The sequence below is a fragment of the Miniopterus schreibersii genome (assembly GCF_964146895.1).
Source record: "Miniopterus schreibersii genome assembly, chromosome: 12".
Taxonomy (NCBI): domain Eukaryota; kingdom Metazoa; phylum Chordata; class Mammalia; order Chiroptera; family Miniopteridae; genus Miniopterus; species Miniopterus schreibersii.
In genome coordinates, this window is record NC_138112.1 from 66366202 (window position 1) to 66498890 (window position 132689).

At 43.2% G+C, this 132689-nt stretch overlaps 5 protein-coding genes across 9 annotated transcripts; all 5 read left to right on the forward strand.

The window, feature by feature from the left end:
- The first annotated feature begins 9153 nt into the window (after positions 1 to 9153).
- On the forward strand, positions 9154 to 37674 carry LOC308564718 (high affinity immunoglobulin epsilon receptor subunit beta-like). Of its 5 annotated transcripts, XM_081153279.1 has the most exons (9): positions 9315 to 9406; positions 32954 to 33031; positions 34068 to 34188; positions 34728 to 34862; positions 35209 to 35265; positions 35765 to 35920; positions 36288 to 36386; positions 37244 to 37378; positions 37473 to 37659. In XM_081153279.1, exons 2-8 carry the CDS (start codon positions 32970 to 32972, stop codon positions 37340 to 37342), a joined length of 729 nt encoding a protein of 242 aa, XP_081009405.1. In that variant the 5' UTR covers positions 9315 to 9406; positions 32954 to 32969; the 3' UTR covers positions 37343 to 37378; positions 37473 to 37659. The 5 variants fall into 5 exon arrangements, with proteins under 5 accessions (XP_081009403.1, XP_081009404.1, XP_081009405.1 ...); XM_081153277.1 differs by having other exon boundaries at positions 9154 to 9406; positions 37244 to 37670; XM_081153278.1 differs by having other exon boundaries at positions 9180 to 9391; positions 37244 to 37674.
- Positions 37675 to 46704: 9030 nt separating this feature from the next.
- LOC308565277 (membrane-spanning 4-domains subfamily A member 7-like) lies at positions 46705 to 60392 on the forward strand. The gene is made up of 7 exons (XM_081154245.1): positions 46705 to 46817; positions 49526 to 49685; positions 53115 to 53249; positions 55197 to 55253; positions 56497 to 56700; positions 58256 to 58357; positions 59116 to 60392. Exons 2-7 carry the CDS (start codon positions 49539 to 49541, stop codon positions 59197 to 59199), a joined length of 729 nt encoding a protein of 242 aa, XP_081010371.1. The 5' UTR covers positions 46705 to 46817; positions 49526 to 49538; the 3' UTR covers positions 59200 to 60392.
- Positions 60393 to 82813: 22421 nt separating this feature from the next.
- MS4A5 (membrane spanning 4-domains A5) lies at positions 82814 to 88787 on the forward strand (the record flags this gene model as incomplete). Its single annotated transcript, XM_081154904.1, has 5 exons — positions 82814 to 82900; positions 83229 to 83357; positions 85414 to 85470; positions 87264 to 87416; positions 88677 to 88787. The coding sequence occupies 5 exons, from the start codon at positions 82814 to 82816 to the stop codon at positions 88785 to 88787; spliced, it is 537 nt and encodes a 178-aa protein (XP_081011030.1).
- A 6990-nt stretch (positions 88788 to 95777) lies between these two features.
- LOC308564700 (B-lymphocyte antigen CD20-like) lies at positions 95778 to 108009 on the forward strand. Its single transcript, XM_081153220.1, has 7 exons — positions 95778 to 95870; positions 101494 to 101668; positions 102096 to 102215; positions 103102 to 103158; positions 104179 to 104415; positions 105690 to 105791; positions 106942 to 108009. The coding sequence occupies exons 2-7, from the start codon at positions 101510 to 101512 to the stop codon at positions 107176 to 107178; spliced, it is 912 nt and encodes a 303-aa protein (XP_081009346.1). The 5' UTR covers positions 95778 to 95870; positions 101494 to 101509; the 3' UTR covers positions 107179 to 108009.
- Positions 108010 to 116174: 8165 nt separating this feature from the next.
- MS4A13 (membrane spanning 4-domains A13) lies at positions 116175 to 129708 on the forward strand (the record flags this gene model as incomplete). The annotated part of the gene is made up of 5 exons (XM_081154905.1): positions 116175 to 116228; positions 118824 to 118964; positions 123236 to 123355; positions 126829 to 126924; positions 129688 to 129708. The coding sequence occupies 5 exons, from the start codon at positions 116175 to 116177 to the stop codon at positions 129706 to 129708; spliced, it is 432 nt and encodes a 143-aa protein (XP_081011031.1).
- Between the last annotated feature and the right edge of the window lie 2981 nt (positions 129709 to 132689).

Genomic DNA, 132689 nt, shown 5'->3' on the forward strand with positions numbered 1-132689 from the left:
TTCTCTTACGATAAGAAGGTATCTGTATATAATTTTTACGTGGAGGTGATTTTACAAATAAAACATGCTGTGTCTTTGTGGCTATATTTCTTGATGTCTGAGTGCTGAACTCAAAATAGGGCCTAAACGGCAAGGTTGGTGTGGAAGGTCATTGTCACCCACCGTGCTGTAAGTAGCTGTTCAATGAACCACTTACATTGGTACTGCTGGGTTATGCCTGGTAATGCATTATAATTCTTTTAGTTTGACCTCCTGTGAGTGGAGATGAGGTGGGAAAAAAGAGTTGATAAAGAACTTTCAGAAAGGCGAGTGAGTGGTTCCTATCTGCCACCTAATTAAGCACATCTTCACCCCAGGAACCCTCCTCCGCATTAGCTATTGTATTGCTCCCCTCCTCTTAAACCAATATTGAGCTCCGAACCCTTATCTCAGAGTCTGATGCTGTTCGGATTGCATGCTGCTTACCAGCTGTGTGGCCCAGGGCTAGTCATTTAACTCCTCTGTGTATCACTTGATTATAAAATGGGAATAAAATAATATCTACTTCCTAGGACTCTTTTAATGACTACTTAATTTATGGAAATTTTTTAGAGCAACATGTGATTATTTATTTACTTGGGTGGGACTGGTTAATAAAATTATATAGGTTTCCAGTGTACAATTCTATGACACATCATCTGTATATTGCACAGTGTATCTACCACCCAATGTCACATCTCCTTCCACCACCATGTATTTGACCCCTCTGCCCTTTACTGCCTATCCCACCCTGCTTTCCCTCTGATAACCATTATACTGTTTTCTGAGTTTTTGTTCAGAACATGTGTTCAAATATTAACTCATGTTGCAGATACAATGAATGAGGCATAGGTCTGCCTGTCAGTTTAATGAGATTAGAGATGAGTTGCAGGATGCTGTATCCATCCGGTATGACATCATTTGTAAAGTCTTAAAAATATACAAATGTGTACATCTACTTAATGCATTATTTGTATTTGAATTTTATATGAATAAAACTTCCTTTCCCTAAAAAAAAAAAAAAAAAAACACCAAAAAACACAAATGTGCTATATTTGTAAAACTAATCACTAGTGCTCTCTACATATATGTATTTAGTAAAAGTATAATGCCATGCATGGGAATGATGGTTACTATCTCAAGAGAGGGAAGAAGAAGAATTGGATTAAGTAGGGGGACGTGTGGGGTTCCCTCACTATAATATTTTGTTTCAAAAATGCCTGAAGAAAACACAAAATGTCAAGACCTGTGAAAGCTGAGCGATGGGTGTATGGATGTTACATCCTTTAATCTTCTAGCTGTTTGGAATACTCTTTTCTTTTTCTCATAAATTGCAGCTTGGATATAAAGCCTGAGTAACACTGACTTGTATAAGTCTACATTTTTACAAAGTGTTCTTTACCAAATTCATTTTCCAAATAAGAGAACAAAGCCGAAGTGGTTGAATTGCCAGGTTCACTTTGCTAGCAAGAAGCAAAGCTGGAACTGAAAGGTGTCTTTTATACTCTCAACTCCCATGGGCATTATGAATATCAGCAGCTGCAGAAAGTGCTGTTCTGTTGTTTAGCAGTTTTCTGAATTGTGCATGAGTCATCTTTTAAATTCAGTAGAAACATAATAATCCCTTACTGTTGGTTGCTTATTTCCTTTAAGATACAGGGGCCGTGGTGGAAATGAACACCATTGGGTCAACAAGGAGAGAGAATAGAAAGTGTGATCACACCACAGGCTGATGGCTTTTGGAAACAGCCGTAGGACATTTCTATACCTTTCTCCAAGACCAACTGGGTGGGGTTAATCTTTGTTCTTACATTCTAGGAACTAAACCTTTAGAGAGCTTTTAGGGCCACCCTTCCTTGCATCAACTACCAGTCTCCAGTTAGTAATAGCACAATTCTGCAACATGCAATGGGATCTTCTTGACAACTTTTTAATAAAACTTTTTAGGGTTTTAGTCCTGTCTCTGGAATTCTGCCCCCATCTGATATCAGTAAACCTTAGTGAATAGGGGAACGAGGGGTGTGTGTCATTTGAAGATGACTGGAAGTGCCTCCTTGGAAAAATCTAATCCGTGAACTCTCAGCTCCAATAATGCGATGTGGAGAAAGGCAGGTGGGGACTAAGGCAACAGGTGAGCTACACATTTGAGCTTCCTGTGCCAACAGAGCTGCTGCTGTCTTAGTGATGGGGACTGGCACGGGTTTATTGCTAAATTGGGGCTAAAGGGGTTCAGGTTGCTTGTCCTCTCCCTCTCTTCCTCCTTGCCCTCTTTTCCCCAACATTCATTTGGAATGAATTCCTGTAACTTTCATAGGAAATACTTTCTTGCTATTTTCATCACCCTTTAAACATCGACAGTATATTCAGACTCCTCCTACCACTTCCCCAGAAGGCTCCCGCTAACTTCAGAATGGAAACCAGGCGCCGGTAAACTCAGAAAATGGTGACAATGGGTCTCTGTGTAGCTGCTCCTTCCAGTGCCCCAGAGAGAAGTAGAAGCGCGTGAACCAAGCCTTTCTGGAGGACTCACCTTCAATCTGAAATGGCAACTTCAACTTCATAATCAAAGAACCCATTAACCCTAACTTCACTTGTGTCCAGCAGTTCTTCAATTTATTCTAACCAGTCCCAAGTAAATTAGATTCCTAGGTTATGTTATTCAGCTCAACTAGGTTTAACCTTTGACCGCAGGCGCTAAACAACTAATGGAGACATGAGCTTGCATATATGCATTTTACATACGATGTAGCATCACAGCACGGTGCACTATGAAATAACAGATAACCCAGTAAAGAAAATTCATTTTATTATAATTCCTTATGAAGTTAAAAGGCCCTTCTAAATAAAGGATTGTAAAACAACAAAGATCAATTCCATTAAAAATCAAATCATCTAAAACATTTAAAAATTTAAGATAACAAACAGGATCCCCAGACAGCATTCCAGCTTCTAACATGCCATCCTCCTACAACCACGGCCATAGGGATTGATCAGCTTCTGAATTCTCAGGTGGGGAAAGATGAGCCATGTGATTGTTTTAAGGAGCAAAACTGATCATTGATCTGCAAAGAGAAAAAAGATCAGAATCTGCATAGCGTGCTCTTCTCTTTTGTCTCAGAGGACCTGTTGTTCCTAAGTCTCAAGGAGGGGCGGAGAGGGAAGGGAGCAAAGAGGTAATGTTTTGGGTCATGTTCTAAAAACATTCATACGAGTTATATATGTCTAGTGACATAAATATTTTTGCTTTTCTTAACCACAAAATATATCAGAGATGTATGATATATATCTGATTTAATACAGCATCTGTAACATACCTCAAATTTGTGAAAGTGCTTACTATCTCTCTACTGTACAGCTACTTCCCTCCAGAGAGCTACATCCAAGTTCACAATAGACATATCTGTATATATTCGGGATTTCCCTTCTCAGCTGTCCAGGAAGGGAAATCCATATAATTTAGGAAATGTACTCCCTGAAAGGGAAGGCTCTTACTCCTTTAAGGACAGAGTCTGAATTTAAGATATTTCTGAGTGTACATTCTCATGGATTATCTCTACCTTATCAAAGTCCATGTTCTATGGTTTTGGTATTAAATTTACAGCATTTCTATTCTATATTCTGTTGATGTTGATTTTGGTAAAAATGTTTCACCTATCGCCTCATCCTCCATGGCTTCCAAGGAACAACCTGAGCTGATGTGGTTAATGCCAGTCACTGTGCCAGTCAATGGCGGGCAGATAAGGGGCCGCGGGAAAGATTGACAGCCCTGCTGAGGAAAGAAGGCCGTGGCCAGCCTTTCCTGGATGGGAGGTGCAGGCATTTTACACTTTCCTTGTAGAATCTTCTTGTCTGCTGCTATAAGATACCCTTGAACCGCATTGGCCTATCTACATTAAGTGGCCTCACCTTAGCTTTCTGGTTGGTTACCTCTCCAAAGTATAAGTTGGCTATTCCCGATCTTTTTGGGGGGCCACCTGGTCTATCGGCATCATGTCCTTTGCTTGTTCTCACGGGATCTGGATGACTACAGGAAGGGAAGAGAAGGTAAAGGGGTGGGGTTAACATCTATGCAAGTCCTGGGGACTGAGGTTCAGAACCCCAAACCGCGTGTCATCCTGTCCTCAGTTTAGAAAATGAGTTGCTAATTTAACAGCGGAACCCGGTAAGCTTTATAGAAGAGAAGGTTCTCCCAAATACACCATCACATTGCTATTAGCTGAGCAGAAGTCATTACTTAAACTCGGGGGTTTTAGACCATCTATAAAAGGCAGGACCTAAATGGGCCAATAAGAGTCCTATCCCATAGATCATGGGGAAAGTGAAAATATTTAACATTTAACTAGTTGAAATGAGTATTCTAGTAAACTTCTCTCCCTAGCCTATAAATTCATTGATTTAGTCAGGACCTCTAATATCCGCAGTTGCTCTTGGCTAAGCGATAATAAATAGAACTTGTAACATGAACATTGGAATTAGAACAAGATGATTCCTCAGTCTGCGAGTTACTAGATAAATGGTGACGTTAGACCTAGTAGTTGTATACACAGTTTTATACCAAACGGAAGAGAATGAACTGGTGCAACGATGGCACCAGCCACTGGGTACTACATGTTTTATGAGTCAGGCACCGTTTTAACTTCTTTACACGCCTTATCTCATTCACTCCCCACCACAGATCTGTGAAATAGGCATTATTATCTCCACTTTAAAGATGAGGAGACTGAGGCACAGAGTTACGAAATAAATTCCCCAAAGTCACACTGGTAACAAGCAGCAGAGCAGAGAGATCAAGAACACAGAATTACACAGCATCGAAGAGGAAGATTCTCACGAGGGCTTGGTTAACACTGTCTAGCAACCTCCTCTCTCGGCTTCAGCTCTCTCCTCCCCTAACCAGGTAAAGACAGTCGAGAAGATACAAAACCAGTTTGTTAGACTTACCGGGGCACAGCACAGGCCACAGGTATTGAAGCTTCAAGAGGGGAGAACATGGATTTAAAGATGATTTCAGATACAAAAAGGAGATGATCCCCTGGGAGGACCTGGGAAGACAAAGAAAATGTATAAGCTGACCTAAAGATTTTGTCAGGAATTAGTGGTTCAGTCAACATCTCTAAGAAATGGGCACACATGCTAAAAGGTATCTTCCTAGTGGGAAAGGGAGAACCGTTTTCTAAGAGGCCAGGAGAATTCACATCTGCTATAGGGGCCGAAGGTAGATCACTATCAAATGCCGTTCACAGGAGGTGAGAGAACCTGCCACTGAGTTTAAAGAATATTGCCTTAAGGCTATCATTTATTATTAACAAGAAATTGTTTATAATTTCTTGTCTTGAGAAACTTTTCTCTAGATTCTAGGTCTTTAGATCCTGAGCCTGACCTTATAATAGTAACTGAGTAAGAGATACATCTAGCTATAAAGAGTACTTTAAATAGGTTTAGATGTTCTTCAGAAACAACATTTTTTAAGGAAATGTCAACAATGCAGCACAGAAAATATGAAGATTTAATCCCATCACCCAGAGATGGCCACAGTGAATACTGGTGCTTGTTTTCTTTGTTTATCCTCAATAGTCATTTAACGTAATTGAAACTCTCCTATTAGCTTATCTGGCCCAGCCACTAACTCTCACCAGCTCTTTCTCCATTTGCCTTCAGCCTGGCAGGACTGGCTGCTTCTGAAGACAATAAAAACTTAGAGGGATATGAAGCTATGCGGTTAACTTTTTACTATGGAGCAGGGATGGGCAGACTTCTGCAAAGGCAGATTTTGTTATTTTTTAGGCATTTAAAAATTTGTTCCTAGCTCATGGACCACATAAAAGCAGGTGGTGGTCCAGATCAGGCCTGCAGGCTGTAATTTGCTGACCCCTAATATAGAGAAAACAACAAAACCCACCTGTTCTTCTCTAAAATTAAGGCAAGTTCCACGTCTTACTTAGTTTTGCATTCTCTAGGGGGAGATACAACTATCTGACAGTGGAAACTGTGCGTTCTTGTCTTCGCTCACTGCCCATGGTTTGGATATGATATTTGACGAAAATTGGTTTATTTTGTTACTGAGGAAAAACCCCAAAACTAAAACAACAACAACAAAATCCCAAAACCAAAACCATGGCATGCAGTTTGTGAGCCTGAAAGTCTTTAAGAAGATTCAGTTAATTAGGCAGGTATGTAGTTACCTCCACCCTAATGTTACAATCAGTGGGATGGTATCGAAACTCATAAAATCCTGGATGCACCGAGGTCACAGGACACTCATCTCCTAGAAACACTTCTTCAGGGGCCATAGGTAGATTATTGCCAAATGCAGTCGACTTGACTCTGGCCAGGAACAGAGAGGGGCTGCATCGTACATACACTATTGAGAGGTAGAAAAGAAAAAGTGCCCGGTGACCCAGTGGCACCATGGACAGCCAGGGACGCTCAAAGCCAGTTAGCAATACAAGGCACCTGCCCCTTGGTAGAGAATAGGTTTTAGAGGTGACCCTTCCCCTTGGAAACGCTCAAATGCCTCCCACCTCCAAGAAGCATCCAGGTGATTCTTCACATGGATGAGAATTACCCCAAACAAGGTGTTAGATGCCCCCTTTTCAGTTCTAAGTGGAAGACATCTGCACTGTGGCATTTGTATTAGTAATTATGGGCAATGGTCAGCCTGCCTTCGTTCCCAGCTTCAGCTCCTGGAAAGCACAACTTCTGTTCTAATCCTGGTACCTCTGTTTAATCTTGGTATTTTCTGAAGCAATGCAGAGACTCAACCAAACCAAAACTAACAGAGTTGGCACAGAAACCTAGTGATCGTAGGTTAACCCAGTGCGCTTTTCTCTTACTACTAATTGTGACCTAGTAATTACGCCTTAAAATGTTGTTTCTCTTTGCATGAGAATGAAGATTTGGTTTGTTAATTTTTCATTGCTGCATTACTTAGAGCCACGCACAAGCCCACAATAAATGTCCAGTAAATACGTGTTGAGTGAATACATGCATAACACTGCCTGTTGCTCAATGAGGGGAGCACGTGCAGACCCCCCCTCCCTGATCACTCGGCTGTATTTCAGGGGAGCTAAAACAGAAGGAAAATTTGGACTTGTGATAAAGTCCAAGGGTGAAATATCCTAGAGGTTGCTGAGAAAGGACTGGAAAGAGTTGGTGGCTTCAAGCGATATTATACCCTGTCAACCCAAAAACAGTCAAAGCTGTACTTTTAATGGAAGCATTCAAGTTTGCTACAGGCCAGGAAGCAGGCAGTGAAATACAGGTTCTGGCAGTTAAATCCCAGAGTCATTTGGAACTGCTGGTAATTCAGAGAATAAATTGGAAAATCTGAGAAGGACTTATGTGCTCTTTTAAAGGGGCAGGCATAAGACCACTGGAAGGTTAACCTGTGGTGGGATGGGCGAGCTTTTACGGGCAAACTGTTCACAGTCCTGAAGCCCCTTTAGCTGCTGGCAGTTTCCAGCCCCTGGAAATCTTGGCACTACAATCATGGAAGCGGCAACATAAAACCATTCGTTGGCCTGTCCTTTCTTCCTTTTCGGCTCTCGCATGGTGGATAAACTAGCAGTTTTCCTTGACATGGAGAGGAACAGGGTGTCTAGGGCATTAAGCCACTCGTCATCCCAGGCAGTGGGATTAAGAGAGCAAAGACCCTGGCTGGTGACTTCCAGAAACAGGAGGTGGCCAGTGCGGTCGGAATGTAACGAGCCACAGCAAGGTGGGGAAATAGGGTCTCATTTACGGTTTGAGAAGCTCTTTCTGGTGGGTAGGAGGAGAGTGGAGGTGGAATCAAGGATATTAAATGGGGTGGATTGGCCCTTGGAGGTGTGGACTTGAGCTTTTGTAGAGGAGATGGCTAGAACCAGTGGACTCCGAGGGACGTTGCGGATGCACGTGGGTGTGGGGCCGGGGAAGGAGAAGCGACCACTCTAAGGGAACCCGCATAGATGGTGCTGCTGTTAGCTGAGAGAAAACCGGGGAGAGGCAGGTTTCAGATTTTTTACAAAGTGCATACATTTTATTTTAGATATAATAATTTAAATTAGACACCCGAGTTAATATTCTGAATAGGTGGTTAGAATTCAAGTGAGAGAACGCATCAGTGCAAGAGCTCCGAGGAGGCGGCGCGTGGAAGTTACGAAAGTGGGCGCCCGTGTGGTGGGGGCGCACGGAAGGGTCTTGCCAAGTCTCCTGGGAGTTTCTTTTGTCCACTAGGACCCTGTACATCAGGTGACTTCACACTGAGCCCCAATTCTATTGGGAAGCCATTTTTAATAATTGTTAAAAATGCAAATTACTTGGCCAAATTCTCAGAAATCCAATTCCTTAGGTGTGGACTGGGCCCCAGCTGCCTACGTGTTTTAATAAGTACCCCAGGTCTTCTCTATACAGGAAAACTTCAAAATCCACTGAGGGACATGGGACCTGGGTGTGTCAGAATTCTGAATTAGTGTCTCCAGCTGCGAGAGCTCATTTTCTTTCTCTCTAGAAATAGCACTAAGAATGTATGTATGTCTAAAGGTCCTTAAGTGTGTCTTTCAAACGACAAATTCTGGAGGCGGACCAGACTCTGGATCTTGAAAATGTACTGGGACATAACTCTTGGCCCCATTGTCAGAATTTTTGTTATAAATAATCCCAATCACTTGGGATCTTATTTTATGAACTGCAAAATAAAGGTCCCTGTGAAATAGCTTAAAATCCAGAATCAAGCTTTGATACACACACATGTATTGTTTGTATCAAACAATGTGTTTCTCTCTTTAAGCTTTGTTCCCAAGCATCGTTCTTCATAGCTGAAGCCGAGCTGACCCTTCCACTCAGACATAGGAAACCCTGGTGTCTAATCAACCAACCCCGCTCTCCTTAGAGAGTAGCCATCCTCAGAGGGCGAGGGGATGCTGTGGGGCAAAGGAAGGGGCCGGCTGGAGCCAGGTGGGAAAACAGGGTGCCCTGACCCCGGCTCCCGGGGCAGGTGGACCCCAGGCACCCGGAGCAGATGGTGGAGTGTAGGCCCTTCGCTATCAGCAACGAGGCAGATAGAAACGCCCAGGGCTGGCAAGTCAAAGCAGCAGCCTCATTACTGATCACCAGCTCCCCACCTCTCTCCTAGTGCTCTGCAAATACCTGGCTGTTCTCCAGAGCAAGTCCGAAGCAGAGAAGCAAGGAGGTGCAGCCCTCCTAACGCCAGGAAAACCTTCATCTGGCCAGAGCCCAAGGCGACATCCACTCAGGACCTAGGGAGCTGGGCGGGGGCCGCCGGCCCTGTTATAAGGAGTTGCCAGGTGTCCGCAATAATCCATCCCCTGGGACAGCTGGAGGCGAGCCTTCCTCATAAGGAAACCTCCCCAAATTCTGCATTTTCTTATTCCAGGTACTAAAGAACAAGGTGAGTAGAGGGAAATGCATGGTTTGAATATTTCCACAGAAACTGTGAGCCCATCACTTTCAAGTGCGCGTTCAAATGGGCCTCAAGGGCTGGTCGTTGGGAGGTAACCTGAAAAGCACGTAGAAGATCAGCTGTTTTGCTGATGACTCTGAACCTGTCCAGGAGTTCTTGCAGGCTTTTGTTTTCTTTTAACATTTCTGAGTACACATATTTCTAGGTGACGGTGGAGGGCTGGTACTGAAGCAAGCAGCTTCAAGAAACATTACATTTCTTGTGCATCCCCAAAGCAAAGCTCCGAGAACAATTGGGACCTGGATGGTGTTTTTTATCTGCTCTCAATATCGCCACCAGGCAAACTTAGCAAAAGCTCAGTCTTCGCTGATGCATGTTAGGAAATACTTAGTGCTAAAGTGGAATTCCTTTGGCACTCAGAAATCTTAAATAAGTTTTGTGTGTGTTTTTTTAAATTCAGAGCTTACTAAGAAAAACACCCCAGATCATCATTAGATTCATGTGCAGCGTGTATTTTTAAATATCAAATCACTTGCTAGAGACAAAGGACTCTACAGTGATTTTCAAACCTTTGTGTGCATCAGATTTACCCTAAGGACTCGTTATTACTGGAGTTTCTGATTCAGGGTCTGAAGTGGGACCCAAGAGTCTGTAATACTAATAAGTTCCCAGGTAAAGCTAATACTGTTGGCTCTTGGCCCATACTTTGAGAACCATGATTGTTTGTCTAAAATTAGGAAATAGAGGCATCTTTTTATATAGCTGAATAATCAATTTTATCATCATCTTTACATGTTGGGTATAATTATTAAATTTCCATTCTCTTCTGAAAATGAAGGAATGCATAAATCCCATGTGCACCTTCAGGACTTTCCCTCTTTTTAACAGCCCAACTCAAGGCCTTAACTAATTTCATCCTCAAGGCTTGGGGCCTGGTCTAGTTACCTTTGCACTTGTGCAAAAAAGAGATAAGTTAAAGAAACAGGAATGGAAAAAGGAAAAGCACGAATTGACACTTGTTACTCTTTAGAGTTTTCTGTCCTTTGCAGGTATATTTTGTGGTCTGTAAGATGATTATGGAATGTACCCATGTGAAAATGTAAAGCTTTATTACTGTTTATTTTACTATATATTGGAAACATTACTGTCACAACAAATCCTTATTTATGGGGGTAATATTGCCTAGGACAAAGCTGATGCCCCAAATCAGACCCCATGAAAACAGGTCCTATGCGCAGACATGCACCTATCACATTTAAACATTTATAACTACACTTATTCTCATTTCCTCACCAATCTGGAAAGTTGATGTTTACAAACAAATTCTGTATCACTGTTTCTGTCTTTGCCGAGTCACTTAAGTTCAAGAGGTCACACACCCTGGGGTTGTGTATTTTGTAATTCTGACTCTGCCACTAGGGGGCGGTATCTACCAACGTAGAGGTTTGTCCAGGGCTCGGTTCTCATCACTGCCAGGCAGGAGGAGCAGACAGGACAAGCATGACTTACTGGGAGGAAATGGGAGATAAGAGGAGGGACCAGTTAAATCTGGGAACCCTCAGACTATGTTTCCAAGAGAGAAGATGATGTGAACTCATCAGTTATTCAATATTAACTGGACGCAAGGAGGCTAATTAGGGCCACCCAGTCTCAGTTTTTAAGAAAGAACAACCAAACCTAAGCAACTTGCCAGGAAGCCCCTGTCTCATGGTCGTCAAGAAACTCCCCTTTCAACTACTATTAGCCAAAGTTCACTCACACCTGGTTCTTGCCCAGAAAATGTTCAATCAAAAACGCAAGTGGAAGGTAGCTTCACAAAGGCCTTCATTACACTAGATCGCAGGTTAAGAACACCTCAAGCAACTGGAAGTTAAAAGCATCTGAGAAGCCTTAAGTGGGTTTATGTCTAATGCCACACTTTGATGCGTATGATTACTCATGACTCTGAACAACCAAGAGAAAGGCCTCAGCACACTCCTGAGGCCTGACGTGCAGGATATTATTGTATCAAACCAAATGGAAGCATTTGTGAGTCATCTTTGGAATATCTTTAGGACTTTTGAAGGACTGGTTCCCAAAGTGTGGTCCCCAGTGTAGCAGCATCAGCATCAGCATCAGCATCAGCATCACCTGGGAACTTGTTGGAAATGCAAATTCTCGGGCCATACCCCTGGGAGTGGGAACCCAATGATTTGTGTTCTAGCAGCTCCCCAGGTGCATCTAATGCATGGGAAAGTTTAAGGACCACTTCGCTTTTAAGGGCTACCCATGTGAGATGATTTTAGAGATGCCAAACATCCTGATTGAGCGGCTGAGGTACTAATTATTCACTGTTAGAGTGACATTTTTAGACTTGAAATTTCTTTCCTATCTGGGAAAGCCTAGCTTCATCTACTTCCAATTTTAGACAAAATCAAACTAGGTAGAGTTATACTCTTTAAAGAGATTTCAAGGGTCAAGTTAATTCCATATTGTTATTATTAGCCAGTGCAAGACCTCTCTCTTGGTTTAACTGATCAATCCCTCTTCTACCATAGGCAACTGTCTAGTGTATTTAATGACCATCTTTTGAGCCCAGTGTGTGCTGCCGTTTTGTGTGAGTGCAACTTTAATTTCTTTAAGCAGCATTATGGGAGACAGCCTCATTCTGTCTCAGAAACTTCCCCTTGCTGTCCTGTCTAGCTGTCCACATGGCTACTCGCTTACTTTCTTCATGTCTTCAAAACCATCTTCTCTTTGAGTCCTCCCAACGCCGTCTAAAAATTCACACACATCAACATTTCATACACCCCCTTCCTTTCTTATTTTTCCTTCTTAGCACTAAGCACATACTATATATTTTACTTTTTAAGCTTTTTTCTTATTCATTAGGATGTAAGGTTAATAAAGGAAGAGATTTTTGTCTGTTGTAGTTTTTTTTTTTATGAAAAATGTATGTATTCCTTAAGCATAAAACGCTATTTTGCTCATAGCGATCTCTCGATATTTACTTGTTAACTGGATGAATGACCGTGGGGCAGTATAACTGCAGGGTCAAATCACTGATGTTTTTAATTAGAAAATAATTTTGTACAGAAGAATCCGCCTTCCTGGACTGCAGTCAGTTGACCGGGTGGGGTAGTGTTGCCGTGAACTTGGCCTGGGCCTCTTCAAATGTGCAAGTCCTAGGAAATACCCATTTTATATGCATCAGTCCATATTCACACACACACACACACACACACACACACACACACACACACACACACACACACTCTTTTTGGTGGGAGGAGGTTAATTTTAGAATCTTGGCTTGTATGCATAATTTTTGTAGCTTTTGGGCGTGGAGGTTTGGATTGCTCCTTGAATGGCTCTTGTTTTCTAAAACATCGGTAAGATCAATAAAAATAAAAAAGATAATTATCTGACTCTGAATCAGAGGAGGTGAGGCCTCCCTAATCCTTGACTTGCTCTGCTCTGGGCCTATTACCTGGCACGAGTAAGAGAGAACATAGAAGAGCAGTTGTGATTTAAAAAGGCGTGATGGCCTTTAAAAAAGTTGTTGTGTAAATAGTTCCCTTCGTGACTTTCTGAAATAGGCTTTACCCTGATGGTACACTGGTAGCTGGTTCTACCTGTTTACAGTCAGATTCATGATTTACCACTGGATGGACACCCTCTCGAGCTTTCCTTATGACTGTCCAATACACTGACCCCAACATATTATTTTCATATTTTATGAACAAGTCAGAAGGATCTTTTTAAATTTTGGTGGATTCCCCATTGTCATCATTCTTCCCCATGCTTCTCATAGGACATAGAACATAAATTCAGTTGGATTTAGCAAATGAGGGTTAGTTGCTTAGGTGGGGAAGATTGCTGGGCTTCGGGACCGAAAAGACATAGGCTTTTTTTTAAATTTGAATTTTAAAAAAAATATGTCTTTATTGATTTCAGAGAGAGGAAGGGAGAGGGGGAGAGATAGGAACATCAATGATGAGAGAGTCATTGATCGGCTGCCTCCTGCATGCCCCCGACTGGGAACCGAGCCTGAAACCCGGGCATGTGCCCTGACCGGGAATCGAACTGCGATCTCCTGGATCCTAGGTCAAGGCTCAACCGCTGAACCACGCTGGCCGGGCAAGACATAGGCTTTCTTGACTCTGACTGTAGTGATTGAAGGTTGGAACGAACAGTAAAGAGAATAATTGGGTTCTCATGGCTTCCCCTCCATACTCAGGCTCTGTGCAGGTTGACATTTCTCTGCCACCTGTTTGCCGAATTACCTCGAGTGAGATACCGGGGGGTTCAGTGCCTCAGCTGAACCATCTGTTCACGCCCTTCTCTTGTGGGAACACGGTGAGGCTGGAATAAGGCAACACATTGAGAGCATCTGAGCAGTGCTGGGCCCAAAGAGCACCCTCCGAAGCAGGTTGTTTCCATAATTTCCTTCATCTGTGTGAGAAGGAGCCTTGAGCCTGCTCCAGTGGGCCAACCTACTAACGCTGGCGTTAATGTGGATTAATATCTATATCGGTGCATCTTCTTCACCTTTAAAGTGTTTTAATTCTGCCAAGAACACCAGTGAATGTGTTCAAGATGCTCTTTTTTCTAGGAACCTACGGAGATTTCGCCTTTGACGTCGCTGAAACTAGTGCTATGGCCTCTAGGCTTTTACATCATCTTGATTGGTCACAACTGAAAGCTAAGGACTTTATCTCCTGCTAATCCTCAGAGCTGCCCAACTGTGGAGACCCTCTAACAGATCTTAACTCACGTGCGCTTGTTTTCCAGTACAGTAGGCTTCCAACCCTCCTGCCACATTTGAGACTGATGTTTTCTCATATGAGGCTTTCAACTGCTTCATCGTGGGCCCCCTCCCCTGTCCCCCAGTTTGGATTAACTCCTTTATTACCATTCCATGGCCCCTGTGGCAGGTCCTAGGTGGCCGCACTTGCATGGGCAATTGTGGTAGTGAAAAAAAGAAAAGATGTCCATGTTGTAATCGGCGAATCTTCAAATATGTTGCCTTACATAACTAAAGGGACTTTGCAGATGTGATTAAGCTGAGGATCTTGAGATGGGAAGATTACCTTGGATTATCTCGGTGGGTCTAATGTAATAAAAAAGGTAGAAGACAGGATCGTAAGAGGAAGGGATAGGAGCAGATGTGATGATGGAAGCAGAGGTTGGAGTGATGGGACCGCAAGGGAGGGGGCCACACCGAGGAATGCGGATGGCCTTTAGGAGCGAGAAGAAAATGGATCCCCCTCCCCCCCGGCCCCCCAGAGTCAAGTCATCGAAAGGCATGCAGCCCCCTGGCACTGTGATCCGCGCCTGCTTCTCTTTCTGCGGGACAAGCAGCATCCTTAATGATTATACCCATGGCCCATAAGTTTTGTACGAGTCATTTATTTTCTACCTAAGCACCCCTAACTGGCAGAGGAAAGAACGAAGAGATTTTCCTCTTTGGGTGTGTCTTCCCATTCATCCCATTCAAGTCCCTTTATTGTCTCTGGGGCTGATTCTTCCAACCAAACCCACAGATATGAAAAAGCAGTCGCCTCCTGATTTCAAATATGCATGATTTAGGCTGTCTAGCATATTAGATAACACCTGAAAATCGTTTCCTAAAATTCAGCATCCGTTGGCAGTGCCGTGTGCCATGCCAGCCCCCCGGATGATTTAATCAGGCCTCGCATGCAGACCCAGACGTCAAGCAGCACTTTTCGCCTCATACGCCTCTGTGAACTTCAGTGTCTGGGCAATCGGGAGAGGCTCAGCTTCCAGACGGTTGATGCTGTGGTAATAGGACCCCACAGATTATCCAAGTAAGTAGGGAAATGAAGGCAGCTGCGCGTGGAAGGCCGCATAAAATCACTTAGGCCGGTTACCGCTTCCTATTTCCTGAGGAGTCCTGTGCTGAGGGGCTGCCCAGAGGAAGGTCCCTATGACTCTAGAGGCCTTGTTTCTCCTTTCTGCTTTGATGTGGCCTTGTGCTGAGAACATGAATGGTAAATGCCCGGTCTTAGAGGATGCTTCCTTGGAGGGGTCACTCATAATGACGGCTTTCCATGGAGGCACTCTCCTCTCTGCAAAACTTAATCTTACAATTTGCTAGAAGAGAAATATTTGGGGCCAAGTAGCCTTGAGTCAATATGTTGAGGACACATTTTCCCTTTTTGCCTAAATGTCTGAGATTTTTCTTTTCCCTTTATTGTGGTCTTCTGTCTTGATTCCCATTTGCAGAGGTTCCTCAGAAGTAACCCTTGACTCTACGTGTCAATCTGCGTTTTCAAACCCACAGCCAATTACAATACAATTGATTGTATTGTATTGTAAGATACTCAATTGTATCTTAACTGACCTTCCTGCTTCCAGACTCTTCATATTTCCCTCCATGATGATACTGCTCTACTGTCCTTTGAAAATACTATCTGATCTTCACTCCTGTCAAATTCATCAGTGGCTCTGCAAAGCCAATAAGATAAAGCTAAATCAATATCTGGTCTGTCCATAGGTTGATCCCAATACTTTTCTGTTACACCTGGAATATTCTCCATTTTTTTATGTTTTCCAAATGCTTCCCAGGTTCAAGGCCTGACTAAATGTCAGTACTCTAAGGCAGTATTTCAGTATTACTTTTTGTGTTCTTTATGTTTTTAGGAAATCACTTATAGGTATATGTTTCTTTCTGTTTGCAGTGGGTTATTTTTGTGTGGAATTGACATGTGAATTTTTTTTTTTTGTCAAGGCTACATCCCATTTTCCAATTGCCCCAGTGCATGGGAGACACAGAAGAGATCTATATGTTCTTATGGCAAACTACATATCTATAAGGCTCTGTGAATAGGACTGATGATTTTTAAAAATCTTTTTCAAAAAAATTCTTTTTCAATTACAATTGACATATAATATTATTAGTTTTAAGTGTATAACATAGTGATTAAATTTATAATTCTTAATCCCTTCACCTTTTTAACCCATCCCCCAATCATCCTTCCATCTAGTGACCACCAATTTTTTCTCTGTATCTATGAGTTTGTTTGTTTTGTTTTGTCATTTATTGTTTTTTTTGACTCCACATATAAGTGAAATCATATGTTATTTGTCTTTCTCTGTCTGACTTTTTTCACTTAGTATAATACCCTCTAGGTCCATATATGTTGTAGCAAATGGTAAGATTTCATTCTTTTTTATGGCTGAGTAATATTCCATTGTATATATGTACCGCATCTTGTGAATTTCTTCTTTATCCATTTGACCTGTAAATCCTTTGTTAGCAAGGACTTCATATAGTTCCTGATCTTGCCATTGTACCCAAGATGAGTCTTTCAGAATCCTAGAATAGTACAGCTCACATGTAGCAGTTAATTATTACTGACATTTCAAAAATTTCAACTCAGCACATGTGGAGAAAGGGCAGAGACTTGGGAGTCAGGGAAGAATCCTGGCGATCTGGGGCGAGTGGGCGTTGAGGCCCGGCTGTGGTACTTGATACCTGGGTGCCAGCAAGATTCTGCTTCAGTTAATGTACACAGCAGCTATGCCTGTTCCTTAGGCTTTTTCTCAATTGATTTATTAGCTATTTGGGACACCACCTCAGAATGACAACCGGAAAGTTGACTCTAATATTAGTATGAAAAAAAGTAGCGGAGCCAGCAGCTTGGATTTCCTGTATGTCCTACCCACTTGTCCCTTTCAATCCCCCTTCAGTCCGAACTGTTGAAACCTCTTTCCTGTAGGAGGAATCGTCTGGATAACCTTATGCAGGAGATGTTAGAGTGATGTTCCCAACACATGGGGAGGTGTGGTTTGGAGGTTACAATCGCTTACGTAGAACATGGGCCTTCTCCAATCCCACTTCCCCTCCCATAACATCTCCCTGCATTTTCTTGCTTTCTTGATGGTGATTAATTGTAAAGACTGTGAACTTCCAGGCTCAAACAGTGCTTGAGGTTTCTCACTCATTAACATATAAATATTATTTTATCCTGGGAAGATTCAGCTCCTACAAAGTGTTGAATATCCCGAATGTCTTCCAAGGCCTACTAGTCCCTATTACTGGTTTGGGAGTTTTCCTGGGCAAGGCCTGAACTGCTAAGTGTTTTTTCACCGTGTGACCCGACTTCCTACTATTACCTGGCAGCGGATGTGCGAGGGAGCACTGGTCACCCCGGACAGACGGTACTAGGTAGGCAATCTGTCTCTCTAAGGTGTGACTCGCCTGCCCAGAGTAACGTGAGGCTTATTTGTGAGAAGCACAAGATGCTAAAATATTGACGGCAGGCAGTCACTGTTGAGACACCGTTAGACCGTTTCCTCCAACCACCCCCTGTCGCCGACTCCTAGGGGATGAGAGGTTCATCCCCAGGGGGACGTGCTCTCCCTGGTTCTTCTGGGAGCCCCGCAATCTAATGCGAGGCCGCTCTCCCCGGCTGCTTCCCCTGCGTCCTTGAGCACGAAGCTCATGGGGCAGTGGCTGGGTGTCACTACTGAGGGGCCAGTAGCTGGGGGCCAGCACTGCTGAGCAGGCCCCACTGCTGCTTGGCCTCTAGGGACACGCTTGGTGGGGATCGGCATGACCAGGCCTCGGCAGGGGCTGAATTACTTATTGGTGGGATAAGAGGCCACCAACTTCATTTCCTCCAGAGGTTTCGTCAGGTTCCAGAGAGAGGCTGCCAGGCGAGTGCTCTCTGTGGCTCTTTTGAGAACACATGAAGTGGCTAAGGACACGGAGGAGAGTGCAGGGCATGCGTCTTAAACGTGTCCCAACCCGGTGCAGCCCCGCTCTCCAGCCCCCGGGCAGGTGCCCCGCGGGCGCAGCCCCGCCCGAGGCCTCAAGCGGCTCTTTTGCTCCCGCTTCCTGTTTTCTACTTTTTAAAAATAAATGAAATCCATGTCAGTAGAGATGTTTACAGCCAAAGCCCGCCTCCCACGGCCGTTGGCTCCTTTCCCGCGGGCCACCCCGCAGCATGGCTGTCCCTGGGCTGGGTCACCGCCTTTCCCCGTGGTGGCTTTCGGGCGCCCTGGGCGCTTTCCTCCCTCCGGAACCGCAGGGCTCCCCCGCACCGCTTCTTACCGCTTGCTGTTGCTGTTTTGGCCTTTGGCTTGTTGTTCTTCTTTTTGTGTTCTTATGTGTTGATTTTCTTTTCTGTGAAATAACTGAAATCTAATTATTTGGGGATATAATTATGTAGGTGTTTTAGAAAACAGTGGTAATAGGAAAACTTGGTATAGTACAAGCTGTGTTTACCTTTCATCGATTGACTGAAGGTTGATTCTCTTTAATTTATGACCAAGGTCAGAGCTGAATATCCTTTGGGCTCTTCCTTCAGATAAATTCTTGTCTGACACGTCGCCGTATGATTCTTTCTGCAGTGAAAATAGCTTGTACTCTGGACTGGATGGTGGTCCAAGTGGCCCCGCACACATACACGGGGCATCGGCATATATTCCCCGATGAATTATACCTGGGATCGGGCTGTCCTGTGACTCGGATCCAACCATATGTATATGATTTTACATATCCTGTTTCTGATTGTGGTATCAGGATGCAGGTGAGAATAGTGATTACTTATAAAAAAATAATTTTTCAGGCCTTTATGCCCGGTGCAAAAATTGTGTTGTTTTTTTAAAGAACGAATTTTGCTCCTATTTTTATAATGACTTATGAATAGATAACAACACAGCTTCTTATTTATGATTCAATGAATATTGGGCCATGTACGTGCACAGGACCTTATAGCACAGATTAAACCACTAGTTAGGGAGCTGATTTTAAGCTACCTTCAGGCTACTATTAAATACAATAGTCACTACAGCCTAGCAGACAGTTTTAAATTTCATTGACAGCTCCTTCCATGTGGAAGGTCCCCAGCCCTGGGCAGGTATATCATACTCAGCCTTAGATCATTGGAACCTGTCCATGTTCTGTGAGGACGTGTCAATAGGGGGAGTAGATTTTCATTGGAATAAAATCTGTCGATTATTTAGCTGACACAAATCTTAAATTGTATTTTTATCCTGGGATATTATATATTTTTTTTTACATTTTCTTATTTAAACACTTTATAGTCATACTATAAAAATATTTCAGGCCAATGACTAATTATAACAGGCACCAATGAATAGGTCTTGTCTTCATTTTAGAAAGAAGGGAACTGGAGCTTTGGATGGTGCTTTAATAATTGGCCTAGGATACACAGGGGGTTGGTGAACCACTCTATTATTTTACCTCCAATTATCTTTCTCAAAAGAACCTTTTCATTAGTAAATCACAAAGGTGGCTCTAAGTGGCAGTGTAAGTCACTTTTTGGTACTATTAAGATTATTTTCCCGGGCATTTTCGATCCACTCTTCCAGATAACACTCCTCTTCTGCCCTGGTGGGTTGTCAGACCCTCGCAGGTACCTAAAGGTGGCAGAGCCGTTTCTGGGAGCTTCCCTGGTTTCTGCTTCCTGTTCAAACGTGTGTAGGCCTCCCCTGTTACTATGAAGACCTTCTACTTAAACTGTGTGCTCTCCTAGGTTGTTTCAGAGGATTCTCTCCTTTTTCAAAGTGAGTTGCATTATAATCCAAGAGATCTGCATCACCAAGGTCGTAAAATCCCTCTGGAGTGTTCCACCTCTAGGTGAGTCCAATAGATCAGGCCCCTTCTGAATGCCTTTGCTTCGCCTTTACTTACCAGACGGTTCCGCAGAGGCATAGACATATGATTCGCCTGTAGGCCTAATTCCGAACAAACACTAAATCAGCATTAACAAATACTTCAGTGAATGCTTTTGCATTTTTTATTTTTTAAATGTAGGATTCATTTTAGAATCAAAACATACACAATCCAGTGTCACTAGGTTATTTTATAGTAACTGAACTATTAGGCAGATTCACTAAGGATGCAAAGTCACTTCAGTAAGTGGGAAAATCAAGCACGATGTTATCTTTCAAAGCTTCTTCCTTCATGATACTCTTTCCAATACGTTTCATGGTTCAAGTCCATGTTGGGAGAGGAAACAGCTATGAAAACGAAGAGAAAAGCAATCTTTCAATTTAACACTAAATCATAGCCTAATACTTAAATGTACGTTGCTTGCAATTTTGTGAAACTGAGCCATTGAACCCTAGAAGGCCCCCCCATTGACCTTCAGGACAGTGGAATGGTGTTCTGATACACTTTGACCATCTCACCAAAATATTTATAGTGAGCCTTATACACTTGAATGACAACTCTGGAGACCACCTGCAAAACACAGGAAAATTTTATCCTTGTTTAATATATAAAAATAGTTGACACCAAAAAATAATTTAGAGCTCAGAGTTAACGTGCAATATCTTTTAGCTTGATCAGAGTACCACTTGGGGGGGAGAGAATTAGTATTTTATTTTTTGTTGTGATAAAATATACATAAGTGGCTCAAATGGTGGATTTTTTCTTAAGTGTATAGTTTAGTGGCATTAAGTACATTCACATTGTTGAACACACACACACACACACACACACACACACACACACACACACACACACACTTTCATTCTTATGTATTAGCCAGTGCCCTGGAGCTATTGCCTCCGCATAGGCCACCAGAATAATAGTGCCAATGAAGGCATCCCATTTTGATAGTAATTATTATGTGGGTTGTAACTTACCTTCCTTAGAAAAAAATGAAGACGTGAAGGCTCGACCAACAAAGGAATGTGATTAGGTTTTTGGTGCATGGATTTTACTGCTGTGTATACCCCCCCCCCCCCACACACACACACTGCGTCAGATTAAGCTTTTGACAGCTTTTACTGGCTGTTCTTAGGATCCATTTGTCTAGGCCTGGGCACTGTGGTACTCTGCTAACACAAGCATTATAAATCATCTTTATCCAGAAGGTCCAGGCACTGTCTGCACTCCTAAAACACCTGAAAATGATCATAGTGTTCAAAAGTGCTAAAAGTGAAAATAACCTGGCTCCAAGTTTAGACTGAGAAAGACCTGGTACCAAGTATGTCACCTCTACCTAATTTCTGCTTTTCTCTTCTTTAGGAAATCAGTGTGGCTTACACCAGTTTCAACAGATGAAATAAAGTTGAATCCCAATCCCTTTATGGCTGACTTTGAGGCAACACCAGAAGAGTTAGGATTATTAAGTTCTAATTAAACTGGCTCTGTCCTTAAGGAAAAATGAAAACTTGAAATTGGCATCATGGATTTTGTTGGAAAATGATGTGGGGGTTTTTCTGTACGGAAAAATAATTGGTATAAGTCTTTTTTTAGGTACATGATCCCTAAAAAACCCTAATTCAGTGAAGGCCCTGATTCAGTGAAGGTGTATTTTTAGATACTATTATTCATTAGGAGTATGGCTTATTAATTTAATGTTAACTATTAGGTACTTCATATTACCTATTTAAATTTTATTTTCTGATCTATATAGTAAATTGAGCAATATGTTCTCAATGACAATAGTTTGATCTATTTGGGAAGAACCTCTGAAAATTGTTCTAAATATTTTTTTAGTGAGTATAAAAAATAGAGATAGGTGTGCAAATGGGCCAGAGACTAAAATTTGTGCAGAATTCAAAATGTAATATATGAACTCCCAGGAGAGACAAAGTCTCTTTTATGTGAAGATGCTTTAACTTGTGCGTGCTCTCCTAATTAACTAGTCCTAAAAATGAGGTTCATCATATTTGAGTCATTAGTGCAGAAGAAATTAAATTTATATTCTAAAATTTAAGAACCACTCCTTTAACCGAAATTCGATGCCAGGTTTTCCTTCCTCCCCCTTGTGATTCTTTCATATTTGAAATGATTGACGGATTGAGGTGGTCAAGTATAGTATCGTCCTGCCACTTAAGAGCAATTCATGTCCGGCCAGTGTGACTCAGCAGTTGAGCGTTGACTTATGAACCAAGAGTTCATGGTTCGATTCCCGGTCAAGGCACAGGCCCGGGTTTCGGGGCTCGATCCCCAGTAGGGAGCGTGCAGGAGGCAGCCGGTCAATGACGCTCTCATCATTGATGTTTCTATCTCTCCCCCCCTCCCTTCCTCTCTGAAATCAATAAAATAAAAAATAAAATTAAAAGAGCAATTCATCACATGATAACCTGTCACCAGCTGCTTGTGCTGTCTTTTCCCTAAAGAGGGAGCCTGCCCAGTCATACACCAAAAAATCACTTCTGACTCTGGGGAGATTTCCTATATTCAGTTGCTTAATGAAATGTACATTTTGGGTGCTGCATCCTTCTGGAAACGTTTTGTTAAATCTATTTTTCAGTAAGTTTTTAAAATTTAAAGTGCTATCTTACCATTTTTAATAAAATGTTGCTTATGATTGTTTACTTGTCAAACAAAGAATTTCAACATTGTCATAACGGGCATGTCCTCTGGCAGTTAAGACTCGGGGTATAGGTGAAGCCTCTGTAAGGTGTGGAATGCACGCCAGGCAATACTACCAGCGCCTTGTGAGAACTTGTTTAACCCTAATTACCCAAAGAGCTATGCATCACCATTAATGTAAAGGTCTTTGATGCTACGACTTCACACCCGTTCTGGCACTGAATAACTTCTCTAAGGTGGGTACTATGGGCTTAAGTTTACAAGTGAGAGAACTGAAGTCTTAGGGTTGAAGTAGCCGCCTTGCACAGCTCTGTCTACAGCTCTAAATTTAAAGCAAGGGGTATAATTGTTCTCACCCCCTCATACTTATTTCCCTCTCCCTAAGGCACTTTCTCGTTCCTTCTTCAGTATCCCATTCGCAGTGGCTCCAGCTACCTGTTCCTGCCTTCCACGCCCCTTCCCACCCTTCTACCCATATTTTCTACTTGTATTTTTTTTCTGCTTGTATCTCTTGCTCCAACAATGTGTTAAGCAATATCTCAAAGTCCGAGGCAGTTATTCCTGACACCAGCTTCCTAACCAACACTGCGTCTCCAGGAAGCGCAGTGAAAGCTGCGGGGACAGGGATGTGGTTAGCGCGGGCTTCACGCCCCCAACTAAACATTGCCACTCACACCTCTCAAGCGTTGCCTAAGGCGAGGAGCCGTTGAGCCTGAGTCAGAAGAGGCTGCTGCTTTCTGGAAAAGACACTGGAGTGATCATTCCTACTCATGGCAAGAGAGGCTTGAGAGGAAAGAAGTCCGTCAAGGCCTGAAGCCTCCAAGATAAACCCTGTAGAGTCCCTCTCCCCTGTCTTGTCTGTTAAAGGTGTCACCCAGTGGCCACCAAGAATGTCTGAAAAGTTTTCTGCTTGGTTGCTTTGCAGAAATTTGGAACATTGAGCTCTAAGGATGGCTTCCTCTTAAAATTTGATTTTTACTCTGGTACCATGGTAAAAAAATGTTAGATGTATTTATATAGTTATTTATTTGGAAAAATGTGGACATGGACACACACACATGCAGACATATGCCCCTTAGATATGTTAAATCCAAGTGGCTGCACCCAAATTCATCTGCCAGCTCTGGTAATGAGGGACGGTCTGGACACACCTGAGATACGGAATTTGAGCAGTGAGTTTCTGCATAAACTCAGGGGGAATGTATAAGGTAAAAATACTCCAGAGGCAGCCAGGTTCTGGTCCCTGGCTCCTCAAATTGCTGGCTGTGTGGCCTTGGGCAAGTTAATGAACTCCTCTGATGCTCAGCTTCCTCATTTGTAAAATGGAAAAGATCATCTCTCATATGGATGTTGTGAGACCTCCATCAGTTAACGTGAGAACACACGCTGAAAGCTAGAGAAGTGACTTTAACCAGTGGGCTCTTAGAAAATCTAGATTTCCTCCATTAAAAAATGTTACATTGGCCCACCCTGTATGTTCACACATTCACAGCAGCTGGACAGTACCTGGAACATAGCAGTAACACTCAATAAATGATACCTATTATTATTACCTTCCCTGCATAAAAGATCACTGATCCATAAAACCGTATGTGTGGTTGTCCAGGATTGATCTGGAGGGAGGCAGGGCCTACAGAGTATATAAGAGCATGTAAAAAGGAGAAAGGAATTGCTCTTTGTTGTTTCAGAATTAAGCTAAGTACCCAGGCCAACCGCAATGATTTGATGGTGTCTACTACTCCAAGACAAATGGAACTAATGCGAAAACTCTCGTATTCTGCCTCCCCTGCCCCATTCATGGAGGGTCATTTTGATGTATGGACAGAATTGACCTCTTCTGTTCACTCAAAAATTTTATTAGCTAGTGGTAAATGGGGGGGAAAGTCAAGGCTTTGGATCTCTTTCCTATTAACAGCCATCAACGACCCCATGGCCTCCCGAGAAGTTGGTAGGGCAGAGCTGGGACACCTCAGCAGGAAGCCGGTAGAACCAGAGGTGGTGAATAATTCTGTCCACCAGCCCACTGAGCTACCGCAAATTACCAGAAAGGGCAACTACAAACCCTTGGGGCAAGTCAGCCTTGGTTTAAAAAGTTGGCTTAAGACGGAAGAAAACAACTATCATGTGGAAAACCTTATTTAGGCCCTTGAGGAATTGCTGAGTTGCTCAGTAAGAAAAGACCGGGCCGTGTTTTAGACCCAGGAGTGGAAATGCAGAGGCACAGTCTCGTGGAAGAAAACATCCCATCAGCGTGGGACGGGGCTCCGATCAGGGGGCCGAGCTCTGCGAGCTCATGGTCTGTGCTTTAAATTAACACTGGGCCGAGGGGAGGACTGAGCTGAATGCGGCCTGATGTCTGTCTGCCTTCATCATCCCGCGGCCCCAAAGTAGTTGGATTGACTCATGTCATTGGCCACATGCCCACTCCACTCCTGCTGCTTCCCAAAGGAGTGCGTGAGAGTGAACGAAGCGGGGGGGGGGGGGGGGGGGGGGGGAGGCGACGATGCAGGGTTGCCACCGGAACTGGTGGGGACAGGAAGGAACAAAAGCCTCCCAAGATAAGCTCTTGCCCAATTAATTTAGGCTTGACTCCTTAACCGTTTCAAGCACCCATACCTCTTTTCTGAGAAAAGTTGAAGTGGTCTCTTCTCAGTGCACACTAACATGACCGTTGTGTTTTTTTCCCCTCTGACAGGCCATCCGGGTCCTGAATGGAGCGATCATTCTGGCCCTGGGTGGTCTGGGTCCCTTACAAAGCGCCTCCCATCTCTCAGGCACTTCCCCTCTTCACCTTCCAGCCGGCAACCTTATGGGCTCTGTGTTTGTGAGCATTCAAATCCGCAGCCTTAGGTCATTCCTTAGGCGCCTCCCCTGGAAATGTGTTTGGTTATAAAGCCCAGCTCTCGGGTAAGGTGAAGGTTGGTTTGTAATCCTATGTACAGAGCCTTCCCACCCGGCCTCGCCTTCAACTAGCCCGGCCCCGTACATGCATTGACCGTGCCAGTCCTTCTGTCTGCCCATCTTTCATCCCTTCTTAGTTCTGTGACTTTGGAAAACATATCTGAACTCTCACCCATCCGTTTCCTCACTAGGACAGTGGAAATAATATGAGGTCGCTGTGAAATGGAGAAACGTATGTAAAAAACCTCAATAATCTGAGTGCTTTCTGCATGTTTGGCACGTATCTAAGCCCCGACTATGGTGTTATTTCATTTTATTCCCATGCAGCTGCAAGGTAAGTAATATTAACATGGGGATACGTACATCTCTATTTTACAAAAGAGAAACTGAGGCAAAGAGGGGTTTGACAATTTGTCTAAGGTTACAGGACGAATTAGAGCTGAGGATAGGGTCAGAGCACGGGCCTTCCCTTAGCCACAAAGCTGGGGCAGCTGGAAGGTTCCTGTGATAACCTCTTTGTTATTTAAAGCAGGTTTCAAAGCCTGCTCCTTCGTGTTCAGCCAGAATGCAAGAGCTGAAGTTTTAGGTAGCAGGCCTTTGCTTTTTATCACTTTGGCAACTTTCCCCCCAAACCATGGGGGTGGTAAACCGCTGGTAAATGGTTGTGAGAATTGACGAGGTGAGAAAACAGAATGAGGTCTTGAGAAAACCATGAGCATCTAGACAATTCCATTTATCAAAATTAGTCATGGAAACAAGAGCATATCAAAATGATCTTTAAAGAATGGCGGATGTGTTGATATAGACACTTAAGTATTTGCAAAAGATCTTTTAGAACATGTAGCCCAATAAATCGAACCTTTATCTGAAGCCTGGGTAAGAATGTGAGGATGATATTACATATACATGTGTATGTAAGTAAATGTTATTTACGTTTAACGTAAATATATGCATAAAGATAATTATACTACATTAAATATATATTTATTATGTTTTCAAAGTGTGCATACCCACGTAAACCTATACAAAGTCAGACATAAAACTAAAAGAATATATAAATTTACTCAAAATGTAAACTAATTAAAAAGTGTATTCATATAAAATGCTGAGCAGCATCAAGTATAATTCTGTGTTCTAGGGTGTGAATTTAACAAGGAAGTTTTATATGTTATTGCTACATATACCGTGAGAAAATCAAGGAAAAAATGGTGACAACTTACACTGTTTTACCCACTTCATTTCCTCTTTTCAGTTTATTAGTTCAGGATCCGTATCTGTTGCAGCTGGGAGAAAACCCACGAGAACGCTGGTGAGCGGCAGTGCTTCCTCTTTTCCTATGATCATAGGAGTAGGAATGTTATCCATTAAAATAGGAGAGTAGGGGTTGGAAAATCCAACCGAGACAAATCCCAACCGAGGGAAATCAATGCGCAAGAGAATTTTCAGGCATTCAGGTGGTAGAGCGTCAGAAAATCATGCCGACTGTGACTGTGATCGCTGGGTTACTATGAATATAGGGTGCCCCCAAAATGCATGTACGCACTTTGAATAATTATAAAGGCAGTGTTTATTAAAATACATTTCATTTTCAAAACTGAGCATTCCGCTGTTACAGTGTGTATACATTTTGGAGCAACACCCTATATTTGATGAATCTGAAGCTTAAAAAAAAGCTTCTTGATCTTTGTATTTTTAACTTTGAGCAACTCTAAGTATTTTGAGTGGACACTTTCCCATCACTACTTCCACAACCGAATGCCAAAAATTCTCTCTTTAGTGATCCATTAAACAATTGCTAAGCCCATGCGCTTCCCTTCCTCCCTAGATGCCTGTCTCTCCTTCATGTTCTGTCCTCAACGACCAGTCCCTTCTCTCTGCCCTTTACTTTCTCTGGCGATGACCTTGCTTCCTCCTCTGAGAAATCAGGCCGAGGGGAGAGAACTGTCAGGGCCTTATCTGTAGCGATCCGTTTTTGCCATTTAACCCCCTGCCGTCGGTGACTTCCCTGTGACTTTCTCGACAGCCGGCGCTCCCTGGCAGCCTTGCTTCCATTCTTCCCCACCACCCGAGGGCATCACTCCCACCCCCCTTCTCCTAGGTCTTCTTAACAGCCCAGAGGTGCCCAGTTGCTTCTCTCAAAAGAAAAGCGCTGGCCTCAGCCTTACTGTCCCCTGCAGCTCCGGCACAGCTTGCCCCTCCTTTCGTTTCCTTCATTATGTTTTCCATGATCTCGGTTTCGATTTATATGGGTCTGATTTTTCTGTGCATTTTAGGGTATTTTCCCTCTAGGGCAATTTTGTATTTGCTTCTTTCAAGTGCCTCAGGAATAAGAGAAGGATCACTAGTCCAGTCATTTTTTTGTTTAATATTTTGGCTTAGAGTTTTAATTTTTAGGAAGAGTGTAAATGCCTAACCCTGTATGAAGTACTATTAATGAAATGGCGGGGAGGTTATTTTTGTTCATTTTTAAGTCTGCCTACTCACCTCCTTAGTTTCCTGCTACTCTGACGGGGAGACATTAGTGATGGGGCCAGAATTTTGCCTCTATAGCGCCTTCCCTCCCATGACTGCTTCACATGCCTTGATACAGAAATACAATCTCTCTCTCTTTCCAGGAAAAATATTTCTATGTTTTCAGATTGATAGTGTGTCTCTTATACAGTGTTGGTGTGTGGCTGTGTATTAAACCTAATTTATGGTTTACTTTGTTCTATTTTGTGGGAAGGAGATGCAGTTTGGTTTCCCGCTAAACGTTTCCACTGGGTTTGATATGAGGCATCATGTCCCCCAGGGCCTTTTGTCTCTAATGCTGATTCTTACCTTGCTGGAATTATGTATAACCATCTCCGTCTCAGCCATGTGGTGCAAAGCAAACTGCTGTAGCTCAAGAGAGGTAGGTTTGTTGCAATAACTAATACTTCCCATGGCCTGCCACCCTCCCTCTAGGGTTGAGGTCATCTCTGACTCTTGAAGTTGGAGAGAAACTTCTATGCAGTAGTGATCTGTGGGGTTCCTGGAGTTACAGATGGTATGAATGTTAGAGATGGGATGAAGGCTGGAAAGGAATTCCAATGCAAAAATGCAAGAGGAAATAATGTATTCCATACCTAAGAGCACACATTTTTTTATACAGATAACTTAATTTATTATTTTCCTGTACTTTGTCACTTTCTAGCTGTATGCCCACGAAAAATCACCAATTCCTTTTAGATTTTTGCTATTTAAACTGTAAAATGAAAACGTTTTCATTCATTTCTGGTGTTTGTTGTAAAGACTATGTATATAATACTTTAGCAGAGTAATAACCAGTGAGTGAATATTATCGGTGATGATCATGTTGATAATGGGAAGGGATGGAAGGAGAAGCAGCTGATGATTCTATTTTTGGAGATTGACGTCGTTTCATTTTTCAGGGACTTTCCTCATCTCCCAGTGCTGTGGAATCAGGAGTGCATCCCCATTAAAGTAAATCTGAGCACAAGGAAACTCGACCTCAGATCTCCATGAATTAGAGCTGCATCCAGACCCCACGAGAACATGAGCCTGTGAAACGCATTCCTACTCCCATGGTACCGGTCACGAGAAACTTGGACATTTGACTCAATCCTTTGTGTCCTAACTATAAACCCCATTCGTGTGTCTTGATACAGGGGGACAAATATAACTCTTTAGCGTTCTTGGCTTTGTAACTTCCATGATCGCCGCTCCACAGCTAGCCCCAGAAAGGGGTTCTCTCTCCCTGCCCCCATGCCATTGCTGTATAAGGTTTAAAGGGAGCGGGGCACCTCTGTCTCAGGTGTTCTCTCTCAAATCCAACTTCCATCTACCCAATGAGAACAAAAATGAGTCAAAAAAACCCCTTTTTTTGTTACAGAAAAATGCTTCTTGACTTTTGATGACATCAGCATTGCAAAAACCGTCAAACAAAAAAATCCTCATTCTCATCATTAAGACAAATTTCAACTATATTTGAGGTGGGAGGGTCAAGCCTCAAGATTTTATTTCAATCAGCGGCCGAGATGCAGCTCCACGTGTCCTGATACGGAAATTAAGGTTTAGAGTGGGGACTTTGAGAGCAAGGTCGACAGTTATTCTTCGAAGCATGGTGAGAGACCCCAAAACAGGGAAATAAAGAATGAGCGCTTTAAAGCCTCACAGATCTGGGTTCAGATTCTGATGCCATCACTCATAACCTGTGTTGATTTGAGCAAGTTACTTAACCTCTCTGACCTCTTTTCCCTCACCTGTAAAATAAGTGCAATAGCATCAACTACTCTTCCAACAGTTTTTATGAGGGCAAAATAAAAGTAAAGCCAATGGGAAATAGCACCCCACCTCCTTGACCATGGTCTTGCTGTCGCTGGTCTTGTCGCTGCAGGACCGTGGTCAGATGCAGAGAAGAGGGCGGAGAGCTTCGGGCTTCCACTGCGGCGCCGCCTACACCCTCCAGCGACTTCAGTGGTCTTTTCAAGGTGGCAATTTGATGTGACAGCTCCCTCCGATATATCTGGCTCCTGATTTATAAATCTACTGCTGAAGTGTTTATATTTCTGACCTATGAGTGAATTTTCCTCTCTAGATACTGAATCATCCACAATGTCTATAGATTCGTACCCATGAGTTACTCTTAGCTCCTTGTTTACCGTATGTGCAAAGATTGTTCTACATTCTCTGCTAATTCTTATCTCTGTTCATCAGAACATGTGTATTTGTATACATATATGTGTGTATATATATATAAACGATTTGCTTTTTAGTACATTCAACAATCATTTAGGGAGTGCCTACTGTGTGTCGTGTGTTGCATTAGGAGCTTGGCATACAACACAGTGTTTTAAGCACCTGAGTAGTCTGTATAAATCTTTCTCTTTGCATTTTTGAGGTTATATAAATGGAGAGACGAAGGTATTCTCTTCAAGTTCAGACTCAGCCTTAGGCCTTTTAGTATCACCCATCTTGTCCTGTGAACAATATTTTTTCATTCCTGTGCACCACTGAGAGGTTCGTATCAGTCTCAGCCTCTATCAGTCTTGGCACCTTAACCATATTTATTGAACCCATACTTGGATCTGGGGGTGGGGAGAGAGAGAGATTTCCTTTGGGAGTATCAGAAAATACCCCTTAAGAGACAGTACACTTTTAACATGTGGCATGCAAATTCATGCATATTTATTTTAAGTAACTTGAGCACTCAGTTTGAGAAAGCAGTTGTTCAGATGCGATCTGAAAGCAAATTTCTTTCGCGTTTGGGGAAATAGGTCTGGTGTGTAACTGAGAGAAGAAACTTGGCTTGTTACAGAGGAAGGCAGGCGGGTGGGGGTGGGAAGCATGTGCTGACGTGTCGTCAGGAGGAGGAAATGTATGCGGTGGGGAGCAATGGTAGCTCGATTATCTCTTCCTTTCAGGCAGATGCATGATTAAAACTCATCTTGATCATGTTGCCCCCACCAAAAAGAAAGCCATTTTGGCACATGTTTCAATGTTCGCTGCTGGGGAAGGGGACGGAGCACCGGCCAGGGCCCGTGCGGGCCCAGGAGCTGATCCGCGTCTCGGAGGCGGGGAGAGCGTGCTGGTGGGAACTGGGGTGAGGCAATCCGGGGGCCGTAGAGCATGTCTCGGCTTCGGGGTGCATTTTGCAAGTTCCTGTGGAAAATTCTCACAAAATAGCATCGTGTCCAAACACTGCAGACCATCCTCCATCAGTGTCCTGTCTAAATCTCAATCTGCTTTCTAATTATTTGCTGCACATACAATGAACTACTTATATGCTCCCAGAAAACACCGTAAACAGGTCTTTTTCCAGCAGAGGCGGTGTAATTTCATTTCTCCAGGTCTTTTCCCAGCAGAGGTGGTGTAATTTCATTTCTCCAGGTCTTTTCCCAGCAGAGGTGGTGTAATTTCACTGAGGGAGAGGCAAGGAACCTCCTGAGGCTGTGATTAGCAGCCTCTGATGTATTGGTAATATTATCTCATTTATCTTCATCCTACTCTGCTAGATTGTGAGCTGGACAAGGGCGAGGACCACGGTGCTCATCTCTGCATGCTCAGTGATGCCGGCAGCACCTCACATGGTGTGTTAAGTCCCTTTTGGATGAATGTATAAGTGAATGAGGTTTATTTCTAATTACAACAACACATTGGTCAGGCCCGCCAATTGCTCAAGACACAGTGGGAAGATGGCGCGTGGGTTAATAAATTTTTGTTACAAAAGGCATGCCAGTATATATTTTAGTGTCCTCTGTTCAGTGTCCACACAATTATCCTAGTTTCCTGGAGAATGAGGATTTTATCACACCCTGGAGAAACAATCTAGATGATTAGAGGTGCAATTTGTAGTATCTTACATTTAATGAAGAGGCATTCAAGGTTATGTCTATAATTCAACTGAAATTAAAGTGTCCCAAGTCTGTGGACCTCACCTATACGCTCACTGTGCTATGGTCTAGCGAGTTAGGCAATTAGAAGAAGCGCATTAATTTAGCTCTAACCCTAATTGGGGCATATTGCTCAGTGCAGTGCCACTGAGGCCGACTCATAGGATTTGCCATCAAGTCCGTGCCCCTCGGCGTTTCCACCGCCCCATCCTTGTCGTCACAAAAATGGAAGCGGTGGACCATTAATCTAATAACTTAGCAGACAACGGAGTCTTCAGTGTGAACACGTCTTAGCTTCCACACTCTATCAGGAATGTTCACAGCAGTTAGAACTCTCCCTATTTAGTGTCTGAGACCACGCTGCAGAGAGCTAGATAAACTGTGTCCAAAAGAGAGGAAGAGAGAGAAAGACAATGAATGTTGAAGCCAGAGACGAATCTGGAGACTCAGAGGCTGACACACCTACTTGCTCACAGTGCTTCAGCCTCAGATTATATGTGAATCTAAGTGTGTCTTAAACAGGGAAGATGGGCTACCCAAAGACCCAGTGGGAGAGCTTCCACCATACAAATGGCCATACTGGGACGCAAGGAGAGAATGTTCCAGAAGACAAGGACATCTTTCTGTTCTGCAGCTTCTTTCTCACCTTCTCAATCTCCCTTAAATGGTTTCATTTTTAGCATCTGTGGATCCTGCTGGTCTCACATAGAGCTCTTCTTCAGGAGCCTCACACTGGCGTCTATTCAGTAGATGACTCAATTTTTCTCTTCATGTAACAAGAAAAACCCTATTGATCTTAATCAGCCAGTAAACTTATCTGCCTGACAAATGTCTTAACTTCGAAGATAGTCATCAATGCCATGAGTCAATCCATCTTAACTGCCCACCCAGGGCACACCCTGAGAGGATGCCCACCAAGGCTTGTCGTTAACAATATTCTTTGTCTCTGGATAGCTCAATTAATAAAAAAATGGACACAGAAGAAAGAAGCAGAGCAGATCTTGCTCTCCCAAATCCACAAGAGTCCTCCAGGTAAGCACTGGCTATTATTATTTCTTCTATGCTCAGTTACTTAGTGGACCAGAGATAGTCACAGTGCTGGGGAGATGTGAATTCATGGACTCGGTCATGGACCCGTCTGGTTTAGTTAACATATAAGTATAAGGAGGCTATTTGCTATACTTTACCAGTAGATCTCTGATTGATGGGGAGGAGTTTTTACTCACCTTGTGAACTGGGAATAACTTAGTTTTCTAACAGAAGAGGGTCACATTCTGGGTATGAGTTAGGGGAGTTTGTACTATCAATATAGATCTCTTGCCTCTGTGTCTGATTAGTGCCAAGGGACAGACTCTTTTTAAAATGACTCTGGGCTCCTTGTCTAGTCTTTGTAAACCTCAAGCTGTGGGATCCTGCACCACTGCTTAGAGGGGAGATGTTCTTGGAGTGAAGGCCAATAGTGGTGGATAATTTAGTTTTCCTTTGAATGCCAAACAGGAACATGTGTTAAGACTTTCCTTTGAAAGGTTTTAAGAGAGGCTGAAAACAGATCTTTGGGAATCAATGTCAGATTATTAACTGGTAAGTGTATTCCAAATCTTTGGAAGGGAAAGCATCTCCAGTTAACCCCCTCTGGGGATGAAAACAGGATTAGAGATTCAACTAACCCTTCAAAGCCATTTCTTTGTGCACATGAAATTGGGTGTGTCAGTGACAAAATATATTCCGACACATTTCTATGTTAAAAGGACTGAGAGATGCATAGGTAAACATCTTCAGTCATTTTTATTCTCACTCATCAGCATAGATTAATGGGAAAGAACTTGGATTAATAAGAACACTTGGCACAGTTTTCATTCCATTTTGTGTCTTCTAATTACTGATTAGAGTGTGATCTTGGCCAGTTACTTAGACCCTTTGAGCCTCAGCTTTTTACTCATTGCAATAAAGATTTTAATTGCAAGATTGTTTTGAAAAAATAAACAAAACTCCCCTTTTCGTGAGTTCAGAACTTTGCACAGAAGTTAGTAAATTTTCTCATGACTGAATTTCTGTTTGAACTTCACAGTGTGTCTGCAATTGAACTTTCAGAAAGACCTTTCCACGATAACACCCCACTGGAGAATCTTGCCCCATTACCACGCCAGACATGGCTGACATTTTTAAAGAGGGAGCTGGAATTCCTGGGGGTAAGTGAGCCCTCTCCAACCTCATTTAAAATAAGGACTGGCTCTAGGAAAGAGTATCTGGTTGCACCTACAGTTTCCCCACTTGGATTCATGAGGAGTAAAGGGCCCAGTAGATGAAGAGCTGACACCAGCCAGGCCCTATTGGGTAGAAAAAAATCATCTCCTCATGAAGACTAGAATGAAAATGGCAAATAGAACCTGCCAATTTTGGCCAGTTGCTGGTGGATTAATGTAACATCTTGCTGTGAAGAATTTATAATCTTTATCTTCACTTAGATGGAAAGGAAAATTATTGATATCCACCATGTCTACCTAAGTAAAGGTGATGAGAATTGTCTTGGCCATTCCTGCAGCAGGCCATTGCTGTATCAATTCTTTGAGTGGTTAGAGGACACTGGAAAATAGCACCTTTGGATCCTTTCTCAGGACTGCCTAAGACACCAAAGCAATTTCCCACATTTGGCCTCGATTATAAGGAAATTGATACAATCTTGGAGAAATATCATTTTATGCCACAAAAGTCATGCATTTTTCTACAGGTAACACAAATTCTGATTGGTTTCATATGCCTTTGTTTTGGAATCATTGTCTACTTCGTGTTCAAGATTTCAGAATTTGAGAAAGATTTTTTTTCATCATTTAAAGCAGGCTACCCATTCTGGGGAGCAGCAGTCGTGAGTATATATCTATAATTGTCTCTGAAATAACACTGCACATAGCTTTTCTCTTACCCAGATCAGATCTACCCAATTGTTTATCTCTAGTTTTCAGATTTATATAATAATATATTTGTATTTATATCATATATATATATATTTGTATGAAAACGTACACACAGTTCATGTGTACATGTAACTTTGGGAGGCACTCTGGAGGGAATCAGAATACGAACATAGTGAGCTCGTGGAAAGCCTGAGAGCTGACTTTGCAGAGTGCCCCCAGCTTCCCCTACACTGGAGGGGGGTGAAAAGGCCATGGAGAAGAGCAGACTCACTGTGCTTCCTCTCTTCCTTTGGACAGTTCGTTATTTCTGGATTTTTGTCAATTATGTCTGAAAAGGAAAATGCAGGATATCTGGTGAGTTGCAACTCTGTCATTGCTCATCCTTGAGAAGGTAAGAAAAGTCGAATTTTAGGAGTCTTGAGGGATACAGGTCATCATCTCTTATGTTATGAGATAATGGGGATATGTGATTTCCCCCCCAGTCTGTTTTGTATTGGATATAATAATTAAAACATCAATTGTGTCATTTAAAAACAATAAAGTGGAATTTACTTTGACACTTGTTTAGAAAATGTCCTCACACAAGCCTTATCCTTGCGGTATAGACATATGACCAAATAAATGACTCGTTTCCACTTCGGGAGGCTATTTGAGGAGAGTCTGTGCGCCCGTGTGGGTCTTCCTGAATGTGATCCTAGCAAGAAGGTTATAGATTCTTATTAAACAGATACACTTTCCGGATCTCCCCCGTTAACCTATGTCTTTATACACGCAGGCGCCGACAGGCCTGAACGCCGGGGGTTGGCTGCACGCCTGGCGGGCGCGGGCGGGCCTAAGTGGCTTTTCTTGTCAGGTGCAAGGGAGCCTGGGCGTGAACGTGGTGAGCGGCGTCGCCGCGGGGACAGGGATCTTCATCCTGGTCATGAACCTAAAGAGCAGCATGGCTTACATCAACATTTGCCAGGAGGCTCACGCGGATGACTTCTGCACGGCGGCTTTTTTCTCCACTGTATGTGTTTCTTGGGGCCTACTCTAAGTGAAGAAGCCCTCGTTCCCTTCTTCCATGAACACAAGCCTTTGTTTCGCAACCTCTGGCACATAATGTGGTGTCATGCAGGTTCATGCACAGATAGGCTGATGACACCCCCCACCCGGCTCCATTCTGCAAGGTTGGAGTCATCTGCCTTGAGTAACTCTTGGTTTTCGTGTGTGTGTGTGTGTGTGTGTGTGTGTGTGTGTGTCTGTGTCTGTGACTTTATAAGGACCGATCACGTGGGAGGTGATGAAATCAGGGGTGTCTGTAAGGGAATTCACCTCAGGGACACCTACCTGATGACTCGACTTGTCTTTTTTGGTTGTTGTTGGCTGTTCAACAGGAAATTGTGGCGATGATCCTGTTTCTCACCATTCTGGGGTTTGGGGTTGCTGTGTTAATCACAGTCTACAGAATTGGAGAAATGTTCAAAGAAAATCAGGTAGGCAGAGGCCTGATACTAAATCCCGAATAACAGGCTAAAGAAGTTGAGCTTAGTTGCTTAAACCCATGGCCTAGGTTTCCTGGAACATTTCTTCCAGAAAAGTATTTCTCCAAGTTTTAGTGTTTTGATTTCCAAATCTCATGTTTCCAATCACATTCCCTACTCCTAAGTAGCACAAATATCAGTGTATCTCTGTGACTGAGGGTTAGGAAAATAGAACCTTCATCATTTTAGAAAATGCAGATGCTTTGAAATGTGTTGGGCATGAGACGAATGAGCAGGTAGCAAGTGATGGAACCACTCAGATACCTGAGCTTATTTTCTGTCCCACAAGAGCTCCCTCATATTTGTTCCCATTCCCTCTTTTTTCCCTTGGCTTTCACCTTCCCACTTGCTCTGAAGCCTCAGTTTTCTTTCCCACCACCTGCATTTCCATTTGCTTTACCTAAGCCATTGCACCTTTGCTATATGAAAAAGAATTGCCAATACTCGATGCACATACGCTTACTCAGATCTTCTAAATGAAATATATTCTCTCCATCTGTCTACTCGCCTGAAGCATTCAAAGGTGGTTGCCTTGTTTTGGTCACTTTCCTCCAAAGACAAACAAGACAGCAGATTTACCAAAGTCACACACACGCACCATCTTGTCATTGACTGCCATGGTTTATTTTGGGCCCACTTGGCCAGCCAATCTGGCTTGGTTTGTTGGAGATGGAGGGAATGATTAGAGTGTAATGGAAGAGAAGGTGAGATTCAGAAAGACAAAAGGAGGTGGTATATATCTCTTGAACGAGTCTTCCAGTGGTGGAAAATTCTTGGTGATTGATACTGAATAATTTTTCCCTTACCAGATTCCAGAAGATCGTCTTTATGAAGAATTAAATATATATTCACCGATTTACAGTGAGTTGGAAGACAGAGGGGAGACATCTTCTCCCACTGATTCATAAGAATCATGTTCAGAACATTCTCATTTGTAGCAAAAGGTATCGAAAGCCAAGATCTTTGTTTAAGGAGCTACTGGCAAAATGTCAGTTTTCTCTATGACCCGCCAATTCTGCATTGTGATTTATTTTCCAGATGGTGCTGTTCTGTTTCTGTACACCCAAGTCCGCCCCCCACCCTGCGCCCAATTTGTAGATATGATAGATGCCTATTTTTCTTCTTTTCTATTGCTATTTCACACCCATGTTTTCTGGGAGACCAACATCCAATAAACATTTACTGTGTACCTACAACTGTGCAAATAAAAACAAGAGGAAGGCTGGTCGAGAGTTGAGTTAAATTTTAACAGTTTGATATTTGGTTTTCAACACTTCTTAGAGTTCACAGAAATGATGGGCATGGTACCTGCCCCCCACTAGGTCGTAAGCACCATTCCACAAACATATCCTGAGACCCGATTAAGTGTCTGAAGTTTTCCACTTGTCTCTCTCATGCTGTGTATCCCAGTATTTCACCCGGAGTGGGGCTCGGTGTGTATTTATGAAGCGGATGGGTGCAGATGCGGAAGGATATCCCACCAGGCCAGGCCAGAGGTAGAGTCAACAAGGAGAGAAAATGATTCTGAAGTGAATTTGGAGGTGATAAGGAGACCAAATTCGTAGACGTTAAGAACAGGCTCAGGAGGATAGTGAGAGATTTGAACAGAGATTCTGCAAGCACGTACTCAGTATTTGCGCCGATTCATATCAGGTTAGCAATGGGTGCTCCCTGCTTATGTTTGACCTTATTACATGGAGAAAACAGCGCAGTGTGCTAGAAGGATCGATCTGATAAAGTGCAGGGAGTCTGCACTGGAATCCCAGGCCGACTGCTTACTAGTCGAGTGAGTTGTGGCAAATCATTTAATTACTTACTTAATATGGGTTTCCTCACCTGTAAAATGAAGATTAGGCATAATTTACCTGTCAGCACTCAAGGTCTATTGTGGATACACACACACATACACGTATGTTTCCGTCAATTAAAAGTGTTCTAAAAGAGATCATTATATAAATTATCTAATTTATAAATACATATAAGCAATCTCCAAATCTTAGTAATCTCCAGTGATATAAAATTTAAGTCCATTTTATCTTGACTTCAAGAGCCTCACTTTCCGGTCCCACTTCTCCTTTCTCTTTAAAGTGCTTTGTACTTGACCACCGCGCTTCGGCGCCCGGCCTGACCTCTCCTGCCCTCTCTTCTGTACTTGCTTGAACCCCGTCTTAGGTTATCGCCCATCTTAACTCCCACTGTGTCCTTTACGATTTCCTAGCCAAGTCTGCTCCTCTCTCAAGGCGATGACTTTTTCAGACCAAATACACACACACACACACGCACACACACTCACACCCCTTACACTATATATAACGTTCTAAATGCAAATAACTTACATCCCATCCATGATAACACATTTCTTTCAAAGACTCAAAGTCTCATAAAGGTCTGTATGTTCCCTGAACCACCAGTACATTCATGGACACAACAGTCAATAATATTTGCAGATTGATGGGTGGGCAGTGGGGAGTTTAAGTTACTCAGTATCTGGTGAGATGGAAACCATAAGAGGAAAGATCATTGAAGGAGAAATTTGAAATGAAAGAAGATTAAATTAACGAAGACCTGAGCTAAAATAAAGTCAGTGGGCATGGAGAGAAGTGGTCATATCTAAAACACGGAGAGAAAGACTAATGGGTGTTCTTGTGAACAGGTTGAATAAAAGCGACTGGTTGTAACACATTAATTGTTTGAGTTTAAGATCAAAGGAGACCACCCGGGAATGTTGAGAGAAATGCTGGGGAGTTAGAAACATGAGTTAGTGGGGAGGAGTACAGCCAGGCCTAAACTAAGCTCCGCGTTAGATGGTCATTTTTAGACCAAATGAAATGCAGCCAGAGAGGCCCGAGAGCACCCGCTGCGGAGCTCTGGTGAAGATGACACGTGGCCATGGAGGGTCGTGTCACTAAGAGAGCTCATCACGTGGCGAAGCACACTAACGCCCTAAGAGAATTAAAATTTTTTTTTTTTTTAATATATCTTTATTGATTTCAGAGAGAGAAAAGGAGAGGGGAGGCAGAGATAGAAACATCAAAGGTTGAGAGTCCCTGATCGGCTAGCCAGCAACCCGGGCATGTGCCCTGACCAGGAATCGAACCCTGATCTCCTGGATCCTAGGTCGACGCTCAACCGTTGAGCCATGCCCGGCCGGGCCCTAAGAGAATTTTTTAAAAATAAAAGTGAAGCCAAGTTAACCTCCACGTAAGTGACTTGGTGTGCCTGCCTAACCTCGGGACCTCAGGTTTTCTAACTTCATTTTTCTGAAGCAAAGCTCCTTTTCTCAAAATTTCACAGCAGAATGAAAGTGCACCGTCTCGGGTGTGGCCCGCTAAGCTGTATCTCCAGCGCTGACCGCCCGTAGGTACTGATCGCATCGCTTCCGTGGCACATGTATTCACATCCAAGCGCTGAGCCTGGCCTACGCGGACCTCTCGAAATGGATCCAGTCTGTCGTTACAATCGCCTAATGTCTTATACCACTCTCTCTCCCCCGATTCATATTTTAACCACATTGTTGACTGTATATTTCTATGTGCACAGCATAATTTTTGTCTCAAGAAAATTCTGGTAATTGTCCTGCCCGCTGTCTTTTATCACGTGCCCACTTCAGGTTCGCACAATATACAACTGCAGTGCTCTCCACCCATTCATCGCCCCAAATTATCTTTCTAAATATCTCATCTTTGAGGTCACCTCCTCCTTGAAGACTGCCTCGCGCACACCTGGTCATCCAGCCTTGGTTTCTTGCTTCATGACCCCTTACCCCACGGCGCAGTGTGTAACCACGTTATTAGTGTACTTGGGATCTCCTTGATACATCAATTACTAGTGTTTGTGCAGTAAACCAGAACCATTTAACTTGATTTCTTGTCTCTGTGTATGTATGTGAGGGTGAGGGATTGATCAAGGATAATAGAATTGGCTCGGCCGGCGTGGCTCAGCGGCTGAGCATCGACCTAGCATCCAGGAGATGGAGGTTCGATTCCCGGTCAGGGCACAGGCCCAGATTTCGGGCTCGGTCCCCAGTCAGGGGCTTGCAGAAGGCAGCCGATCAATGACTCTCTCATCACTGATGTTTCTCTCTCTCTCTCTTCCTCCCCCTTCCTCTCTCTCAAGTCAATGGGGATATATTTTTTAAAAAGAAAAGAAAAAAAGAATGATAGAATTGAAGCATCAATTTAATGATGCCAAGGACCAAGCACAGTCTCTAGAGTCCTCCTTTTTATCAATGCTTTATCAAATGGGACAATCTATTAATAACCCCACAGACAGAAACAGTTGGAAGAACTATCGTCAGCCATCTCTTGTCAATAAATGGTGGAATGAAGTTGAAAGGGCATTGGACCATGAGTCTAATTTTACAAGTTTGTCCTGACTCTAATTTGTTTGTGAACAGTCTGTTCCTTTTGTGGAGCTTAGAAAAACAGGCTTCAATGGGCCCATGTGGGGATCTTAATGTAAATAGGTCCGAGTCTAACACACTCGGAGGAACCAAAAGAGGCTAAGGCTGGGGCTTTGGACACTGATGGATAGTGTGTCTGTTGTTTTTGTAATGAATACCACAACCTTAGAGGTTTAAAACGACACACATTTGTTATTTTAGTGTCTATGGGTCAGGACTCTGGGCATGGCTTAACCACATTCTCTGCTTCAGGATCACACAAGGCTGAAATCAAAGTGTTGGCAGGGTTTCAGTCTCATCTGAGGCTTAACTGAGAAAGGATTCACTTTCAAGCTTCCACTGTTGCCATAATCCAATTCCTAGCAGTTGTAGGACAAAGGGCCCCATTTTCTTGCTGGTGTTTACTGGAGGTCTTCGTAGGCTGTTGGCTAGAGGCCACTCTCAATTCCTAAAAGCTGCCTACAGTTCCTTGCCACATAGAGGCCCCTAAATAGCTGTCTCTTTCCTCAAAGCCAGCAAGGAAAAAAAAGACAGAAGATACACCCTTCTGCAGTGCAATCATGTAATCACAATACACACAATCACATACATCTTGGCTGTATTCTATTGATTCCAAACATGCCACGGGTCTTGCCTATCCCAAAGGGAGGCAATCACAGAAGACATGAGCGCCAGGAGACAGGAATCATGAGGGGGAGCCTAGAGCCCGTCTGCTCCAGCTATGCAGGAGGTGTAAGTGGTACTGGGGAGGCCTGTCCCACAGGTGAGCCATGTGAGAGACCCCAGCTGGGCGGTCTTAGAGCTTGCTCCCAAAGGACACCAGGAGGAAGCAAGGAGACCTTGAGGCTGAAGGTTTTCGCTGGACACTCAGGGATGGGACAAAGGAGGAACTATGAGCAAGCAGCTGAGTAAGTGCATTAGAACTCTGTGGAACCAGAATCTCACTGGAACCACAGCTCATCCAACTCCTGTAGACATGACATCAAGTTGGGAAATTACCAATGAAGGAAGACATTTTCTGCCCCTCAGCTCTTCTCATTCTAACTTTGGCTCAGCAAGAATCAGAAATCCCTCTTAGCAAAGCTAGCAAAGGACAGGGGGGAAAAAGAGAACAGTCTTTCCTTTTTCCTATTTTAGACAGGTGTCCTGACTAAAGCAGACCCAAATGGAGAAAAAGAAGACTGTCAATGACAATGACAGCTGAGTTTTGATTCTTGGGGAAGACTGTGCATTTTAATTACTGAAGGGACTGGAGAACTTTTCACTAGTTGTCAGTAATTTATCTTAGATTTTAAATAAGAAACGGAAGGGGAACTAGGCACACTGAGAATGTTTGGAAAGGACAGTTGTGGGCAAAGAGTAAGGTTTTCTTTGAATTCTCTGGGTCGGTCCTGTTTATTCTACTACAAGGCACAAAGATTTTGGAAATCCGAGTAGCAGAAAAGGGCTATGTTCTTTTGAGGGTCTCCATGTTGCATATATTCATGCTTTAGGGACTGAACTATTAAATTCCTCGACACCATATGATTCTCCGTAAAGAAGACTTGGTATTCAGCAGCAATGCATCTGATAAGGGGTTAATATCTAAAATTTATAAAGTACTCCTGCAACTCAACAATCCAATTAAAAAATGGACAGAGGACCTGAATATAAACTTCTCCAACGAGTACCTACACATGGTCAATAGATGCTCAACAACAGTAATCATCGGAGAAATGCAAATTAAAACCACAATGAGGTATCACCTTACACCCGTCAGAATGGCTGCCATCAATAAATCAGCAAACAACAAGTGTTGGCGAGGGTGTGGAGAAAAGGGCACCCTTGTGCACTGTTGGTGCAAATGCAGACTGGTGCAGCCACTGTGGAAAACAGTATGGAGGTTCCTCAAAAAAGTAAAAATAGAGCTGCCTTATGACCCAGTGATCCCACTTCTGGGATGCCACTGCAGCGTTATTTACACTAGGAAAGATGCGCAAGCAGTTTGCATTTCTCTGTGCCCTGAAAGGAAATCTCAGAGCACAAATCCACTGTGCACCGAGGGGGAAAGTCGGGGGTTTCCAGCTGGTGAGGACTCTTTCTGCTGATCATGCAAATTGAAGACCGAAAACCAGCACTCTGGGCAGGAAAGATGAATTGTTTAAAACAAGTCCTGCTGTTCAAAGTTTATAATTATTCAACAGCTCCCGCGGGTTGAATTAGTTGTAATGAAACACAAACTAGGCTTTGATTTATTACCTAGAAACTATTACCTTTTACACTCAAAATTAATTGCTAGCCAAAATTATAGGAAAATATTGATGAGCAAGTTTTGGTTTTTAAAATGCCATTAAAATTTGATTCATATAGGGGCTGTGTGTGGGGGGGTTAAAGATGAAATACAAAATTCCTCAAAATAATGTATTTTAATAATATCCGCAAAGTGATGGTAAAATAGTTCTATATCCACTCACTGTCTGGTTTAAGAAAACACTTAGAAGAAATCTTATTAAGTCTTAAACGTGTCAGTTCATAATTTTTCAAATATTTGCAACTAGATCTTCACACGAGCTCATAACCAGGTTACCTGAAGTGTGCAAAGAAGCCAGCTCACCAGGAGGTCACCTTGCAAATTCAGCGCTAATTGGAAACAGACGACCTGCCTCTTCACTGTCCAGTGTCCCTGTCCTTCCAAAACGATGACTTTACTCGGCAACAATACAGTGCACGGCCAAGAGACGGCCTTTTCCAGCCTCCCGTGTGGATAGAAACGGCAGTGACACGGCCTTGGCCAGCGAGTCCTAAGGGGAACCTTGCTGGGAGAGCCTTGGGAACGCACCCATTTCTTCCTTAGGAGTCGCTCCTCTTCAAAGCTGCCTTCCTCCTCCAGGAAGGCGGCCGGAGAGCTGGCGGTGAGGCCCCGGCCTGCCACCCTCCAGGCCCTGAGGACGGACGTGCGCTGTGGAGAGCTGAGCCGGAAGAAGACCAGGGAGCCCCAAACTCCGATGACGCCTCGAACCTTCTCCCTTAGCTCCAGGCAGGCCCCCGGGCTTCTTGGAGAGCCCTCGCTTCCTAAGCTTTGGTGTTCAGGAATCTGGGACGCAGAGTTAAGTGCCATCTCTAAATGACAGGCTAACACGGGCATGGCTGGAAAGAAGGAACATCGGTTGTGCCAACGAGAAGACAAACCCGAAGCTCTCGGCACAGAGCAAGGGTCAGAATGATCGCCACTGATCGCCTGGCCACCTCCCCGGCGCTTTGGGGCTCAGCGTTACTTAATGCTGCGGTTGGAAGGGCCGGAGAGTCCCCGGTTTTGTGGCCCCCGCATTAAACGGGCGGGGAAACCGGGCTGCCCCAGAAATGGGTCAGGCTCAGGCTCAGGGCTCCTCGGATTGCTTCCTACACCGTGTGTCTCGTCCACGGCGAATGATCTGGAGAACTGTTGGTATCTGGTTAGCTGATAAGGGACACGGGTCAGTCATGCCGAACTGCCTGGTCCTTGAAGGTAAGGCCGACGGCAGTGCACCACTTGGGATTCTCAGGGTCTCCTAAATGCTTTTAGTGTAACTGCACCAAAATTTCTCCAGGGGACTCTAGACATAAGTAGATCATGGGTGTAGGCGATTAATTACCTTCAAATGCAATTGTTGGGGAGACCCAGATGCAGCCAGCAAGCTGCCCGCGCTAGGGCTCGGGACACCTGCTTGTCTCCGTGAAAGTTCACGTGTAGAAGACTCCCCGGGCTCGGAGCACGGACAGGACCTATTCCTAGCTTTCAGCTGCCAGCTGTGTGAATACTCACGCAGGAATTTAGGCATCGGCACTATTTGTGTCATAGTGGGGGGATTGTTTGCGTGTAAATGTGTCCGTATTTTGTGTGTCTTTTGGCTCTGCTGGTCCCTGTATGGCTTCTCCCATCTGCGGCAGTCACATCGGCCCGGGCAGGTTCCTTAGCCGTCGACTGGACGTTGGCTTCCCATTTGTTCACTGCACATAGGAAAACGTAGACTAATCAGATGTGTGACTTTATCACATGTGCTCGTTTCCAGAATTTCCAGTTCATAATGACAGGCCCTCCTTCACACGAAGGGCGAGCCCACTGCGTGTCACCAGGATCATCTATCGCCTCCTGTGAAGATAAGTGGGTATAAGAGCCGCTCTCTTGTGCCACAGTTAGTGAGCGAAGCTGCAAAGAATGAAAGAAATAAAACCTGTGCTCTATTCATGTTTTTCTCCCTAGTGGTATAAGAATTATCCCCAGTAGAACAAACGTTAAGAAAGAGAATGCATTTTAACCTCCCTGTAGAGGGAAAGTCACCTCATTATAAAGCCTCTCAAATTTAACGAAGCCCTATGGATTGCTAGAGACTTCTACGGGTTTGTCAAAATTTAGAATAACAGGTGTCAGGGGCTCTCAGAGGAGACAGGAAAAAACAAAGGGCACATAAAGGAGCAGAGCTGCTTCAGTTAAGGGAAGCGGGCGGTGACCTGGCCAAGATAAGAGACAGAGACGCACATGGGTGGCAGACCCAATTTAAGGAATCCTTTTGTATTAAGCTACTTTTTAAGAGGCAGTAACAGCAGAAGTTTATAACAGTGTTAATAGTACTTGGTTGAGAAAAAAATATGCCAAATGTACTTGACTCTCCTAATTATGGCAAATTCTTGGAACAGATTGCTTAGGCCAAGTTGGAAAGACGGCCACCTGCCCGCCCTCTCCCCAAGGTTCATAAAGAACCGCGGAGCCTGTCAAGATTTTTGAGTTTTGACAATTCAATGATTATATTGCTAAGGTTTGGAAAGCAAATTAATTGAAGTTTCCCAAAATTCCTTACATGTCTTCTAAATCAGATAAATGGAGACTACTCACACTAGACATCTGATGCTATGTATGAATCAGCATTGCCTTAAATTAATTGGATTATAATAACTTATGCCTTGGTAATAATGGACTCGCATTCAGACAAGTGCTACAAAGTATGTGAATAGTGGACTAATATCAGGGTGCACTAACATTAAAGAGAAATTAATGAAAGTCTTTGTTAACATGACCATTTTTAAATGATTCAAAATTCATAGATACAAAGATCAAAAATCACTACACTTCAGTTTTAGTGCTTATGTTCAACAGTTTTGCTCTTCATAGCATTCAAATTAGAGGGTAAAATTAATAGAGAAAAACCACTGTCATATGTTTGATAAAATGTCCCATATTTTAAAAGCAAAAACCAATGTTTAAGTAATATTGTCATCTAACAATATTAATTATTAGTTTATTTAAATAGATAATATGTTTAAATAATCTTTTTTCAAGAAGATTGAGCATATATAGAACTGGCAATGTAGGTGGCAAAGTTTTTGCCTCACCTCATGGAAATTATATTCCAGTTTTTAGGAAAAACAACAATTTTTATAACCTCATAATGAGGTACAAATGTGTTAACTGCTAAGTTTTCAAAAGGAGGTGTCTTATTAGTAAGTAAATCATATCTGCTCAATAGATGCAGAGATTCCCTGGAATCTTCTTTGTTCTTGCTTTCAGACCACAAACAGTAAAACACTTTTACAGAAAGGACAGCATGGTCGAGTAGGATTCCACTATAATGCACCACAACTTTTTTACCCACGCATCTACTGATGGGCACTTGGGTTGAATTACATACAAGAATGCAGGAAATGGATTCTAAATGGGCCTGTGCAGCTCACTCGCCCTCACAAGCTCTTTCTTGCCTGTTACTTCTAATTTATGTCATTTTCCAGACCTTGACATTTAGAAAGAGGAAGCAGAGGCACTTTTTACATCAACTGTGTGTAAGTACGGCGAGACTCCTATCTTGTGCAATCGTAAATATTACTCTGAGAAAGGGAGAGGAAGTCTCAGAGGTTGGAGAGCAAGCAGAAAAATCGTGGCAGGAACAGCCAGTAGGAAGTTCTTGCTGAGAGTTCCCCAGAGGTGCCCTGGCCCACCAGCCACAACACACAGGAGCAGGCCGCAGGAACAGGTAGGCGTCTTGGTTTGGATCATAAATTTTGGGGGGGATTACTGTTTTCTTAACCGACAGCCAGGAATTCGATTCTCACCTTGTCTCTGCTGCTGACCACCTGCGTGGATCAGTGAATCAATTTCCCTCTTCGGGCCTCAGTTTACTCACTTTCCAAATAAGCGAACTGGGTAAAGCTATCCTTTGGTTTCCTTCATGCTTTGAGGTGGTGGTTTTATACAATCCTTTGCATTTCCTGATGTGTCACTCAGTCTTACAGAGTGCACTCTCCACAAGTACTGTACAACTAGATTAAATCCTGCAATAAGACCCCATTTTTCCATTCTAATTCTGTAATAGAGAAAACTGCTGTGTGCAGAGAAGTTGTTGTCCAAGCTATGACTTGTCCCCAAAGTGGGGATTTTAGAACGGTCTTGAAAAGTTGGGGGCCACACTAAGTTTGTATGCATGTGGTGAATGTGGAAGGACAGAGGATTGTTCTCAGACTGTGGAGTTTGGAGACGATGGCATCAGCATGGAGATTTCTTGTGAAACCATCCTCACAACCAAAACCCCCAAATTTTCATCTCAAACTCCATGCCCATCAAACAGTAACTCCACATTACCCTATCCTCCCAGCCCCTGGTAATCATCATTCTGTTTTTTAAAAATGAAATTTATTGGGGTGACATCGGTTACTAAGATTAAATAGGTTTCAAGTGTACATTTCTATGGTACATCATCTGTATATTGCATTGGGTGCCCACCACCCAAAGTCAAATCATCTTCTGTCACCATATATTTGACCCCCTTTGCCCTTTACTACCCCCCACCCCCTTCCCTCTGGCCACCACCACACTGCTGTCTGTGTCTATGTTTTTGTTTGTTTGTTTTCTTATTTGTTCATTTGTTGCCTTTAGTTTTATAGGCCTCTATGAATTTAAGCACCCCGGGTTCCTCACAGAAGGAGGCCTGCTGTGTGGCATCTGTCGCTCTGTGACTGGCTCATTTCCGTCAGCATGTTGTAGTCGCGGCTCGGTCTTGGGTCAAGATTTACTGTCGGGCCTTTAAATTTGGGATTGCTAGTGTCTATGTGCATCGGTGTCAACGGTGCCCACAGGAAAATGCAGAGCGCAAGGAGATTTGTGAACGGCCTGGACGGAATGGCTGTTTGTGTAGGGTGAGGAATGTGCACCAACTAATACAAAGAGAGGAGGCAAAGGACAAAGGAGAACAGGAGCATGTAGGGTGCATGTGAAACTGGCCACTGCGTGACAGTTAAGGTTTAAGGAACGTTTTTGTTGTTTTCTTCAAACCTTATCGCCTCTTTGATTGCTTTTGCTACACAATTCACTCTTTTAAACAAAACAGACAAAAGTAATACAAGAGAATAAATGTACATGGTATCCGAGAGTGCAGTGAGCTAGAGGCTCCCAGGCAGGCTCCGGGTTCTAGCCCTGGTCCTAGAATCAAGCACGTTCTGTGGTCCTTGGGTATAAGAATGGAAAAATACAGAAAGGAATTCACAAGTACAGAGACTTTGTTTTTAATCCTTAAATTGGGGCCAATCTTTGGCTTTCTTTCTTCGCAATTTATTTCTTTATTGTAGTAAAAATACTTAAGATTTACTCCCTCGACAGCCTTTTAAAAGGACACTACAGTGTTGCTATCCTCAGGCACAATGTTGTACAGCAGACCCCTAGGACTGATACTGCGTAATGGAAATTTCATGTTGCACAGCAGCTCCCCATTCCCTCCTCCCCCGGCTCCGGGCACCCACCATTCTATGAGTGGGACTATCTTCCATACCTTATATAAGTTAAATCATGCAGTAGTTGTCCTTCTGCTACTGGCTTATTACACTTAGAGCAGCGTCCTCAAGGTTAGCCTTAGAATAAGAAGGATATTTTGCAACACGTGACAATATGGATGCAGCTTGAAAGACTGGTTATTAAGACTAGAAAGAAGAAGGGATCTACATGGCATACTTGGCTATTAAACCCCAGCAGCAAGACAGAAGCCAAGTTACCAGGATATGGGAACAATTGTGGAGCTAGAGACCATCGGCCACGTTCCCTGAGGTCAGAATGTCGCCGTGGGTGACCATGGAGCTGATGAGCGGCCACCAGTGGGCCTCAGCGGTGAGGGAGGAGGGAAAGGCTCCGGGGGCCGAGGATCCCGTGCAGCTGGGCGCACAGGCCCAAACCTGCAGCGTCTGGAAGAGTTCTGGCATTGGGCTGTGTGGGTTCACACTGCACACTAGAACTCTGGGTGGAATAGGAAAGGATTACCCAACATCGTAATGGAAAGAAAATAAGACAATGATGCAAACTGAGCAGCGTGGGTGCCGCATCCCGGGAGGTGTAGCGCGGGGACGTGCCGCAGGCGAAACAGGTCCAAGGGCCGGGGAGGGAGCCGGCAGGGCCTGCTGGAGGGATACACTCAAGGCTGAAAAGCGAGTTCTATGTAAACTGTCTGCCTCTCAGCTGTGACACCTCCGAATGTTACAGTTTTCTCCAGGGACATTCTTCCCGTCCACATGGACGGGCTGTGTCAAGCCTGCTAGCTTCCCAGCTCTTCTGCTCCCCATAGGCAGCTTTGTCCCTGCAGGACAGGTCACCCCTTGGACAATGGAGGAAAAGCTTAAGTTCCTGCGAAGTCTGGTCCCTGGAAGTTTCGTATCAGCGAGTCTAACCGCGGGCCCTCACTGAGTTCACTGCCTCTTCCAGCGTCGTCAGCATCATGCGGTCACAGCCCGAGACCAAGGGAGCCTTTGCCTCCTCCGCTCCCGAGGACACAGTTATCCCCCAGCGAGAGGGACCCGGACACGTCTCCCAAAAAGAAGATACAGTGCAGAATGATCTCCAAAACGAAGCCACAGTTCTTGGAGTAAGTCCGCCTTATTATAAGGAAAACCCTGAGGAAAGATTGCGAATGTAAACCGACTGCAGATCTGCAGTGGATCTGGGAGAGCCTTTCATTTTCTTGGTCTGACTCCAGGCTAACTGGGACATGGAATGGGGTTTTATGGGAAGACTGTGTCCTTCCCAACCTTTCTGTAAACTAACAAAAACCACTGGGTCTTTCCCCCCTGAGATCTAGACAATAAATTCTCTTGTAAATTGCCCTTAATATAGTAGAGATAATGACTTAACCATACGATTTTACTCAATATGGTTAAGTTAGGTGATCTTATTTTGAGCTCATTTCTCACACATTTTAAGGCGAGACAACCTGGACTAATCTCACCATACATTTTCTCCCTGTTCACCTGGGCAACTGTAAGACACACCCTGGTGTCCCAGGTCCTCACCCTTCAGATCCAGGACTTTAATTACTGCACGGTTCTGAATATCACCTTTGAAGACCCAGCTCCTACTCATTCTAGGTTTTGGAAACCTGCCCAGTTGTGCCCTCTGGAATTCAGGGCCAGTTAACAGCAGAATCCTCTTTTTTCTCCATGTTCTCAAAGGCCTCTTCATTGCAAAGGCCATTTCTGTGCAAACCGAAATCTAGCCCTGAGGGAACTGTTTCCACTGCACCCCTCACTTCCAGGCGTGGAAGTGACGACTGTGTCTTCCTAGCTCCTCGTGGATGCGTCTAGATCAGTCTTCCCCTCTCATCTCTACATCTAATTTAGAAGCGCACACACCCTACTAGGTAATTCACTCCCATTAAAAAAACAACAACAATCTAATTGTTCTTTTTAGTTATTATTTGAAAAAGCCTAATTCAGTCTTCTACCCCAAATGATAGTTTAAAAAATGTTACTTATATTTTGAACACTGGAAAAGAATAATCATTTCAAGTCATTATAGACAGTCATGAACTTCAGGAGGTTTTGTTTTTTTTAAGGTAAATTTAATATTAGGAATAATTGAGAGTTGATAGGAGAATTAAAATGTAAGAAGACTGAGTTTAGTTTAAGAACCTAAAAATAATCAGTGTTTTATAAAATAACACAGACTGATGTGTTGGCAAATTTGAAAAGTGATCATCCTTAGAAAAATCATTTGATGAATATGTTGCCTGAAACTAAAACCAATTAGTGTTTGTCATTCTACTATTACTTACCAATATTAACTCCTAAATTAACTTCTTTCCAGTGACCGATGCCCTGCTAGGTTGCCTTTTTCCCTCTGAAGAAACCCCTTGTTCCTTCAGCTGACGCTCCCTACAGTCTAGCCTATGTGTAGCCTAGAATCACAAACGCAGTTCATTGTTGCTCCAGCAAGCAATAAGTTATTGTAAATATGTTAACTTACTCATACATTCATCTATCATTAATTGAGCACCTTCAATATGCCAGACACTATTTTACACACTTAAAATTATCAGTGAACTATACAGGTAAAAGAAAAAAAAATGACATTCTCATAGTATTTAAGAGATAAAGACAAATTTTAGTGCGTTCTCGCTTCTTTCACTCTCCCAGGTAACTTACCTTTTTCCTTCACGACATTGACTCCTCAATCACTGTCAATTCCTTTAGTAAAGTTACTGTCATAAGCCTTGGCTATTTCAATATTCATGTTTATGATTCTTCCAATATCATGTCTTCTCAGTTCCTCCACTGCTTCTCCCAAGCATCTTACCCATCCTTCCCTAGACAAACAGTCCCCGAGTTTTACCCTGGGCCTTATCAATACTAACAGCAGTGAACCCATCGTCAGCGACATTTCCAGCATCCCATACTCCAATCAGCAATCTAACCTTTCCATGTCACTCCCTCTGATTCTACATTGACTCTACTTTCTTTAATCCCACTGACACTTATTGATAATATCTTTTCTGCAGTCTTAACTCCTTATGTTGCCATTTCCTTCTTCACCTGGACAAGATCTTATAGTTCGCTCCCTCGTGTGAAAGCTCTCAACAGCCTCGTGTCCATAAAGCATGGTCTTCAGGAAAAACTGTGACATTGCTTTAATTCTAACTCTTCCCATTTTCCTACTCTATACCTGAATCCATGCAACTAATCTTAGTTACACACACACACACCCCTTCTGATTTATGGCCATAACCTCAAATGGACTGGAAAACCACCTAAAAATACATATTCTCTCATCCATTCATTTTCCTATTATCCCAGAAAACTATTTTATACATTCTTTCCCCTCAAGTCTTTTGTTTCTTCTCCATTTATTATCTTGTTTCCTATAATACTAAAAACATTTGAGGCAATCTGGATAGAATGTCCAGAAGCTGCTACACATCTGCAGTTCTGCACACCTGTGGCCAAATAGTCTCTCTCCCCACCAGCTATTAAGAATAAGTGGCCATCTAATTAATGACAGCCCTCCCTTTGTGCAGTAAATCCCATCTCTTGTCATTGGCTGCAGCGATTCTCCCCGTTCTCTCTGCAAAATTTTAAATCAATTCCATAAGCACAGAATCTTACTGCAATTTTTCCAATCTTGAAAACAAACAAACAAAAAAAATGCAAAAGCAAATACTTTTAAGTTCACACTCTCTCTAGCTAATACCCCATTCATTACTTACCTTCCCAGCAACTCTCCTCTAAAAGGTAGGGAGTCAATGTCTCCAATGACTTGAACAATATTCTCTCTTAAATCATATCTAATGGCATGTGTCCCCTTTGCTCCACATCACTAACCCAATTTTCAAGTCTCTGTTGTTAACTTCATAGAGTTAATGGAAATGCTTGATGCAACTGACCACTCTCTCCTACTTGAAACATTTCATTCATGTGAGTCCTTTATTAGCACCCCCTTGGTAAGTCTGCCTCCTATATCCACCTAACTGGACCATTGTTCAGGAAAAATTTTCTCCATCTACTTCTCCTAGAACCATAAAAAATTTGTCAACTAACTTTTTCAACATAAAGTTAGAATGTGCATATAATCATTCCCTGATTTGCTAGTTTAATAATCCTATCAGAAAACAAAAAAATGTTAGTAGTACATGAATTTCTCTTAGAGAATACCTGTTGGCTCCTTGCACCACATTCCCCCCCCCTTTTTAATATGACAGATTGTAACATTAATACTCTTTATAATTCACAATGTACTTTTAAAAAATATATATTTTTATTGATTTCAGAGAGAGGAAGGGAGAGAGAGAGATAGAAACATCAATGATGAGAGTAATAGATCGATCCACTGCCTCCTGCACCCCTGCTGGGGATCAAGCCCTCAACCCGGGCATGTGCCCTGACCGGGAATCGAACCTCGATCTCCTGGATCCTGGGTCGACGCTCAACCGCTGAGCCACGCCGGCTGGGCCACAATGTACTTTCAAATGCCACTTTCCTCTATTTAAAGTATATTCCAATGTTTTCCCTCTTGTCTCTTGTAGACTATCCACATCCTGTGTTGCCTGGTGATTTCAAGTTTCGGGGCTATTTTGATTTCTCCTGCCTACTCTTCCCACCTGAAGCCTGCAGTTTCCACCCTGTTGATGTCCGGGTACCCATTTGTAGGAGCTCTGTGTGTGAGTAGAGTGGGGTCTCCAAGAGAGGACATGCTTTCTAAATGCTAACGGGGTGCTAAGTCATGTGGTAACTCAGTCCCAAGAAGTGGGGAGAGAGGAGGAAAAGGCTAAGGCCTCCGACTTTCCCTCTGTCTCCGTCGCATGTCATGCCTCTGCGCTTCAGGAAGAGCAGAGGGGGCGTGACGGCCCTGCGGGGTGAGCAGGCACCCTGGGAGTGAATGGCGGGGACAAAAGGCAGCAGGGGACACAGTGGGCGCACCAGCACTTCTCACCTGGCCTCACGGCTTGCCTCTGGAAAAGCGGAAGCTTCTTCACAGCCTTCTTTGGGCCTTTGATGAGGCCGTTGGAATTTCTCCGGTCTAAGAACAACCTAGCTATCAGGTAGAGGGTGAAAAGGTGGTTTTTAAAATAAAACGAGCACCACCGGTAGATGCCGCAGGTTTGCAGAGGATTAAACCAGCAATGGTAGAGTTCCTGGCAGGCAGGGTGCTCTTGCCACGTGTTCAGGGGCAACCAGAACACCTGGAAAGCATGTTTGCTGCCTGCCATGTCAAGGCTCATGAAGAAGGTTCCTTTCTTTGGCCCTCGCCAGGGCCTAGGCATGCCTCGCCACACACTTCTTTTCTATGTAGTATTCTGTACAAAGGAGAAAAAGCACACATTCTGGGCAGATGAATTTTACCAAGGCATCACCTCTGTGTGGATACAGTACTTGTGTGGACGCCAATCACGCAGTGACATAAGAGGGCCCTGCTCCTGCACCCACAGCATAATTTGCCCGTGATTTTTCTATCTAGCCAGTAGTTGTGGTTTCCACATTAGAATTAACTCATGCTGGACCCTCTTTGCCTGTGACAACCAAATCCCCAAGCCACGGCTAACCAACATTGTACTTTCTCAGAATGTCTTTCTTCTGCCAGTTGGGATCACATACTGACTTCTGGGGCTTTGTGATGAAATACTCTTCACATCCGACCCTGTGCTTCCCCCTTTCCTCCACCCCAGCCTGACTCAGGCCACCCGCACCGATGGCTTGAAGCCCACGTGCTTCTGCACCTTGCCCCACGAGTGCTTCTGCTGGCTCCTCCCATCTTCCTCTCCCTTCAAGTCACTGGTCTTTCTCAACCTCCTTTCTTTCAACCACGTAATTTTTTAAACGTACAATGATGTTTATTATGGAGTTTCTTTAGACGGTGAAACATGGCGAACAGTGAGATGTCCAACAATAAGAGATGGACTAATAAATTATGCATCAGCCATATGACTAAATATACAACCACTACACATAAGGCTTTAAAGGAATAATGATTTAATGAGAAAAAGCTTACAAGATGCTGTTCAGTGGAAAAAAAAATAATAACACCAGAAAACAACTCTATAATCAAATTCAGAGAAGAAAAGCCATACACATTAAACTGTATTTACAGTCAGATTCTATGATGGAAAAATAGAGCCCTGGCAACAAATATAAATAATTAAGAAAAATTCCCCATCTATTAAAAACAGTTGATTCTAAGTGGGGAGTTTCCCGATGCTTCCATCTCACATCAAGTGTTTTGCAGATACTGCTTGTAGTCAAGTCTGGCCCATTACAACAATTAGACGTCCCTAGACCCCTACTGTATGGAGATTTCTAGATCAGGCACTACACCCGGGGTAGCAGTCAACCTTGTAATTTATAACACTCTCCTCCATGCACACCTTCTCTCCAGGCGTCCTCAGCTCTCAGTGATTTTCACTGACATGAATCCAGACTCTTGAGCATTTGCCGATTCTTGAAAGTCAGTGGAAAACATCTTGAGGGCAGAAACCAGGCCTCTCTATCAATATGGACCCACACCATTCCTAAGTGTCACCTCCCTAAAAGTTCTACATTACTTACCGATTGAGTGATTGACACGTTTCCACAAAACAACTGAACTGATCATTTCTCTCTCTTCTGAGCAGTTTGCCGTCACCGGATTCCTCTCCATTATCTCTGGGAAAAAATCAACTAAGCCCTTTGTAAGTATAAGAACCATCAAATCTCAGCTTGTTGGTATAAAAGAAACTTCAGAGTTAATTCTTCCAGTTCAAAATCTCCATTTGACTGTTTAGGGAAACAGGCGCAGAGCAAGTGAAGGGGTCCAAGTTCCCCCGGCCCACTGGCAGGACCAGCAGCAAAGCCCGCGTTCCTTGCCTTCCCACCCGGTGCTCTTTCCCCTACCAAACGGAGCTCGTGGGTCACAGCCCAAGCTCGGAGGAGGGTCACCTCAGTTGCTTAGCCAGTGGAAATGTTTACGTATGCCAGGACTCTTTAAAACTTGTTATCTTGGCCCTGGATAGGGTAAAGGACCATCCCACTTAGATCTTAGAGATTCTTTTTTCTAGAAAAGTTCACCTAATAATTTGTCAATTTCCCTAAATGGCATGGAGAGAGGCAGAGATGTGTGGGTTAGATCCTCTCTGGCTGTCTCCTTTACGCCTTCAGGAACAAGGAACTGTCAGACTGTAGCCACTCTCTGGACCAAGGTCAGGAGTTGGGGGCCAGGGGGCAGAGGCAGCTGAGGTCTTCGATCTTCTCCATAGCAACCTTTCCCTCTCCCCTGACACATACCCTCAAGGATGACTGCAAGGAAAAGAGCGTGCACTGGGGGCCTGGTCCAGAGCCCGCACATCAGTGTCTTGGCAGAGGAGTCACATCCTGTGACAGCCCCTTTCCCCAAAGAGACTATGACCCTGGAGTGAGTGTGGTGATGAGGTTCTCATAGGCCCGATCCACCTATAGAATGTGTCCCAACTTCTCCAGTTTGCTTCTTTCTTTTTTTCTGAAGCTGCTTCTTTATGGAAGAAGAAGCCATAGACTGGTCTTCCCAGGAGGGACCACAGGCCATAGTCTAGGAGCCCTGAAAGCTTCTAGAAGATGATTCTAAGTCTGTTGAGGAGTCGAGGGAGATATTAGCAGTACCGCTTGTGTCTTCAGTGCTGCAGCGTCAAGGAGCCAGAACCCCTCTCCCAAAGCAGGAGTTGTTCATAGAGTCTCTCATTCAACAAACATTTACTGATTATAGGAGGTGAGGAACTAGACAGTGAGGAGTGCTTCGTTCATGTGATACAGGCATGAATGAAACACAGCATGTGCCCACTAGGACTATGTGGATTAGACGGGAGACAGACCCAGGGAAGCTCGGCTGCAGTGCAGTGGACAGAGGGGAACAATCACCTGCTGCTTCTGTGATGAGGTCCCAGCGCAGAATTTCTCTTCCAGGCCACGAGCAGCATGACCTCCAGTGCAGTGAGTTCTGTTGTCGCTGGAGTGGGCCTCCTCTTCCTCATTCACAGCCTGGTAGCCCTGGGGGCTGCCTCTCAACTGTGTGACTCAGAAAAGGAGCATCTATTCTTGCCTCACTCGGGGTCCCCCAATCCAACATATGAAGTCAAGGACTGTGTCCTGGACGGTATCAGTCTCACAGTAAGTACTTTCGGATGGAGTGCCCTGTCATGTGAAATCTGTCTCCCCTTTGCACAATCTTGCCTTTCCACCACTCCTTGCCCTGTCGGCCTGAATACCTGGAGGCAGGTAGCCGAAGAAAAAATTACTACAGTTGAAAGAGGCCCATCAGCAGACTGCATAATATGGGGGGTGCCTTGTGCGAAGTTGAAAAAGGAATCCAAGAAGGCATGTGGGCAGTCCGTCCCTTCAGCAGTTTTTCTTAAATAAAAATTCCCTTCTCAGTAGGTTTAACTCTCAAAGTGCCCTCTTCGTTGAACAGGCATTATTTTCCTCAATGAAACATCTGAGAAACATACTCTTTATTTGAATTTCATTTGATTTGGGATGAAGGTATCCTACCTTAAGTTACATACGGATTTTTGAACCTGAAGCCCATACATCTGATTGTTATACTTTGGCCTCATAGGTCTGGCTGGGGGGGGGGGGGGGGAGGTGGCCCACCAGCGGATGCAACTCCTCGCAGAAATGCCAACATCTCTAGACAGCGCTTCCTTACCTCCTTTCCCTCGAAACTTGATAGTCACCACCTGCTGATGGAGACAATCCTGGCTCAGTCCATCCTTTTATATACAGGCTCAGAGTTTTAAAACCATCACCTCTGGTCCTTTATGGAGAAAGTTTTCTTCCCTTGTGACTCCTGCCGTTAGGCGCTGGGGAGACAAAGGCACTGCCCCTCCCTCCCTGGGACCTGTCTGTCTCCTGAAGCTTAGGGGGTGTGCCCCTGCCCGTGAGCCCGGGGTTGTGCACAGCAAGCCCTGTGCCCGGGCCTTGAGGGACTGGAAGAGCACAGGTCTGTCAGCCTTTGAAAGGACAGGAGGCTCCAGGCCCAGGGAGCACGCCGGGGCCCACGCGGCGTAAGTGAAAACGGGCCCGCACCTGCGGACACGACGGGGCGGCCCGAAGGAAAGGGACATAGGAAAAGCCGCTCGAGATAAATAACGGATTACTCTTCTCTCCGAAGGTGGGACACCAAGGCTCTGAGATGAAGCTGTGTTATTTTTCTTTCTGTCCGTCCTTACATCGTTGACACTTGCAGATGGCCCCATTGTCCCCCTCGCCCCTTTGCCCACCTCCTCCCAGCTCCCACCCCTTGCCTCCGGCCTCACCGCGCTGTTGGCTGTGTGTGTGGGGTGTGATGTATGTTCTTGGACAAAGCCCTTCCCATTCTTTCACCCAGTCCCCCCCCCCCCCCCGACAGCTGTCAGTCTGTCTCCATTCGTTACGGCTGTTCATCTTGCTCATTAGGGCCCACACGTCAGTGAGATCCTGTGGTTCTTGCCTTTCCCTGCCTGCTTATTTCACTGAGCATGACCGTCTCTGAGGTGACACCGCTGCTGCTTATTTCCCTTCTTCTGCTAAGCGATCCAGAAGAGAAAGCCGGAGGGAGAAGGGAACGACTCTCCCTGTCCCTCGTTCTGTCCATGTCGGGAGCCTTCGCCCCCGGCCGCCTCTCAGTGAGGCCCGGGGCCGGCTCGCCCCGCTCACGCGGCGCCCCCCCTGTGCTGCTGTGCAGGCCGTGCTGGCGGTGATGCTCATCTTCTCGGCGCTGGAGCTCCTCCTGGCCGCCTACGCTTCTGTCTTTTGGTGGAGACGGGTCTGCTCCAGCAACCCTGGGGTGAGTACTCCGACATGTCACACGATGCTTGCTGGGTCCCAAGATTTGAGCTAGGATGATCCAGGTCACTGGATGCATGTGGAAGGCAGCTTTTACGGTGAGAAAAGAGCTTGAGTAATGAGCGCGGCGCCTTCATGATGACGCTCAGGCCATCTGAGATCAGTCGGTGCCCACTGAGTGGCAAACCAGTTAGAGAATTGCTTAATGTGAAGCTAGATGACTTTAGAGATCACGTGTCTCAGTGCCTTATAAAAGAACCACGGCTTGGGTAAGTCACGTGCAGAATGAATCATACAGACTAATGGGCTGAATCGAGAACTTGCATCTCCTCAGTCTTGCCATGAACAGCCACCCGACTCCCTAGCACAGGTCCCTCCCTGGCTGATGTGATGAGATTTTACTAGGACATCTCTGTTCTGCTTAGGCTTTCCTGTGATCTCCCTTATTTCTTCTTAGGTCTTGACATTACACATTTAAAATACTCTTTTCTTTAAAAGCTGTAGTAGGAAAAAGAGAGAGAGAAATATTTAAAGGGAATGAATAAATTATGACTCAGTTATGATCTTATCTGAAAATGGCAACATAATTAGCAGATTGGAGAATGGCATTTGTTTGAACTAACTGATGCAATCATATATTATCGGAAAGTTGGGAGAGCTCCTACTCTACAACATTTGGGGGGAATGCAGTATAAGTATATATTTTAAAACCTCCAAACTTTGAGTTTAAAAACTGTTAACAAATGTTATCTTTCCTAGAGTTCATTTTCCTTGCCTCAGTCACAAGACCATATCAAACATGTCAAAGACTTCTTCAAGGCCATGGATATGTGTAACTGTTAGACTTAGAGGAAAAAGTAAAGAGAAACCCAGTGCTCCTGGGAAAGTGTGATGAGACTTTCCTGAAGTTTCGGCTACTTTACACTCTAGAAGAAACTTTTAAAAAATAGCTTTTGTTTCGTATTTTGTCGCTATGAGTAATTTTTTAGTTGCTCTTAAAAACAATTTCCCCAAAGCTCAGGTCAGTAAAATTTTACTAGCCTGTCTTCTAAAGTGGCCATAAAATTTCTGTGTTTTGGGGTAAACTAAACAGGAAGTGATTGTCTATTCATAAACAAGGAGAGAAAAGGCACAGTCTTGTGCTAATGCAAATTGGCTAAGTCATGTGGCTGTGCAGGCTCTGTTTCTGTATTATTTTCACATGCATATTGCTTAAATAATAGATGTTAGGTTTGCAAGAACATTTTTATTAAAAATACTTTAAAAATATATGGCTCCATTTCTGTCAATTGAATTAATTACATTTCTGTCAATTAAATATAGCTCAACGTTCTGTCTCATTTAATGACTTTATTCTAAAATATGTGGATTCAAAGATTAGAATTAATCACAATGCTCTCTCCCATCTAAGTTCTGGACCAAATAAGAAACTAGACATATAGAAATAACATCAGCTTAATTACTGTATTGGAGTAAACAACATGACTGACCGAATAAAGACATTCCAAATACTGCCTCTGGGTCTAGGTCTTGGGTCCTGTCCCAGAGGGGAACATGCAACAGACGTGCACTTAGGTGTTTTCTAAATGGCATGTACAAAAATGGTCACAGAAGTCATATACATACGAGCCCCCAAAGGAAAACTATTCAACTAAACAGCAGAAGAAACATAAAAAGGGTGGTATATTTAAACAATGGAGTAGTATACAGCACCGTGAATGAACACACCACAATTCATGCGGCCACATGGGTAAAGCCACAAAACAATGATTGGGGAACAAACACTCTGTATAAGAGAGTATATACTGTATAAATGCATTTACATAAAATACAGTTTAAACACAAGCAAAACTAATATATGGTGTTAGAATCAGGGGTGTGGTCACCCTTGGAGTTAATAATTGGAAGGGAACCAGAAGGCCTGTGGTTTCTGGAAATGTTCTTTTCCTTGGTCTGGATGCTGGTGCTGCGCATATAGGACATGTCCTCTTGTTTCTACGTTACAATGGAATAAAAACATTTTAAAAGTTACTTTTGACCTCTTGTGCCTGTCTTGTTATTGAGCCATCCCTCATTTCTCCATAGTCAAATTCCTTTAAAACGTCATCTCCCCCAAACCTTGGAGTCATCCTGGGCTCTCCTGTTTGCCTCACACACCATATCTAATCTACCATTAAAACTCGCTAGATCTAACTTCAAAATATATCAAGTCTGATTACTTCTCTCCACCTCGCAAGCGCTCTGGCGCATCGTTTTCCACTGGCATGACTGCAGTGAGCACCCGGCTGGTCACCCATGCGCCTCGGCCTTTTCTCCACACAGCAGACGGTGGGAGTTTTAGAAATCTAAAACCATATCATGTCGTTTCTCTGCTCAAACCCATTCCATTCCATTCTAAATAAGAGCCAGGGCCCTTCAGTGGCCTCATTTACTCTCTGATCTGCTCCCTGACGTCTGTCCCCCTCGCTCTTTCTGCTCCTGTCCCGCTGGCCTTTTGCTGTCCCTTGGCATTTTCTTTGTTTCTGGAACTGTACACCTGCAGGCTGCCCTGTCTGGAATGCTTTTCTTGCAATCATTTTCATCACTGGTTTTCTCACTTCTTTCAGGTCTTTCTTCAAATCTCTCAGCCTCAGTGAAATGTTCCCCCACCAACCAACATAAATTGTGACCCTCTTTCCCCTTGCCTTGCTAACTTTTTCTCCATAGTACTTACTGTCATCTCACTTACTATACATTTTCTTTGCTTGTCAACTGTATGCCTACTGCCAGCAGTCTGCAAGCTACATTAGGGCACTCAAGTACTACTCCTCGCTGAGGCTTCAGCTCCCATTTCGGTGCTTTTATGTGTGTGCGCCACTTTTAAAGTGGGGTGCAGAACCTTAGAGATTCCCCTTTATCCTATAAGTCAAGCCATGCAATACAATTATATTTTGTCCAAGATCTATTTCTTGTTTGTTTTTTGTTTGTTTTTTTTTAAATTTATCTTTATTGTTGAGAGTATTACAGGTGTCACATTTCCCCCCCCAATTGACCCCCTCCACCTCACTCCCACCCCCTTCCCAGGCCTTCACCCCGTTATTGACTGTGTCCATGGGTTATGCATATATGCATATAACTTCTTTGGTTAATCTCTTCCCACCCTCCACCCCCCTTCCCTCTTTCCTCTGAAATATGATCGTCTGTTGCATGTGTCAGTGTCTCTGGATCTATTTAGTTCGTCAGATTCTTTTGTTCATTAGCTTCTTCTTAAAGAAGACACTTCAACTTTTCCTGTAGTGCTGGTCTGGTGGTGATGAACTCCTTTAGATTTTTCTTATCTGTGAAGCACTTTATCTGACCTTCAGTTCTAAATGGTAGCTTTGCTGGGTAGAGCAATCTTGGTTGTAGTTCCACGTTTTTCATCACTTTGAATATTTCTTGCCACTCCCTTCTGGCCTGCAAGGTTTCTGTTGAGAAATCAGCTGACAGTTGTATGGGTGCTCCCTTGTAGGTAGCTAACTGCTTTTCTCTTGCTGCTTTTAAGATTCTCTCTTTGTCTTTAACTTTTGGCTTTTTAATTATGATGTGTCTTGCTGTGGGCCTCTTTGGGTTCCTCTTCTTAGGGACCCTCTGTGCTTCCTGGACTTATAAGTCTATTTCTTTCCCCAGGTAGGGGAAGTTTTCTGTAATTATTTTTTCAAATAGGTTTTCAATTTCTTGGTCTCTTTCCTCTCCTTCTGGCACCCCAATAGTACAAATGTTGGCCCTCTTGAAGTTGTCTGAGGGGCTCCTTATACTATCTTCATATTTCTGGATTCTTTTTTCTTTTTGCTCTTCTGGCTGGGTGTTTTTTGTTTCCTCATGTTCCAAATTGCTGATTTGATTCTCTACTGTTGACTCCCTATAAATTATTCTTCATTTCAGTTCCTGTAGCCTTCATTTCCAATTGGTACTTTATTATGTTATCGATTTTCTCAGTTATTTCCCTAATAGTCTACTTAAACATCCTTATAAACAAAATTCTGAACTCTGTATCTGTTAGGTTGCTTGGATCTATTTCATTTAATTCCTCTTCTAGAGATTTCTTCTGTTCTTTCCTTTGTGACATGTTTCTTTGCTTCTGTATTTTGGCTGCTTCCAGGTATTTGTTTCTATGTACTAGGTAGAGCTGCTATGTCTCCTGGAATTTGTAGAGTTGCTTTGTGTAGTAGGTGTCCTGTAGGGTCCAATGGCTCAGCCTCCCAGTCACCTGAGCTGGGCCTTCTAGGTGCTCCCCTGTGTGGGCTGTGTGCACTGTCCTGTTGTAGTTGAGCACTGGGTACACTGTCTCTGGGGCCTCCCGGGAGGTGAAAAGTCAGCCTGTGCCAGTGCCTTGCCCAGGGCCACGCAGCATGAGCTACACAGCAAACCGTAGTTGGCTGCTCCTTGTGCTGGGCTTGGCGGTGCCCAGGAGAGGCCAAGCTATGAGCCAATGCAGCTGCCGCTAGTGCCAGGCCTGGGGCCGCTTATCAAGCCGTATGGGGCAGCTGCTGCTTGTTTGAGAGATTTTAGGAAAGTCCTAAGCATGAGGCTCGAGAGGCCACTTGCACAGAAAAGCCCCTGGAAACGGCCGGATGAGCTGCAGGTGGGGAGGGGCGGGGCCTCCGGGAGTCACGGGGCGGGGCCAAAGGTGAGAGTCAGGCGCTGGCGACTCAAACATGGCGCCTGCCTGCCGGCTGTGCGGGGAGGACTCGCCACAGGAGCCATGGCCTCCGCCAGCCCCTCTGCCCGGGAGGAAGCCGCCCTCCGCCTCTCGCCCGGATCTCAGGCAGGTCAGTTCCTCCCGAGGGTCCCGGGTCCTTTCCGGCTGCTCCCGGCGCTGGGCTCAGAGGGAGCGTCCGAGTGAGTCCGAGCCGGGCCCTTTGAGAGGAGCTGCTGGGGCTCCCGCAGCCTCCGCGACCCTCAGGGACAGTCCCCGCTGGGTTCACAGCCCGGAGTGGTGGGGACGTCTCTTCCCGGCCTGGAGCCCTGGGCTGGGGGCCTGCTGTGGGGCTGGGACCCCTCCCTCCTCTGGGAAACCCCTACCACCGAGATTCCCTCCTGGGTTTACCCGCGGCACCGGGTGTGGCCCCGCGGCCACGTCTCCGGGATCCAGCCCTGATCCACCCGCGTCTCTGCTCCTCATCCCGGTGTTGGTGCTCCTTCAGCTCCCTGGTGGCGGGGCTTCTGTGCAGCCGGATCCCAGGAGGCTCTGAGTGACGGTGGTTCAGGGTTTTAGTTGTGATTTTGATGAGGCTGCGGGAGGCGGCGGGCGCAGCTGCTCCCTACGCCGCCATCTGGTTTCTTCATCTGTTTGTTCTTTGCTGTTAATAGAAAGTTTCTTCAGACTATCTGGAGAATTCTATTCAGAATTGTCAGAAGCAGTAGAAAAAAGCAGAGGCTGAGAACCAAAATGGTAAAATGAGACACATTTTGAAATAACCTTCGCCTGCTTAATATCAGTAATTCATCCCTAAAAATCAGGGATTCTGCATGAAGGCAGTTCTTTTTCATCATTTTAAAGGAAACAAATTCTATGCTATTACCCAAACTCCCATTCAATTTCCTAAAATATAAGCAAAAGGCAGTAAACTATCTACATATAGGTAGTAAGTTAACAGGTTATAAAAGGCTTAGAATATTGCAGTTACTTGCTCACCAAATAATCACGGCGCTTGGCTGCAAACACGCTGTGTGCGCAGTTCGTGGCTGCGGTTCGTGGCTGCAGTTCGTGGCTGCGGTTCGTGGCTGCAGTTCGTGGCTGCGGTTCGTGGCTGCGGTTCGTGGCTGCAGTTCGTGGCTGCGGTTCGTGGCTGCGGTTCGTGGCTGCAGTTCGTGGCTGCAGTTCGTGGCTGCGGTTGGAGCCAGCACCATCTGGCCTGCTCTTCCCTTGCGCTGCACAGCGGGCTTTTCAAAACACCACGTGATTCCGAGGGCCTATCAGCTCACTTAGAATTTAAATACACACTTGCCTCACACTTGGTTTTGTTTAAAATGTTGCATTGCACGTTAGGCACATACATTAAAATTTACCTGAATAAACATCGGCAGAAAAATGTTGTGTTGAGAAATACATCCCTTCTCTGATGTTTGGATGTAAAAAACAATGAGGAATTATATATATATATAAAATAAGCAGAAAGCACAGTGTGCGATTATTTCTATACACCAGTGGTTCTCAACCTGGAATGATGTGTTTCCCTCAGAGAGCTACTTTGGCCATATCTGGAGACAGTTTTGGTTGTCACAATTGGGGACGTGCTACTAGCATCTGATGCGTGGAGGCCAGAGATGCTGCCAAATATCCTACAATGCACAGAACTTCCCACAGCAAGGAATTATCGGGCCCTAAATGCCAGCAGTGCTGAGGCCCAGAGACCTTGCTATGTGTGGTTGCCACGAACTAGGAAAATCTCAAGATAGTATTTGTACATTATTTTTGGTTTTCTGAAATCATTTGTCTTTATGGATCACTAGTTAAAATCACAGCGAATATAAGAATATAAAGGATTAATGTGGAAAGCAAAATTCCAAAAGGACCCTGTATATTGATTTAATTGCATTTGTATAATTTAAAGCAGGAAGGCCTCTAGCAGAATTAGTTTTACTGGTCTTTCTGAAAGCTAAAATGTGCTCTATTAAAGCGGGAGCTACATCGGGGCCTATACCTTCTTAATGACTGGTTTTTATACTACAAAGGAATCTGGGTAAATAATATAAGAGACAATTCATGAGCTGCAGGTGGGATCCTGCTTCTGAAAGAGGGTGGAAGCTCGAGTAGAAACAGCACAGATGCCAAGATAGAGGAGCGGAGTTCAACTCCTTCCCCTGTCCCGTAGCATTGACCCTGGGCACCCGGACCTCTCTGCACCTCAGTTTCAGCCCTGAATTGTTCAAAACAGTTTAATACATGTTAAAACCAAGCCCCTCCTACAGTGCCTAGAGCACTTTATGTCTCATGAACATAGTTCCTTTATATCTCATGAACGGAGATGCTGGAATTTGTTTATACATATACCGTCCATTTATTTGGTGTTTACTGTCTGTCTCTAAATCAACTGACAAGGAAGCACGTCTTGTGAGTGACTGAATTCTTCACCAGGAAGGCAGGGGATGGATGTGCCCTGGAATTCTAAGCCTCTGTGACTCAATGACTATGATTCTGTGGTTCTAGTACTGAGTGGAGAAATCACTATGGCTCATTGCTAAGGACTCCACGTGTGACCAAGGGAAGGCCATGACCGTGCCTGCCATGTTCACTCACTCACTCTTCTACTAGAGTCTTGCCATTGAATCATGGATCCACCATTAGAGGTCAAAAGACCGACCCGTGTTATCACCGTGCAACCAAATGAAACGGTATTGACTGCTTTTCCCTACGTGCCTCACAGCTCTCTGCTGGATTTCCTCAAGGGAGAGCCAAGAGTCTTGGGGGTAAGTCGTCTCCCATCCGTGGGTCTTCTTGGAAGGGAAAAAAGATGCTATTTTTCCATGTATGTCTGCAGAGGTGTTTTTCAGGAAGGGAGTGGACTCCCTCTTTCCCCCCTCACCTTTCAACCACAACATATCCTTCTTGATGAATCATAAGTACTTTTAAATCATTTGCATGTACAAATAATTGGATCATCAGTACAAGAGCCAATGTGTAGCCAATAATACCATTTCCCTAGAGTTTTGATAGGCAAGAGAAATAAAAGTTCTGTTTAGAAACACACACAGTTTGCCTCATGTCTTGGAAATGTTCCTGAGGGCTTATTTAACTCTGAGAAATAGAATATTTCATTATAATTACTAACTCCCCTTTACCCTGAGGAGATCCTAGGACTGTTTCATAAGGAGTTAGTATTGGTCTTTGAATCATAACGGAGGGGATGCAGGAAACCAGTGTAATTTTTCCAAATATTTTATTGAGGAGGCAACTTCAGGCTGTGGTGGCACCTCTGAGCTTGGAGCAAAACCCATTAGAGGAGAGTTGAAACTTCCCCTTTGTGCTGTTACAGGCACTAAGAGTTCTTCAAAAACCATGTCCAATGCTCCATGGTCATCAACAAAGTAGACGTACACATATGAACAGTTTCAGTCATCAATGTACCTAGAAGGGAGGTGTATGCACAGCCTCCTTAGGACAAGAGTGAAGTCACTACCTGTGGCAAGGCAACACAGAGGTGTGCCCTGGGGACAAAGGCCAGAATGCTGGAGGAGCAGCTCTGCTCTGAGAAGAGCCGCTGGCCCCGCAAGACCCCCGAGGAGTTCCCCTCCCTGCAGACCGATAGCCCACTAGGTTACTCTCAGTTCCAGTCGGGCCGTCGCACTAAGGGGTGAGACATAACCATACCCCAGCCTCTCTGCCCCGCGTCAGCGAACTTCGTAAGCTTTTAGAGAACTGGGCTGAGCTACAATCCCCAAAGCAGGCAGCGAATGTGGAAAATGTGTGTGTGCTGGGGAGGGAGGGTAATCACGGGCTGCTGGTGCTACAGAAGGAAAAATGTAAAGAAGAGCTTGTAGCCTCTGTCCTCGGGAAGTTCGCAATCTACAGGTCAAGTCAGGCAAATACTCAAATTTTTCTGATACAGGATAAATTGGTATTACCAGGGGATATAGCAAGTTGTGATGGATGAGAGTAAAGCATTTGACCCTGAAGGGCCCAGATGAGTGTGATGGGGAGAGAGACATATTGGCCTCCTGGAAACCTTTGAGCGGTTGGTCAGTGGAAAGAGGAAGGTGTTAAGGGACTTAGAGGGAAGCTCAAGGGGCCTGGGAGCGCCAGTGCAAAGATGCTGGGGCACTTGTGACCTCAGGTACCCGTTTCTCTCTTCACAGGCTATCCAGATCCTGCTTGCCTTGATCATTGCGGGCATTGGAGCTATATTTGCATTTAATTACTTCACTTTCTCCCAAAGATTTCCACTCGTTTTCTTCACAGGATACCCATTCTGGGGAGCACTTATTGTGAGTACTGTCAGGAGCTTTAGAAAAATTACTATAAAGACTGGTTTGAACTGCCTCAAGTCCTGGGATAATGAATCCCATGAACCTGGTCCCCAAGGAGACCAGGCCCTTCCATGGTAAGAGAAATGACCCCGTTTAGTCACTGCACTGCCATCATCATAGTAATAACTACTCTCAGGAGTGCAGTGTTTAAAGGTTTCCAAAACCCTTGTGTGTATAGTAAGGCATTGGCTCCTTTCTACCAATCTGGGAGATTAGATGAGTAAAGATCCTGCTTTTCCCTTTGCAAATAAGGACACTGAGTTTGAGAGGAATCGATAATTTAAACATATCTAGCTAGCACTCATGGAATCACAGACTCCCACAGCTTAAGGAGAATTTTAAGATGATGATTATGGTTCAACCCCCTTGTTATCCTGAAAGACAATCTTACATGTGTTACTTATCTAGTTAATTTTGGAGCCAGAACTAAAATTCTCAGTACAGTGCTATTTCTGTCCAATGCCCACGGCCTTGGCTCCTGTCCTTGTGCTCCAATATTCAAGGGCAGACTCATTAGAGCTTCCACCACTGGAACATATACTCCCAAGAGGGCAAGAATATTGCCTCAGTGGCTGGTACAGCCTCAGGACCTAGACTCCTGCTTAATGCACAGTAGGTGTGAATGAATGGATCATTCAATGAACAAATGGATGGAATGAAAAATAAATAAGACTTTTGTCTCTATTAAAATCCCTGCTCCCTCTAGATGAACATAAATATTCCATGCCTTTTCTACCATCTGTGTTTCGAAGACAATTCGTAGGGTTTTCATTTCCAAATATACATAATCCTGAATGTGATCTTCAAACTACAGGTGTCGCACTGTAGAAAAATCAAACAGACCCACTTCTCACTTGCCCATTTCACAGCCAAATTTTCCCAGTGTGACTTTGTGTGATCTGAAGGCATGAATTTTAATGAGGTCCTGGCATACTGCTTGTTAAGACACCACCCTTCATTGAGAAGATATTTACTGAGCATAAAGTATATCTTCAGTAGTGTCCTAGCTGCTGAAAGTTCTGGTAAACAGGCCTTCTCTGAGAGAAGTAGTGAATTGCTCTTAGAATTAGATGGTTTGTCATGTAATAGGGAGTTTTAAACAGCAGTTCTCCCCTCATCATAGAGGATGTGGCCTTGCAGGGCCTGGTGCTGCTTTCTCAATAGTCTCCTTCATGAAGACAAGAAGGTTTTAGTCTTAGCCAACCAGGAGGACATCCGCACAATCTGACAGCCACTTCAAGGGAGTGTTGGAATCTTTTATATGATATGACTCAGAAACTGGTTCTCTGCCAAGAAGCCGCTGCTACGAATGGAAGAGTAATGTCTTCATCATACCCAGAGGAACCTAAGAAATTGAATTCTCCAGAAGAAACTACTTCTCAGACCCCAAAATCTAGCCAAGTGCCTTGTCCTTCAGTGTCACCATTCGTTAAGACACCACTGTCTTCCTCAAAATTATCTACTCCTGATGTTACAAGTCCCCTTGGATGCCCATTGAATGAGTAGGATGGCTGAGATTTTTATGTAAATACCTGCTATGGGTCACCTCAAAGTTCTCAGTTAATAAGAAAAGGGCCAAGATTATGGACTTCTGCTTCTGATCAGAAAATGAATGAATTTTCTAACCTTCCATGCGCTGTTAGTGCTGAGGGCAAGACAATGAGAGCCCAGTGTGATTTATTCATGGACTCAGAATAAATGCGAACGGATTAAGAATTTCTTGTCAAAATGGGTGCTGATCCTGTATTTTTTCAGTAGGCACCCAGAGGCCTCCATTCAGGCTGTTGGAAGCTCTGTCTCAGTAGCAGCAGCATTTACAGAAGATAGATTTGCAGTTGTCCAGACTACACTACCAGCAATTCTCAATACTTTGTTGATGCAAGGGGCAGCTGACAAGTACTTCAAGCTTCTTCGTGGTTCCAGTAAACCACCTCGGATTTCAGGAACCCTTGTGGATGCTTCTTGTGAAACATTAAGATTTGCATTTAGGGCATCACTAAAAACTACCATCTGTTGAATAACTACTACATTTGGTCAACATCTGAATTCTGTTCAAGCATCTGCAGAACATCAGAAGAGACTTCAACAGTTCTTCGAGTTCAAAGATAGCTAATATACACTGTGTTCATTACATGGCTGATATAAGGACAGATGGACAGTAAATGTTCAGCATTCTTGGATCAGAAGAATATAAACTAATTAGATGCTTCCTTTGTCATGGCGGCTGTTTTGAAAACTATACTTTAATGGGAGAAATCATGGAAAGAAATTCTCAACAGAATAACTGAAAACAGCTTTTCTGTACCAGTTGCTTGTTATGTGTGTGGTATAATAAAATCTTTATTCAATTTCCGAAAAAGGAGTGGCTGAGATCATTACACTAGATTCCAGCTCCCACATCAGCCTTTGGAGAGCTCCACCCTGAGGAAGTCTCCTTCCATCTGCTCAGAGCAGACACAGCTCACCCTTCCCTTTTCCAGACCCCGAGTCCAGGATCATCTTTTGTTTTGGAGCCCAGCTGGGCCAAACATCTGAGTGGGATCCTTTGGACCTTAAAGAGGGGCCTGCCTCTCCCAGTTGACCCTGGCAAAGAAGTTTAGTGCTGAGCACAGCCCGCACAGTATCTTACGTCCCTGCTACCGTCCTCTGATGTTCAGGTGGAAAGACTAGGAAGTCTGGGAGAGTCACAGACGCATAGATTACAATATAACTTCCAAAGTAAATTATATTGTAAGGTGGTCAAGCCCATCACCTGTTAACTTTTGTCTCTTTTCTTCTGAAAAGTTCATTATTACAGGATATCTCACAGGACTCAACAGGAAGAGAAATTTTCTGGTAAGTAATTTTCATGACTTCTTTGTAATTTAAAATCTTCTACTTGCTTTATCTCATCTTTGTGTGTAAAGCCTTTAGTAATCTAAGATCTCCCAGGAAAACCCTTATACATCAGATTCGCATTCATGTCATTCCTGTTCGTCAGTGTTGCCACTAGCCCTACATTCTTTCACCGGTTCCAGTTTCCCTGGTCAACAAAACTGAAAGAGATGCTTATTAGAAACCCTCCTACATTCCTCTAATAGCGATTTTCAACCTGTGTGCACAAGAATAGTTATTTGTTTGTTTATTTTTGTTCTCACCTGAGGATATTTTTCCATTGCCTTTCAGAGACAGTGGAAGGGAGGGACAGAGAGAGAGAAACATGGATGTGAGAGAGACGCATGGGTTGGTTGCCTCCCACATGCACCCCAACCAGGACCTGGGATCGAGCCTGCAACTGAGGGACGTGCCCTTGGCTGGAATCGAACCAGGGACCCTTCAGCCCATGGGCAGGAGCTCTAACCACTGAGCCAAGCCAGCCAGGGCAAGAATTTTTTATTTATTTATTTATTTATTTATTGTTTAAAATATTACAGATGTCCCTTTTTCTCCCCAATGACCCATTCCACCCCGTTCCTTCCCCCTCCCCAGTCCCTCTCCCCACCATTGTTCGTGTCCTTGGCTTGTGTAGGGCAAGAATTTTTAAATGAAGGGATACCTGACTATTTAGTCAGGGGCACTGACCTCTTTTCCCTTAGATTGTCAAAAAAAAAAAACCACACACACAAAAAAATGACAATAGCCAATGCAACAATAGCCATCCAGTGTGAAACTGTGAATGAGTCAAAATTATACCTATTTTTTTTTTGTCAAATCAGCAAAAAATGTTGGTGTGCCTTAAAATTTCAGTAATTAGTTTATGTGTGTGATGAGATGGAAAAAGGTCGGAAATCACTGCTCTAACTCAGTGGTTCCTAATTGAGAGCGATGTGGGGCCCCTCCCCCACTTTTACCCCCTAACCGCCCCCCCAGTGTTTCACAATGTCTGCAAACATTTTTGGTTATCACAGCTGGGTAGAGGGGTACTGCTGTCATCTAGTGGGCAGACACCAGGGATTGTTTGAATCGCCCTGGGGAATGGATTAAACCACATGACGGCAGGACCTCGGCTACCCTGTTTATCTCTTATCCCAGGGGCTTAACTTAGTGTCTGACACATAGCCAGTGCACACTAAACATTCGTTAAAATAGGTGAATAAGTGGGCACTGCCCTAAAATTAGGTGACATCACTCTCATTTTTAAAGGTAGAAATTGAGATTCCAAGGGATTAGCTATCTTGTATGAGGTCCCAGTTCACTAAGACTCAAAATCAGGTCTGATTACAAGGCCAAGGTAATTTTTTTAAAAAAGATATGGTTTTATCAGTTTTTAGAGAGGGATGGAGAGATAGAAACATCGATGAGAGAGAAACCTCATCGATCGGCTGCCTCCTACACGCTCCCTACTGGGGATCGGGCCTGCAGCTTGGGCATGTGCCCTGACCGGGAATCACACCAGTGACCTCTTGGTTCATGGGTCGATGCTCAACCACTGAGCCACAGCAGCCGGGCCAAGATAATTTTTAACAGCCTATGTTGCTTATCGATTGTGAAAGGTGGTGCATCAGGATAAAGTGACATTTTCTTGAGTATTAACCATAGAGCACCCCTACTGTACCCGTTCTTTTTCTTGGCTTCCTGGCTCATATTAAAGAGGTTTATCTTCTGAATTTGATGAATCAGGATTTAACTTACCAAGCCTTTCAAGCACGCTGATCTGGTGGAGCAATTCATCCTGGAGGGGTATCTGGAAAGATAAATTGTTGGTGTGCCTTAAAATTTCAGTAATTTTAAGAATTTAAAATTTCTAAGAATTTCTTACAAGGTATTTTTGGTTTGATTTTTAAATTATTTTATTGTTTTAAAAAAACTTTCCCAGGGGCAAGGCGTCATGGCCATGAATGTGATCAGTTCCTTGGCTGCGGTGGCTGGGATCACTCTCACCATTATCAGCTTTCAGTACCAGCACCATTACTGCAAGATGCCTTCCCTAGAAGGAATATGTGTTGTAGGTAGAATCCTTTTCAATGTAAGTGGTCTTGTTCTGTATAATCTTATCTGAGCTATGTTCACAATGCATTTAAGGTTACTATTGATACGTGCTTATTTAATGCCATTTCCCCCCTTCCCCATGTACCTGCCTCTCAATATTTCTTGTTCTTAAAGCAGTCCTTTCAGCATTTCTTGCAATGCTGGTTTGGTGGTACTTAACTCCTTTAGCCTCCTTTTGTCTGGGAAGCTCTTTATTTCATCTTCAATTTTAAATGATAGCCTTGCTGGGTAAAGCAGTCTTGGTTGCAGGTTTTTGCTTTCATTACTTTGAGAACTTCACACCAATCCCTTCTGGCCTGAAGAGTTTCTGTTGAGAAATCTGCTGTCAGCCTTATGGGGGTTCCTTTGTGGGCCACTGCTTGTCTCTCTCTTGCAGCCCTTCATATTCTCTCTCTGTCCTTAACATTTGCCATTTTAATTATGATGTGTCTTGGAGGGGTCTCTTTGGGTCCCTCTTGTTTGGAACCCTCTGTGCTTCCTGAACTTGTGTGACTTTCTCCCTCGCCAGTGTAGTGAAGTTTTCTTTCATTATTTCCTCCAGGCATCACGGGGCCAATATTCCCACATGGTAACTATTGTAATGGATGAACCCTAGAAATCCCTTTACTCTCTACCATCTCCCCTCCTAACTGTTTCACTCATTTAAGATGGTTGCCTGGCCCATATGGGGTTTGGAGATGGTTCCCCCTGCTTATCAGGAAGACATAAGATGAAAACTGTTCAATCACTGATGGCTACAGATGCATCTAAAGTATGGGTTTTGCTTTACTTGGTCATACAGTGTAAGACCAAGTAAAGCTTGGCTTAGATCTTTAAAATAGAATAGCTTTCATCCCAAATGCCATTTATTTATCCTCATATTTTTTTGCAGGGAATTCTATCCATCTTACTGATCCTCAGCATAGTGGAGCTCAGCATCTCTGTGACTGTAGCCTCCTTCAGAAGCAAGTGCTGGTCCAAGTCAAATGAGGTGTGTTCAGTGTTCTAAGAACGGTTCCCATCAGGACATTCCAAGGTGACGTCTGGCCTGTCAGTGGGCAGAGTAATGTTCTCAGATGCTGAACTAAAACTTTTCACATTAGGAAGGTCAGGGAAGTACAAGCTTAAAACTAAAGGCCCATTCCACCCTTTGAGCCAACTATACTTCCTTTTCTTGCTCTATCTGCTGTCCTTCATCGTTTTGACATATCCCCTTATCTCCCTGCCAAAATATATGAAAGACCAGACTTAATGGGAACCATGTGACTGTCGCATGAGGAGCTTATACTTGGGTCATAAGGGTGTGTGAGGCCATTCCCTCACCAGAGAGAAAGCAGAGAAGAGAAATAGCACATAGCATACCATCTAAAAATATCTAACTGCTTATCGCCTGCCCTCACACTGTGCTACCTCACAGCCTTATCTTTTTGTATCCACTGTGTCCTTGACCTGGATTTTGACTCCTATCTCACTTCATGTTACTTGTTTGCCTGAGGAATTCCTACTCATCAAGATATAGACCAAATACCACCTCTTCCATGAAACATTTCCTGGCTCTCTCAGAATTAGGTTGTCGTCTACAGTCTCATAAAGCACTTAGTGGCTACTTACGTAATAGCATTTGCTAAACTACATTGTTATCTACTTATACCTTGGTTTACCTATAGTTGTGAGCACCTTATAGGCAAAACCCACTTCTAATTATCTTTGACCTGCAGCATCTAGTTCATCTAGTAGGTGATCAATAAATAAATAAAACTGAGTATATGAATATTGACTGGATAATTTTAAATGTCTTAGAAGCTTTATAATGTTAACTATGGGAAGACTTTCAGACTATCTTAATAAAATTTCCCCATTCAATATTTGAGATAATAGAAGGTGATGACTTGTCCAAAATAAAACCAATGAGTTGATGGCAAAGGGCAGTAGCATTGGTTTTCTTACTCCTCCTGTAGTTGTTATCTCCTACCTACTGTCTTAACACAGAGATGAAAATGACTTGGGAATACAAGAAGGAAAGAACCACCAAAGACGATTATTATATTAATGTTTCCCTACCCCTTGGTTTTATAGATTGTGTTTTTCTTGCCATTGGATGTTACTCAAAGGAATGAATTATCTATAACAGAAGAAAATGCTGTAATACAGTTTGACATTCAAGAAGAGCCTTCCAGTGATGGCCTAACGACCAACGTACAACCTGTTTTCTTTGGAGGCTATAGTTTCTTCAGATTAAAAGTATCAAAAAATCCTATAACCATCTATCATTCAGACAAGAGAAGCAGTAATAATCACACATCTTTGTGTGGGACATATGAACAGCAGAAATATACCCCTCCTCTGTTAAAACATTATGAGAAAGATAGTGAGAAATCTTTGTCTGTCATATTAGAGAAAAGGCCCTCAGAAAAAACCACACACACTGAACAAATAAGTGATGAAGAGCTACAACTTGCTATCAAACAACTCCCAGAAATGCAAATGCAATCACCGCAGGCTAAAGCCATGCCACTCAAAGTTTTGCCACCCCGTTATGTAAAAAATCTTGAAGCATTACCACCACATGACTTGTCATCTCAAGCTCTGCTAGTAAAATCCCTGCTATCTGAAACCTCAACATCCCATGCTACACAGTCTCATGACCTCACATCCGAAGATATGCCATCCCAAGGCACACTATCCCAAAATACACGATCCCAAGACACACAATCCCAAAGCATACTATCCCAAAACACACAATCCCAAGACACACAATCCCAAGGCACACTACCCCAAAACACACGATCCCAAGACACGCAATCCAAAGAAATGCCTTCCCAAGATATGCTTTCTCAAACACAAGTTCTGTCATCACAAGCCATACTAATTCAAGCCCCAACATCCCATATCACACAGTCTCATGACCAGATATCTAAAGATATGCCATCCGAAGACACACCATCCCAAAACACACAATCCAAAGACACACCCTCCCAAGATATGCTTTCCCAAGTACAAGTTCTTCCATCACAAGCCATGCTATTTCAAGCACCAACATCTCATATCACACAGTCTAATTACCTGATATCTGAAACCATGCAATTGGAAACCCAAACATCCCATACTTTGCAGACCCATAATGTACACCTAGAACAGCAATCCCTGGGTAATCAACTACAAAACACCCAACAGCAAGACCAGCAATTTACACATGTGTCATATCAAGACATTCAATCAGAAGTCAAGTTACTGACCCAAGATTGGAACTCGAAAGGGAAACACCAAATGAAGAAAGCTGTGAAGCAGCATTCCTTCGAGCACCATAGCAAAGGCTGGCAATCTTCAGTAAAGCAATCCCTAGACTTGCCAGTCCAAGACCAGGAATTACCCAGGAAGAAATCCTTAGATGAGCAAATCAAAAACTGGATATCCCCAAAGAATCCCCCCATAGTTAAGCAAGTCCGAATTATGCAATTCTCAGATCAGCAAGCTGAACACCAGCTGACCCAAGGAAAGCAATACCTAAAGCAACAATCGCAAAATTGGCAAGGTGAAGACCAGCAGGGCAAAGAGGGGAAATCCCCAAAGCAGCTAGGTGAACATCTGCAATCCAAAATCCAGAAATACCAAGACTGGCAACCTTTAGGCCAACAATCCCATGACTGGGAAACTCAAGAATGGAGAAACAAAGGTGGTAAAGCAGAAGAACGCAAATATGAAATGCAACGTTCTCTAAATTTGGAATCCCAAGCCTGGCAAACCCAAGAACTATTAGAAAAACAATTCCTAAAGCAGAAAATTCTATACAAAGAAGCCCAAACTTTGCATGCCACACCCGAACATTTCCTTCATCAGCAATTACAAGAGAGTCAGTGTCAAGATAAGAACCAACAAGACCTTCAATCCACTGGTATCCAAAAAGACGATATGGAAATAAACACTATACAAACAAAAGACATGAAACTGACGGACATAAAAAGTCTGTGCCCAAAACCAAGTGACCAGCAATCAGAAGACATGAAGCCAGAATTCCATCATTCCTCTTGCCAAAGCTCTGTACAAGACGAATCTTCCACTTATTTGTACAATGTAGGCTCAGAACAAGATGTGCAACAAAACACTTCAATGAGCTCAACTTCATACAAAGAAGATCCAGCTTTAACCTCATGCTACCCAAAGGATCAACAGCAATCTGAGGACTCTGACTAACTTGCAGAATCTGCCCAAATACCACACTGCTCCCAGTTATGGAACCAAATTGGGGGAAAACAATATGGTTGCCTCCAACTTATCTTCCCAAGTGTTCTTGCCAACTTACCAGAAAATGAAGGGCATGCAGGACACTCAAAGGATTTGTTCTTAAGTAAAATAAAATGACAACAAATATTAAAACTGTTTCAGAACTTTCTGGGGGTAAAAGAACAATTCACCTTCAAGTTCTTTGTCATCAGTGTTAGTGTTTCAATTTATGATCAGCAATTCATTTTACAACTTAATATTTAGAGGACTTCCTTTTCTGTGGTGCTGGTATTTCTCGCCCCCTCCTCTGTGTATTATAGGGGCTTAGTACATCAACCAGGAGGAAGTCTATGCAGGTTCTCTAAGGGCCCAAGAATCAAAAGAGTTGGTAAAGAATAAAAACCAATCCCACCATTCCTCTGTTTTGCTATTTCCAATCACCCAACTTAATTCCCCACTTCCCAAGTCTATGTTGAGGATATATACTATAAGTTTGATCAATTATTAATGTGGCAATGTGGCAATGAGGACAGAATAGGACAATAAAACACACCTAGAGCTGGGGAAGTAGGCGGCAGAGAAGGTTGGAGAATGCAGGTATCATCAAAGAAAGTATGAAAGACCGTAATACACTGAATTACGCTAGCTCCCTTCCACTCACTGCTTCTAACTTCTCAACCCTTATGACATATCATTTCATCCTCAGTGTGAGCCATCAGTTACCCTGATTAAGCCACCCTCCAAGCTTAATTACATTCTCCAGTCCTCTTTGTCCTCGATCACTTTGATACACTTGGAGTTGCTAACCACCCCTTCTTTCTGCAATCTTCATCACCCTGGTTGGCTTCTGTGTTTTTCTCTCCATTTCAAAAAGTCTAAGATAAGTATTTCCAGAGGGACCTCTCATCAGCTTTCTTCTTTTTGAAAATCATATACACTTTTGTAGTTCTCTTATCTTCTTGTGAATAAGCCCAGACTGTGTCATATCTGTCTTCTACAGAATTCCACACAAAGGCTTGCTTCTGGCAGGCATTCAATAAATCGGCTTTAAAAGCATAAATGGGAGCCTGAACCCTCCACCTAGAGATGAGTGAAGTTCTGTGCAGCAGAATACTGAGGCATAGAGCTAGAGAGACTGGCTATAAGTTCCCTGTCTTTGCTTCTGGAGTAAAGATTAGCCTCTTGAGCTTCCCAAGGCTGTTTGACCTTTCAAGGGCCCTACTTGGGTTGGCCTCCAGTTCCTAAATGATTGCCACTTTGTATTCCACTTACTCTGAATAATACCAGTAATTCCCCATTTTGCTTCCGCTAGATTAGTACATGTTTGCATGGTGTTTGTATAATGGCTTTAACTTTCAGTCCACCCACTCAGGTGTTCAGGAAATATATATTTGCAATTTTTAAATCAAATAGTTTGATAATCCAACCCACATAGGCATTCCTGCTCATTCAGCCCCATGCCTATCTAACATGCACACACATGCACATGGATGCACACATGCATTAGGGTTCTGGGGTCCTAAATAGTGCCAAGTCATTGGAGAGAGGATTCCTGTCATCACTGACAAGTCTATACCATTTCCCATTGAGAAACTCGTCCCAGTTCACGTTGACTGTGTGTCCTGTGAACTTGATGCCTCTGCATTGTTCTCAAAATCTCTCTTCTCTCGTGCACTGGACAGATGCAGAGAATTCAGGACCCAGAGCAGCTCAGATCTGTAGAGAATCAAACCTGGCCCATAAATAACTGCAGAGGTTAAATCCAGTTGGATTGTGACCTCTGATACCAGGCCAAGGAAAACATGGAATTGTCTGTCACAGAAGTTACCCTGCTCTGAATAATAGTATCTAAGGCAAAGAACTTCAAATCTTGTTCAAAATGGTAGAGCCTTACCTTTATCCCCTTGTATTATCTATTGATAATTACCAAGAAATGCAGGTGCTTGAAACAACACAAATTATTTCCGTTTCTGTAGGTGAGAAGCACGGGACAATCTGGTTAGACGATTTGCAGAGTCTCACTCAACTAAAATCATGGTGCTGGCCAGGCCTGGGGCTCTGAGGCCTGAGCCCTCTTCCAAGCTCATTCATTGTTGGAAGAATTCAGCTTCTTGCAGCTGTAGGTTTCCTTGCCCTTTGCCAGCTTGGGGAACGGGAGTGGCACTCTCCGCTCCTAGAAGCCACCTGCATTTCTTCTCATGTGGTCCCCTCCATCTTCAACCCAGCAAGGGTTTGTCAAGTCCTCAAACTTCTACCTTTAAGGTGTCCGGTGATTCTATTGAGCCCATTCAAATAATCCAGGATAATCTCCCTATTTTAAAGTAAACTTACTAACTTTCTCTGCAAAGTTCCTTTTGCCATTTAAGGGGACATACCCATGGGTGTGATGTCATAGTCGCAGTCCCGAGAATGAAGTGTGGAATTTCCTCGGGGCCACAGTTCTTCCTACCACACCCGTGAGGAGTGATAAAGGGAGGAGGGAAAGTGATTCAATGTATTTTGATGCATGTTTTCCTTTTAATATAGTAACTTGCCTTGTCACACATGAAGCCAAAAAGTACAGTTGATCCTTGAATGACATGGCTTTCAACTGCATAGGTCCACTTACATATAGATTTTCCCCCCCCAATAAATATACAGTCATCCTTCTGGATCCCCAGGTGTCACATCTCTGGATTCAACTAACCACAGATCAAAAACAGTATTTTCCATTCATAGTTGGGAATCTGCAATGCAGAGGGCCAACTGTATGCATTGTTCTATGCTGTTTTATATCAGGGATATTAGCTGACCGAGGATTTTGGTATCTGTGAGTGTGTGTGTGTGTGTGTGGGGGGTGTCTGGAACCAACCCCCCATGGATACTGAGGGATAACTACAGTTTTGGGGGAATCAAAGTTATACATGGATTTTTGACTGTGTGAAGATTGGCACCCCTGTGCCCCTGTGGTCCAAAGATCAACTGTAGACAGGTTTTAAGGTTTTAGTAATCATAGTTATATATTCACATGGTTTAAAAAATTAACTAGTCATACAAAATATACAGGGTGTCCCAAAAAATGTATACATACTTTAACAGCTGATAGCTCAATTAATGTTTCTTTCTTTTCATATTTAACCCATTGGAATGAATAATTATTCAAAGTGTGTATACATTTTTGGGGACACCCTGCATGTGTGTATGTGTGTGTGTGTCTTACTGGTCTGCTTCTCTGGAGAACCCTAACTTAGATTTTATGGAAAGTGGTACCTAGAGGAACAGAATTTTAAGGATGAGTTTTCTGAATTGGTGCTGAGGTTTCTGGAATTGGCTCTGTAATCTCATTAGACTTGAAGATGCTAATGACTCTATTTCTCATAGTAAAGGGAACACTAATAGTCCATGGCATGATCTGGCAATAGAGATACAGATATTGAATAATCCTATCAACCACTTATGAGAAGCAAGGAGTTAGGTAACTGTATGTGATGCTTTTGAACATTTTTTGAAAACTAATATTATGAGATTGGCAGGTCACTCCTATTGTCACTGGACTAGGTGTGGAGAGAAAATGCTGAGCTCAGGGGTTCGAATTCCTAGCTCAACTGCCACGTAAATGACCTGACAACTTAGAAGCTGTGAGCCCTGAAGGAGCCCTGTACATAGAAGGCCAGATATACAGGGAAAACTAAGAACTCAACAGAAGCAGGAAACCAAGAGATTAAGACCACTAGGCAAGCCCGGCTGGCGTGGCTCAGCGGTTGAGCGTTGACCTAGGATCTAGGAGATTGCGGTTCGATTCCCGGTCAGGGCACATGCCCGGGTCGGGGCTCGATCCCCAGCTGGCCACCGACGCATGAGAAAACCTGGCAGAGAAGAGCTGAGCTGGACAGGAACAGTTGAACCACACATAGGAGCCACAGAATTGTGAGCAAAAGCAAATGGTGGTAGTTTGAAGCCACTATGTTTGTGGTCATTTGTTCACAGCTAAAGCTAAGACGACCAGATGGCAACACACACACACACACACACACACACACACATACATGACAGGCTACATAGACACTATGTCTACCTCAAGCAATGGCTAATTAATTAATTTATGGCTTAGGGGTTTTGGCCTTTACCTGACTTAAGATAGAGAACTAAAATAAATGCTCATAATACTCTTTTACTTGAGATCTGAAATATTTTTATACATCTCTAGTCCAACCTGATCAATGTGTATATATATGGAAGCTGAAACCAAGACCAAGAGAGGGGATGCGACTTTCCCAAGGTCACAGTGAGTTCCTGACTGAACCAGGACTAGGGGTCAGGTCCTCTGACCCCTAGTCCTGGGCCTTTTCCTCACTCACCTTCTTGAGATCTTGACCAGTCCTGAGATTCCATGACTCTGTGACTCTATGGTTCTAGAATTCCAAGACAAAACACAACAATGCGAGTGCCCCAGACAACCTTGGGACACGATAAGAGCATGGTCTATCTAGACTGAAGTACCAACTAAATAATTTTACACTTCAAAATATCAACTCCACCATCATGGGTTCAAAAACTGTACGCAATCCCGTGTTTATGATATTTCCTCCAGAGGTCACTGCTCCCGACTTTCGGTCAACGAAAAATGCAGCCACAGCCTATGGGCCTACCATGCCCTTTTCAAAATTATTTACTACAAAAATTAAAATCTTTGGGGTAAGTAAGATTTGCCCCAATGTAAACGTTACTATAGGTGTGTTAGAAACCTAATATATGTGTTCCCTGAAACTCGTATTTGAAACCATGATCCAAATGTGATGCTATCTGGAGGTGGGGACTTTGGGGGATAATTAGTTCATTAATGTGGAGCCTTCATGAATGGCATTGATGCCCTTATAAGAAAGGGTCAGAGAGCTAGCTAGGTTTCTTTGTGAAGATACAGCAGAGAAGACTACAGTCTACAAGCCAGAAGGGGGTCTTCAACAGAATCTGATCATTTTGGCACCCTGATCTCAGCCTTTCAGCCTTCAGGACTGTGAGAAATAAATCTCTGTTGTTTATAAACCACCCAACATATGACGCTTTGTTATAGCAGCCCAAGCTGACTAAGACAGAAATTGGTTCCAAGAGGTGGGATGCTGCTATAATAAATATTTTAAAATGTGGAAGCAGCTTTGGAACTGGGCAATGGGTAGAGGCTGGAAGAGTTTTGAGGTGCATGCTAGAAGCAGCTGAGATTGTCCTGAAGGAACCCGTAAAGGCAGTTTTAGGGAGGGCTCAGAAATGAAAGAGGAGAGCTATAGAGAAAGGCTCCATCTCCTTAAAGAGTGAACTTGGCTTTGGACATATTGAACAGGAGGTGGTGTTAACCATGGAGCATTCGAGTGGGGATGTTTGACAAGAGCTAAAAATGTGGGTCTGAAGTTGAGGAAAATATTGTTTACAACTCAACTACTTAAACGTAACAGTTGCAATGGGAGTAAATGGAGAAGGTGGGCGGGAATGAGAGAGCTGAGGCCACGGGCTATTACCCTGTACCCCTTCCATTCTTCATGGCATTCCCATCAGGCTCCCCAGCATTCGTCAGACCCCTGCACAAGTGACGCAGGGACAAAAAACAGAAAAGATGGGGAGTGCTGTGCCCCCCGGGATGTGATAATACCTCTACGGGCTCAGGACTGGTCATCCAAAGGAGGGTTCTTGACAGTCCGCTTTTACTTGAGGCCAGGCTGGCATGGAGGCCTAGAATTCAGCGCCAGCTTTATTAAGATGTATCTGACATATGACATTGTGTAAATTTAAGGCGTATAATGTGATGATTTGACACACACACACACACACACACACATATAATGCAAAATGTTTGCCACAATAAGGCTAGTTATCACACCTTCACTTCATGTAATTGCCATGCTGCTGTTGTTACAGTGAGAGCTAGAAAACTCAGCTCTCACAGCAACTCTCAAGTGCATACCACGGTGTCGTTAGCTGCAGTCACCATGTTGTACCTTAGATCCTGGAACTTACGACTGGGAGTTTGCACCCCTGGATCAACGCCTCCCCATTCTCTCCAACCCTCAGGCCCTGACAGCCACCACTCTCCCCCCGTTTCTATGCATTCAGGGCTTTCAGCTCCCACATATAAAGACAATGGGACAATGCTTGCCTTTCTCTAACTTACTTCACTCTGCACGATGCCTGCAAGGTCCCCCGCGCTGTCGCAGACGGCGGGATTTTCTTCTAGTTTGTGCTGAATAGTATTTCATGTCCTGGATCCATTCGTCTCAGGGGACACCTGGGCTGTTCCCATGTCTCACCCACTGTGACCAGTGCTGCCGTGAACATGACGGCGCAGGTTTTCCTTTGGGACGGCGACTGCGTTTCCTCTGGGGACTTGCCAGGAGCGGGACGGCTGGGCCGCGTGGCTCTGGTTTGGTTTCTAACCTGCGGATTCCGCCCAGTAGGCGCAGGATCGGGCCTGATAACTTGCATCCCCAATTCTCAGGTGGCCACGAGGCTGCCAACCCACGGGCCACATTCTCAGGAGCATTGATTTAGAGTATGTTGCTTATTACCAAACACCAGGTAGAGGGATCTGAAAATTCCTGGGTGCATCATAAAGGGGCTTCCACTGTCCTTCCCTTATTTACGAGATGATAACTGCAGAACCCTTTACCAAGAGGGGATCTCCGACCTCTTCGGAAGGGGGGCCCGCCGTTTTGCTTTTTTCTCACCGTGTCTCTTTCCTCTATTTGTAGACTATCCAGATCCTGCTTGGACTGATGAACTTTTCCCTTGGAGTCATTTTCTTTTTCACCTTTGAAAAACCATACCCAAGGTTCCCCTTTATATTTGTTACAGGATACCCGTTCTGGAGCTCCGTTTTGGTGAGTAGAGTCCATCAGTTCAATATGAAGCCATGCCAACCAGGATGTTAGAGAATTCTTAGTTACAAAGTGAGCTGCATTCAGCTGCATGATAGGCTTCGAAAGGTCAAAATAAAAATCAATCTTGTTGAAATTATTTCCCCACGAACTCATCAGAGTTACTGATATTCCGTCATTGGTCTTGAAGTTCCTTTGGGAATATTTCTTTGGGTCTTGAGGTTGTTTGTCCATTCATTCATTCAAAATGACTTACCATCTAAGCCAGATACATAGAAGGTGGCAATCAGGATCCAAAGCTTAATACATGGGCCCTGATTATGGAAAACAGTATGGAGATGCCTCCAAAAATTCAAACTACATCTATCATAGGATCCAGCAATTTCACTTCTGGGAATATATCCAAAGGAAATGAAAACACTATGTCAAAGAGATATCTACACCCCCATGTTCAGAACAACATTATTTACAACACCCAAGGCATGAAAAAAAGCTAAGTGTTCATCTACAGACAAATGGATAAAGAAGTTTACACCCACACACAATGGAATATTCTGTCATAAAAAATAAGGATATTCTGCCACTTGTGACAACTTGAGAGCATCATGCTAAATGAAATAAGTCAGAGAGAGAAAGACAAATTCTGTAGTAGTTCACTTATATGTGGAATCAAAGGGGGTTGGGAGGGAGTAAGGGTCAGATATATGGTGATGGAAGATTTGAATTTGGGTGGTAGGCACACAATGCAATATACAGATGATGTGTCATAGAATTGAAATCTGTATAATTTTATTAACCAATGTCATTCCCCAAATTTAATTTAAAAAACACACAAAGGGAAAAAAGATCATATTTGAGGTTATTAGTAGCAGGGAGGGGGGTGGTGTCAAAAGGCATGAAGGGGTGAATGTGACTATAGTTAACACTTCTGTATGTTATATATGAAAAATTTAAGAGAGTAGATCCTAAGAGTTCTTATCAAAAGGAAAAAAAACACACATTTCCTTTCTTTTGTTTTGTATCTGTACGAGATGATGGATGCTAACTAAAGTTATTGTGGTGATCATTTTGATATATGTAAGTCAAATCATTATGCTATACACCCTGAACTTATACAGTGATGTATGTCAATTATATCTCAATAAAATTGGGAGAAACAAAACCCAACCAAACAAAAATAGTAACACACGAAAAAATTACTATGCACGGTGACAAAGGACTCACAAGCTGCCTCTTTAGGAAAGGCACCTACAAAACAGAGGGGAGGTTGCCCAGAGCCTTTCCAGCTTGACTGAGTTTTAAAGAATGTTGATCAGATGAAGACACACACAGAGGGAGGGAGTGGGGGGCGGTTGGGTGTAAGGGGCAGGATATCTCGCTATAAGTCAAGGGACAAACACGAGAGAAAAGCTTAAGGTGTGAGGAGCACTTTGCATCCTGAGAACTGTAAGAGCTCAAGGCAGGGAGTAAGGGTGGAGGGGCGAGGCTGAAGGAAACCAGGCAATGGGCTAGAAGTTTAGAAATGGATGTACCGTGATCAGATTTGAAGTTTCTCCTAGACAGCAATGCTGCCAGTACGGCTCATCCCCGTGAAAATTCCGGGGATTTTTACAGAATTCTCTGCATATTATCTGCAGCTCTGCCTGTGTTCCTGTCCAAGAGAACACATTGGGTTGCAAATGGGTAGGAAGGATGCTTCTTATAAGAATGACGAAATCTGACCTTGTTGGTTGTAAGTTGATTTGACACCAGGATGTCATGATGTCAAAGCTGAGTCAGCAATAGCTATAAAAAGATGAATGAGAAAACTAAAGCCCAGGAAAGGTAAAAAAAAATAAAAAATCCTTACGTTCAAATAAATAGTTGAGGCTAACGGAAATTTCGAGTTCAGTATTTTGTCCACTACTCACGTGTGGACAACCCATTCGAGGCCTCTCGCCCTCTCGCTCCCCTGAGGATGTGTGAAGTACGAAGGAGGGTCTGTGAAATGGGTACGTAGAAGTCTATTCTGCGAGCACTCTTTACACCCATCACTAAGAAATGTATTTTTTCCTAACAGTTCATTTATTCTGGAGCCTGCCTAATTGCACTGGAAAGAAAAGGCACAAAAACTCTGGTGAGTTACATTCACCTTTGTTGACAATGTATTTATAACTTTGAATTAATTCATTCGAGCCTTGAAAGCAAATTTGGAATATCATTAAGCCATTATAATCCCACAAACTCTCAATTACCCATACCGATCGATGTTATTTGCTTCCTTTTTTTCATAGAATTATAAAACATTAGTGCCAAAAGTGAGTTTCCTAGGTCATCCAGTTTAGTTCTGATTTTATATGTAAAGACAGTGAGACCTAGAACAAATGACTTGTGCAAGTTCCTCAGCCACATGGCAGAGTGCGTCTCATTATTCCAGTAACGCCCTCACTCTTTCTGCAAGGATTTCTGGTGCCTACTGCATGCCAGGTGCTTTGACACACACATGCAGTTGCTTGACACACACATGACAGGCACACTATGTAGATGACCTGATTAAACTTCATGAGCAGAATCTGAAAAATAGTGTTACTGAATGCACAACTTTAACTTCCAGATAAACTCTAAGTAGAATATTTTTACTTTTCTCAAAGAAGCAAAGCTATGGGATATTAATAAGCCAATTATATATATTATTTTAGTTAAACAGAGTCATGAAACAAAAATGTAATTAGGTCATGACTTTGACCAGAGCAGCAATATGCAATGTGGGCCCCTAAGAACCTTTATTGTCCAATGTGTGCCCCTCCCACCAATTGAATGGGATTTATTTCTTTATTTGTTTTCTATTATTTTTTATTGAGTTTATTGGAGTGACGTTGGTTAATAAAATTGTACAGGGGTCGGGTGTACAATTCCAGAACACCTCCTCTGTATATTGTACTGCATGTTTAGCACCCCAAGTCAAGTCTCCTTCCCTCACCATTTATCCCCACTTCGCCCTCTCCTGCTTCCCACCCCCCTTCCCTCTGGCAGTCACCACACTGTTACCTGTGTCCCTGAGTCTTTCTTTTATTTCTTTGCTGAATCCCTTCACCCTTCTCACCCAGCCCCCGACCAATCCGTTTACAACCCAAAAATTATGAGATGAGCAAAAACAAGAAAGCATCGCCCGTCTACAGGGAAGAGAGCAATTAATAGAAACTCTCTGTGAAAATGCCCAGACATTGTATTTCTTAGGCAAAGACTCAAAATCAGCTTAAATGGGATTTAAATTAGGCACAGGTTGCCCAGCCGGGCCGGGCGTGGCTCAGCTGTTGAACATCGACCTAGGATCCAGGCGATCGGGGTTCGATTCCCAGTCAGGGCACAGGCCCGAGTTTCGGGCTCTGTCCCCAGTCGGGGGCGTGCAGGAGGCAGCGGATCAATGACCCTCATCATTGATGTTTCTCTCTCCCCCTCTCCCTCCCTCTCTCTGAAATCAGTAAAGACATATTAAAAAAAAATTAGGCCCAGATTATGGGAGATGGAAGGGTTATTTATTTTATTTTTAAATATATCTTTATTGATTTCAGAGAGAGGAAGGGAGAGGGAGAGAGAGAGAGAGAAACATCAATGATGAGAGAGTCATTGATTGAGCCCGCAACCCGGGCATGTGCCCTGACCGGGAATCGAACCCCGATCGCCTGGATCCTAGGTCGATGCTCAACCGCTGAGCCACGCCCGGCCGGGCTGGAAGGGTTATTAAAAGCTCACTGGACCCCCTCTTTCTGTAGCCGAAGGCCTGGCCTCCAGAGAGGTAAAGGGCCGCATGGACGATGCCCCGGCGGCGTGGTGGGCTGCGGCTGACACCCGCTCCCTGGGCCCCCCCACACCCACCCTGTCTGTAGACTCGGGGCCTGGTCATTGCCTTACCCCTTTGCTCTCCCGCAGGTGAGGATGAGCCAAACCATGAACTGCTTCAGCGTCCTGGCAGCAACGACCGGGGTCCTTCTCCTTGTATTCGGTTTTATTCTGGATCAAAACTACCTGTGTGGCTACTCCGGAGAAGCGAGCGAGTGCAAGGCTGTGAACACCCTGTTCATCGTAAGTGCCGCACCCGCAGGGCGAGGAGCCAAGGGCTTGAGCCAAAGATGCGTTAGCGCCTCATCAGTACCGTCCAGATAACGCTGCAGACAAATGCAGTTTTTACTCACAGGCGTACAGAAATCATAGTCTCTAATAGGCATCATACCAGGCATTGGAGAATGGAAAAATATATTATAACCCCCAACTTTAGGAATTCACAGATGAGTAGAGGAGCTAAACGTGTATAATATAAAAAAAAGCGATATACTAAAAGAAAAAAACAGGTATAGCAGTATGGTAGTGGTTATAGCCCTGCATGTACATTTAGAATCATGAGTGGAGCGGTGGAGTGTTTTTATGGTTTGGGTTTTAACATGTAGACTGGACTTCTGATAAAACGTGAGAGGTTGAAAACAGGCATTTATTTCTGCTCTTTGAAAATCCCACTAAAATTAGTGTAAAGGCATGTAAAAGATATGAATATACGTGCAGAGAAAAAATAGCCAATAAGAGCCATTAAAAATTACTGAGAAAGCTGAAAACGAAACACGTAAGGAAAAGGGGGTCCTACTGGAAGTAGAATATCTCATATGGCAGATTCAAAGGAATGCTGCGCATTTGATGCAGCAGGACCACAGAAAACGAGGGAGGAGAGATGAAAACAGATTAGTTCTGGAAACAGTAAAATGCGAAATGTGAATCGACACTCCTCTGAAAACAAAGAAAAATGCTACATCTAAAAAAAAAAGAAACACCTTTTTAAATTATTGCTCAAAATATTACAGAGGCCTCTTTTTCTCCCCGTTGCCCCCTCCCAGCCCACTCCGCCCCCTCCCCAGTCCCTCCCCACACCATTGTCCCTGTCCTTGGGCTGTGCATAAAGCACATAAATTCTTTGGTAAATCTCTCCCCCTCCACCCCCGCCGCCCTCCTTCTCTCTGAGATTGGGTTTAAAGCCATTTAAATGCCCCCGAAGAGCTGCAAAGTCACCTGGAACTCCCGGGTCAATTCTTAGAGGAAAGCCTAGCCTGAAGCCTGTCAGTGGAGCGCCTAAGAGCAGCAGAGCTTCCCATGCCTCAAGGCCCTGCGCCAGCGTCGCCCGTGTGGAACCTGGGCCCAGGCTAAGTGCAGTGACAGAGAGAAACCAGGGCCTGTGAGCCTGCGGGAGGCACACTTGAGATGTGGAGGAGCTTTCTTACCTGGGTATTGCTACTTAATTATCATCTGAAAAACCTTTGCTGTGCTAACACCATGACTCTTCTTTTTCTTCTGTTACAGGGAATTTTGATTATGTTGATAGCCTTCAGCATTATTCAACTACTCATTGCTCTGTCTTTCTCAATTTGTAGTAAATCCTTTGACTGTTGTGATTGTGAGGAATGGTGCTGAAAAGCACTGTGAGAATAAAGAAGTGTTATCATGTCGTGGGAGACGAGTTGTGGTTGTGAGGAAAAGCCAAAAGGAGCACAGGATTTTAAGGCTGGCGATTCTTTGAAGCAAAGGGGAGGGACTCGGGGGAGCAGGACTGGGGAAGATTTTGGCTCGCAAAACACATCCTGCCTCTCTGCAATGCCATCTCCTCCGAGGCCCGAATCACATGGTCGCCTTGGTGTCGCCTCCTCTGTCAGTCATGCGTTCACTGGCCTAGAGAACTGCGGCGTGGTGTCGCCACTGCGACAAACAGAAAGGAACCGAAGCCCAGCGTGCAGGGCCCAGCTCCTGCTGGTTTCTCTGAGAGGCTCGGCCTCCTGGTTCCTGCTCCTCTGTCCTACAGACAGATTGTTACCGGGACACCCTGGTGGGGCTTGGGCGGCCTGTCGCTGTGTCCAATTCAGGAGGCAGGGGTGAATCCTATATCGCTGTGTCCATTTCAGGAGGCAGGGGTGAATCCTATATCGCTGTGTCCATTTCAGGAGGCAGGGGTGAATCCTATATCGCTGTGTCCATTTCAGGAGGCAGGGGTGAATCCTATATCGCTGTGTCCATTTCAGGAGGCAGGGGTGAATCCTATATCGCTGTGTCCATTTCAGGAGGCAGGGGTGAATCCTAGAAGGCGTTTATTGAGAAGGCTGCCGACCAAGAAGACGGGGCACGCGAGCATCCCAAACTTGTCTCAGGAGTGGCCTGAGGGACAGGGCTGGATGGGGCAGACGGGATGGGGGGTGGGGGTGGGGGGGGCTGGGACCGGAATGCAGCTACGTGCAGTCCTGGAGGTCATTCTTTTGATCTTGGTCGCCTGGGGATGTCTCCATAAGGTGAGATCTTCACTCCTTCGATCTGGGTGGCCTGGCGATGTCTCCATAAGGTGATATCTTAACCCATTGTCCACAGCTGCGCCACCTCCTTAATTGCTTCAGTTCGGGATCAAGGGGAGTGCAGGGCGAAAAGGCCCAGGAGAAAGAAGCCTAAGGAAAAAAGTCCCTGCTCACCTAAGTATATGTGTTCTACAACTTTATAAGCAATATAATTATATTTCAGATTAATTCAGGTGCTCAATCTTTGGAAAGTACAAGTGCCCCTATCAAGATGAGTTGGTTAGAAGAATGGCTTGGCCCACAAATTTTACATTGATCGTGTAGAGGTTCAATATTATGCACCTGTAACAACTCAATAGTAACAATAGTGAGGGAAAGTATTGGTGAAAACTACTACAGTGTTCCAGGCACAGTGAAAAGTGTTTAATGTGTATGACTCATTTAATCTCACAAAAATTCTAAGAGGCGAATTTTATTATGATACTTATTTTATGGGCAAGGAAGCCGAAGCACAGCGAAGGTAAGTAATATGCCCAAGGTCACGAACCTTGCAAGGGCAGAGCCATGATATCAACAGACAGTGTGGCTCCAGGGCCCAAGGTCTCAACTCTTATACCAACATCTCTGAAACTTTTGGTCTTGGAACCCCTTTTCTACTCATATTATTGAAGACTCATTACGTAGTACTACAAATAAACCTTTTCTTAACATAACTATATTTTCCAAAATTGAAAACAATTAGTGTGGAGAGTAGCACTGATACATATTTTGCAAATCTCTTTTTATAGATTACTTAACATTCTTTTCTTTGTTTTTTTAGCTTTATTGAGTTATAGTTTGTATACAAAAAATTGCACACGTTTAATGTATGCATCCTTCCGATGGCACGGTAACCAGGATACTAAACACATCCATCAGCTCCAAAAATTTCCTTGTGTTCTTTTGTTGGGTTTTGTTTTTTTGGTAAGGACACAACATGAAATCTATCCTGTTAACATATCTCACAGTGCACAAGACCGTATTATTAACTATAAGTCCTCTGTCGTACAGAAGCTCTCTAGAACTCATCCTCATAACAAAAACTTGATACCCATTGAAAAGCAAATCCCCATGTAACTTTACTCTCCATTCACATCACCTGAGAAACTTTTATAAATCACAACGCACCACATGCTACCCTATACCAATGAAATCAGAATGTGGTAGGAGCGGGCACCAATCTTTTTCAAAGATCTCTAGGTGACTCTGATGCAGAGCAGAGTTTGGGAACCACTGCTTCCCTCTCACTTAATGGAAAATGAGTGGACCCTCTTAACTTCTTTTGTACCCAACCTACTGTGACATCTCATCTGTAGCCTATGGAGAATACCACTGTAAACTCACGGAAAGGGGTAAATAGGCCTTAGTATTATTATGAAAATTGTTTTGAACTCACAGACTCTGCAAGGGTCTCAAGGACTCCAGAAGGTTCCCAGTCCACACTTTGAGGATGGTGCCTTATATTATATTGCATCCACCAACGGAATACCTGCTCAGCATTAGAGCTCTTACCTCCGTCATCTCATTTAACAGTCATGACAGCCCCCTGAGAGGTATGACTGGCCTATGTCATGGTAATGAAAACTGAAACTCATTGTGGTTTTCTGAGACCACAGACGGAGTATTTAGAACCAGGATTTGAAGAAAGATCCCCAACTCCAAATCCCATCATCCCAGCCTTCTTTTGGCATAGAAAACACTTGGCATACTCCAAGAAACTATCAGGCTTGTTTCTGCTATGAGCTGGAAGGAGGCTGGCCTGTAGGTGCATGTAGGCTGGCAGGGGATAGGGGAGTGAGGTTCTGATAAAAAATATTTTTAAATATTTCCTTCCAATGGAGTGAGGTTCTGATTTAAAAATATTTATTTTTAAATATTTCCAGTGGAGCGAGGTTCTGATGAAAAATATTTGGTGGTGGTGAAGTTTGAGATTTATTTAAGGGTGAGAATCTGTCACCTCACGGTTAGGACTTTTAAGTCAGACCTAGTTTTAAATGTCATTTTTGCAATTTAAAGCTGATTGACCTGAACAAATGATTTAACCTTTGTGAGCTTTCAATTCCTAGACTAAAAGGCAATAATAATAGCTCCCTGATGGGTTTACATGAGCCTTAAATGAACCATCTGCACTGGTTTTACCACTGCCTCAAACTTAAAAATCACTTAGGAAATGGTAGGTTTTCTCTTAAATTTATATTTGAGGTTTTCTTGCTTTCCAAAATCACATTTTATCTCTCTCTCTGTGACTTTGGGTCAGTTTCCCTTATTTCCTGAATGTTAGTTTCCACTATTATAAAACAGAATCAAACTATAGTGTTTGTTATATGGACAGTGCTTGGTATATAAATAGGTATTCAACTGATGTTACTTTCCTAACTGTAAAAAATGTAAAGTAGTCCCCCAGGACAAAAAGAGGATCTTGTCAACAGCAAAGCTCTTAAATACTTGAATTTACATTTTCCTGGGTTTTAATTATTTATAAGTATAACATTGGGACTTTCCAACTTGTAACCAAGTTCTATTTGCAACAGGAGAGAAGGGGGTTGGGCAGGGGACAGAGAAGTAAAGGGTAAAGGGGGTCAAATATATGGTGATGGGAGAAGATTTGACTGTGGGTGGTGGGCACCCAGTGCAATATACAAACGATGTATCATAGGAATGTGCACTTGAAACCTGTGTGATCATATTAACCCATGTCACCCCAATACATTTAATTTTAAAAAGTACTGGTAGTAAGGTCTTTAGTTTCACCTCTGAGGAACCCTGAATCTCCCTAACCGATTCTCTGAAAGCAAACCCTCCAGCACCAGGTAGTTGGGGTGCCGGCGCTTCCAGCAGCGGAGAGGCTGTGATGACCCCTCGACGGGAGGCAGCGCCCAAGCAGAAGCTTCGTGTCTCAGAGGACACAGCGCTCAGGAAAGCTGGCCCTGCCCGCGGGGGCCGTAGAGGCCTGCTGTAATACATCGTAAGGCATCGCGAAGGCAGGAACTGCACTGCGAGATGTACTTTTCATAAGAGAGGCGAAATGTTTCCAGGATAAAAATAAACAGGGGTGTTAGGAGGTGGGGCAATAAAAGGAAGAGAAATTCTTATCAGGCAAATGTTAAAAGTTGAGTTGATGAACTTCTATGTAGAGTTGAAGGAAGATCATTATATGAAAGTAAGAAGGCCACTGGACAGTAACAAGAGGTTTAATTCAGAGAAAAAAAAATTCTAAATGTGTAATAGATCTCATAAAATATCTTCAAATGTAACAGAAAAAAAATAATGGAACAAATGAAGTGCTACCGACAAACCCAAACTGTAGTGGGGATTTCAACCTACTCAAGCACCAAAAGGTGAATCTAGCCAAACCAGCAAAAGCTAGTGAAAGTTTACTTATGTATATAAATTCAAATTCAAGTTTAGTCAGGAGCAATCACACATAGAGCCACCTAAGTGATCTCACTTGGCCATACACACACACACACAAACAGACTAGGGCGGGTGCGGGGAGGGGAGAGAGTAACCAAAGAATTTATATGAGTATATGCACAACCCAAGGACACGGACAATGGTGGGGGGAGGGCCTGGGGAGGGGGGGGTGGGACAGGGTGGAACGGGGCATTGGGGAGAAAAAGGGACATCTGTAACATTTTAAACAAAAATAAATTATTTTTTTAAAAAATATATCTTTATTGATTTCAGAGAGAGGAAAGGAGAGGGAGAGAAACATCAATGATGAGAGAGTCATTGATCGAGCCCACAACCCGGGCATGTGCCCTGACCGGGAATCGAACCCCGATCGCCTGGATCCTAGGCCGACGCTCAACCGCTGAGCCACGCCCGGCCGGGCAACAAAAATAAAATTTAAAAAAAAAACAGAGTAGCCAACACCCCAAGACAGACTTCGGGAAATGGGGCCTACACAGAGACAAGGGTATGAAGAATCAGGTGTGCAGCCCCAATTCGAGCCTCCCTGATGCCAGATATTTGCCAAGTCTGGCCCCACTCCCGTGCTCACGAAAATGAAGGCGCACCCTTCCAGCCACCCAACACCCTGGACCCCAACCTTGGGCCTCCCAGTCATCCGCAGCTCAGGCTCTGTGAAATTACCGTCCCTGTCGCCAACCGTTCAAGCACTGGAGCAGATACTCATAGGCCCACCCCCAGAATGTTAAATGGATGGCAGGGCCTGTGTTTCCTCTGCACCCTATGGCTTTTGTGATAGGTGACCACATGGCTTACCTGTGTCCTTGATGGCAGTAAGTTCTCCATTCAAATGGCAGCCTTTGCCACTGATGAACTGCTCCAGTGGCGGGGAGATGGCATTTTTAAATTTTTTAATTTATTGGGGTGATTTTGGTTAATAAGATTGATCCCAAAGGTAAGGGAAGTAAAGGCGAAAAGAAATGAATGAGATGATATTTTTTAAATGTTGCATTAAAAGCAGCCTCTCTAGACCTACTATTACCCATTGGTTCTAACCCTTTGATTCCAAACCATCCTAAAGAAAAGAGACAAAGGGACAAAAAGGGAAGAGAAGGGAGAGACTAGATATGAATTAACCTCAGATTCAGCAACAGAGCTGCCATATTTCGGCCCTTTAGATTAGGCATACAATTACCTAACTACAGCCCTGAGTCTCTAATGAAATTAAGAAATGGACAAAGAAATTTAAAAATAGTGAAAAATCCAGCATATGAACACACAGTAGTCCCCAATATCCATGGGGGATATATTCGAAGACCCCCAGTAGATGCCTGAAACCACAGATAGTGTGTCCCAAAAAATTATACACACTTTAACAGCTGATAGCTCAACTTTGAAAATGAAATGCACTTTAATATACGCTGCCTTTATAATTATTCAGAGTGTGTGTATACATTTTGGGGGGACATCTTATATATTATGTTTTTTCCTATACATACATAACACTTCCCGGCCTCTCTTTGGCATATCCAAGTTGCCAGCATCACTACTCTTGTGCTTTGGAGCCACTACTAAGTAAAATAAAAGTTAGTTGAACACAAACACTGAGATACCACCACAGTTGATCTGATAACATAGACGGCTACCAAGTGACCAGTGACCAGTGAGCAGGGGCATATAAAGTGTGGAGATGCTGAACAAAGGGATGATTCACGTCTCTGAGCAGGACAGTGTCAGATTTTATCACACTGCTCAGAATGGCATGCAATTTAAAACTTATAATTTGTTTATTTCTGGAATTTTTCATTTAATACTTTCAGACCATGATTGACTGCGGGTAACTGAAACCCCAGAAAGTGAAACCACAAATAAGGGGGGACTGCTGTAAAGGCTGTATATAGTGGGCCAGGGGGTACAGTATCTTGGGCAAAGCTTTCTTTGATTCATCTCCGAAATGTTGGCACTCTCCTGGCCACCAGCTTCCTCCATTCCCTCACTTGACTTGGCACTGGGCTTGATAGTCACAGCGCCAGCCCAAAATGAAGAGACGGGACCCAAGGGAACTGAACAGATGGAGGAAATGGTAGAAGTGCTACTTCGATTTATATCCCCAAATATGAAACTCTTATCTCAAGCTCCTGGGAACGTGGTCTAGCACCAGAGTATATTTTTAGGCCATTTCTACTAAATCTGGCACAAGACATATGTGGTCCCACTAGAACCCTAAGTGTAGGTCAGTGAGACAATATATGGAGATGGACACACAGACTGTCCCAATGTACGAGCTTAATGATTCTTGACTGTCTCTGCATGGATGCCTCCTTCCCACCTACTCACTCCTAAAAGTGAAGTAAAGAGGTAAAAGTCCTTACAGCCCATCTTTGCAGAATTTCTAGAGCCCTTCTTGCCCTTGGGGACCCACGATCCACACCTGCTTGCAGGGTGGGGGCTGCCAAGTTCTTCTAATTAAGGTAGTGTAAAGTACGCCATGCGGTCCCCTGGGGTCTTTTTCAAGAAGTGAAACCTCCTGGTAAGGCAGAAACTTTTTTGTATATCCTTCAGCTTTGGTAAGTGTGTATTAAACCCAAGTAATTGGGGCGATGCCCAAGGTAGCAGAAGCCACCGACTTCCTGTCACCTGGTATCTACCAGAGACCCTGGGCCTTGTCGATCTCACTCATCCCCGTGTACTTGAGAAAGCAGCAGCCAAGTGCACTCAGCAGCAAGCAGCAAATCAGCCCTTGAGCCCTAAGGCCTTGGAGACTCAGGTAAGGAATCCATTGACTTGTTTCAGTGACTAAAAGGGAGGGACGGATAACGTCTAGGGTGGTTTCGGAGACTGGAGATTTGGGGCTTTAATTCAAGGCCTCCCTGGTCAAGTTTTCTGATAGTGCCATGATTTGAGGAGGGGATGATGTCAAGGCTTGCTGCCCACCCACTCTCTTAATCTGTCTGTCTGTCTGTCTCTCCCCCCCCCCAACTTTGAGTTATGCTAAAAAATAGCGGACTGCAGCGTGTGGATTAAAGCACGGTTGCCAACCTGCTGGGCTCGAACCTGCACGCTACCATTTACAAGCCATATAATGTCAGGCCAAGTTACTACATCATTAAGACTAAATGAGCTAAAATCCTGAAACTCTTAGAACCCGTTGGCTGGTACCAAACAAGAATATAACCAGTTGTGGCTATAATGAAAATAACTATTCCTCTCGTTTAAAAGTTTTTTCTCTCCAAAGATAACCCGCTAAATGTAAATATCCCTAGACACTGTTAAGCCTCATAGGCTAACATTTCTGGAGGGGGCTGGTGGACACCAAAAGGAGCCGAAAATCCTGCCTCAGATCCCTCACAGAAACTTAGAGAGCGGACACTGGAGGCGAGAGGAAGCTCTAACGAAGGGGAACAAAAATCATGTTAGCGATGTCATAACTGTCTCTAAAGCCAGTATATAATGTGACTCCTGTGCCCTGGTTCCCGTAAGACGGCTTCACCTCACTGATCCCACTACTTTTTTGTCCGCTGTCCTGCGCGTTCCATAAACCTGCTCCGAGGACGCAGTTCAGTTTAGCGTTCCCTGTGACATTTACTGAGCTCAAAGTGCAGAGAAAACGAGTTCTCTGCGTAGCCCTAGTAGGACATTTCCTTGCGGGATTTACTACACCCCATTAGAGAAGCTGCAATATGCAGAGGAAGAAAACTGTCGGTGACGAGTCAGAAAGGCCAAGAGCTGTGGCTTTGGAAGAGAAGTTGCGGCCATAGAAGAGCAGGGACAGCCTCGGGTGGTGTGCATGTCTCGTGGGGAGTTTGACCGAAAAGGAAGGGGCAGGAGGGGCATTTCGAGGAGGGGATTCGAAGGAGAGAGCAGGAGGCATGTGCAGACCCGGTAAAGCTGGACTCGAAGGCTCCTCCGCAGGCAACGCCAGGTGGCAGCGAGAGCTCCAGCTCGGGAAGCCACGACTTAGGTAGCGATTTAGGGCTGATCGCGGCCTCACATTTCTGGAGGGAGTCGGCGGACACCAAAATGAGCCCCAAATCCTGCCTCAGATCCATCACAGAAGGGTGGAGGGAGGGTGGGTTAAAAAAGAGAAAGACTGAAGGCAGAGAAGCAAGACTTCTGTGCTTAAGCCAAGGGAGGAAGTGAGAATTGAATGCATGAGGTGACAGTGGAAGTAGAACAAATGTTCACCTGCCAGATAAGGTGCATCACAGAGGCCCATCCGGCAGGGCCGGGCCACGAGTGAGCGTGGGAGACAAAGGAGCGAGGGACAGGCGGCTCCAGCTTGGCAAGCCTGGGCCACAGGGGAGCAGAAGTAAAGCGGCCTGAGGGGCGACGCCTGAAGGAGGGCCGGGGCTGTGCAGCGGGTCCCTGAAGGCGCAGTTCCAGCTGAGTGGCCACAGCCGCAGCGAAGCCTGAAGAGTGAGGAGGGGAGGGAGTGGGGGGGAGGAACCGCAGCCTTGAAGAAGCCCTGGGTAAGGGCAGGGGACGCTGGCAGTGACGGGGACACTGCTGGATTAAAGGAAGGGGCTCGGGTTGGGGGACACCGTGGCACATTTTAATCATTAAAAAAAAAAAGGTCTGGTAATTACAATTATTCTTTGACTGTTAAGTCTTTTATAAATTGCAAGGTATCTCATGTTCTCAAAACAGTACTTTGGATAGAGGGATCTCAAGAGTAGCAAGCCGCGGAGCGGGGACTCGCTGGCACAGGGCGCAGGCTTCCCGGGAGGGCAGCGACTTGGTGGAAGGGGACAGGCCGGGCGTGGGAAGAGGGACAGTCCCCCCAGGGTGCACAGGGGGCCGCGAAGCATAAACCGCAAAAGCACTGTGCGTGGCAAAGGAGGAAGTCGAGGTAACCAAGGGGGACAGTAAGGGAACAGCAGCTTTGGACTTCACAGTAAGGGATGGAATTTCTGGGCCCACGAGTCATAACTCAGACCCAGACCCGTGAAGGCCGCGAGCCCGTCTGCAGCGGACGGACAGGGACAGCGGGCCTTTCAGGATCAGAAGGCATTTGCAGGCCCTGCTGTCATAGAATGGGGCAGTGTCCGGTAAACTGAGTCCCGGTTCTAATATGGCTTAGTGAAAATAGGATCCTGTTGTTACCGCATTTTGACCAATGTGGTCAGTAACCCCGACTAAAGTACCAACGAGTCTTTGGGCATAATTATTTAGGTGATTGTGAACAATTTTTTTTTTTGGAGGGGGCTAAGGCAAAGCTTCAGGAATCTACAATATCCTTAGGAGTATGTGGTTTAGTTTTATATACTCCCATAGGATGAAACTTTTCATTACCCAGTCAGTCTATAATGCCCTAGCATATTATATATATGTATATATATATATATACACACATATATATGTGTGTGTGTGTGTATATGAGATTATTTGCATAAGACATGGAGTAGCATACAGAAACAGGTATGTTTGTGTTTATAAACTACCATTTTACAGTAATATTTATTGAAGATTTTGTATTAATTTACATAGCGAGACATCATTTTAACACAGAAAATCATTCCCCCAATAGTCATTACTGCCATTAGCCACTGTCATTAGCTTGAGTAGAACTTGTTTACAGAAATGGTTTATCTCACCAATAACACAGGCACAGCCTTAGGCAGTTGAAAAATATGGAGAAATTAAAAGCAACAGTAGCCCAATCATCTAGATAATTGATGACCTTTGCTCTTACAGTCATCCTCACTAAAATTAGCCCTCTGGAGAGGAGGGCGGTGACTCCCAGCTCATCCCACACTTGCCACGGGAAAGTGAACCTCTCGGTACCTCCATGTCCTCATCTGCAGAAAGATGAAATGCCTGCTTAGTACAGAGGGGGTTGGGAGAGCTGGAACTAGATGCATATACACCATCCCTGGCACATAGCAAGTGCTCAGTGAACAATTCTATGTGGCCTAGCTTGAGGTACAGCAGAAAGAGGACCAGCCTCAGGGCCATGGTGACTGCCTTCCCGTTTGGCTCGGTCACCGAGCGCAAGGTCTTTGGTAAGGCATGTCCCATCCCTGGGCCGCAGCTTCCTCACTAGTCAAATGAACAGAATGGTTTCTGAGGTTCCCCTGACAAGCTCTAAAAACCCTGCCTGGTGACCAGAATCCGTTTGTAAACTCCCTAGTAGGCTACATTAATATATTCCTTTTGCTTGGTGGTCTTTTGGGGTGGTTTGTGGTACAAAGCAGATCCCCAAGACCACATGACAACTGATCATCTAGGGCTTGGGCAAAATCAAGTGCAAAGCACTCACTCAAAGCCGCCTCTCTTCCCTCCAGCCCAGACGCTCTGTTTTCAACTCATTTAGAGTCACCCATCTATTTGAAGGAGAAGGAAAAGGCTCGTTAGTAAAAGAGACTGAATTCCTATTCCCCACAGGCGACAAAGCAGCCTGGTGCCATAGGTACCTCCCTGGATACGTCAAGTCCTCATCTTAAACCTCCACTGGTCCTGAAACTTTGAATAAGTTACGTAACTTTTCTATGCCCTTGCTACCTTCTGTACGAAACAGGGACAGTGACTCATCCCTAGGCTACTCTGTGAGGCTCCAATGAGATGCCAGATGTGAAATCTCTTTGTCACTATACAGTAGGTACAAAAGTGAGGCCCGGGAGACTCCCAATCACCTGTCCCATGTCACACCTGCTGTTGCCCAGCTCTGTGTGACTTCAGTAAAATATCCAAGGTAGAGAGGCAGCCTTGGTCTCCACCAACTTCCAGTCAATAAAGGCAAGAACAAAGGCATGTCCCCAAAGAGAGCTTTCCAGGGCCCAGGAAAGATCCAATACAATTCAAGTAAGTTACGGACATTTAACAAATGATTACCAAAGGGAAGCCCAAGGTGAAAAAAGCTGAGCAGTCTTAAAATATTAGAGCTGGGCCGGCCAGTGTGGCTCAGTGGTTGAGCATCGACCTAGGATCCAGGAGATCGTAGTTTGATTCCCGGTCAGGGCTCATGCCCGGGTTGCGGGCTTGATCCCCAGTCAGGGGCGTGCAGGAGGCAGCTGATCAATGACTCTCTCATCAGTGATGTTTCTCTCTCTCTCTCTCACTCTCCCTTCCTCTCTCTGAAATCAATAAAGATATATTTTTAAAAAATAAAATAAAATATTAGAGCTGGGAAGGACCTTGGTAATAATCACTGTCTAACTTCAGAAATAATTAACTCTAAGAACAAATAGTATTTACTACTTTCTCCGGGTACTAGGCACTTTCACATGTTAACTTACTTATTTCTCATAAATACCTGTGAAAGGGGTATTGTGCTTATTTTTCAGATGGAAAGAATAGAAACTAATGCTCATAAAGGTAATAATACTAAAACAAGAACAGCAACCAAGACAGCTAATAATTATTCAGACATGGGTGCATTACATACATTTTCTCCTTCAATCATATTTACTAAGAAACCACTAAGATACTGGGTAAGAGAGATGAAGGCCTCTGCTTTGATGGAACTTATATTCTAGTGGGGAGATTCAGAGCATAAGTAAGCAAGCAAGTAGTCAAGGTAACTACCCCCAGGGATAAGTGTCTGAAGCAAATACAATGGGGCGCTGAGGGAGAGAGTAACTGGGAGGATGCATTGGGATTGAGGGTTCAGGGAAGGCTTCCCTGAGGATCTGACATTTGAGCTCCACCTGAGCAGAAAGACACCAACCACCCACAGATCATCAGACCATTTAAGCCTTATAGCAACCCTGTGAGATAAGAATTATTATTTTCCCCATGTTACAGTTGAACTTGAGGCTCAGAGACTTTTAAAAAAACTTGCCCAAAGTTTCATGGCAAATATAAGAATCATGATTAAAACCTAGGCAACTTGAGTGAGGAGGCCGTGGTCTTACATATAACCTTAGAGAGCTTCCTGGAAGTGATAAACTGAAGGTCACAGAGAAGTGGCAGGGGGCAGACTCCAGTTGGTCCCTCCTGGCTCTAAGGGCAGTCACCATCATACTCTGTCACGAGGCCGCTGGTCCATCACAACAGACAAAAGTAGGTAAGCAAAGGGACAAGAGCAAGTCAGTCCAAAATGCATTTTCCAATATTAAAGCGTAAGAAAAGCACCCAGGGCTGAGAGACAAACAGGACATGCAGATATATGAGCATGTTCTCTACAAAGATAAATTATGCCCCAAACGTAGTTGTCAAGAATACCGGCAGCGACCCCTGGGCACATATGTCCTGGCCTGAGATGCTCCCTCCAAACCCTGTCTTAGAACACAGCCTTGCCTCAGATCCAAAGTCACAAGGAAGAGGCCAGGTGTACCCCCAACGACACCCATGGAAAGAATTCAGAAAAAAACAGTATGCAGGTTGAATGACACAAGATAAAAGACTACTGAAATCCTGTTCTCTTCTCATTTTATTATTTTATTTTTTAGGAGTATTGCAGTTGAAATGATGACACCCAGAAATTCAATGAGTGGAGCTTTCCCAGCAGATCCTATGAAAGGCCCTGTGGCCATGCAACCTGTTAAAAGACCGATTCCCAGGAAGATGTCTCCTGTGGTGGGCCCCACACAAAGCTTCTTCATGAGGGAATCCAAGGCTTTGGGGGTGAGTCAGTTGCCCTCCATTCCATACCCTGGGGACTACAGACGCAGATGCTGTAGGCCAGGTACAGGACTCAGTCCAATTTGAAGGTATCTGATCCAACCTGAGGCGTTCTTTAGGTCTAAAACGGTGGGTCAAATCAGGGACATACAGAGACGTTATCACAGTGATCTATGTCCCCTTTTGATTCTGAGGTTTGCGCATTTAGGGATCTCCCATTCCAGTTGGTCACCAGCATCCCACGCATACCTGCCTTGGAAATGTCCCGGGTGGTGGGGAAAATGAATCCGAACAAGACGTGTGCCTTGGCATCTTCACCACTTCCTTTGGGCACTTTGAACAGGCCCAAGCCAGGGCCTGCAGCCTCACCTTTGCCTTCTGACTTGAAGGTGATTTGGGTTCACCCATCAGTGCCCCTGCTTCCTCCCAGGCGGTCCAGATCATGAACGGGCTCTTCCACATCGCCCTCGGCGGCCTCCTGATGATCCACATGGAGGTCTATGTGCCCATCTGTGTGACTGTGTGGTACCCTCTCTGGGGAGGCGTTATGGTGAGTAAGAATCCACAGCCGTCTGGGGAGCGATGCAGGCAAAAATGTTAAAAAACTCCACAGCAATATGCCAGATTATTTCTGTGTTGAGGAGAGTTGAGTGGGAAATAGGTTGTGTGGTTAGAATAACTGAGAGGAAGGACAGCTGACTAACCTGGGTGTGAGTGCCCGGCTGAGGGTTCGCCTTCGTGCTTCACAGGGGTCAGGGTACAGTGCCCCCCGTGAGCCTACACGGGGAAGGAGGGTCGTTCAAGGCATGACCTCTCCAAAGACAATGGGGGGCAGTGGTGTTTATATCACCTTGTATTTTTCTAGTTGCTGTGATAAAGATGAGCCCAAGGTTGAAAATTTCAGAACAAGGGGAGAGGGATTAGAGTAAGAATTTTCTCCATTTTTACAGCTTGAAAATGAGAAATAATCATCACCACTTCCTGCAGCAGCCAACATTTTAATGGGGTGCTTGTGACATTCAGGCCGAATATTTCCTGCATTGGTTCATTCTTCATTGACATCAGTCAGATAAATCCTTGGGAACTACAAAGCAATTCTACAAAAAAAAAAAAAAAAAAATTGTAAAGAAAGAAAACAAAACAGTGTGACTATTAATGGACATGGCAATGTGAATTCTGCCTCTTTAATTTTATTACATTCCTAGTCACAGCTCTCCAGTTGGTTGAATAAAAGGCGCGGATTGAATGTACTTGAACCTGAGTAACAGAGAAATATGACCACTGAAAAAGAAATAAATCCGATAAAAACGGCTGGGTAGTTTAGCACAAGTGGTTGAAAGTGTGGATAGCTTTTCTGCAACCATTTCTCAGTGTTAAAAAGTAACCTCCCTCTCTGCCCCCCCCCCACTCTCCCATCTCCCCCCCCCCCTTCACAGTACATCATTTCTGGATCACTCCTGGCAGCAGCCGAGACAAACTCCAGGAAGAGTTTGGCAAGTAATCGTATGCTCTCTCTACACATCAGGGAAATATTAATTTCTCAGTTAAAAACAAGGACTCTTAAAAAACCTTTGGAATCACAGTAGTACTGAGTTCCCTCGTCCCTAAAAAGCAAAAAATCCTCTTCAATGCTGTTAGGATTTTATTTAAGAAAAAACTTGGAAGTGAGATCTACCTGAAATGCATCCATGGAAACAGAATTAAAGGTCTGACACACTGGGTTTTGGGGGGAAAACTGTTATGAAGATTTTTTTATTCTCCAAATTCAGCCGGTCCTATGACTTGCCATCCGCAGGTCATATAGTCAGGGAGGAAGTATGTGTGTCTTACCCATCAATAATCTCGTATCCTTATGGTACTTGTCACATTATTTTCCTGCCTTGGCCTTTTACTGTCCTTGCCCACTGACATCCTCTGACCTACGCTACCAGAGGCACCAGCCCCAATGGCATTTTGAAAGACAGCCGACTGGGTCCGATTGCCACTGATGCCGGTAGGGAGCAGGAGGTGTTACTCTTGCTGCCGTTTGTCCCCCTGATGGTCCAGGCCCAGAGGGTTCTGTCTGTCTACCCACAATACCGTCCCGCTTCACTGAGACGGAGGAACCTCCTCTTCTCTCCTCAACCCTTTTACACGGCCAGATATGGTCTGAATACTATTTATCTTCATTTACCCAACAAATATTTATTAAATGCCTACTAGGATGGTGACAGTGGCAGTGAAAGGAAGTGCAAGGGGGCAATTTATAAGAATGATTAATCCTATAATTTTTTCTTGATAAACTGATCGGATGGCGATGGCATAAAATGAGATGGGGAAGACTGAGAAAGAAGCAAGATTGCGAGGTGGAGGTTTTTATTTGACAGTGACAGACTAAAAGCTGAGAGGCGTGTGGAGGGGATGATCTCGGTGTAGTGCCTCTTAAGAGGCATGAGGCCTGGGATACCGCCCTGGCTTAAGTTCTCCAAATGGAAACCCAACCGCATTAATGACTCTGCATGTCTCCGTTTCAGGTCAAAGGAAAAATGATCATGAACTCATTGAGCCTCTTTGCTGCCATTTCTGGAATAATTCTTTTGATCATGGACATATTTAATATTACAGTTTCCCATTTTTTTAAAATGGAGAGTCCAAACTTCATTAACACTCCCGTGCTATCTATTAACATACACAACTGTGAGCCAGCTAACCCTGCTGAGAAAAACTCTTTATATCTACAATATTGTTACAGAATTCGATCTGTATTCTTGGTAAGTGTGAAATCTGATTTCTTTTCAGAGAGGAAGTGTGGCATTTCTATTATGAGCATCAACTCTAGATCCAGGCTGTCTGTGTCTGGGACTTATTGCCTCATGGCTTTGCACAAGAATTTTAACCACACTCTCTCAGTTTTCATTGTGAAATGCTGACTTGTAGGGCTGTTTTGATGGATCAGTCAATGTATGCAAAACTTTTAGAACAGTGTCTGGTACATAGAAAGTGGCATATAAGCGTTTTCTTTAACGTTAATATTAATTTTATTAGTGGTATTAGTATTTATTATTATTATTAAGATGAACATTGAAGAACTACTTGTTATAAATATCTTTTGCCTCAAGGAGTTTTTAGTGCAGAGTTTGAAGGGGAAAAGATGCATACCCCAAGTGTAAAGAGGTTTCCTTGGTGTGATACCCCAAAATAAAGCTGGATGCAACTAATTTGGGGCTCAGTAATTACTCTTTCCTCATGAATTTCCTCATAGTATTTCCTACACAGAACTGATTTTTCAACTAAGTATTACTCTTTTACTTTCTATCAGCAACACTGTTAACTATTTGTTGTGTGCCAGGAATTGTACTAAGGCTTAGGGTTATAAAGATATTCGTGTGTTTTTTCACTATTTTTTATTAAAAATTTTGCTGTTGACATTATTGCAGGTGTCCCCTTTCCCCCCATTTGCTCACCTCCACTCCCTCACGCCTCCCCCTCCCTTGGCCTTCAACAAACTATTGTCTGTGTTCATGGGGTGTGCATATATGTTCTTTAGCTAATCCCTTCACCTTTTTTATCCAGTCACCTCCATCCACCTGGGCACTGGCCAGTCTGTTGCATGTGTCCATGGTGTCCATGCTTACGGTTCCATTTTGTTGGTCAGTTTATTTTGTTCATTAGATTCCACATACTAGTGGCATCATACGGTATTTGTCTTTCTCTGACTGGCTTATTACGCTTAGCGTAATACTCTCCAGGTCCCTCTGTGCTGTCGCAAAGGGTAAGAGCTCCTCTTTTTTTTATGGCTGTGTAGTATTCCATGGTGTGAATGTACCGTGGCTTTTTTATGCACTCATCTGCTGATGGGTGCTTGGGCTGTTTCCAGATTTTGGCTATAAAGATACTAGTAATTCTTACAGTTAGTCATTACTCACCTAAATAATTGATCTTTTAATCATTTAATTTTAGTCGACAGTCATTGATTGAGCACAAACCGTATTCTTACTTTTTTTTATTATTACATTTTCACCCTCACTTTTCTGTTCTTCTTCAGAGTCTTTTCACTGCGATGCTGATCTTTGCCTTCTTCCAGAAACTTGTGGCAGCTGGCACTGTTGAGAGTGAATGGAAAAAACTGTGCTCCAAACCCAAAGCTGTAAGTAGTAGCCACTCTGTCCCAACCTCCCTCTAGGAAAACCATGACTTACCCTAAAAAAAAGACCCTTTAAAGAGAATGTAATCCAATGAGACTTTGAGCCCGGGAGCTCCATCGAAAATGGCCTTGGCATATTTATGGAAAGTAGAAAATACCAATACTGAGGGAAAATGTCTTGAAGTTTGAAATAAATCTAAAGGTTCGACAGGGATACAGTTCTATAATGTGTGCACCCTCTTACTGACCTTGGCTTCTGCTTGGCTTCAGGCATCCAACTTGATTCTATATGTCATGTGTTAAAAAAAAGCAGATGGCTGAAGGGTGAGGGCTGATTAAAGCCACCAGTTCTTCTGCTTTATTTCTCATTACCCCCTGCTTCCACCCGCCCCGTACATACCACCTTTTCATCTAACCCCTCTTCCAGAGCAGTAGGTTCAGAGACGCTGAACACCTGGGAGACAGCAACACCCCTTCCCAGCTGCTTCGCAACACCCCTTCCCAGCTGCTTCGAAGCCAGGCTCAGAACGGAGTTTAGGAATCAGCACTCATCCCTTCATTTTGCCAATGAGAAAAGTAGGATTAGAAGAAAACAATTTCCCCAAAATTACCCCCGATAGAGGCAAATCAAAGCAAACACTGGAATCCCTCTGCTATTAGGGTGTTCTGTCCCAAATACTGTGTGGTCATTCCAGGAAAAGTGGCAAAAACTGCTGGCCTTGAGGATGAGTCTTTTTTTTTTTTAATGTTTTAATTTACCTTTATTGTTGAAAGTATTACAGACATCCCCCACCCAGGTCCCCTCCACCACGCAGCCCCCCAGACCTTCACCACATTACGGTCTGTGTCGCGGGTTACGTGCGCGCACGTAAGTGAGGATGAGTCGCGGTGTGTGTTTTTTCTCTCTTTTAATTTTTTTGTTTGTTTGTTTAAAATATTAGAGATGCCCCTTTTCTCCCCAGGGACCCACCCCACCCGCCCCCAGGGCCGAGCCTGGCGAAGGGCCCGGAGGAGCGCGCACGCAGCAGCCGCCCGGCCGGGCCCGGCGCGGGGAACGAAGCGCGCGGCGCGCACGGGGCGCACTCGGCGCGCGCGGGGAAGCGCGGGGCGGGGCCAGGCGACGCCGCAGCGCGGGTGTGGTTCTGTGTCCCAGGGCGTGGTCCTCCTGTCGGCCGAAGAGAGGAGGGAGGCGGCGGCGGAGAAGCGGGAGGCGGCGGCGGAGCTGCGCGAGGCGGCGGTGGAGATGCCCGAGGCGGCCGCGCGGCCGCCGAGCGAGGACGACGCTGAGGCCATCCCCATCCTGGAGGAAGAAGAGGAAACGGAGCTGAACTTCCCCGAGCCGCCCCACGACCCGGCACCGTCCCCGACGGAAGGCGACTGCGCCCCTTGACGGCTCGGCGCCGCTGCTTCGTGCCCTTCCTCCCAAGCATTAGTGCCCGCAGCTCCGGAGACGCGCCCCGCGCCCGACGCACCTCGCGCATCCCCCTCGCCCCCTCCCGCACAAGGTGCCCCCCCCCCCCCCCCCCCCCCCGTCTCCTGCAGACGGTGTTTCTTGCTCGGAGCACTTTTCTTACTCTTGCCAGCGGCAGAAGGTGGCTGCTCGCTGGTCTGGCCTCGATGGGCTGCTTGTGTTTCTGCGACTCGCTCTGCGCTTCTCTGTAGGGAGACTGCACCCAACGAAAAAGCTAAAGGACTGCTCCACGCCATCCCCGAACCGTCCCCAATTCCCACCACACCTGCCTTCTGGGCGGGCTCCCTCTGCACCGCTGTGTTCAGGAAAGTAGTAACAATAACAATGAGACGCAACAAGAAGTCTGTTCCACCTGCTTTGCTACGGGGCTGACGCCGGGGCGCATTCTTGGAGCCCCCACGCCCCGTCAGGGGGGCTCTAAGGGCTGACCCCCAACCCTCTCCCTGCACCAGCAGAGTGGGTGCAGATCCATGGGACCTGCCCCAGCTCCTGCTCTGGGCTCGGGGCTGCACTGCCCATTTCCTTTCAGCCTTTGGCCAAGAGGAGAGAGTGAAAGGAGAGCCCCAGGAGCACCCACGCCTCAAATGATAAGCGACACTTGTATTTGCAGAATATCTTCCAGCCAACAAAGTATTTTATCAAACAATTGCATTTGATTGTCCACGATCAGGAAAAAAATTCCTATCCTTATTTTACACATGATTCAAAGGGGCTAAGTAATCTGTAAATAAAGATAATTTCTCAATGGCCACAGCTACTAATTTTGAGAGACTTTTTTATATCCAGATCTTCCTACTCAAATCCTGTAATGTTTCAAATAACCAAACTGTCTACCCAATGCCCACATAAATGATAGAGTTGGGTCAACAGGTTTTTCAGGGACCAGGTCATTACTAACAAATTCCTCACTCTGGGCACTCCAGAATTTCACGGAACTATATGGCAGGCCCACCGGCCTTGAATTAGGAAAGGGAAGAGGGAGGGGCAATGCCAGACTCACGGGAAAACCTTCACAAACGACAATATCTTATTTCTTATTTTCTCCACTTCTGAAATACATGAGGCTTCCCCTCCAAAACCATGGTTTCCTTAAGAATTTAATTTTATTCATTTTTATGACCTCAAATAATTAGTTTTTACTGATCTCAGATAACTCCTTAGAATCCGAGACACTGTCAATATTGACTGCTAGAGAAGAATGAATATCCTTGCTATGATCTGCTCCCCAGTTATCCCTTGGGCAGCTTGTTCATAACAGGGTGATTTGTCCAGGACTGAGAGGTTTCCTGGGAGGCAGAATTTTCAGTGCTAAGACCCAGATAGTCCAAGGCAAACCAGGGTAGTTCATCACCCTCGTTCACAGTAATACATAATTTTACCCACCTGTAACCACTGTATAATATAATCTGCATTTTATACTTAACATCTCATAAATATTTTTCCTTATTGATATATAATTTTCATAACTGTTATTTTTAGTTGCAACTTAACATTTCATTAAATCAATATAGAATTCACCATTCCTCTATAATTGGTACTTAGGGTATTTCCAAATTTTTGTTTTTTGCAAATCACTTTTGGAGCTGCAGGAACCTTGAGCAAAATACATATTTCCTCTTTTCATTATTCAAAATGTGTCTTCAGCCTTCAAACCTTGTGAAAGTCCGTCAGAGGCCCAAATGTAAGAGCTAAAGCTATTAAACTCTTAGAAGAAAACAGGGTGCAAAGTTCAAGACCTTGGATTAGGGAACGGTGTTTTAGGGATGACATCAAAATCATAAGCAAACAAAGAAAAAAAAATTGAATATTGTCAAAATTAAAAACATTTGTGCTTCAGAGGGGAATCTAAAGAAAGTAAAATTACAACCCACATAAGAGGAGAAAATACTTGCAAACTATCTATCTGATAAGGGTCTAGTATTCAGAATGTTTAAAGAAAGTTTACAAATCAACAATAAAAAGATAAGCCAATTAAAAAAAACTTGGCAAAAAGTCTAATTATATATTTCTCCAAATACACAAATGGTCAATAAGCACATGGTGATACTCAATGTCATGAGTCATGAGGGAAATGCAAATCAAAACCACAATGAGACACCACTTCACACTCATGGGGCTGGCTATAATCAAAAAGAAAGTAATGATTGTTGGTGAGGATTTGGAGAAATTGGAACCCTCAGACACTGCTGCTGGTAATGTACGATGCTGTAGCTGCTTTGAGAGATTGTTTGGCAGTTCCTCAAAAAGTTAAACATAAGTTACAGTAAGACCCAGTAGTCCACTAGTAGGTATATATATCCAAGAGAATTGAAAATATATGATCACACAGAATCTTTTATACAAATGTTCATAGCAGTAATATCTGTAACTGCCAAAAAGTGGAAAAAATCCCAAAGTATATCAATTGATGAATAGATAAAACAGTGTGTTATATCCGTATAATGAAAGATTATTAAGCCATCAAAAGGAATGGTGAACCGGTACATGCCATAACTTGGAAGAACCTTGAAAATATCATGTTAAGCACAAGAAGCCAGATACAAAAAGCCATATATTATACAGTTACATTTATATAAAATGACCATAACAGGCAAATTCATAGAAACAGAAAGTGGATTAGTGGTTGCCAGTTGCCAGAGGCTGATGTGGGTAGGAAGGGGAGTGGAGAGTGACTGCTAATTAGCTCGGGTTTCCTTTGGGGATGATGAAAATATTCTGGCATTATGTAATGGTGATCGTTGCCTAACTTTGTTAATGTATTAAAAACACTTTAAAAGGGTGGGTTTTAAGGTGTATGAATCACATTCCAATAAAAATAATTTACAAAGAGCAAACCAATGATATAGGAGTGCCAGGAAAGACTAAATAATAGTAAAATGCTCTAGTGCCTAGCACAACATAATTGCTCAATAATATCACAGGATAGAAGTGAGCTCAATGAAGGCTAAAGTATTAAAAAAAAATCTCATGGAACAGGGGGCATTTGAGTTGAACCTCAGAGAACAGGCAGAAATTATATGGTAAAAGAAAAAGGAAAGAATATTTCAGGTAGGGGCAGCAATACCTATATAGAAGGAAAACAGAAACATTCTAGCTGTGTTCGGGGGCACTACTCACAGAATAACCTGGCAGGATGGAGGTTAAATCAGAGTGTAATCAGACTTCAGGCAGCAGGTAAAGGCTGGGACCACACTATGCAGGGTCTTCAACGCCCACAGCATCTGGTCTCTAATCCATAAACATTAGGGGATCATTGAAGATGCCTGAGTAGGGAAGTAAGAAATTATAATTAACAGCCACAAACCACTTCATTCCACAGTTTCAATTTCAAAATAAAACGAAACTCATACTGAAAAAACTAGTCTAGAAAAAAAAAAGTGAGACAGCAGAAGTAAACAAGAAACTAGATCTGAATTAAAGACTAGAAAGAAGAGGGTTACATTTTAGAGATATTTGAGGGTAGACAGGACTTAATGGATGCGAAGGACTTTATTATAATATAAAGAAGGAAAAAAAGGAAGAAATCAAAGCCATCTCTCGGCTTTGAGTTTGGATAATGGGGGGTGGGGCAGGAGAGATGGGAAGCTGAGAAAGGAGAAGCAGGGGAACTGATCACCAGCTGAGACTGAGCAGGGTCAATAATCTTACACTGTGGACTGAAGATTCATTACGACATGTACTGCGGATATCTGGAGACGAGAGCTGCCAGGGGACAGTGACACTTTGTAAGGAATGACCTCATTTAGCTGTTGGAGAAAGTGAGGTTAGTGAAGATGAAACTGAGGGTGTCTAACGAAGGAGAGGGACTTAGAGGGTGGTCTGTCTTGGAAGCTAAGGAAGGGTGGGTGTCTAAGGGGCAAGGAGGGGGGGGCCGTGTTACTAAGAAACCCCCAAGCATGAGTAGAAGTCACTGGACTGAGTAACTAAGAGTCGCTGCCAGCGTTGGGGGAAACAACTTTAGAAGAGTGCTAACGAGAGCAGACAGACTGCGATTCAATGAAAAGGGAATGTGACGTGAAAACATCTGAGCTGTGAGAGCGGATTCTGCTGCGGGGGTGTTTGGTCCTAAAAGGAAGGAGAGACATGATTCAGGGGTTTGAATGAGAAGCAGGGGAAGGAATTATCCAGCATGGTGGGTGGTCTAAAACCTGCAGGCACAGATGGGAACAAGGCTACAGTCATTTAAGAAATGCAAAGATTTATTGAGCACCCCCCATGGCTTGGTGCTGTTCTAAGTGATGAGTATACAGGGTGGGGCAAAAGTAGATTTACAACTGTGAGTACGAAAGACAGTTTATTCGTGTTAATTACTGTATTATTTTCCATGCCAACAACTGTAAGCCTGCATTTGCCCCAGCATGTAGACAGTGACCGACAGAGGCAGAACCCCTGCCTCTGTGAAGCGGACATCGTTCAGATGCACTGCTCTGCTGTCACTAGTCAAGAGGATGCTGCAAAGTTTGGCCACTTTTGTTCACGTAAGAGCTGGGGTTTGTGGCATCACCTCCAACTTAATGACATTCTAACAACTTACTGACAACTGTGTGCGACTTTTATAACATTCCTGATCATCAAATGTATATGTCCCCAGCTTTGACAGGAACAACCACTACAGTCAATAGGACAGAAACAGATTTGTGGGCTGCAGCATCAATGACAAGAGTGCTATTACTCTGTGAACCAGATGAGATCGAGCAAGAGAGAAGAGGCTGGTCCTGGCCTGGCAAAACGCTCTCACTGAGTCAATAACCCTGACACCATTTTCCATCAGCTTCTGCAGCAAAAGACCTGCCCAGAGATCTATTTGCAATTCTCTATATAGGAAATGAAACCTGTAAAAGTTATGCTTTTGCTTTTTGCAGGAAACAGCTGCAGTGAGCCTAAGCTTATGACAGGAACGATCCAAGTCACAAGGTGGTAGAAAACTTTATTAAAACTGATTATATAAAACTCAAATAATTTTTTTTTCTTTTAAGTAAATGTGAATTAGGTGCATGGTAAAAGAACAAGCTGAGTTGCATCATGGATGTGTCCTTTGCTGACCTTTTGTTTGCCAGTGTGGAATGGCAACAGATTCTTTTCAACACTTTCCCTTTCCTTAGCCCTCTTGAATCTTTTATCATTAGGAAATCTCTGAGATAGACAAATTTGGAAAAGGGTATCACTGGATGGGGGAACAAAGGGAGTAGATTTCAGCTAAATTGGGTTTTATGCACATATTTTAGCATTAAAAGAAGCTAGGATGTACATTTTTTATACCGCTGGTTTTCAGTTACAGCTGGAATCACACTGGAATCACCTGAAGTTTTTAAGACTCCTGACCCCTGCCCGGCCGGGCGTGGCTCAGTGGATGAGCGTCAACCTAGGATCCAGGCGATCAGGGTTCAATTCCAGGTCAGGGCACAGGCCCAGGTTGCCGGTTCGATCCCCAGTCGGGCGTGCAGGAGGCAGCGGATCAATGACTCTCTCATCATTGATGTTTCTCTCTCTCTCTCTCTCTCTCCTTTCCTGTCTCTGAAATCAATAAAGATATATTAAGAAAAAAAAGAAAGAAAAAAAGAAAGAAAAAAAAGACTCCTGACCCCTGAGTGCCAGTCCAGAGATTCTACCCGTTGTCTTAGGTTCAGCTTGGGCATAAGGATTTCTTTAAAAGACTCTCACAGGGACTCTAATATACATCGGTTTGAGGATCACTATTCTAAATACCTTCTGTGAAATCCAAATACTTACAATAAAGTAATTTAGGTAACTAGTTATCACTTTAAATAGCTTCTGAAATACACTTTGGAATTGTAAAGACAGTATTTCAAGGATTTGGGAAAAAGTGACAAGGAAAACCAACATAAACCAGGCCCTCTCTGACCACCCAGCTTCACCTGGGTCCCCCCCCCTTCATCTGGCTCGTCACCATCTGATGTTTCTAGCATTTGTTTCTTTGTTTCTCTTGCTTAGAACATTTCAGAAAGAGAATAAAAGTGTAATTGCCCCAAACATGCACGAAAATTTTAAAAAGGCAAAGACTGCGGTGAAGGACCCCTGGTGGTGAAATCCGCCACCACCGTGTCACACTCGCGTCTCTGGAGCGCACCCGCCACCAGAGGCCGCCACTCAAGCTCGGGCACCGCGCCGAGGTCCCGCGCGTCCGCCCCAGCGCGCCGTGAACGGGGCTTTAACCCCTGTCCACATTAAATAGAAGACTGATGCCCGCTAGACTCTGAAAGGTAAATTCACCTCGGCAGGTGGATGAAACCTCATTTCGCTGTCTCGCTAACTATTCCCTTCATCAGTTTCCTTTTTGTCTATTTTTTTTTTAAGTGAGTCATTGGTTCCGCTATTTGCCTTCTCATTATTTCCACTTTCCAAAGTGGTCAACATGTGAGGGCAGGAAAGGCTGTGAGCAACGCGGGTGGCTCTGCGGCAGGTGCGAATACAAGACCCGCACCCGAGGGGCCGACACCGAAACGCGCGTCTGCAGAGGCCGCTTCCGGAGACGCCCGTGCGGTGGCTGGCGCGGGCCAGCCACGTGGCCCGGCGGCCCTGGCGAGCCTGCGCACGAGCGCTTTGCCCCGCCCACCGGAAGTGGGCGCGCATGCGCGCAGGGCCACGCGGCTTCGGACGTTGGAGGCTCCAGAGGCCTGAGAGGGGAGCCGGGGTCCCTGCTGGTCCTGGCGCCTCACGCCCCGAGGGATGCCCGCCTGGCTCTGAGGGCGCCGCCAGCTGCCAGCGGCCTCTTCGGCCAGGCCTGCGTCGAGACGCCCTGGGGCTGGGGCTGGGCCTGAGAGGGAGACGCTGGGGCTGGGCCTGCGCCTGAGAGGGAGACGCTCGATCCTTGAGACCTTCAAGTAAAATGAGGGGTAATGGTGTCGCTTTGTGTATGGGATTTCTTAAGTGTTAAAAGCCGGAGGGGGGCCTGGAGACGGGACCTGGGGACCCGCCCTCCCCAGAGGCTGACAGCACGGACTCCCTTGCCTTCCGCGAGCTCACCTGACTGGGGAGCCGGGGCAGAAAGTCAGGAGTGAGCTTCCCGCGGCGGGAGGCGCCGGGGCCCGGGCGCCCGAAGCGCGTCGCCGTCCCGGCCGAGCGCCGGGAGCCGGTGAGGCCGAGGGTGGGCCGGGCGCAGCTCGCCCAGGGACCTGCCAGAGGTGCTCGGGGTGGACAAGAGGTGTCCAGACGTGAGCTCCCTGGGACTGCCCCAGGGTCTGTGAGGCAAGCTTAGGGGGTTGGCAGTAAGCGCCGGGGCCTGTCTTGCAGAAAATACCAAAAAATAAATGGTTAATTTTTTTTTTTTTAATTTATGCAAAAATGGGATACTTAACTGGGTTGTACAGTAACCGCATGTGTAATGTATGGTGGTAGTTGGTGTTTTTTTAAAATTCTAACCATCATTTATTCCAGGAATATATTGTTACTTTTCTTAGTTTCTTCCTTTCATTGATTAAACTGAAGGTTTTAAACACACACACACACCCTTTTTTTCTTAGTGTTTTAATGAATACCTCATTTTGGGTGCTTTTGGTGGGGGCCTGGTAGAGATTGTAGTGATGCTAAATATTCTGCGCCCCAAGTCACTCCTGGCTGCTTTCACTATCACCTGTGAGTGTGAAGAGAACTTATATATGCACACAAAAGGGCTTGCACACAAAAGGGCTTATTATTTTTATGATTTTCCGTTTATCTGAAAAGTGAAATAATAGCAGCCTAGACATGGCTTTTTCTTATTACTCTCTCCATATAAATTCTGTAATTTTATCCCTTTTAGTTACACATGCCGGGTGATTAATGTTGGTTGCCCTTAGGCCTATACCCTTTCTTTGGTATTTCTCAGAGGTAGTGTTTGAATATATAAAGCTTACTACTTATATTTCAGTTAGTAACACACTATTTTCTCTATTCTCTGTCACTAGCTCTTGTGTCCTTACCTAGTTTTGTTTTTGTGGTTTTGTCTCTATGCTTTATAGAATTCAGAAACATTCAGGAAATCGGTTTTAGAGACTGAAGACTCATTAAAATAATCACATCATGAGATTTTAAGGGTGCAGGGAATGAAAGGTCATTTAGTCAAACTCCCTCCTTTCTGAAGGCTCTAGTCTTAAGATCACCCAGCAGATGATCACCTAGCTAAGTGGCATTGCTCATGTTATTGATCCAAATTTGATGTATTAGAAGATGCACAACGGTGTAATTTCTCACCCACAAGCGGGTAAAATCCCTTAAGGGGATACAATTATTAGCCAGGTTTTTATCTTAATGTAAATACAAAGATGATCTAAATACCAGGGAGAAATGCAGGAACACAGGGGACGAAAACAGCAGATAGAAGCCTTTAGGATTGTGGAGGCAACTTCGATAAGTTGTCTAATGGAAGAAAAAGTTCTTCCATATAGGAAGAGGAACTAGGTACCAGGTATGTGTTAGAAAAAAAAAATCACAAGCCTATGATGAACTTCAGTACAAGAACTTTGTTTTGAAAATCCAAACATGCCGTTAGGAATTGCATGGGATTGGTTTTTAATTGCAAATGAGTTGTTAAAAGCTTTACTGAAAATTTTCTAACACTGTTTTCTAAATGTTCTTTCTACTTTATCATCCAGAGACACTGTTTATTACTCGCAGAAAATATCTGCAATATACCAATATTTTTTAGTCACACAGAGGCTTTCCAGTTATGGCAACTCTTACTCAGAATGGGTGGGTGCAAGTTGATGCCGCTAAAAAATGAAGGCATGGAAAGAAGAAAGAAAGCTGTTGCATCTGAGTTTGGGGAGGGTTGCAAAGTAATAAGGAAAGAATCAAACTTAAGTATTTTATTTTGAGCAAAAGTGTGTATATGTGTTTTGTATTGTTTTTCAGAAGTTTGCTAATAAAGATATCACCAAAGATTAGAGACACAATCGTCTAGAAGAAATGCTGGTAGTATGGCTTCATGTGACTGTTCAAAAATCTCTGCAACAGATACACTTGTGTTAGGGGTAAGTACAACTTCACTTTGACTAAATTTGGGGTCATGCACTACTCAATAAATATTCTTCGATCTGGAAAGGATCAGATTTGGTTAAGTCAAACGGGTAAAAATTGTGGGGGTTTTTAATGTTGATTGTGTTCTACAGATTTGGAATGATCTCATGCCCCTTCATAAACAAGTATCTGTTAGGTATAAACACACTGACTAAATAAACATACACAGGGTAATAGATGAAATCCAAAATAGGAATAAAAAAAGAGTGTGGTTTTTTTAACTGTGAAAGAGATGTATTGCTGATCTCTTTTAATTAATGTATTGATATCTATGCAGTAGGATGATTATTAATCTGTCTCTTAAGCTATAACCAGAGGGTTTATCTGCTCTCTTAATAAAAACACCAAGGAATTATGAAGATCATGCTCTTTCACATCTAAAGGGGAAAAAAATTTTTCTACTGGATGTGAACTTTTCCTTTGAATTTGGCTACTGTATAGACCAACTGTCTAAGTCTCCCACCTGACTGGTTCTTAACCTCTTTGGAGTCACAGACCCCTTACACATAGCAAGAAAAACTCTGAATCTTCTTCTCAGACTCATGTACATATCATAATCCTTCACACTCATTTTTCCCCTCGAGGAGGACTATGTCCTGGAACCCATTCATTGTCTTTAGATTAAGAACCATTTTTAAAAATTGTATTGATTTTAGTTCTAGCTGGTTTAGCTCAGTGGTTGGAGCCTCAGCCTGGGGACTGAAGGGTCTCGGGTTCAATTCTGGTCAAGGGCATGTACCTCGGTTGCAAGCTTGATCCCAGGCCCCTGTCAGGGTGCATGTGGGAGGCGACCAATTGACGTCTCTCTCACATCAGTGTTTCTCTCTCTCTCTCTCCCCCCCCCCCCCCCCGAAAAGCAATGGAAAAAATATCCTCAGGTGAGGATTCAGAAAGAGGGGGGGGGGGGAGAGAAACATCGATTTGTTGTTCCACTTATTTATGCATTCATTGGTTGATTCTTGTATGTGCCCTGATCAGAGATCGAACCTGCAACCTTGGTATACGGTGATGATGCTCTAACCAACTGCGCTACCTGGTCAGGGCCAAGAACCATTTTTAAATAAGAAAGCCCATCTTGCCCTTCCACACACGAGCAGCCTTTCTTTCTTGTAGAGTTCTTTACAAGCTTTGGCTAAGTGGATATTTCATAGTTTTATATACAGAGTATCCCCAAAAAATGTATGCGCACTTTAACAGCTGATAGCTTAATTTTGAAAATGAAATGTATTTTAATCAACACTGCCTTTTTAATTATTCAAAGTGTATGTATACATTTTGGGGGATCACCCTGTAGAATGATTGCCAGTCATATAAAAGGAGACATTATTTTTCAAATCCAAGTCACTCCTCTTAACAGTTGGAAAATCATGTGGAGTTTGTGTTCTTGATACTGATGTGCTTATACAAGAGGTGACTTCTGGGTGCCTGCTCTGCACTGGGCACCATATTAGAGGCTGATGACAATAGTGAGACAGCTAAAGTCCAGGTCCCTGAGAATTTTGTGATCTAATAGAGGATTTTCTCTCAACCAAATCCAAAGAACCTCTAAAAATAATGCCATTCTTCCAAATTTGATGCAAAGGAAATCTTAAATTCTATATCTATAAAAATGCGTGAGTTTGTTACCCCTGGAAGTGGTCTTCCTGTACAAAGAAAACATACACTTCTCTAACATGTATTTTTAATACCAGCCAATTGCATTTATGTGTTTCAGAGACTACTTGCTTTACAAAGAGCTACAACTATTAAAGTTAAAATATTAAATAGCTTTCTATTAAAGTTTATATAAAATGAAAATGATGTACCCTCTGAAATTTTTAAAGATAATTAAAAATGTGATTCAGAATATGAAATATTAGTTTACATGTAAATTTAGAAATAAATTTACTGGGACTTATTTACCTAGATTATAGTTATATTCTTTCAAATTAAAGTTGAGAAATAATCCTCCCCTAACCTAACCCATCCTTTATTCAATAGGAAGACCTATGCAAGCAAGTCTACTTTGGATAGTCTTTGTATCTCTCTGTAGTTCACCCCAGCATGCTTGTGAAAAAGATCCATGCCAAGTATGCCTTGAAGGAAAAGATATATCAAATCTTTATAAGATTCAAAGTGATTCATCCTTAATAAATTATTAATGAACAAGAAAATATTGGCTATGTGGCTACCCGCATCCAAGTAGATTAGTAACCACATTTTCTCCCAAGTACCCTCAGTATTCCCCTCTCATGCCATTACTTGGTAGATAAGGAAAATAGCCAGTAATAGAGTCAGATTGTCAACTTTCCTCTGGGGGAATTGGCCAGAATTATTATGGGACAATCTGGTGCTCTAAGTATGGCTGATTCCTATTTGATGAACCTCAGTACTTCCTGGTTAGGGCTTTCTTTTTGGGTGAACCAATCCAAGAAATGCATAGCTGAGTGTACTGCTATATTTTACTTTTATCTTTTGTAAAAGTGTTGAATGTTTTTTATAGTTAACAGTTATTGGAATTGTGTTATAAATTACATGATGTCATTACTAATAGTATTCTTTTCTCACAGGCTATCCAGATTTTGATTGGCAGCTTTCATATGCTCATGTGGTATTTCCTATTGGATTTGTATATGGGACAGGTTAAAGGAGTCTTTGGGATATATGAACCTGTAACTTACAAAGCAGGATGTGCTTTATGGGGAGTTGTTGTGAGTAGGACGCATTTTTATCACTTAATCATTCAGTAAATAATACGCATGCCACTAACGGGAGATAGGGAGCAGTTTCTAAAAAAAGTTTGCAGGAGAATTATGTAACAAAATCCCAGGTTGATAATTCATTCAAAATCAGATTTCTTTTTTCAACAAAGATTTTTTGAGCACCATTAATTTACCAGTGCTGTTATAAGACATATGGATACAGGAGTAAATACACAGTGACAATACACAGGTTGGATTGTGCTTAGATATTTGCAAGAGAAAGAATCTTAGCCATAATATCCATTAGCATGGTTGATTTTCAAATTTAAGGTCATTACCTTAGCTTCTCCACACAATGAATCTATACTCACACATTTTCTCAATTTGTCATTACCTGCACTCTCCTGTGGTTTGTACATAGCCATAATGTAGTAGGAAAATCTGGAGAATATGGTATCTTGGGAACCAAGTAAACAAAGAAATAAGGTAAGATAAACTATATTAAATTCTATTTTATCAAATAAACCAAAGGCTGAGCATTGGGTTTAGCAGTATGGAGGCAGTAGTAAACTTGATAATTAGTTTCAGTGGAATAGTGGGGCAAAAGCCTGCCTGGAGTTGGTTTAAGAAATAATGGGAGATGAGGAATTGTTGACAGTAAACACCAACAAGTCCTTTAAGACCTTGGTGTAATGTGGTATAGCAAATGAGGGGGTAGCTGGGGAAAATTTGGGCCAAGAGAGGATTTGCTTATTTGTTTCTGTAAGTTGGAAGTATCATGTCTTTTATTGAGGGAACTGAATCAGAAGAGAAAATTGATATGAGAGAAATGGTAGGGGGAAGGGATCATTAGAATCATGTACTTGTGTAGGCAAGAGATGATGAATTTTAATACACAAATGGCTAAGAGCAGGGACAAGTTCATCTTTAGCAGTGGTTCTCAACTAGAGGTGATTTTGCCACAGAGGATATTTGGTAATGCCGAGACAATTTTGGTTTTCACAGCTGGGGGTGTGCATCTAGTAGGCAGAGACCACGGATGCTGATAAACATCCTACAATGCATAGGACAGCCCCAATAACAAAGAATTATCTATCTTTAATGTAAATATTATCAAGGTAGGTAACAGAAGGAAAAGGCAGAGGAACAGAGAGAGAGGAGAAACATTTTGATAAGTAGGTAGATGGGATGTTGGAAGGTTGTGGAACTTTTCTTCCAACGGCTTCAAATATCTCAGTGAATTAGAAAACAAGATCATGAGCTGAGAGTGAGAATGGGAGAGTGAATTGGTTGAGGAGAGGAGAGGACATGAAATAGTCGTCTAGGAAAAGTGAGAGGGTGCATGTATTGTGGAAAAGTAGTCTCACTTTCATGCAGCAATAAGGGCTCACGTAAGCTTTCGGTGAGATGGGTCAAGGTGGTTGTGTGTCTTCCTTAGGCCATGCTTGGCTGCATGGGTGCAGGCATGCAGTAAGAAAACTACATTTAATCAGGATTTTGGTCTAAGCATGCAACTGTGACTAAACAGGAAAGGTACAAAGGAGCTGAGAGTGTGTATAGTGAGTGTTTGTAGTGATTGACCATGGAATTTAAGATAGTGAAGGAGAGAATGTAACGGGGAGTTGAGGGGCTCAGATTATAAATCTAGATGGAGCCAAAGGATTGTTAGAGCTGTAATACTACAGGGTATGAGCTAGAAAGATAGAAGTTGGTGTTCATAGTGGGATACTTGAAATTGAGATTTGAAAGATGTTACTCGTATTGGCAGAAACAAGGACAAGAGAATGGATATGGGAGGGACTGAGATCGATGAAGTTAAAGGACTGAAGGGCATACATTCAAGGCCAGGTTATTTGAAGGATTATGTGTGTATATGTTGAAAATACCAAGGATTAAAAGATGTTAGAGAGTCAAAGACAAGAATTAAAATTACCAAGAAAGAAAAGAGTGACAGGGGTCAGCACAGGACTTTAATGGGGAGGGATAATGGGTGATAGAATCGGATGATATTTGATTCAAAGCTGGAGGAGAGAATGGTTGGAAGTAGCAACAAAGGAGCAAGGAGACCACCTACCCCATGCTTACAAGCAGTGGTATAAGGGCTCCTGGAGATGAGATTGCCACTACTTGAGAGCGCTGTAGCCAAAGCAGTGGACTTTAGGAGATACTCTGCCTTCATACATCGGCTCATAAGTGTCAAAGCGCCGCACTGGAAAACAGTAGGAGAAAGGTAGTGCATTTGCAGACAAAATCCAGATCAGCGATTCATGTCCTCAGTGTCTAATTGTTCATATTTCTATAAAGAAGCATGTTTAACTCCTAGAATAAATTATCTAAAAAATTCTATTTAAATCAATGCAAGACTTCTTATTTAGGTCATAAACTTTGAAAGGTATTTTGTAAAGCACATGGTTTGGTAGTTTAAATTAGCACTCCAGTTTAAAATTCACAAGATATTTTCACTTTATATTAGGAATTAGCTCTTACCTTCACTGTCTACGTCCTTGGAAATCTCAGCTTTTGTACAGGATGAAGTGCTGAATGTGTCGATTTCAGGTGTCCTTGAGGAGTTAGTAAGCTTTAGATTTGGTCTTTTTATGTGTGGTGTATAGTATGAATACTATTTTTCCACAAATTAGCCTTTGACATGGATCTTCATTAAAGTCACTAAAACAAAACAGATAAAACCAAAGGACGATTTCAAGGGAATTGTCCAGCCCGCCTTCAGAAAATATGGCATTGCGCTACACTTCCAGGAAATAGGCAAAGCAGCCTGATATGAAATAAAGGAACCTCTTTAAAAAGACAAAAATGTGAATAGCAGCTGTTGCCTTAATACTGCCCTAGTCTCAGTTAAGAGGTATATTTGGAACAAACACAATTTGGAATGGACTCATGGGCCACTTTTGTCATACCTGGATATGTACACCCTACTTATAATCAGTGGCATCATTTCTTGAGGAAGGACAACATTAGAAGTAATAATTGAATGAGTTCAGAAAGCATGCACAGATATAAGCAAATTTGATCCCTGATTCAGGACTGCTTATGCCATTTTTGGCATATACCACAACCCAAATTCTGCCTACTGTCCTTTATATTTCTGTTATTAGTGACCCTACTATTGCCTTTCAATTCATTATTGTATGTCCTGACTCCTTCAACTAAAACTTTTTTATATTTTGTTACTCCTAGTATTATAAGAATAATTGACTTAGAAGAGGGTCTTGTTAAAAATACATTTTAAGTTGATGAGCAAGCATTATTAATGAATATTTATAAATATATGTTTTTATATCCAGTTTATCATTTCAGGAGCCTTCTTAATAAAAGTAGCAAAGAATCCAAATCCTCGCCTGGTAAGCTGAAATGTTTAAGGTATCCTATAAATCACGTGTCACAAAGCTAAATAGGTTTTAAGGAAAGATAGTGAGTATCTAAACAATGAAGGAGTCTACCCTACCTGTAAAATAAATGTAGGAATTAAGTGAAAATCCAAAAGCACATACTTCAGTGTAGACTAACATGCTTTATTAGTTGGAAACATAATTATGTATAGGTTTCCAAATTTAAATATTGGGCTCTTTTGGTTTGGTATTGTACCTTTTTTTAAGAGTGTATAAAACTTTACTATTAGAAAAATGTAATCGGACCTAATGCCTTTATATACAGACATAATACTGCTAAAAAACTCTGTTGTCCTAACTATCCAGTTTGGGAAAAGGATTGTATCTTATAACAAAATAAAGGATATGTCCAGAATAAAGATCCATCTATGGTATAGGTGGAAAGATATTGGGAAGAGAAAATCTCAGAGCTAAACAATACCTTAGAAATTAATTAATCGTATTTTCTAATTGTACAGTTAGAAAACTGTACATAATTGATGGATTTTCCCTATAGAATTAAAACCCAGCATTAAAAATCATTGACTTCTATTTGGCTTATTTCTACAAGCAGTCCTTTTCCATCTATCTCTTCTTGTTTCTTTTTGCAACGGAACTCCTTTTGTTTGAATCACATGTTATAAGGCTTTCAACTTACTCAGAAGATTATAAAATACAACATTTTTTAGCCCAAATGAAAGATTTATGCTTATTGATGTGATAATATTTTAGTGTTTTCTCCAGATTAACTGGGTTTCATGTTAACCAGGGAAATATTTTACCCTAATGGCAAGCATACCAACACTTCTAAAGCTTCAGAAACTAGATCATAGTGATTTTTTTCAGCGTATTGTCTAACCAAGATTATAATAAATTTTCCCTATATCTTTTCAGGTTACATATACTTTGATCTTGAACATTATCTGCATAATTACTGCATTTACAGCAATATGTATGATATTACATGAGTTGTCTAATTTTGATTCTGTGTCATATAGGAACTATGGACAAGCGGTAAGTGACCAGGTCTATACGAACGTCTCAATTTCAAAATGATTCTTTTCAGAGGTTTTGAAGCCTTAGGGGGTAAAATAAGGTTTTTATTGGTCCTCACAAATTCTCTGATTCAGTAGTAAGCTCTTGATGGAAAGTTCTAACTTAAAAATAATTCTAACATAATTTTTTTAGGTAAATATTACTAGGATATTTGAGTTCTTAACATGCCCAGTTAAAATAAAGCAAGTCCCTAGTTTGAACACCTCAGTGGTAAGTGTATCTGCATTAGGCATGGGATCACTGATGATTCCCTTGAAGAAAAGTATACTCCTAGACTTTAAAACCATCCCCATAATCAAAAACAGAATTCGGCTATTGATGCATATAGTTGGAATTGCAGACACCTATTAATTTCTGGTTTAACATACAGCATTTCATGCACAGCCTATTTTTGTATCTCACGTGAATTTTGCTTTAAGTCCTTAAATACTAAATAAATGTGAATAGCTTTACTGATATCACAATAGATTTTTTCAATTGTGTTGACTTTAAATTCAGAATCACAGATTATTAGTGCTCTAATACTTAGAAAAATCTTCTGTTTAAAATTATAACAGATTGGGTTGGAGCTCCTCTTTGTTACTAGACAACAGAGCAAAACAAAGAACAGTTTGAAAGTATTATTCCAAATATAATTCTAATGAGTAAAAGAGTCATTGTAGGCAAGGGGTCAACTGCCTGCTCCCCCTCACCCCCACTCCATACGACCGTCAGTGGAAGGAATCCAGTGTGGAGAACAGAAGCCTAGAGGACAGTGGGCTTATGAGAGAAGATGCAGTGATACCCCAGAATAGATTGTGTGTAATGAGTGATGTATTGATTTAAATAAGCGTGCATCAGATTTTCCCTATAAATTGTAAGAAAATTCTCTACTTGCCCCGGAAGTTCAATCTAGAAATCTTCAATTCTAATTTTGGGGCCAGAGCTAGGCAGGGGGATTAAGTGCAGTTATTTCAGCTCATCACTCTTACTCCTAAGCTTGCAATCATCGATTAAGATAATATGGCAGAATTGCCAGGACCTGCCTTTTGCAAGCAGTATTATAAACCATTGCAGACTATTTATCTGACCTGAGCTCAGTGTTAATGGTCAGTTTCACAATCTCCCAAACACGTTTCAGCCTTATTTGTGCTGATTAGTTGCACAAAAAGAACTTATATGTTAGACCCACATCTCTAACCCGTCATCTTTTCTTAGCAGCACTATAGAATTATATACCTACATTTACTAAAGCAACCAGCATTTTACAAGATTTTGCATATGCCAGCCACTCTAACATAAGCAAGTGGCTTGGCTAAATCCACAAACCCATCAGGTTATCAGTGTTCGCAGGTAGGTTCGGCCAGGCCCGAAATGCACACCTTGAAGTACACTCATGTAGCAAAACGGCCAATAGTATAATCCAGAACCAGACCACCTTCATTCAGTCCTCACTTGTGTGTGACCCCTTGGACGGGCTTCTTAACTTTCTTGTTCCTTGGTTTCTTTGTGTGTAAATAGGGAAGGAAAAGGCTAACGCAACCTGTTAGTTAACTACTTTGTCTCCCAAACTCCAGTCCTGTTGTTCTAATGGCCACATTGACTTTTCTACTTGGATATGCTTCTGGCATCATCATCTCAAACTCAACAGATACGAAATGGAAAACATTGACCTCCTCAAAAATACTGCACGGCAAAACTCCCTTATTTCAGTCTTCTGGACTCCACAAACTTTTCTGCAACCCTTCACCCTCCCCTTTCCACTGTCTTCCCAATTACCAAAATAGCGTTTGTGACTTAAGTTGTTATTAATTAGGACTCTCTTGGTTGTAAGTGACAGGAAATAAAACCCAAAGTGACTTAAGCAAAAAAGGGGCACTTACTGATTTAAGCTGGATTCAGAAGCTTAAGTCATGTGTCAAGCACCAGGTCACTCTGTCTGCTGTTTTCCTACTGGAACTTCTCTGGCAGACATCTTGCCACTTTCAGGGAAAGGGTTTGAGAATAGCAGTAACATAGAAATTTGAGAAGTATGGGAAAAATGATTTTTTGCAATCTTGCTGGATAAGAGGTCACAAGAACTTTCCGGTTAAAATGTTACAATTGTGTTTCTGTTAACCAAATAAAACCAGAATTTTTTATCTTGCAATTTCAAACCCTTTTCTCCGCCCTGCTGCTAATATCATAGGTGAAGGAACACTATACTGACTTAAACTTTTTTATCATTTTCTCAACATGTCATGTTCATTCTTGCATTCAGTTTTTTGCTCACATTCTCACACTAGAGATCATGTGAGGTGTATTTGGGCTTTATTGTTGGTTCTGTTTTATGTCTTCATTTTTTTAATGATTTTGTCATACTTTTAATTTATGCTATTCTTTCTGGAACAAGAAAGTTTACAAAGAAACAAGCAAATTAAAGCTGCCTAGAATGTTGCTTCCCCAGTCCTACTCTGATTTCAGAGGTCCTGCCTCTTTATGGAACCCTCCTATGCGGGGACAGGGTGAACCTCCTGTCCCCGACAACCGTCGAGCAAGTCTTTATTCACTTTGACATATTTAACTTTATCATATGTTACCTTATATTATCTTTCTGTCTTTTTTACTTAAATATAAACCTTGAGAAAAACAGCAATATTTTGTCATTTCATTCTTGTCATCTAATTCCTACCACTTTGTAGTTTATTTCATATAAAAGGTGGTAAATAAACCCAATAAAAGAGAGTAGGAATTGAAGAAGGGAAAATTATGATGATATTCTTTCTAGGTCTGAGTATCATTGTCTTTCCATAGCCAGTACAAAAACTACATTTATTTTCAGGATGAGCACCACTATCATTCATCCTGATATGTAGTTGAAATGTCTTTGAGGCAGCAGCAGCAGCAGGAGCCTGCTTTATCTGTCCCAGCAATCAGTCACCTTATCCTTCCCAGTGAAATAGTGTTCTTTCAACTTCTAATTTACTCATCCTTGCATATGACACTGCAGCAATTTCTCTGTGATTTTCCTTACCACACGTGTAAATTTAAGTAAGTTGGTCATTAATAATAGCTGTTTTAATACCTGAGGATTGCTTGATAAAATCTCTTGGTAGCCATCTTATCATTGGAGACAGGAAAGTCAAATCTTATGCACTGAAGAGTTTGGATAGTGAGCTGTGCCAGGGGCTCTGTAGTGAAGAGATTAATCAAAATGAAGTTGTAGGAAGTGTGACAAGAAGGTGAGTGATAAGAGGTCAAGATTGAAAGCTGTAGTGTAAACAGTGAATTGGGGGGATGAAAGCTAGGAGAAGTGGAACAGAGCAAAGGAGTAGAAATGCCTAGGGAAGTCTGATGGTAAAAGAGGCTTATTTATTTTTCCTATTTCCCCTCATACTGGGAGCCCCTTCTTGAACATAGATGCTCTTACTAAAAATACTAACGCAAGGTTTCTCCCTACTTTCTGGTTTCAGAAACTTGGGAGGGAAGCTTCACGTATTTTACTGGCCTCCAACAACCTGGAACTTGCTATTGCACTTACATACACCATCTTCATCTTTATTGATTTGGTAAGTGTTTATCTGCTTCTGGCATGCCGAGAGATGTTGATTTTAGTAAGCACATCCTATGAGGAGATAAAGTGTGCTGATACAATATGTTTCAAATGAATAAAAATGGAATATGTGATAGTATTTCCTTTACTTTTTAATTTTTTCTTTATTTTATTGTTTATAAAATTACAAAAGGATTAATAAAACTGTAAGTTAAAAAATTATACAATAAAATGTTACTGTCCTCTTAACATAATCTTCATCATACCCACATATGCAAATCTACACAAAAAGATAACACAAACACACACACACACACAGTTTTCTTTGTTACTAATTGTGTGATCATACTGGTACTGTTTGGTCGCATGCGTATTTCTCAACTGTCATAAAAATCTTTTTATTATAAAGCATATCTAAACAGTGCCTTTTAATAGTGTCATACTTTTCCTTAGAATTTATTTTAACATTCCTTTATTGCATATTTAGCTTTTTCTAATTTTTTAAATTGTAAATGATGCAGTGAACATCTCAGTACATATATCTTTGCATATAAGACTAGTATTTCTACAGGTAGTTTATTTCTAGAAGTGTACAGTTAACCACTGAACAACAGAGGGGTTGGGGGCACTGACCCCCCCTCATACAGTTGAAAACCTGTGTAACTTTTGGCTCCTCCAAAACCTAACTACTAATAGCCTACTGTTGACCAGAAGCCTTATCAATAACATAAACTGCCAGTTAAGACATATTTTGTATATTATATATAATATACTGTATTCTTACAATAAAGTAAGCTAGAGAAAAGAAAATGTTATTAAAGAAATCGTAAGGAAGTGAAATACATTTAGAGTACCATATTTATTGATACTGTAGATTTATGTCATCTATTTACAAGATGAATTGTCTGTCTGTGAGCACCTGCATCAATATTGTCTTATAGGTTATGCATATTACTGACACTAGACATCAAAAGTGAAAAGATAATGTGAAAAAAATTCATACTTATATTTATAAGTTTAGCGAGTCATGCATTGATAATGAAAAACAGCAATATGATTGCTTTATGGTAGCCTAGTCTAATTGATATGATTGCCTCACAGTAGCTGAGCCCAGTCACAAATAAATCATTCACATCTTTACAGCATACAGTGTTACAGTCATATTCATAACACAGTGTAGGAAACATTGTTACACTTTTTTAAAAAACCATTTATTTACCTGTGATGATAGGCTGATATACAGCTTCTCTAATTGCGGAGAGAGGGGCATACTGAACACTAATGTAATTCTGCAATGACAATGTTGAAATCATTCCAGACTTCCCTTATGCTCTCTCTATCAGGGTCTCTTCCATAGCACTGACAGTCTCTTCCATAGAGTACCATGTTACCGTGTGTAATGGTGATCCTTAAAAGTCCTTATGACCCCTTGATTGAGAGGCTGAATCAGAGATGTCGTGTCTGGGGGTGTGTAGACCACTTCTACACTTTCGATGTTGAACTCATGGTAGGCAGGGGACATTGTCCAATATCAAAAGGCAGTTGCTTGCTGGCTAGGTACTTCCTGACTGCAGGGAAAAGCATTGAGGAACCAATCCAGGAAAGGGGTTCTCCTTGTCCAGGCCTTCTTGTCCTACAACCAAAAGACTATCCGCTGGTGTTCATCTTTGCCCTTCGAGGCTCGGGGTGAACAGCTTTATAGACAAGGGTGGTCCTGATCATAAACCCAACTGCATTGGCGCAAAACAGTAGAGTTAGCCTATTTCTTCCTGCCTTAAGTCCCGGGGGTTGCTTCTCTTCCTTACTAATAATGTCCTCTGTGGCTTTTTTTTTTTTTTTTAACAGAATAGGACACTTTTATCTGCATTAAAAACCTGTTCAGGCAGGTATCCTTTCTCTTCAAAGATTTTCTTTTTTTTTAACTTTATTTTTATTGTTGACATTATTAAATTTATTGTTGACACTACTATAGATGTCCCCATTTTATGCCCCCCTTACCTCCCCAACCCAGCCACCGCACCCCTCCCTCTGCCATCACCACACAGTTGTCTGTGTCCATGGGTTATGTATATATGTTCTTTGGCTAATCTCTTCACCTTCTTTCATCCAGTCCCTTCTACCCCCCTCCCCTCTGACAGCTGTCAGTCTGTTCCCTGTATCCATGCCTCTGGTTTTATTTTGTCCGTCAATTTATTTTGTTCATTAGATTCCAGATGTGAGATCATATAGTATTTGTCTTTCTCTGACTGGCTTATTTCAATTAGCATAATACTCCCCAGGCCCAACCATGCCAACGCAATGATATTCTTAATGTCTTCTGGGAATTCATCTTCCTCTAGTTGAACAGAAACTGCTTCTCCTGTTACCTTTACATTTTTTAGCCAAACCTCTTTCTAAAATTGTCAAACCATCCTTTGCTGACATTAAATTCTCCAGCTTTAGGTCCTTCACCTTCCTTTTGCTTTAAGCTGTCATATGATTTTGCTTTTTCTTGAATCACATTAGAGCCTATAGGATGCATTTCTTAGAACAATCACGCACCCACATAAAAGCTGCATTTTCAATACAAAATAAAAAGGAATTTTGCAAAAAGTGCAAGGTTTTCATGCCTCTGGCATAGCTGCAGTGGCAGCTTCATAAATTTCCGTTTCTTTTCTTACAGTAGTTCTTACACTGGATTCGTTTATCATGAAATGGTGGGCTGCAGACCTCAGTCTATGGTAGATATCAAGCAATTCATCTTTGTCTTGGAACATCATGGCTTTTCTCTGCTTCTTAGGAGCGCTTCCAGCATCACTAGCAGCACTTTGCATGGGTCCTGTGGTGCTATTCATAGTTTCCAGTGTCATACCAAATGGGATGAAAAATACGTGAGGACTGCAAAAGGTCACTGTTTACTACAATGCTCAATTCACTGGAGAGACAAACTCACATGGAGATGATTAGTGTCACATGACATTTAAGCAGATACAACACTTGGGCTCACCGCAATGACTCAGGAGGTGGCTACAAAGTTATCACAGTAGTACAGTACTACAATTAATTTTATGCAGTTAGGATTTAATATGGCATCTTTATATTGGTTTACATTTCTCTCAACTGTGAATGGTGTCGTGTACAATCAGTGTTTGTTTGCATAAGTTATGATACAGTTAAATTTATTATAATAGACTTGTGTATATTTTATGGTAGTAAATATATGTAGACTAGTATCTACATATATTTTATGCATTCATGGCATACCTAACTTTTTCTTAATTTTTTTCAATATTTCTACTCTATGCAGTTCATCTGCGAGTTTTTCAAATTGTCACAAATCTCCAAAAATTTTCCAATATATTGAAAAGTATCTGCAGTTCAAACTTGTGTTGTTCAAGTGTCAGCTGTAATTGCAGGTTTCGTAACATCCCAAATTGCTGTAATAATTCACGGTACCACAAAAGCTTATGAGAATGATCATTTTCTCACAGCTTAAAAAGACTAGATATCTACCATTTTTTTATTCTTTCACAAATATTTATACTAGGCATTATAATAGCCACTAAGGATGCAGCAGTTACCAAGATAGCATCCCTATCCTCAGGGAGCTTGAATTCCAGTGGGGGAGAAAGACAATAAAGACACACACACACAATAATTTTAGGAAATGGAAAAGTGTTACTAAGTAAAATAAAAACAGAGTAGGGAGATAAGGCAAATATTATTTTACATAGCATAGTAAGGAAAAAGCATGCTAAGCAAGGACTAACTGAGGTGCAAAAGTAGCAGTGAGACTACATGGAAAAAGTTTTTCAAGAATAGGGAATGGGTGGGGCTTCCAGAATTGCTGAGTGAGGATTTGCTATATGTCCCTAAAAAGAAATGATAAAACTGGACAGAATTGTCAATAAACAATCTTTTAAATATTCCAGACATTTACCAAAGAATACAACAAAATGAGAAATGTTTAAGAAAATTTACTAGCTCTGGCCGGTGTGGTTCAGTGGTTAGAGGGTTGCCCGGGAATTGAATGGTCCCCGGTATGATTGCCAGTCAAGGGCACATACCTGGGTTGTGGGTTAGCTCCTCTGTCCTCTGGTCAGGTCCCGTGCGGGATGCAGCCAATCGATGTGTCTCTCTCACATCGATGTTTCAGGATTTCAAGATGGCAGCAGATTAAGTGGAAGCTACACTGACACTCTCCCAGGACCAAACTGGAATCACAGCTAATATATAGAAAAACCATACTGAATAATCAACTGAAGACTAGCTGGAAAACACCCTCACAACCAAGGACCTAATGTGGAGACTGCATAGAGACTGGCACGATGATTTTTGTGTTTGTTTTATAAAAACTTGAAAGCAATTTGTAAAAATAAAATAAAGTGTCAAGATATCAAAAATAGAAAAGGTAACTAATAATGAAAAAGAAAATTTACTAAACCTCAATAAGAACAGTGGGTGTCTGTGACATTTTAGCTTGGTGCTGCTCCAGTTTTTCCCACCACCACTCTCCAGGTTCAGTTTTGCAGAAGTCTACCTAGGTGAGTCAGACTGTGAGGAGCAGCAACCTCACTACTGGAGAGGGCTGATTTTATTTGGAGCAGAGCACAGAAAATTCCACGACCAGGGATGTTATTATAACAATAGCAATCTCAGTGGCAAACAACCTGGAAAAGCCAAATAAACCTAGTCTAACTGAGATCATAATATCTGTTGTGTCGAGAAGTTGACTGGCAACCAACCAGAAACTTAAAGGGAGATTCTGAGAACAAGAAAGCCGAAGTGTACCTTGATGATATCCTACTTATCCCTGTGTTCTGGAAGATTATAGATGTGCACAGGGCTATGCATGCATTAAGGAGACTGGAGAGGGTCCTAGCAAGCTAATCACACCTGGCTGAATAAGAGGCCTTACAAATAGAGAATAAAAGCTGGAGCAGATTTACAAATGGCCTAAACTTTGAATATTCTGTATTCTTTAAGCTACACTGATTTATTGACAAAGGGGGGAAGTCAGCTTCCACCCACTACAAGATACACAGGCTCCACAAATTAGTATAGGCAAGTCACAAAAGATAGCAGTAACAACCACTCCTGAGGGAAAATAAGGCAATCAGAATCCAAAGTTGCTACAATATATTATCCAAAATATCCAATTTCTAACAAAATATGACATGCAACAAGCAGGAAAAAGTGATGCATACACTTGAAAAAAGCAGTCTTTTGGGGGGAGGGGAAGGCAAATGAACTTCACAAAGAAAGACTTCAAAGAACTAAAGGAAAGTATGTTTAAAGAATTAAGATAACTCATCAAATAAGAATATCAATGTCTGTTACCTTGATTGCAGTGATGGTATCACAGTGTTTTCATATGTTTGAATTTATCAAATTGTACACATTAAATATGTGAAGTTCTTTGTATATCAGTTATGCCTCAATAAAGCTGTTTAATTTTTTAAATAAGACTATAAATAAAAGAGATATAAATTATTTTAAAAGGACCAAATGGAAATCCTGGAGATTAAAAATAGAGTGGCTGAAATGAAAAATTTATTAGAGGGGCTCCAGAACAGATTTGAGCTGACAGAAGAGAAAATCAGCAAACAAGATAGAACAATATAAATCCTCCAGTGTGAAAAATGGGGAAAAAAGAACAAGAAAATTTAACAAAACCTCAGAGATCTTTGGGACACCATCTAGTGCACCTACATATGCATAATGAGAATCTCAGAAAACAGGAATAAAATTTTAAAAAAACTCGAAGTAATAATGGCCAACAATTTTGCAAATTTAATGAAA

What these genes read in the sequence shown, in the direction of transcription:
- LOC308564718 (XM_081153275.1), top strand. Translation starts at nt 32,970, where the DNA reads ATGGACACAGAAGAAAGAAGCAGAGCAGATCTTGCTCTCCCAAATCCA. An exon ending in AATCCACAAGAGTCCTCCAG is followed by an intron (nt 33,032 to 34,067) that starts GTAAGCACTGGC and finishes TGAACTTCACAG; the next exon opens with TGTGTCTGCAATTGAACTTT. An exon ending in GGGAGCTGGAATTCCTGGGG is followed by an intron (nt 34,189 to 34,727) that starts GTAAGTGAGCCC and finishes ATTTTTCTACAG; the next exon opens with GTAACACAAATTCTGATTGG.
- LOC308565277 (XM_081154245.1), top strand. Translation starts at nt 49,539, where the DNA reads ATGCGGTCACAGCCCGAGACCAAGGGAGCCTTTGCCTCCTCCGCTCCC. An exon ending in CATTTGTAGGAGCTCTGTGT is followed by an intron (nt 53,250 to 55,196) that starts GTGAGTAGAGTG and finishes TCTTCTGAGCAG; the next exon opens with TTTGCCGTCACCGGATTCCT. An exon ending in TGGACGGTATCAGTCTCACA is followed by an intron (nt 56,701 to 58,255) that starts GTAAGTACTTTC and finishes GCTGCTGTGCAG; the next exon opens with GCCGTGCTGGCGGTGATGCT.
- LOC308564700 (XM_081153220.1), top strand. Translation starts at nt 101,510, where the DNA reads ATGATGACACCCAGAAATTCAATGAGTGGAGCTTTCCCAGCAGATCCT. An exon ending in GGGAATCCAAGGCTTTGGGG is followed by an intron (nt 101,669 to 102,095) that starts GTGAGTCAGTTG and finishes GCTTCCTCCCAG; the next exon opens with GCGGTCCAGATCATGAACGG. An exon ending in GAATTCGATCTGTATTCTTG is followed by an intron (nt 104,416 to 105,689) that starts GTAAGTGTGAAA and finishes GTTCTTCTTCAG; the next exon opens with AGTCTTTTCACTGCGATGCT.